We start from the raw sequence: 136,470 nt of genomic DNA, 5'->3' as shown, positions 1-136,470 counted from the left end.
TATTTGATTTTTGTTTGTTGAAACAATATTCCTGGGTAAGTTCTTTTTTTAAATAAGGATTTTTTTTAAATTTCTTTTCTTATTTTACCTCTACCTTATCTACCGACTACCTTTAGAGATATATAACATATAAATTTCAAGTTTTTAAGTCCAGTGGTGGTTTGGTTTGAGCGTTGATAATTTAGTGTATCGTTTAGTTATTATATCTACTTATTGTCTACTATATGTCAAACATTTTTGAGCTTTTTATAGTCAAAATACATTATTTATTTAATTTTTTAAAAATATCGATTAAAAATTAATTGCTGAGTAAACATGTTTGAATATTTGATACAAAGTTCCCTATAAGTTGATTTTTTAATTAAAAAATATGGAAAATCTATAGCACAAAAATATTACCTTTAAAAGCGTTTAAAGTTAAAATTTGACAAAATTCATAACGATCATGAAAATTGGCCAATTATTTTGTAGTTAGAAATAATAATAATACACGATTAAGAGTAGTTCATACAAATTCCATAAAATATATAATAAATATATAAAGAAATTATTTTTATAGATATTTCAAGTTCAAATTTGGACCAAATCACTTATTTAAAGATAAATACAATATGGATGATTTTGTTATAATTGAAACACTATTAGAACTTAAAACTTTTATGTATATTACATTTTTATGAACTTTGCTTTATGCTATGACATTTTTATTTATTTTAAGATATTGTTATTTATTTATACTATGAATCTATTTTTATTGTTTTACGGTATATTAAAGTAGATATACAGATACAAATACCCGGCATATATTTAAATACAAAAGTAAATACTATATTTTTTAAATTATGTATATATTGATTTTACGATGAATATTTTTTTTTACATCTTTGTCACTTTTTGAAGCAGTAAAATTTTTATGAAATAGATTTTACTGAAACCTGTGAATTTGTCAAAGGGTTATCCGTTTTAGGCCTTTGATTTTATATTGTATAGATATGTATATATTAATTTTGGCTAATCTTGCATGGTGTCAGTATAATAAATTTAATATTGCAAGTGGATTTACTCTGTCTTAAACTGCGTTACATGCAAACAACATGTATTTTTTACACATTTATTTGGGAGGTTTTCATAAATTATAAAAGGTCTCTTTATATCTTAATATCTTGTATTAGAAATTATTAGTTAAATAATATATAATTTTAAGATCATTTCTGTATTAATTTCTAATATTTTATTAATAAATAACGATATTAACTTTATATTATAATTGTTAATTTTCCGTAGAAAAAGTCAATGTTATCCAATCAATATTTCCATAAATATATTCAATATATCCATATAATAATACATTTTTTTATATCTTACTGCAGTCGGGTACACCTAGGTAAAAATAAATATTTATTCAAATCAATAGTTACGGCATTGTGTTACAATATATACGGTTGTTTAATTGTTTGTTCAGGACATAAAACATAAACACATTATGTCTCCGAAGTCTCGTCTATATTATTAGCATCTAATATATTATATATGGTGACAACCGATCGAGTGATCAATACACTTCGATAAATTATTTATATGTAGCATCTATAATATTACGCATCTACAATTAAAATGCGCATAAATATCATGGTTATTATAGGGTTATCTAGGTCTAAATAAATACAAACATTGATAACTAAAATTGGCGAGTATAAAATAAAGAGAATAATTATGATTTTATATGAATATGTATAAGTAGTTACATGATAGCTAAGTATTATAATATTTAATGTAGTTATAATAAATGGAGACATATAATAAGCATTGTGCAAAGTGGTGATTTTAGGAATTCGACGAAAGAAATTCACAGATGTTATGTGGGATGTTGAGCTAGTCTCTTGTTCAATTAATAACACTCAGCGAGAATATGATTAACTGTGACAAGAGTGTCGCGTGTGTCACAGAAAGGCTGACCCTCCATGAGGTGTTTGTGTGTTAAGTTAGTGTGATCGATTCGGAGTTTGGGCTGTTTGGGGTGATTACTTGAGAGCGTTTATGTAAAGAAAAATAGTGATTTTACAGAGAAATGAAAGATTTAATTATCTTAGTTAATTGTTCATGATATGTTTCCATCATATATTTTTAGATTCAAATGTGAGCGATGAATGTTGAATGTATTGATTTTATTATAATAAATGTTTTTCGGATTTTGTCATCGTCCTCTGGGGTGGGTAAAAAGCGTGTTGGATTTTGATAGTAAATTGGATCTAGTTTACATTTTGGGGAAAATTCCCAGTTATTTTCAAAATAATTGGAAAAACAAGAATTTTCACGATAAACCAGTTTTGGACAAAATTGGTTTCTTTATTTTATTATAATTAATAACTAAATAACTGTAGAAACTTGAAATTTTCACCAAGTGTTTATATTATTATTTTTTATACATAGTATTATTTTCAAAACATATTGAATTTTTTTGAGATATTTATAGTGTGTTATGTTTTAATCGAGTAATTTAAAAATATTAAAAATACATAATTTTTTTTTAAATATTAAGGACTACATTTATAAAAATCACGGAAAAGTGTTAACAATTTATTAAATAATGAATTTATAGCCAATATTTGAAAACTCAATTCATGGTTGCATATAAGTTATAACTCATAAGTAATTCATACTGAAACTGAAAAACCTAAAAAATATATAAGCACATTTTTTTTATTACCTACAGATATTTTAATTTCAAACTTGTACGAAATTATATATTACCAAACGATGAATAACGATGTTAATTAGGTACTTTGTTTTAGTTTAAAAACATCATTCACAGGGGATTTAAAACTTTTACGTATTACGAATTTTACTATACGCAATGACATTTTCAAAATATTTAGATTAATTTTAATATATCACATATTTATATCATAAACCTATTCACAATGTTTTATGGTAAAGTAGTATTGACTTAAAAGTTAATAACAATAATATAATTTGGTATAATATTTATATATATATTATACCAATATAGCAATATTTTCTAAAAAATTAAAATTACCTACAATATTACTAAAAGATAGAAAAAAAAAATTTGGATATGAATATAATGATATATGTTAATAATGGTCTGTTTCCGTTCAGAATCATTTTTCGTATACATTTATGTAATGATGTATTATTGCAGAATTCAAATTTAACATATATATTACAGTGACCCACTCAACTAATAGTGCATATTAAAGAGCGCTTTCCACTTGCCCCTTTTTTTAAATTGCTATGAATTATTTTTTTGATTTCACAGTGAGTTTATAAATGTTTTAAATTTATACATATAATAATTAAATTATTAATTTATTTATTATACATTTTTAATGATTTCTGATCATGTACTAAATAAGTATCAGACAAGTATACAATTTTATAAATATTAACAATAATATACTGACACTACTATTTTATTACGCATATTATACAAAACAACCTTCTCGCCATGTTCATTGGTGTATAGTTATCATGGTATATTTCATTTTATTTTAGATACCTAACGTGTGCATGTATTGTGTACCGTAAAATATTTAAAAAGGTATTATACCGGCAGATGTTTGAAACAATTCGATTGGAAAAAAAATGTTGTAAGCTAAAGAGATTAAAACTACACAGGCTATTGTACAATAACTGTATATCATAATCATGTACCGTATAATATATTGTATTAATTATTATGTGTCTGGTAATCTAGTTAAAAATCTGGGATAGTTATAAATCGATGTTATTGTTTTAAGTAAATTACGAAAAAAATTTGAAAAAACACTTTAAATTTATACTTAGAATAAAACAAAAAAAATTAACAATAATATTCACGGAAAGTATAGGTTTTAAGTAAATTGTCATGAATATCAAAGTTTATGTAATTATATTTAATTAAATATGATTTGGAAAAGTATGAGGTGCCAAATGTGCGCAGAGACGTAGTATAACTGTTGAGCGTGAATACTTCTTAATAATAAATTCCTAGACTAATTATTTATGAATTATTTGAATAATAAGTCAAAAAAATAATAAAAACAATTAGTATCAAAAGTTTCTATAAATATATTAACAACTATGTTGAATGTTAATCATTAACTTCTAAGTAATTACATGACATATACATACATACAAACATGTTATTCAAAAATAAATATGTTCACACTTTTTCTATCGATATATCAAAAAATAAAATAAGTATAGATAGATTTATTAAAAAATAAATTATTTGATAGATTTATCAATAAAATATAATTTACGTGCCATTTATTATATAATTTGCATACAAAATGAAACATTATTATTTAATTTCAATTATTACACTCTTTCACGTCATACGTTATCTGCGTTATAACACCTAAATAAGTACATACATTTTCCACAATCCGGATAACATTTTTTTACTTTAAATAAATTGTTCATGTTATTTATTCATGAACCTTTTTATTTTAAACTGAATTTTAGGGTTAAAGAAGTTGTATTTGAAATAAATAAAAATTGTTGAATTTTACATTTTCAGGATATACTCAGAACGTTTTACTTTGTGTGTCACGTTCATTATTAAACGAATTTAACTTATTTTAAACTTAAAAGATGCATCTTGTATAATTTATAATGACTATAAAGAAGTCAGTTTCAAAAAAATAAAATAAAATAAAATAAGAAACTTTTCACTCTAAACTCTAAAGTTTAAGGATGCAAAGTGTTAAACATTATACATTTATACACGAATGACATTTTTCCTACGTGTCTGATCCTATTATACCAAATTTAATATAGTCTATATTAGTTTGAGATCAAAATCAATTTCTTTCAATTTGGAAAAACGAATTGCTTGTATTATTAGATTATTTTTAGTATAGCAACGAAAAACATTTAAAATGTTTAAAACAATTAGATACGTTTGATAATATATAAATAATGTTACAATGCACTATATTTAATGGTTCTAAAGAATTCACTAAACGAAACGAATGAATAAATTAAAAGGGACAAGTTTTTTGATTATTTGTTTTTTATTATTCAAGTATTCAATATTGTATTACTAGAAAATATACAATATGTTTTTATACTGATAAAAATGTTTTTGACAATATTTACACAAAAGAGGGCCTTTTTATTTCTTGACCACCGATTCATCTAAACCCAACCAGTGATTAATGTATATTTATATATTTATTAGAATATTTTATGTTTTATTAGATAAAATGAACAATAATCGAATGTACAAAAATAAAATATTTTTATATAAGTTATAATTTATAACAATATATATTGTGTTTCATAAATTATAACTAAACTAAAAAGTTTATAAACAACGTTATTTTTAAATAGATACTTAAAATTGTATTTTTTCGTTACAATTGCAAAAACAGTTTAATTTTCGATGTTGATTGAAGCGGTAGTAAAGACCATTTTCTATTCTGCGGACAGTAAATATTTTTATCCGATTATTATTGAGTGGTAAAATGGGAAATTTTCAACATAGAAAAAACGGTTGGAAATATTGAAATCTCCGAAATGGAAAGAAGGTTACAGTCCAAATTAGATAATTATACATACATTAATGTATCCAATTTTTATTATATCAAATACTCTCGTACTATTCTATATGAAATAGTTTGGTGGTCTGAGATATTGAGAATAACAAGAACTGTTGGATTAGGTACCATAATATTGATTGAAGCGTTTTTTGGAGCCAACAGAGGTATGTCAAAAAATAGTATGTGCGATTGTAGTTTGTACGGGATATTAATATATCAGTTCGTTTCATTATGTTAAAATACCTCTCTAATTGATTTTTATTTTTTTTTAATTCCTCACTAATTATCAGCACGAATTTGCACTACTTTTTTTGGAATTTAATTTTCAAAATCATAGCTCGTATTATGAATTTAATTTGGTACAGTCAGAGCTTACAAGAGTTATACTAATTTAAAATTAAATTATTAAATTAATATATAAGTACTTAGTACTTAACAATAATTATAGTGAATCATCAAAACTCGAACAACTAGTAACTGCAATAACTAATAATATACATAAATTACTTTTAGTCCATAATATATAGGTAATACATTTAACTTTTAAATGAATTATACTTTTGTATCTTGAAATAATAACTAATAAGCCACTTATTGAGCAGGTGTGTTTGATGTCATCGTTTTAAATTTGAAAGCCATGATTCATCATTGAATAAAAAAATAATTTTAAATGAGGCTCATATGTTAGCGAATAAATCATATTTTTATGTTAAAAACTTTATAAGAAAACTAAATATATATTATAGAGTTTCGAATTTCTAAATTGTTTGAAAACATTTTAGGATATTACTTGTATAACCTCTGGTGAAAATTATAAAAGTCTTTTGTAGGAAAATGATCGATTTTGTTTTAATATATCTGTGTAGGTATACAATTTCAAAACTAATTTTCAATTTAATAATCAAGTTTCAAAGTTATTAACCTTATATTTAATTCAAAATTAAATTAAAATTAGCAATGAACCCATATTTTACTAAAATGTTATTATTTTACGTTTTTAATGAATCTCTGTAGGTTGAAATGTGACTTTTGGTAAAAAAAATTACAAGCTAAACAAGTTCTATACAGAGAAAAAGTTGTCTAAGTAATAACAAAAACATTATAATACAGTTAAAATAATAAAATTGTGAATAATTTTACATTTAGTGTCTCAGGTAATAACTAGATAAAAGGTGAATTAAACACTACAATAAACACTTATTATATCAAAAATTTTTTTAGTTTTTAAAAATATTTTTTTTTCAGGAACTCCAAGTCATTAGAAACGAACATTTTTGAATAATGATCTTTATTTTTTTTTATATGATATATTTATTTTTTATGGTATTAAACATTTTTGTTTCATATTCTGAACTAGATTATTTTTTGAGAATTACAACACACACAAAAGCGAATTCCGAACTAGTAGTTAATTAGGTTATATATATTTAAAGTTCTTATGAGTGGAGTAATGGACCGAAATTTTACTGGGTACTAACTATAATTAATAGTTTAAATTCAAATAATGTATAATATTAATGTTTAAATGTTTGTATAGATGAAATATTCGTGATAGTGAATAATTGACTACTTTTCTGAATGAATTTAATAACATATGCTTACATAATATTATTATTAAAATATACACATTTTAATACTTATCTATATTTTTTTTGAAAAAAAATGATTTTCTAAACAAGTTTTCGTAATTCATTCTTTAACAAAATATAAGCATAATATATTATGTATGCAAATGTGGTTTCAACAACATATTTCTAAATACTGACCAAATATGTGTATTTATCAGGTACTCGGTACTCTAGATCAGTAGTTTATTAATCATTATAACATTATTTAACGTACAAATAAAAATTACAAATTATTGAAAAGTTATTAATATGTGCTAATATTTACTAAAATACAATGATGACATAAGATAAATGACCAATTATGACTGACTTAAAATGAAAAATCTAATCTGACCCACGATGATTTTAATGTAGGTTTTCGATCCCATAGGCAGTCTATGGATGCGTGCTCCTACCGCTCGTCGTATTAGTAATATTGTCAATGCGAAGAACATCTCGCAAAATGTCGACCATGTTTTTTCTCTCAAAGTTTTGCTATTAATTATATAGACGGGATTATTTCACAAGTTTTCACAAACCACGTTGGTATGGAACATACACGACACAGTTCCGATTTCCGACACTATGTTTGTCATTACAAAACACGGGACTTTCCGGTTATTAAGAAAATATCTTATTGATTTTTGTGATTGGAATTCGTAGTATGCGATTTAGTGGAGCCTTTGGCGAAGCCGGCGTTTTTCTAACTTTAGCCACTAGCTTAAAATATCAAGCGTAATATGTACAGAGTATCTGCGAGTAATTGCTACACCAGTCATTTAAACTAATTCATACTTAAATTGATGTTAACATAATTAATAATACAAAAAGAAAATTACCATAATGATGGTTATGTGAAATGTATTAAGAGGTCGTCGTACTGTTAGTGTTGTGTCCATCTAATGTAAAACATACCAAATTGGTGTTTAGCGGAATGCGTTTTTTGGTGCTAGCTTTAATATAGAATCAATTTACTTAATATTAAACTTTAAAATAAGAATATTATCTCGAGCATCACGTAGACTTTTACTGATATTTTTATTTTAAAGATTTTATATTTTACATAGCTATAAATCACTTAAAAATTAAAGTATCAATTAAAGATTATGTTATGTCCAAAATAATATTTTTACTTTTAAGTTTAATTATAAGTAAATTTACTCTAGTTTTAAAGCTAAGAGCATAAAATGGATTCTGTTGAATGCAAATTTGCTATAACTAAATTAGTAAGATGAAGACAACACGCGAGGAAACGACGCCCTCTTAATCATAGGCGCAAATAGCGTTTGAGATTTGGAGGGAGGGCTGAAGCCCTAGTTACTGAATGAAGCATTGAAGAATTTATACAGGTAGGTAATTAACACCTAAAAAATTTTTTAGTACAACATATAGGTTAGGTTACTGCTTACTTAATTACAATATTGACAGTAAATAAAACTTACTAAACATTTTTTTTTAATGTGCTATTTCATCTAGTTAAAATAGTTTTCAAAATTATATTTATAATATATAATATACATTATACATTTATACACCACATAACTTTTAGGAAAACGTATAATAGCCAAATGGTATATCAATATGAGCTGCAACAATAGAATCCGTAATAAGAATGCTTATTATTCTTAGTTCTTGGTAGGTATTATAGTTTATGGCTACAAGTCTACAATGTACAATAATAATAAAAATAATACCACGATGAATAAAATTTGTTCATTTACATAATCTTAAAAATATGAATACGAATTTTGCATCATAAACTATAATAGTACTGATAAAGCTTAAAAAAATTAGGAAATGTTTGAGGGAGCTGTTGAAATGTTTGGGGGGCTTAGCCCCTAAAGCCCCCCCTATTTGCGCCTATGCTCTTAATAGTAACTACGAGTATTAACACTTAATTTTAAATCAGCTGGTCAAGATAGCTAGTTATTAAGAGAATTTTTAAGTTAATGTTCTTGTATAATCGTCGTTGTTTTATTTGTTTTATAATCAACTTAATTAATATTATAAATTTGAAACAATTTCTTTCATATTGGACCGTTTAACATAGGTAGGAACCTATTATCTTGTTTAACAAATATGTTAATATGTGCAAGTATTATGTTTTCTTGTTTTATATTATTTGTGATAAATTTAAAATTACTTTTTGGTTTTAACAATATTAATGTTCAACAATAATTTTTATATTAAAAAAATGTCATTAAAGTAATTTATTATATAACACTAAATATATTAAAATTCAACTTTTCAATGGTAATAATAATTTGAATAATTGAGTTATTTAATGCAATATAATATTCTCAAAATATCGTTTGTCCAAACACAGTCTACTCATTTCAAAAGAATAATTAAAATTACATACTATTGTATTATACTGTAATAGGTGTATAGTATACACTCATCATAATAGTAGCTATAATATATTTAGATATAATACTACTAGTTATGTAACTTATAAGTTATAACAACTGTTTAATCATACAAGTATAACGATATATGTTCTATTTTATATTTATAATCCGATGTTGACCGCATTAAATAATTATTATAAGTATACGATATGTATAGTTAAAGTATTTTAAACTATAATTATACTTAATTCATGCACAGTCAAATTTTTAAGTAAAAAATATAACTTTAATAATAATTATGTATAAAATTGAAAAATGCTCAGCTTTTATTATTATTGAATGGTGATAAGTATGTCTATATTTTGTTTTTATCGTTAATACATGTGAACATTTTTCCAGTTTATGGGGTCAATTAGATTAATGTTTAAAGTTTAAAAACGACGGATTTAATAATCCTTATGGAATACTCAAATACACGGTATTAATGTCTACAACAGAAAATACAATGTATCAAACATAATACGAATTACGTTTAAAATTAAATATTAAACGAAAAGTGGTTCATTAGAGAATTCATATTCCGACCTCATTTCATATACACAAATAATACATTTGTGTATACAAAGGTTTATGTTTATAATTTACATAATATTAAAGTATTATAAATAATTCTTTTAAAATCTAGCTGAATATTATGTAGATAATTTATATGCTACTATTTTAATATTTTTCAGGAGTGTTATTTTCTGTATCAATTATCAATTCATTAAAAAAAAAAGCTCCCAATAAATAATATAATATATATTTTTGGGTATATAAAGAGGATTTGTAGGGACATTATTATAATAATAATTATTTTTATTTTTAATATTCAGAATTATGAGCTTCTTTAAAGTTTTAGTTATAGATAATGAACTGAAATACACTCGGATATCAAACACTAGAATGGATAAAATAAAAAAAATAATTTATATTTGTGGAAAATATTAAAGAAATACGTACTTAAAAATTCCGTAAGTGTAGAAGAAATGCCTATACAGATCGCCGTGTTTAAAATATTTTTACTTTGATAAAATAAAATAATAATATTAAAACTAACATTATTTTTAACGAACTTAAAAGTAGTGAAGCATTTATTTTTATTTAATCAATATTTTGTGAAATAAAATGATAAGAAAAATAATATTACATTGTAACATTCGAGTTAAGTATATTTTATAATATAGTTGATAAATTTCCAACGTTTAAGAAATTATGATTTGTAAAGAATTTTGAGAAACTTTTTGTAACACACTGTAAAATAATTTTTAGCGCTTGTATCATAAACTCTAAAAATAAATATAAATAAATAAGTGCAGTTACTTAGTTTGTTATTCCATTATATTCGCACTATTGTGTCTTTATATTAAAAGCTAACGTAAAACATTGTTATAAAAATTCGACATTAACTGATAAGTGAAGTTAGGTTTAAAAAAAATAATGAAGTTTTTTTTTATCAATAACGAGTATTTTCTTTTGTATTTGTTTGACATTTTTCTATTTTCATGAAAATGTTTGGTGAGAAAATCTGAACTTCTGATTTACTTATTATTTATTATTATTTTTTAATGTTTATGGAAAATAAATGTTTTTGATTTCTTCAACCATTTGAATATATTAAACTAAAAAATAACAACTTTACATAGTATATAAATACTAAAAACGATTAAAAAAAAAGGTTAAATGGCGAAAAAATACATCATACCATAGTTAAGTATTTTCTAGAGACATTTAAATGGATTGGAACTAAATTACACGGTAAAGATCTAGATTTAAATTAGTAATTAAAAACAGTATCATTGTTTTTTTTATAGTTATTATAATTGAAAATTAACACTTTCTTATTTCACTTATATTTTTGATGGAAATCAAGCTTTCTTATAATTAATGAATGTACAAACTCATTTATTGTTAAAAATATAGTGACTGACTGTTAAATAAATATGAAGTTGAATAAAAATTTTTATTTTATAGAAAATATAACGAATAGCAAAGATTAAAATAATTAACTTAATTAAAACATATTTTTTCTAATTAAAGTTGTTATAATAACTTTTTGCGCTTAAACTAACAACAATGTATTAGTGAAAGAAATGTTTGTGTATGTTTTTAAAGTTTATATATGTTTATAGAGCATAATATTTCAAGCACATTAATGTATATGATTTCATTTTTAGAACATTAACTTTACTTATCCAAGCCAATGACCAATACAAAGCCACCTTTGAAGCGTAAGTATATAATATAATATAATATAACTACTATATAGAAGAATAAATAATACAACAAAATTTAATGCAATATATTTTGACGTTTCATAAAATATACTGTTATCAAATATTTTTTTATTAGATTAGTATTCCATTCATAAAATGAGAATGGTAGCTATCATTGTATTCATTAAGCATCAATATTAAATAGAAAATACAGAGATCAACGTTGAACATTAGTTTTTATTATAATGATATCTTGACAATTAATAGATTATTCGCTATTACATTTTTTTCGTATTCGATATAAAACGTATAGTGTATGTATTGTATTATCAGATTTAAATCAATTTTTCTGTCATAAACATATATGTCTGATTGTAAAACAGAGATAAGAGTTTGTTGGTAATGTATAAGATATGATTGCTGAGCTATAGAATTGCCGTATCGAGATACCACATCAGGATTTTGTAAACCATCAGTGACCTGATTGAAAAAATAGCTGTTTTATAAACAATAGGTAACTTTAAATCTTATTTTTTTTCCCAAAAATCTATACAACACAAAATTAAATAACAATTGTTATTTAGTTTATAGTTTTTTTATTTTAACTATACGTTATTAATCCAATTACTTAAAAAAAAAATGTTTATTACTTTAGGTAGTATATGTATATACAATTATTGTCATCCTGATAGACAGTGATATTTTTGATTATTAGATATTGAATACCCGAAGTCTTTAAAGTAGTTATTGATTTTTCAATGATTTGTATTATTATTATATTTATATAGGTAATATTTTTTTAGTTGAAAAAGTTTTAAAAACATCGCACTCAGCTGTTTTTTGTATTTATCTATATATTATAGTTTACACATAGTTTATTAAATGTAGTTTCTTTGAACCGTTTTCTACGAATTTTCAATAGTTTTAAAAATATCGTAAGACGTTAGACGATGCCATTTATATAGAAATATATATATTTTTTTAATAAACCTGTATAGGTTATTTGGTTTACTTTTGTTTATTTAGACATATATTTATTGTAAAATATGTCTGAAAAGATTTTTTATTAATTTGACACCTATGATATTATTAGATTCAGAGTGGAATGATGAAAGTATAGGTTTTACAATTATAGGTGTGCATATATGTGTTTTTTGTGTTTGAAGGCACTTTTCGTAATAGAAAAATGCTATATAATACTTAGATTCGAATATTAAAAATAACAATACTTGTTCATATTTTAGACTCTTAGTGAGTTGATAAATATATTTATCTTACAATAATGTGCATTTTTTATTCACGATTTTAATCGGAAAAATGCTTTAATCTTAATGTTTGAATGTGGTTTTTGTGAAGGAGGAGGTAGTTTATCGGAAAAACTAAAAAAAAATGGTGGAAATCGGAAATATTTACGCAACAGCAGTTTTACAACAATATTGATTTTGTTGCAATTTAAAAATAATCATATTGGGGACTTTCTTGACATGATATAACTATAATAAAAAAAGATGTTCGACCTTTAAAGTTTTTCCAACCTATATTATTTCTGTATATTGACTTAAATATTTTATTAAATCTTTAGTTAATGTAAAAATTAAATATGATATAGTTAAATTATTAATAGAATATGTATGCGATGTGTTACTAAAAAAAAAAAAAAATAGTTGAAGTTTAACCTATCTTAAACCAATAGAACAATAAATTACTTTCGCAGAACTGTTTTTTATACACAATGGTTTTTATTTTTTTTATCAATGGTTTAAAATTAATACTTTAATTAAAATGATCTATTCAACGACTATGTAAATTCGAAATTTACTATACAGTAGAATAAGGTCCGTGGGTTTTTAAATTCACTTTTTTTCTCTGCCAATAATATAATAAAAATGTATTTATTGCATCATTATTAATTTTTATTTTTTTTATCAAATACTTTGTTTTTATACAATTGAGCTTAAACTATCACTATAAAAAAATCTATTTAATATTTTCTTTTAAATTTAATCTTAAGTATAATGATGTAGGTATATTTATGCACCGCCACACATTAACTTTTGTAATCTTATCGGCTTAAAATATATTAGCTAAGTAAATTAAAATTAATGATGTTGTATAAATTTATACACCATAATAATGTGCATTCTATTGTTACAAATATATATAATATATTTATTTTTTGATGTGAATTATGAATTCGAAAAGTAAACATAAAATTAAGACATTATAGGTTTACAATATTTACATAAATTTAGTGATAAAAGGTAATTAGTTAATATCGTAAGATGTTTGATTTATAACCTTAGAGGTTGTGTTGATTTTTCCAAATATGTATTTTATGGTGTAATGGTATGTGATTATATTTTTAATATTATGATTCGAATGAACTAATGCTGTAAACTTATTTTATAAATATATTCAGTGTTTGAATAGATTAACTATAATAATTAATGAATAACATTTTTAATTTTCATTTTAAAACTATAATCATATAAATACTTAATACTATAAAAAAATTAACTTGTAACCGATCTTCGATTTGTTTTTTTCTTTGCGGGTTTGAAAGGAGTGGAGTTAAATAAGAAAAAAATATCAATAAATTATATTATATTATGATAGAATGTAAAAAATGTAAGTACTTTATTTTTAATTAATATTTGTAAAATATAGATATCAGTTGGAATATATCAAACTGTATATTATTATATACAATGGTATACAGGGAAATTCAAAATTTATGTTACAGCCATTTTATAATATAAAACATTCAAAATAGAAAAAGATGTGAAATACGAATGTTTTCTTGTTTAAAAAATTCTAAACTAATTTATAAATTTTATATATTTTTGTAGTATTTTAGAGGGAGAAATGGAAATGTGTACTTTTGTGTGAGTATAATGTGAAGTTTTATTTCAATAAATTGTATTGATTTAATAACAATAATTAATGCAAAACTTTATAAGTACTTGATAACGAATTGAAGTTTAAAATTTTTATCATATGTTTGATGAGTGAAGTCAGTATAAGCTACTTGATAACGTCTTCGCATTATGTTTGCAAAAAAAAAGTATAGAATTTTATTTCAATTTATAAAGTAGATCTTAAAAACCCCTTCTAAAATTTAAATAAAAAATATAAATTTTACAAATCATTTTATATGTTTCTAAATAAGAAAAACTTTTGAGTTATATATTTTTTACCATTTTGAGTATTTATATAATAAAATAGATGAATAATACATTTTGAATCACCCTGTATATAGGTACGATAATATTTTAATGTTATACTTTTACCGAATACTGATTACTAGTAAGGTATTATCAGCTGTTAGCTTAATTAAAAATGCTGTTCTAATTAAAAATTTTATAATAATATCAAATATTCATAATTTATTGAACAAGATGTGGTAAAAACTAAAAAGTAATAATTTTAATTTCATCAAACAACGTACAAAAGTATACTTTGAAGTTGGAACAACTTCTAGAAAACATTAAAAAAAAGTAAATGAGAAAGTTTGATATAAGTAAGTGCTTTTCCTAGTGCCTTTAAATTGTAGCCTTATATTACTATTTTTAAAACTATACTCAATACCTATTTATAGGTGCTATCTCTAATTCATTATTATTATTCTATTTTCAATAGGACAAAACTTATGGAAAAGAGCAAAAAGATGGCTTTAACTGTAGCCACTATATTTTTAATGATTTATCTCTCGATTAAAATAATTATTTTTATTAGACGTTCAAATTATCCCTATAATTATGATGTATACTAGTTCTCAAGACGGATTTACATCGATTTAAGTTAATATTGGTATTGGACAATGATACTTACGTTTCTATTATGAGAATTTTGTTTGGTGGGTTCTGTAGATGATATCAGTCATACATTTGAGATTTGATTCTCCTACCACAGCACGTATTAAATAATATCATATAACTAAAGCGTATATTTATTTCAGCCACTTCATACCACAGGATGAGGGGGGAAGTATAAAGGTGCGAATGGTTTAAAAAATTCATCAGCACGTACACATGGCAATAGTATCGTGTTTCGTCAACAATTCGTTTCCTGCGGCTTTTTCGGATACAACGTGTTAAGATTTCAAATTGGCCTGGTGACCTGTCTAGGTAAAAGAAAAAGCACCCTGAAATTACAGCTTGGGCAATATGTAACACTTAAATGTGAACGTTTTCGGCAGCGTTGAGCGAAAATATTAAAAATACAGTGAAACCTTTATTTAACAAAACTCTTTATATACTCTTTATAGGTGACAAATATTTTTACGCAACCATAAAATTGTTATTCAAAAACATTTTAATTTGACGAAAATTTTTATATTCAATGAATTGACTCTGGATTATTATAATTCTACAAAAATTTATGAAATTCTAACAACAAAATATAGTTTGCTTTTATTTACAATTTTGACGAATTTTGTCGAAATTCCAACTTTAAATGAATATAAAAATAAATAATTTCTTTGCAGAACCTTGTATTAAATTTAATTTTCAAGAATTTTAAATCAGCAAATAATTTTTTATTGACATTTATAAAAAAAAAAAAACAAAGAAAATTGTTCATGCCTATATAGCTCAAAAAGAGTTTAAACATTTAAAAATTATATTATGTTATAAAAATGATAATTTAAATATTTGGTTAAAATTTAAAGTAAGTATCTACTGTTTTTATTTTATTTTATTTTTTTTTTTTTGAAATATAACAAAATATCAAAAAGTGTTCGAGGAAAAATAATTATTTTACGGATGAATTAGAATACCGTAAAAATTGAATTTATGATGCTTATAAAAAAATATTTGACTCTTTGATAGAATTATTTATATAGTTTAAAGAACTTATATTAAATTTTTAAGTCTTAGGTATTAAAAAAAAATGTTTATGAATTTTGAACTACAAAATAATTTGCTAAATTTCATACTTTTTATAATTTTTTTTTCAAAATTTTAACTTTAATCACTTTTAAAAAAATATTGTAGCTATTGATTTTTGATAATTTTTAGTAGAAAAATTAAAAATTATAAGGAGCTTTGTATTTAATTTTCAATCATTTTTACACTTAGATTCTAGTTTTATTCATGATAAAAAAAAATGTTATTTTCTCTTTTGAAAAATTTCTATTTAACTAAACTTTTTTTTTAAAACCATAATGTTGTAAAATAGAGGTATTATTAAACAAACATTTTTTATAATTAATGCAATTTACTACTATAGTGCTACGGATTGCGTGTACATACAAGTGCAGCGTGACTTTTCAAAAACATGCGCATCCGACTGGAACGGCAGTTCGGCGATATTCATGTTGCCTCTTTTAACATGTTGTCTCTGTATAGACCCTGAGCTTAAGAGTATTAAGACATCAATGTTACATAGACGTATACAATGTTATTGATCACTAATTATAGTTTCCATTTCAGTACAAATACTAGAAATATACATTTATCAACTTACGAGAAATCGCCGAGCATTGGTAATTTTTGTTTTTCGACGTCATGCAATAATAAACAAACTATTGAACCCTCGCCCGGGTACACATCCCTTGTATACGTTCACGTCATACAATATAAAGCATAATACGATATTATTATAACAATGCATCAATGTACCTATATTCGTATAATGACGAGATAAATTACACAATACGAGTACAATCAATAATCTCCTAGTTTCGTGGAAGTTAACGAGAAATTAAATTAAATATTAATTAACCATACTAAATGTTAATACTAACGTACTCATTTTCAATTAATGAGATATTCTAATAATAACCTTATCTATTATATATTTGTATTTATAGGTTTTACGATGTAAAATTATTGATTTTACTTAATGAATGACATACACGAAAAGGCTATTATACGACAATAATTATAATAAAGTTGTATAAAAAAAATGAATGTTCTACGCCATAATAAATTAATTTTATAGTAAAAAATAATGATACATGATATATTAATGTATAGGTCTAGAAAGTAAAAAGAATATGTTTTCATGTTTATAACCATCTTTATAATATACTGTATGATTCTTTATACAGCGAAGATCCAATATATTACCTGGAAAATAATTAATGTTTTTAAAGATATTTTATGGTTTTACGTTTTTAATACATCTAAAATAAAATAATGTAAAATGTTAAATCGGAATAACAGGTAAAAATCAAAATATTTATTTAAGACAGAATTATGATGCTTAGGTAATAGTGAAAATGTATACCATAATATAACTGAAATAAACAAAAACAGTAAAACGTAAAATAATTTTATTAAAGGTAAAAATTCATATTTTCAAAAGCATTAACGATTGTGGAATTATAAATATTTTTTTTTTATGCAACTCGAATTCAATACAAAACGACATTTATTATTATTATCGTTATAAGTTTTTTTGTATTTTTAATTGACAACATAATTTTTTTTTCAATTTCCCGAAGCAAAATATTTTTATAATAGTACAAACATTGAATTTTGAATGATTGATTATATATTTTTTGATTTTGGGTGGAGCATTAAATGTATTGATTAATTAATTATATATATTTTTGTTTTCATATATTTGTCATTACTTTTTAGAACAGTAATGATAAATGCTTAAATGTTAAACATTAATAACTTTTCTTATTGGAGAGTTAATCTAGTTAGAGATTTGAAGAATTTTGTTAAAACTGCGAAATTTTTAAAGCTATTTTGTTGCTCTTAAAATTATAATGTATATTTAAATTAAATTCTTAAAATTATTAACACTTAAACTAAAGATTTGAAAATATAATACAAGTTTCTTTTTAAATTTGAATATACTAAGTTCATATTTAGATAAATTTAGATAAATAATTAGAAAAATAATAATTTTAATTATTCTGTTATAATTGAAAATCGTATGTATATCATTATATTCTATATATATATAATGGTATTTTCAGGACATTTAGATTAAATAGAAGAATTTAAAAGCATTGCCTATTTAAATTAACATCTTATTATCCTTCTACAGTATGACAATATTGTTTTAAAAGTTAATAAAAATAATAAATTATAATAATTATTTAATAATTTGCTATTATAATAAATGTAATTTTTTCGACAAAACTGAAATTAACTTTTTGTGTATGTATATTTATATTGTTATGATAGCAATATAAATTTATCTATTTAATGTTTAGATAAGTTGTAATGTGCAAACATTTTTAAGATTACTCACTTGTAGTGCTATTTGAAAATCATTTAAGTTTTAAATGGTAGTATAAATAATTAACTTTTAGGTTAAAATCGTTCAAAATTTGATCTTCATAAATCAAAGTATACTAAAAAAATTCTGTTGAAATATGAAATTAAAAATAATTGTTTTCAATTTAAAAATAAAAAAGAATGGTACCAATCTACTGTAATAGTTTATATCGAATGGGTCACTGTATGCATGTGTTAGATAGGAATTTAATAATATAATCATAGAAGATGACAATTTTTTTCTGAACGTCAAGCGGAGATGGTTATTTGCCTTATAAATGAAGTTTATTTCATAGAATTATGTTTTATTGATATTGCTATTAAACAATCTATTTAATTAAAAGTATATTATAATGATTTGTTTTAGTTTTTGCCTGAATCATATTGCATTTTTTATATTATTAATATTTAATTAATTATCCTTTATATACTACAGTTTAAACCAATCTTACTATATAATTGTTATTACATTTTGAGTTAACACCTTCTTACCGTAAAATTGTGTGAATAGGTTCATGGTATAAATAGATAAGAGCTTAAAATTATTAATCTACATATTTTGAAAATATTATTACATTTAATAAAACGTATTATATCCGTAAACATGTTAAGTCTTGACGAATAATGTTTTTAAATAATTATTACAAAATAACTAACATTCTTTGTTTGGACATGTAATTTTTTTTTAAATTTTAACTTCGAATATTTATAAAAAAAATTGTGCAAATGTATTTTTTAAAAAGATAGTATTTTAACAACTTACAAAGTATCTTGTATTAAATTTTTAATATTTAGAAATAGTAAGTTATTATATGAGTAAATATTCAATATTGTACAAATTTATTTCAAAAGTTCAAACGCTCATAAAAAAACTAATGTACCTTTCCGATAAACTATTTTTTAAAAATTATAAATAGAAAACATTTTAAAAATCTTGTAATGCATTTTCAAATCTTATAATAAATAAAAATATATTCTTGAATTTCTTACTATAAAATAATTTCAAAATTTTTAAAATTTTAATTTGAAACGCTTTTTAAAAAATATTGCGCCTATGTATTTTTAATATTAATTAGTAAATTTCCAATCATTTTGACTAGGTAAGATTAGGTAGGATAAATTTAAAATGTTTAAAATAACTCAAAAATAGTCTAAATATTTTTAAAATGTTATTAAGTATAGTACAGAACTCTTTCAGCCCCCGTGATGCCATATGACATCATAGTTTTTATCATTCTTCCATTTACGTAATTGTTGTTGATCGTTAGTAGTTAATGTCATATTTTATTGAAAAACATGTGTTTATTCTTATCATATTTATGAATTTTCGTGCCAAATTCATTAGTCATCGAGTTATCATATTGATTATGTTTACGTAAATACGACTCTCCACTATTTACATCATTCGTGTTAAATTATATTTAATTTAGGTAAGTAAATTAATAATTATTGCTATTTAGTAAAATATTTATGAAACAAGATATATTCATCTATGTAAATACCTATTTTATTTTATAATATTTGATTCAGTTTAGATGGCATAATGTACAAATATCTGATGATTCCATTTGGTATCATTGGGATGAATCTGTAGAATATATATTTATATTGTAATGATTACAATATGCGTGTATCTTATTTACATTTATTATAGAATATTTATTTTTATTCAACAATTTATTATTAATATAATAATAATTATTGTTATTCAGTGTTATTATGGTTCTGAATGATGATCAAATTGCAAACCTACTGCTTGGAGATTTATCAGATATTAAAGAATTTAAGGAGTCTGATAATAATGAAGAAGATATTGATTTCTTGAATGCTTTCACGGACATAGGCAACTTTATGTATCAAAAGATTTTGAATTTAATAATTTAGTAAATTTAATATTAATTTTAATTATTATTTATAAATTATAATTGATTTAAGAATAAATATTTTGTGATATTCCATTGAACGGAGAAAATTCATTACTCATTGCAAATTATCAGGTTAATCAAAATAATGTCAATTTTTCTGATAATCTCCATCAAGATATACTTGATTATGGTATAGACAATTATATACTCCAATGGGACCTAATTGGATAATAGGTACATGTTGGCACTTAGCAATACAAATTGTACCGTAACATAATAAAGCAATTTTATCCTCGTTACTCGAAATAATTTGGGGGGGGGATTGACCCATCAAAATTATTTTTATGATATTCAGTTTATATCACCACCAGCTACATTTCCATTTTTCCCTCTTGAATATTTCAAAAAATGTATTGATTCTGATATGATAAAAAATATAACATATTAAACTAATGTTTACTCAACACAAAAATATGGATTTTTGAACTTATGTTCTTATAATAATTCATGTGATATAAAAGCTTGTCAATTATTTTTATATTTATTGTTATGTTTTTGCATATTAATTTAATAATTTTTCAAAGTTGATAATTATGTTATGTTTTATTTTAAATAAATACTTTGGTTAAATTTTAGTATAAAATATATATACTTATTATAGTACCAATGATACCATATGGCGTCAGGTCTAGAAAAACTAAATTTGTCATGAAAACAGAAAAACGTTATCTTTTATTTGAGTCCTATATATAGTAATATTAAAAAAAAAATTAATTTTAACGAATTTCAATCATCGGGGCTGAAAAGGTTTTAATTAAAAAAAAAACATTAAAATGTTTTGTGATATAAAACAATACCTATGTATAATATATAATTATGTATACATAATACACTATTTATGGGTTGAGAACAACAATATTGTCTTTTTGGTATTTCTAGGTTTTCTTACCAAAAACATGATTTTGCAATTCCTATTTTTCTCAGCCCTCGTTATTCCTAGATACCAGAGGAGTTTTTCTTAACAATTGTATTCAAGATTCTTGATATATTTTTTTGTCTATTTTATTTTTATACAATTAATAAAAACATTTTAAAATTTTATATTAAAATATAATCAGTTCGAAAAAAAATTCGAAAATCTGGAACGTAGTTGTCTCGACGAACAACTTCTCAAGTTTATTTTCATATTTCTACGACCAACGAATACTGAGAAAAATGGGAAGTACCTACGAAATGTTTTTACGGGTCGAATTTTGTTACCAGATGACCTCTTAAGTGTACTTCATTTAATATGAGGGTATTTATTTTTCAATTAAAATTGAAGTGTTTTGATTATAACTGAACAAGTTTGGATGATAAGTAAAAATTACCTCAAGCGAAAACTCTGTTGAAACATGCTACTATGAATTAATATGTCACACCATATTTTGAAAAATATATAAATAAAACACCATATTATTATATTATACAATTAAATGTATAGGTATACCTTAAATTCATGGTGATAATATGATATATATTTATTACACTATCCAATATTATTATTTCTTATGGTATTAATTATTATACATACATTGTTTATATATTTAAGCAGTTTATTTTTGGATTTATTTTGCAATTCAAAATTTATCTTTTTTTATGGAGTAGGAGGAAGTCTCTGAATATTCCTTTGATAAAGTTCAACTTACTCTAAGTTACTCCTAACTCGAAGCACATTTTTCAATAAACAAACAGCAAACTGCTGGATGAGACAGATTAATTAATTTAGGGAATCGATGATCCTTCAGTTTGGTTGTAAGTTAGTTGTAACTTAATTTAGGGAAATACAACGGATATTCTCTATTGTTCATATTTAGTTGTGGTGTTTAGTATACTTCCTCCTTTACATAAGTCAGGTTAACAATAGTTGACTAATTCATTAGAATCTTGTTGTCTTGTGTCATAGCAGAATTTATTTTAAAATTTTAATACTTTTTGTAAATATATCCTCCTGTAAAATCGGAACATTATTACTCATCAAACATATTACGTACATACGACAACATTTTATTAATAATATCATTTTCTCCAACTTTTTTTGAGTTCCTACGTCTTAGATCTTAGAACGACATAACCACTGGCTTTCACTGGTTTTTAACGTAATTCTATTTCCATAATATCGGTTGAACATATGCTTGCGAACATTATTAATAACATTCTAAAAATATTATTTACGATTTTTAATTTAAATATTAGGTATGTAACAATATTATGTGTTTGACTAACGAGGTGCATATAGATCGTCAGCATTTTATTTATATTACTAAAATATACAATACTAGTAATGTAACTTGTACTTGTAGTCTATAAGTGTACAATACATTATAATATTACACCAACAATATTCAAACATAATGTATATGTAGTCAGTATGTCATTAAAAATACCTAATCATCTTGAACGTTGTTAGTTTCATACATTGTAATTGTACGTATAGGTACATAGAAAGATATACGGCAGCACTACAATATTAATAAAAATGAACTTTATTCGTATAAATCGCTATAAATCGGCGTAAACTTATTATTATAATATGATGAGAACATAATTTTAAAAAGTGTTGATATCCAGGAATCAGGGGGGGGGCAGAGACAGTGCCGGGTAGCTGATTTTTTCTCCTCCTAAAGCGATGATTTATCATTATATTTGAAAAACGATTAGGTTTACACGGAAACGGTCAACATTTTGTCAGAAAACAAGCGATTGTTTATATTAATCCTTTTTTTGTTCCGTCGGCAGCAGCTTTGTTTGATATCCGCGTTCAACGGTTCAACCACTAGGAAATTCGGAAAACGACCTCGAGTACCACCCGCGTTCAATTTCCAATCTGGAGGGTCGCTGAACGAGGCTTTTTGAGATTTCTCACTGTGTGTATTCACATATATATAATAATATATTACAGCCCTTTGCCAAAATATAATAAATGGTACATAAAATCAATATGTGTCCCGCTCCGCTATCGGTAAAATCTGAAATTCTGTTGAATCTGTATATATGTATGTGTGTATAACATAGGTAATATGGATATGTATTACACTATATACGCATCACGTACGTGAACTTAGCAGCACACGTGTAGCACACTAACACGTTACGTTTAAGCCCGTCCTACGAATTTGTCACATCAACGCGTGAACGTCAATGGAAATGATGGCAAAAATACCATAATATAATACCGTATATCATACATTAATGATGCAGCTGTAGTACGACGACCGACCGTGCGTGGATGTAATATATTTATATTTATAGATTATATTTATTTATAATAATATGCAATATATATTTATAATAATATTATGCTCGTCCGTACAAATTAAAAATGTACAATCAAAATTTCCTTAATAATAGAAAGTAATTTCTAGGTAAAAATTTAAAATTTATAAGAAGAACCTCCCTTAATTTATCTAAAAAAAAATCAAGTTAAGCGGGCCCCGCAGAACTTTTCGAACTTTATCCATCGTGCCAAATGTTGTGTGCTATTTAAAAATATTATTAAGTACAAATTCAAAATGTCTAAATCACTAGTTTTGCGACACCGCATGTATAGTGATTTCGCGAGACTGGCCATTACACGTCCAGAGATATATATTTCGATGATAATTTAGTACATAAATACAACTTCTCATAACTCAACAGAATATCAGGGATCGAACATTGCACGTAGAATACTATAATACTTTTATAAAAATAAGTAAGCTGTGCATAAGCAGAAATTCGGTGAAATTACTGGGAGGGGGTCTGAGCAATATATGCTCATTACACCTATATAATGCTAAGACCTGTACTTCTTAGGGGGGATTGTCCCCTCAAGCTCCTCCACCGATTTCCACCTACGAAGTTATGCTCTATCACTGAACTCTTTTGATTTAGTGCTCGTCAATATATTTTCAAACCGTGTTTGATTGTTTTGACATAAAGTAATCAGAAACGATTATACGGCTTGCGGTTGTTTTGAAAACGTTAGCCGCGATGTATAGAAACTTTGGCGAGCGAACGCGAACGGGTTGAACTAAAAAAATCACCGATACGTGCTTATACAAATTACCGAGAAAACTGGGAATGAACGTTTTGGATTTCGGCGGCTGACTTCGCCAGAGCACTATATACGTGGACACGGACAATATATTATTGTGCATAGCTGACACGATGTGTCATTACTATTAGTATATTATTACAGCGTTAGAATCGGGTTCGGTCGAAACGCGTCCACCCAGATAATATGTGCCAATTACTACATACATACAGTACATATAATATTAATAAATGCGCGCGGTGTAACAACAACAATAATTCTTTTATATATTGTACGGTAGCTAGCACGTCACATGACCGTGTCCCGCAGTGTATAACGCTCAAGTCCCGGTGGCGCCAGCACTTTACGCGAGCACTATAATGCTATAATATGCAGTATATACGTATATCCATACACAATATACATATTATATTGTATACATATATTACACTGCACGCATTTATTATATACATAATATATACCCATATGATTTATATACATATATTTATATTTATATGCGTATATAAATAATATTCAATTATATATAGGTATAATATATAATATGTATTATATACGCAACGTATAGTGCAGCGGCGGCGGCGGCGGCGGCGGCGTCATCGATCCATTCATCATCCGCGCCATGGCGGCGCGTCCGCAGATTAGATTTAAGGCGCCGCCGAATATTAAAATACACGGGCGACGCACGTATAAATAATTTAATATCATCGCGTGATTGTTGCGGAAACGTGCCACGAGCCATTATCGTAATGCAAACGATAAAAACCGTTTAGCATAATAATAATAGTTGTAATAATGATAGTATTATAACTCGTGTGCCAGTATAATACAATTATAATTGTTTCGGAAATTGGAATTTTTAAACGCGACGGGCAGGACGCGCCTATAATGTTAATACTGTATCTGCTGGGGCTCTGATTTAAGCAACATAAACATTTTTGAAAATCGTATTTATTTTAATTTGTAAAAAATCCCTCGAGTTCCAGAAAAGACGTTTTGAAATCGTATTTTTAATTTTTGTTGATAAGTTCAATACAATAAAATTAATAAACAAAACTAATATTATCATCTGTATTTAATCAACTTGTGGTCGGGTGTAGCGATCCAGTTATTAGGATAAATCTGTGAGGTATGACTCGTGTTGTAGAAGATTTCCACGTATTATAGTACAAAAATTACAAAAAAATCCTATATTTTATAATTTAGTTTAAGACAAATGTCGTTGTTATCGTGTTCCTAGAAATGGGTCCTCGCTAAAAAGTTGATAAATATTTGTTACTTAGTAAGCGTCGCGTTTAAAAAATCAAAAATCAAAATAATAAATAAAATATATAAAAATGCGAATTGAAATCCTAGTCTTATTAATATAATACTAAATCTCAAACTAATCAAACGCATAGCTATACTTTTTATTAAATGCTAATAATTTATGACGTATTAATGAAGTAATATATTGTAGTCAGTAATATTGCGTTGTTGTTGTTGTTGTAATTAGATATAGGTACGGTAACTCGTATAAAGCAAAATTTAATATCCGTATTAATTTTTTAGCGTATTTCCGTGGATGTATATGAGCAAACGGTTGTCTGAAAATAATTTTAATGGCTATTTTATTTTAAACTGTTAACTGTTAATTAAAATGTTAGCAGGTACTTGTTATGAAGCGACATATCATGTACATAAGCATACTACCTCCTCGTAAAAAGTATTTTACTAAGTATGTTACTTGCAAAACATAAATATTCTAATAACTTACTATCTTTAACTTATAACTTATAAACAAGGCCAGATTCAGACATTTTTTGCTTCAGGGAAGGGACTTTCTTCACCTTTTAAGTATCAATATGAAAATAAAATTAGAATTTACTATAAATATACTAAAGTATACAAAAATATATGCTGAATATCTGAATGTACTAAAATATGTTAGATACAAAATAATTACTGTAGTAATATTCAATAATAACAGGTAAAATAATAAAAATGCAGTAACGTTTTTGTTGAAATGCTGAATAAATTTCAAACAATTTCTGTTAATAAAATATATTATTCTGGTACAGTAAATAAAATACTTATAGTGTATATCAGTGATTTATAATAGAATAATGTATAAACTATACAATATAATGTTATAGCAGTAATATTATAAAATTATACACACTTTAAAAAAACTTACACCCGGAGGCAGGTGCACCCTCTGCTACTCGTTAATCTAACTCAGCTTATAAATTATTTTCAGTAAATATTTAGATGTTGCTTCGTTTAAATATTTTTCAGTTTGCATACGCCGACAGCGTTTAATCGAGGCAACAATAAAATCATATATTTCATAAATTTTCATTTATTATCTATAAATTATTTAAAACTTCTAAAATCGTTTGTGCATAAAGTCCGGTTGTTTGTGAACAACTATTTTCGGAGATATTGTAATAACACATTCTGTTGAGAGATAAAAAATCCATTTCTCAATTTCCGTTTGGAATTTCAAATTTTTTTTAAACAGATTGTCTGAAAACTTTAAATATGGGAAAATACATTAAAAAAAAAAAAAAATAGTAACATACATTTAAGATGTAAAACTTATATTGTTATTAAGATTTTTAAGCTGTTTTAAGAATTAAAGCGTACACGATCTATTTTCAAAATATCGTGGCTATTCCTAACTAAAAATCTATCTAAAAATTGTCTTTGAAATAAAATTCGAAAGCTGAATATTGTCTAGCGATATCTATTGAAAAATAATCCTGTTATATATCTTTGTCTAGAAGAATATTTAGCTATATGATAATAAGTGTTGTGCTTTCTTTTCGTTTTATTACATCACTAAAATCTAACCAACGGTGACCCTTTATATGTAAACTAAACTTACCGTAGATATATGTTAACTAATAATTATTTATATTTTTTAAATTTTTTTTAGTATTTACGATATGATGTTCGTGTATTATTTGTTTTCTTTCTACTAAATCATGTGCAACATAAAACTTCGCGTTCAACAGAACCGTGTATTATATTTAGTATAAGAGCGCATTGATCTATCATTATTAAGCTAATATGTTTAAGGTATTTAAATTTCAATACAAGCTATAAATACTTATGTATGATATTAAAATATAAAAATAGAAATATCATAGAATAATTGAAATACCGTAAAAAAATCTATCGTATAAAGATACAATTTTTAACTTTAAATTTAATTATTGATAAGTTCATTCTTTTCCACTCTCATATCAAAAATAACAACAAAAATTGGCTCAAGAAAATTTACAATGTTTTATTATTGTACATTGGTCAGAGAGAGAAAAAAAAATATAGTATGCTGCGTGACGTCTTATTATTTTATTAATCTCAATTTGTGGTATCATCCATTAACGAATATTTTCTTTTTGACTTTATAGTTAGTACTATTTTCTTATCGTTTCGTTATTTGGAATTGTATTCTATTCTGCTGTATATGTCTGGGCGACAATCCACACGTAGGATGGATAAGGCTGACTGGGCTGAGAAGTAATAATAACAATGTATCAATAAAACGCCGCGTACAATTTTTGTAAAATGTAAACATTTTTAAAGTTGTGAACGGCATAGATTAAATGTTAACGGTTAGTTGAAGTGCAGGACTTTGGAATACTTTACCCCTCATGGGTCGGTTTGTCATACATTTATTCTCTCCCAAAATAAAAATAAAAAAAAATTACGCATATTTACGTTATACATCCTAATTAAAAAAAAAATAAAGATTTCTGTTAAGAACAGAAATCTTATGAACTTATATTATTTGTATTTTGTGTAAGGTTACTCCAATGTGTTTTACATTATAATACAGCTATTGTTTTGTAATTAATTATTTGATTTAACACTAAGTTTATACTGACATTTTTTATTTATATATACAAATTATAAAGAAGTTATATTATCACTAGAATTAATACATTACATTCATACATTAAACACCTATACAATATATTTTATTGTATTAACACCAAAAATAACATTGAAATTTTATGATATTGATATACAGTGGATTCCGCTTAATGTGGACACGTTAGAACGAACCTTGTTTGCCCACATTCAGTGGTTGCCCATAAAAACCGAAATTGGTTAAAAAAAAAAAAAAAATTATAATATCAAAAAAAGTCAACAAGATCCCTTTCTGCATGAATCTTTACTTTTTCCGATAAAAATGTACTTATTGCAAAAAACACCAAGAGGATGGGAAAAATATTTAAAAAATATTCAAGTGAAACTACCCTTAAAAGTTGATTAAGGATTAACTTTTGGCACATAATTAGGTTATGATATACTTGAATATTTCAATAAGTATTATACTTAAAAATATATACTTATTTTTAAAATATTCTGGACAAAAAGTACTAAAAGATAGATTTTTTTTTACCAAAAATCGGTAGAATCATTAGTATTAAATTGTTATTGTTGTAACATAAAGTGGGTAGTTTTTCACTTTGCACAACAATAATATTTTCAGTCGTTTATTTTTCATCTGAAGTTCACATTTTTACTGCTAGGTAGATGTAACTGACCGTATATGTAGTAATGTCTTAACTTTATTTTCAACAATAGAAACTACCAAAAACTAATTTGTGCCATTTTTGGTACAATATGCAGAAAAAGGTTTTAAGATTTAGATGGTAACTAGTGCTTTTTATTACTTTCGATAAACACAATCTCATAAATATGACGAAACCCGATTAAATTAATTATTCCATATTAAGCGGAATCCACTGTATTTTAAATTTTAAATTGAACAATGTATATAATTATTTAGTTTTAATTATGTCTTATATACGCGTATCTGATATTGTGCCTGTCGTCATGTTTTAGAGTAAAAGTAATGCTCTAATCTTTAACCTATTGTGTATGGTTTCTAATAGAAATTGTTGGATTTAGTTTGCACTTTATTAGAATCCAACTAATTTTCAGAAACATTTACAGACAAATTTTTAACAAAATCAATTTTGGTTTTATTTTGTGATTTAAAAAGAAATAACCATGTCGACTTAAAATGTTAACTTTTTGGATATTTTAAATATAAAGATAACTGATGTGTTCTTTTTTCGTTATAGATATTTTTTATTAGTTCCTTATAATTTATTCTTACTGCAATAAAAAAATAAGTTTAGCGTATTTTTATGAATTTTAAATGTGAAATGTTGATGAAGCTAAACCAATTGTTGTTATTTTGTTATAATAATAAACAAGGATCAGGACTTAAGCATTTGCTAGTTTTTATGGATTGACTTAAAATGTAGCAGAGTGCTATGGAAGTGTAAGTCATGTTAAAACACGTTCAATTATGAAATTTGTAAGTGCATTTTTTTGCTTTCTTCAACAATTTTTTAAAAATATGCTTATTTCCAGTTTTTCTGATTATTTTTGTTTTTGACCAAGTTTTTCTACTTTTTATGGTTTTTTCAGAAAATCCCTCGGAAAATCTATAAACAATAAGGCAAAATGTCTTGAAAGTGAAATTTGATTTTGTTTTATAATATAAAGATTTATTTTTATTTTTTAGTAAGAAACTTCTCCTAATCATTTTGTTTAAATATTGTTTGTAGTCCTTAATTATATTATTTTTAACGCAGTTACAAATTATATCTAGTACCTACTTTATCTAAGAAAGATATTAAAGAAAGATTTTTTTTTTTTATTCAATATTTTTGCTCAAATTTAAGTTTTTAAATGTTTAATGTTTAATAGAGAGTTATAATGATGTTTTTGAGCGCTTATTTTAAAGATTTAAGTCCGGAGCCCTGATGATAAATGATAATAATTTGTTAAAATATAAAAATATTGATCTAATAGGGATTTGATACTTTTCACCATTACATTTATTATTATTTTATATACACAATTAAATTTAAAATCAATTTACATTAATGTTATGTTATTTATGGCTACACCACGAATCCATTCACACCATTATATGGTATAAAGTATAATAAAGTATACTGTAGTATTAACTCATAGTACTTTGTTAATGTATAATGTACGATTTGTTTTTGGAAAATTAATTAAGCCTACGCCAGTGGTGTAGTGGAGGGTATACGCGGGTATACGGCGTATACCCAAAACGCTAAAATTCTTAAATGCGTATAGGAATGAAAATAAAACAAATACGCGGGTATACGGTCGTAGCCTTTTAGATGATAACCATATTGCCACAATTTATTAATAATATACATATCATTTGAACATTTCTAATATTTTTTTTTATTGTCATAACTCCAAGAGAATTATTGGCGTATCAGAATAATTAATTATGATTAATTATAAAATTATAAGAAATAGGAAAATTTAAAATTGTCCAAACGTCATAACTTTTCAAATTACTCGTGTTTTATTTATTTATCATCAGAAATCATTAATAAAATATAAACATTGAATACTACATAAACATTATAAATTAGGCAGGTAGTAGACACTAGGTAATTGATATTGATAAGTGATAATACATGCTTGTCAATTGTTATTTATTACATTTAATTTAATAAAACAAATATTTAAAATTAAATTAATATTATGAATTGTGACGACGGCAATATGGTATATATAAGACATGGGGAAAATGAAATACAACAATTGGGCCGTGGATTTTTATTAAATACATCTGTACTAGTACAAGGAATGAGAAACTTTATTCATAATAATACAATGAATGAAGAAATACAGGGATTAAATATACTAATGTGAACGGGGATTTAGTTTAATGTTTAATGAACATAATGTGTTCAGATTTAAGACCTAAATTTACAATAAAAAATATAACAAATTTTATGTTTATTAATATAAATGGGCCACCTCTTAGTATATGGAACCCAACCAAATATGTTGGAAACTGGCTGTTGTAGTACAGATCAGCCGATAATAATCGTTCAAGGAAAGTGGAGCCATTAGAAAAAACTAAGTGGACAATTTTATAAATTATAAATAATAAATAAATACATTTGCTTTAATGGAATTATATATTATTATATATTTAAATATATTTATAATAATAGATAAATTTAAGTTAATTATTTTACGGGGTATGGGGGGCAGAGCTCCCCACGTATTACACATTTATCAATTTAGGTGTATAGCCAAAAAAATATTTACGATTACACCACTGAGCCTACCGCATTACTATAATATAAAAATAAATTACTAATATATGGTAACATAAATAAATTACCAAATATCTTTAGAAATAAAGTCGTATACAATTTTAACGTGTCTACTTTCCGTCTCTTCGAGTCAGTTTCAAAATGATTGTTTAATCAATGTGTTAATTAAAATAGCTTGTCACGTCTAGATTCAGTGATTACTGATTAGTCCAATCTTTAACTTTATGTGTAATTTTCCGACAGTAAATCCTTTAATAATTATTATATTTTAGGGAGTCATAAGTAAAAAAATCTGAATACTATTCAAAATACTACAAATACCTAATTTAAGTTGGTGGAGTGGAGAGTGGATCTCTCTAATAGATGAGTTATATTTGAATTCATTGATACATCATTATATACGAAAAATGATTTTGAATGAAAACGCGTGGTATGTCATATGTCTATCCACCTGTATCATTAATTACATTTTATGATATATTTTTTGATATTGCTGTTAAAATATTTTATTTTATTATTTGTAGTATGATATTATTTTTTGTTTAAATTCTGTCGAAAACATTGTATTTATTATATTATTAATATTTACAAATACAATTTTTACCATATTATATTATTGTTATTAATTATTTTGTTACGAGTTTGTGTCAGTACCACCTTGCCGTATAACGTTGTGAATCGGTTCATAGTACAAATATAGTTAATATTTTAAAATTAATCTACATATTTTGAAAATAACATAAATTCATAATATTATGCATATACGTAAAAGTCTTAATTCACCACAGACAGTGATGTTTTTAAATTATTATAAATAATGAACATCGTTATTCATCGTTTATACATATAGTTTCGTCTAAATTTGAACATCAAATCTTCATAATAAATAATTATGATATAATAAATTTTTAGACTTTTTTAGTTCCTGTATAAACTACTTATGAGGAATATTGTACTAATTTATATATTTTGAAAGTTATACAATACGACTATATAGAAAATTATGTATAACAATTTGGTGAAAATTTTAAGTTATTCGTTTTTAAAATACAACAAAATAACCTCGAAAATAATAAAGATTGTTGGAGGAGAAATAGTTATTTAACCAGTGAATATGCAATGTCGTAAAAACTTAAACTTAAAACTTCATAAAAAATAAATATGACTATTCGCTAAAAAAATTTTTTTTATAAAAGTTGAAAAACTTATAAAGAATCTTGTATTAAATTTTAAAATCTTAAGTATACTACAAAATAATTTGCTAATTTTCGCGATTTTTACAAAATTCACAACTACAAAAAAGAAAATTAAAATTTTTACGTTGATCTATTTTTATTTTAGTTTATACTAATAATAAGTAGCAACTTATAAATAATCTTGTTTTAAACTTCCAAGGTTTTTGATAAAGTAAAAACATTTTTTTAATGATTAAAAACTAAAATTAATTAGAAATAGCTCAAAAAGAGTCAAAATATTTTGAAAATTTAAAAGAGCACAATAGAATAATAGAGCATAATCGTGTATATTATACAGTATACACTATATTATTAGTGTATAATGAAACATCCTTAGAAATATAGGCCAACTGACCGATACCCCTCAGAATCGTTTTTCGTAAAAATGATTTATCATTGAATTTAACGCTTGTATTAGCCGTGATCTGTTGGCGACTTATATTATGGTAGAGCGTTTTTTGCGATTTTTAATTATTCATACTGAGTGCTTAATTATGATAATTGGTTAATTTTGATCATTTATGATTAACCCGAACTCCAAAGCCAATTAAAATAAGCGAGTATTATAATATTAACATCAACTTATACCAATCCATACTTTTTGTGAATACAACCGATTTTGAAATGTCTAAATAACAGTCCAATCCTTTCCAATTAAACTGGCTTTAAGATTCTTTATAGTTTTAGTTACTCCCGAGTGTTTTTCTATTTTATAAATTGTAATCATGTCATTGTTTGTCGCTAAATTCTAACGTATAACAACTAGCAAACGAGGGCTGTTGAAATTGACCTAATTTTGGCAACGAACAAAGTACGATGTCTAAACTATGCCGTACATAAGTAAACAGTTAGTAAACCGTTAACTTTGAGTATATCCATGAAATTTCGCTAAATATTTATACATTATTTTATTTACTACATTTTTGACTTTGAAACCTTTTCTCCGGTTTTGTGCGCTAACTCGACGTGTTTACCAGTAACGCACACTTATTTTCTGTAAAGGGTTTTTGCAGAATATTTATTACAACATACCCTACACCACCTATTAAATATTAAAAAAAAAAAAATAATCATAATAATAATAAACAATTTCATTCATAATAGTTATTAATTTACATTATAATGAAATAATATCCATAAGAAAATTTACCAATCACCTAGCCATCCATCACCGAATTTGATAAGGGTATTTATAACGACTCACAATTCTATACCCATTTGTATGTGCCACTGGTGTTCACCGAAATCGTTCTCAAATCGCTATTCGTTCGATCATGTAATTATGCGATCTGTAGTTCTGCACATAATCTGTTTTGCGTGGCATATATCTATGCTCATGACACAATTTCAAAGGCATAGGTTTTTTTTAATCCAAAGCTACCAGAACTGTGTACCTAAGCTAACTTGAACAGTTTTAACCTATAGTATCCGACTTTAACCTTTAAATATTGATTGTAAATTATATTTGTCTTCTATTGATTGTCTTAGATGCCTCATAATTACCAGAAGTAGTATCAGAACGTAACGCCTTCGCATATCATTCAATTTATAACAAAATATATTTATATAATATTTTTACTGATGTACCTAAATTTAATATGACAATAATCACGATGTCCTACTAGATTTTGAAAGGTAGCGAATAGTGACCCTTGTGTGAAGTATATATTATAGGGGCTCAAAAAGTTAAACAAGATAATACATTTTTTAAATTATTATATGCATATAAAATGTAATATTATCAAGTGTTATTAAAAATGTTGTCATTCTCTTAGTTTTTGAAATAATTTAGGTATTGATTTTCTATTTTTCTTTTGATATTTTACATTTTTTTGTGTTACGTTTTACACTGTTTTAATTTATGAAAGTCTTCTTACATTTTTATATTTGTAAAAAAATATAATTTACAACACTATTCACTAAATATTAACAAACAACAACTATAAATAGATAGTCTCTGATAAGAAACTTGTGTACTTTTAACTTTGTAAAAATTAATTTGTCATTGAACTGCATACGTCTGAACTTAAAAACAATAATACAATAATTAACTGATTAATGTAATTTAATTGTTTTTGACTAAGAAGTCATCGTTGACCGTTGTTTTGTTACAATTTTTAACGTATAATTCCTGACCCACGTGAAAATATATTTAGCAACGCATTCGATAATATTTTTACGATCGATTTTTCCGTAATTACTATTAAGTAATTACAAGATTGCGGGGATTTTTTTAAAGCCGCATCCTGTTTGTTACACCCCTCCCTTAATTTGGGTATGTTATAATAAAGAATAATATAGCTGAAAATGTACTTGTATATACAATATATTATGTATATTATTATATAATATATTATATAGATAACCAAAATTTGTGTCGTTTGACTACGAATTCACGTGTCCCTTCGATCCCATGCTACGACGGATGACTACAAGCCAATATCGTAAGGGGTGGGGAGGGGGCGTATTGATATGAATATAATGCCCCCGGTAGTTTATTATAATATTGTATAAGGCCTGTACCTGTGCCAATCTATATCATTGGTGGATTTGACAATATTGCTCATTTAAAATTGTCGTTTGAGTTGTAAAATGTACAGATGATACACTCCGTGTATATCGTATGATATAGTGATAAAATACTGAATGTTTTATTCACATATTTTATACACCCCACGGTGATGTCAGTTCGTCATCTGTCCCAGTCCCGTGGTGACACGTTGATTCGAATAACGGCACGAATAGCGTTCACCATTACACATACGTCTGTGATTACATATTAATATATTATTATACTGTTCTTCACTGTCGTTACTCGTTATTGTCAATATATCGTTGTAGGTTATATCGTTATATGAACATTTACATAATATTATTTGTGAAGAAGTTGTTCTGTAAAACGTATACCGAAATAACACGTTATTTATATTTTATTATTCACATATCGTGTATAATCTTAACGGGTTGTAATAAATAATAATAAAAATATTATTGCAAACTCAAAAATCACGATAGTGAACGATCCTCGACTGCATTGTCTGCGCCTCTACTTAAATATTAACAAAAAGGTAGGAGGGTAGCATTAACTAATTGTAAAGTAAAAGCTGAGTTAAAATGTTCATCTTCTTTAAACATAACTTAATTAGTTAATTCTGTAATATCAATACTTAATAACTTAAACTAGCTTAAGTATTCTTCGTTGTGATAACTTGGCTTTTTCCGTTATTTTGAAAAAAATAATACGTTAATAATTAAAAATCATGTTTATTTATATTTATGTCTGGCAACTATACCTAATTAAAACAAATTAATAAATAATTGTTTTGTTTAATCATGCTGTGATCGCTATTCACAACGATTTTAAATGAAAATGAACAAATAACTGTTCTTTAATTTAATAATACAGTTGACACAAACATACTGTAATTGTCCAAATCACTACGGCTAGTTTGCAACAAGAAGAGTAAGATGCATTGTTCACAACGTCTTTAGTTGTAATTTAAAACATTTGAAAGTTGTACGATCACTGCTATATGTGTGTAATAATAAAAAATGATTATACTACCACTTCTCCAACAACCGAGTTGTGTTATTTTTCTCGAAATTAACTTTGAACTTTTAAATTCAAATAATACCTATATTGTTTGTTAACTAAATTGACTTATGACATAACGTTCTTATCGTAGTTGACTTAACTAGAGTTATTTTTTTTCGTCAACTTGCTTGTCCACCTTTGTGTACACAATGTGCACAATTTAATACCTACGCTCATAACTTTTTCAATCCATTAGGTTATATTATTATAACATTGTAGTTAACTCTACGGTATTAATAGTCACAATAATAACGATATTATTATACGTAATTATCATACTATAATTGTCATTTATAAAAGGTAAAAACTCGTAGGAAAAAAAAAACTGCAAAAGAACAAAAACGAAAAAAAAGAGGAAAATCTTCGTCAGCAGTCTTCGGGTAGACGTGAAAGATAATGGGTGGGGTGTGGGTCGGGTGGGTGGTTGAAGGGGTAGTTGGCGGTAGGGGTTACAACAATCTAGACGACCGAGGGGCGGCGCGCGGCGGACGCGGTGGGCGCTCTTGGAGAGCGGTCGACCCGAGAGAGAACTTTTGGCTCGTCACCTGTGACCGCACTGCGGCACCACCGCGCCCCCAAGCTTGCGCGCGCCGCCCCACCGCCGCCGGCCGTGACGAGCGCTCGACACGCGGCGGCCACGGCCCGCGGCCCCGCAGTACACGCTATCCCGTCGGCCGGCCAACAAATCGGCTGCTGTACGGGTGCTGCTCGGGCTGCCGCCGCCGCTGCTGCTGCTACTGGGCCGCCGCTACTGCCGCTGGTGCTCCGTCGTACACATGTCACCGCCGCCGTGACCGACTCACGCGCACGTAAGCACATTACTCCGAGTTGGTATTATTATTATCATTATTATTAATATAATAATATATTAAATTATTTTGTATTATAATTTATTATTAAATTTGTTATGGTTATCCGTCCGCGTATGAGCCTTATCTATGTATATTATTATTATTATCTATTATGTTTGAATATATAAAAATATACATTGTACCACCGACCGCGTGACCTTCACGACTGGCGCTTGACCATCCGCGATGCACTCGTTCGCGCGTCCTGTGATGATATCTGACTGTGATATATGTATCATATTTATTTTTCGAAAATACCTGCTCCGGGTGCCTTGCAAGTAGTAAACACATGACAAACGATTCGATAATATCTATATAATGTAATGGTAACGTACGAATGCCATAATAGTCGTACACAACGTGCTATTGTGTATACGGTTTTGTATTAATAATGATTCGGTAGGCGTGTATGCCAAAATTAGGTTCGAGCAATGACAAATATTATTAGATTAACATAATATTGTTTAGAATCAAGTTTATTATTATAAGTACGACCAAAAGGACGGGTTCTTGTCGGGCGTAGGCAATCCGCATCATCCTATAACAAGAAATTAACATAATATTATATAATAATTTATAGGTACCTACTGAGGATGGTTAAGTCGGTACGTGGGGTGCGTTACGGTGTTGGGTCATAGAATATAATAGGATTTGAAACAAAAAAAACAAACTATTTTGTTATAATATACTTTACATTGTATTTACAAATATCATCTACAGATTGTAGGTAGTCGAACGGTGGACGTAGATGGAACAAGGTAGGATATTCTTTAAGGTAGACTAATTTGGCTAAAGTCCGAACAAAAAAATATATGTAAGCGATTTAATGATAGATTATATATTTCACACAAAAAATATCCTAGCAAGCATTAAAATTTTGAAAAAAAATGATAGAAGTGGCTAAAACTATGTTAGGTGGGGTAATGGAGAGACATATTTAGAGTTTAGACGCTCTAATTAAAGTTTTGATGACCTCCTAATCTCACTTAAAAAAAAATTTTCTACTGGCTACTATTTGGATGAAAACAATTTCCAAGAATTTGCAAATACTTAACTTAGATACAGGCATGCCAAAGCCAAATCTTCAGATATTTTCGTCATAAAACAACTATCTGATTAGATACCTACTTTAAATATCTTAAATAAATTTAAAATAAATAATTATAATATATTATGTAAATATATATATATATATTAAGTATACCTTATCTAACTAGTAATGAATTCGATTTTTACATGAAACATCATTTATGGTGATAAATGCTTGTGTTTCTTGATTGACGAATGACGATGAACAACGATTCTTATAGGTTGTAGGTATATATAATAATACTGCCACCTCTACATTTTTAAGAAAATGTCCATCTATAGAGCATTTAGAATATTATACTCTCGGTGTCCCTAAATACTTTCCCAAACTATAAGATATTTGCTAGTTGCTACAATTCCAATACATTTATTTTATATATCAGCTATATTAGGCAAGTTTTAACACTTTTTGTAGGGTTAATAGTATTTAAATTTGGTATCGGTATCACAGTATCAGAATCAGTACCAGTATGTAACGGATGACGGGTCGAATTGCACATTATTTATGTCAAGCTGCACTCGAGACAGAAAAAGGTAATGTTCGTATTGCACTCGGGTTCAATAACGGTTATGTTCGATTTTCACTCAGTTTAAAAAAGGTAATGTTTGAATTGCACTCATTCCGATCATTATATATAACATATTTAATTACTAATGAATATTGACGGTCGGGATAATAATAGTTCGTATTTTTAATAGCTAAACTGCTAATGTCTACTTATATTGTATATTTTATAATTATAACATATATCTGTAATTTAAAAATGAAATCATACAAATATGTTTACTTCCAAAACTAATAAAAAATTATAAAAAAAAGAGTTGAAAAAAAATATAATAATAATAATAATAATAATAATAATAATAAAGAGCTATACAATTGAAATATTACATAATATAATGTACTCAATTAAAGTGTATAAATAATAACATGGAAATGTTATGTACTCGTATTAATTATTTAGGTTATGTAATAGCGTTATTGAAGTAATATTAAATCGTTCAAACTATACACAGGACTGGATTTTGGAAGCATCTAACCTAGACTTTTAGTAATGGCTATTATTTTTAAATTTCGTGTAATAATAATATAATAAAATTTACTGCAAAAAAATATTTTAATTAAAAGTATGGCTGAAAAAAAATTTCATTTCATTAAAATAATTAACACAAGAAATAAATAATATAATGTAATAAAAATAGTTAATTATATAATTTTATATTTAAATTATATTAATACACTTATTTTTCAACTACTTGAGAAAAATCTAATGATCTAAGTATGTCGCTTTCAACGCTTTAAATACTTATAAAAGCAAGGACTGAGGTCAACTTGTGTCATCGAAGTTCGAATTCTGTTATTTACTTATTTTATTTTTGAAAATGATCGTTATAAAAGTTTCTAACTAACGAATATAAATTCTTATTTGTTTTTTCACTTTTATGCATTTATTTCACTAGGTATTTATTAATTTGCTAAAATATCATTGATTGAATATTTTTTTTTGAAGTTGTAATATTAATTCGTATTGCGAATTCCAATTTGTATTAGAGTTTTGTTATACTTGAATAATTGGATGTAAAAAAAAAATCACTTTATTTTGTCGTGGCCCGGAGCCACCTGGTTTCCCCTCCCAAAAATAAATCCAGCCCTGCCTACACATGCGATTGTCAACTACAATTAATATTTATAAGTTCTACGAAATAAGCGGATTGAGCGTAAGACGAACATTACCTGATTATAGAACGAGGCAATTCGAATATTACCTTTTTAAGCGTTTTGTAGCTTTTAGTGCAATTCGAACGTTTTAGCTTAATAGGGATGTATAGTTACACACTCTCTAAACGCATAAAATATAATATATTTACATTGCTACACGACCAATCGTTTCTGAATGGACCGCCTTAAAATAATTGATTTATTTAATGTTGTGAAAGTATTATAGGTATAATAGGTTTTTAATTATTGTTACTTTATATGCTACATAATAGTACATACAGTGTATCAATAATTACGTACCAGAAAACAGTGAAACTGATACACTTCGGAATACTGTAATACCGATAACTACATTGTACTATCAATATAAAATAAAATAATAATATCATAATATAATAACGATGATAATGATGATATATACCGAAATACAATATCATCATGCCGGTTCGCTGGTATTGATAATAACATAATATTATATGTATTAAATGTGTATAATAAATATTATAGTAAAATACGATATCTACAATGTCAAAATTTGATGAAAACCGAAAACTTTTTAAAAAGCGCGCGCATAATATTATGGTGGTCTTCAAATACGTAATAATTAACATTTTTTTTTTTTTTTTTTCAATTCGAGTCATACGTTTTTTTTAACACTATTAATTTTATTTTTATTTCAATTTATTGTATTTCGGTATTTTACGGCGGCGTAATCGTTCAAGTGGTGAACGCGCGTGAGCAATCACCGACGCCCGTTGGGACATGCCGATGTTAAACGGAAATGTATCGAAACAACCGTCAGTGCCGTGAATTCTTATAATATACAATATTACAATATTATTATTATGATGTTTTTGTATCGTCATGCCCCGATGTAACGAACAATTTCTTGACGCTCGTTTGCAGACGGTGCACTCGCGACGCCCTATACACGCGCGCACAAGCGGCGGTGGTTCCGCGGAGAGACAGCGACGGTGGTGAAAACAGCTACACCATCGTGACGACGACCGCCACCACCACCACCCCACATTACTACTTCCACGCCACAACCGCCGCTACCACCGTGACCACCGTCAACACGGCGACCGTCATCGGTGTGATGGGTACCGCCGTCGACCGCGACCTCGGACAAACGTCACGCCGCAGAGTGGCCGGGCCCTGATATAACCGCGTGGCTCGAGATACTATGGAGTGATGGCGAGGGAAGTGAGTAATCCGCGACACTGAAAATATCATAACACACATTATATTGTATTATTATTATTATTATTATTATTATCGTTATAATCGCCCGTCCGTCGTATTATTATACAATGTCGCGCGCCATTCGGCGGTTGCAGTCGTCGCCGACGGAGGACGCGTCGTCGCCTCCGCTATATATTATCGCATCGTAGTTATATCATTATATATATAATATACGTACCTAGTCGCCATATGTGTGTGGGGGGGGTGTCGTGCCCGGCAGTTGTGTTGTCGCTATCGGGTGGGTACAAATGGTATTTCGCCGGCGCCTGTCGCGCGCGTTCCCGCGACACACAATGCTTATTGTAATAACCGTCATAATATTATTGTCATATCATCACATACCCGCGTATTATAATATTTATGTCGCCGGCTTTTGTGACAGTCGGCAGCGTTATGGTATTATATTGTACCGCGGTAACCGCACTCGGGCGGTTAAGACCTGCGGCGCACCCGAACGACGCGTAACCGTTGTCGTCGCAGAGGTGCCGTCGCGCGTCTGTTTCACGTAAGTATTCCGACATCGGGGACGGATCCAGGGGGGGGGCATAGGGGCCCAGCCCCCCCAGACATTGTTATTTCTCAATTTTTTTCATAATTCTACAGTCCTTAATTTTTAAATTATTAATAAAGTACCTATAAAATATTGTTGCCCTCCCTCCCCCCCCACATCTTTGCTCTGGAACCGTGCCTGTTCGACATTATGTTTTAATCCATAATAATTACGAATAATAAAATACAGCAGTGTACGTAATTTTAAAATGATCGTTATCGTCTAGTGTAGTGTCGCAGTACTCGCCACCACGGCGGCGGATCACTCGGAGAACTTTTGATAGATCCGGACGCTTTGGTCTTAGAACCACTGCGGGCTATGACTCAAGCGACAAAGATTAGGCGATTTCTAATGTCGACTAAACTAATGCCATTTTGTACGCACGTGTGACGGTCGCAACGGTTCGACAACTATATCATTATAAAATCCACTACACTAATTTTATGGTGACTTACATCTTGTATATTGTTTTTATACATTTAAAGTCAGTTAACGTTGTCTGATTTGAATTATTCAACAGAAAAATGACTATACCTACGTACCGCCGCACGGGACACTTTACATTTTTAGTTTTTAATTTCATTCCAATTATGATTTGATAAAATCCACAAATCAAGTTTTCCGTTACAGTTTAAAAGTAATAATAGATAAGATAAAATTTTTTCAAAGTTTTCCGTACGATCTATAAAAACATTCTTCCGCTGATTTCAAATCTTTTTAAGACTTCAAATCGGACAATATCAACTGAATTTCATTATTTCAAAACTTTTGGTCTTCAACTTTTGAAAGTATGAGACTAAATAAAAAAAAAAAAAAAAAATAAAAAAAAAAATCATTTAAAACAATACTGAATTCTAACAGTGAACAGCAACCTAACTAGAATATAATCACACGATAACAATTTGAATATATTCGATTTCGTGGTAAGCTCGGCACAGCGTTAGTATAAATACGATTACATTTTTACGACTGTGTTCTGATATGCCAAACAGAAAATAATATTTTATACGATATGACGAGTTGTGAATTCCACTTAAATTTGTGTCCCGCGTACTTAGATGGTTCCAAATTATTATGCAAGTTATGTGATGGTTGATGATTTTTATTCACATTTATTATACACAGTACCGGATCTAAAAATTATGTAACCCAGAGCACAACATAATATTAGCGCCCCTAAAAGTCAACAATAAAAAAATGCATGTGTCCTAAAGTGTGTTAAAATACGGATTATTATAAGCGATTTAATTGATCGCCAATGATTTTCTTCTAATTTTATTTCATATCGTAACTCTATATCAATTTCTTTACCTTCACAAATTGAAATTTCAAGCATTTTTCATGAACAAAAATACTTTTTATGAATATTATAATTTTCATGTTTTGGTATTATTTCTGACACTTTTTCCAATTAATAAACCCATCTAATGCTAATTTTGACATACTTTTGTCATTTGAATTTAAAAACAATTTGCATGGTACACAAAATAATGTATTTTTTTATTCGAAGTAACTAAGCCAAGTTCGACGAAATTTTCATTAACAAGATTTTTGAAAAACCAAGAAACATTAAGAGATCGCCCTTCTCTTTCAGATCTAGTAAGATCCAATTTTTCAATATAGTTCATTTTTATTCTTACAATATGAGTTATTTGAGAATCTATTATTTTTTTAGGCCATGTATCACAATCTTTGAAATCCAAAGTTTCATTTTCACTTAATTTCTATGATATAAATTTGGACACACTTAGATTTTTATCTTTGTTATGATCAGAATTAAATTCCTCGACAATTACCCCAGAATTACATTTCAGTATTCTCATCCTCTTCAACATCTGTCCCATTCTCTTAATTTTCTATAGAATATTAGATATCTATTATTCTGTATGATTTCAATATAATATAGTAATATATTATTAAATTTAATTCACAACATTTTTCGAAAACTATTATTTTAGAAGTTATACCTGTTTCAAATTCGTGGTTAGGTATTAAATTCTAAAATAGTACGTATTATAATATCGATAGTAATAAATAATAATATTAAATCACGTCATTTATTATTAGAATACTGTACAGATAAAATAATTATAAATTATTTCTAACCTGTGCTACATTGTGTATTAGTATTACCCAGCCAACTATAAAAATACGCCGAAGTTCGCTCATTTTATTTTTTTTTTCCTAGAGCTTTTTTCCGGAACTTACAACCAGATAATTTTTTGATGAATGTCTTTTCTTAAACATTACCAGTGTGATTATATATTGAATTAAAACTATTTAATTTGATATACTTGTGTAATTCAAAATAAAAGATTCAATTTGTTAAAAAAAAAAATAAAATGTAATAAAAATGATGAATTTAAAATTTGAAATTTGCGCCCATCTATGGTTAGCGCCAGGGGCATGGGCCCCGGATCGTCCCCCCCTAGATCCGGTACTGGTTATACATTTATACTCTGGACACAAGTATTGAAAGTAGTGGAACGGTTGTGACGTAATCGTATCAAATCGTCAAATTTTCGTTTAAATACGATTTAATACGCGTAGATACCAAATACGGTATTACAGTCCCATACAAAAATATATTTTCTATACGATAATTTTCAAAACATATATATTTTCAATTATTCTTTCTCTCCGTTTTTCATTGTACTATAGTCAATAATATAGCCCCTATATTATTTATTATCACTTCCAAGTTCATGTAAATGTGATAAATTAATGAAAATAATTAGTTCAAATTAAGTTATAAGTTAATGCAAGATCGTTAAGTCAGAAGTTAAAATAGTTAACAAATAATAAATTTAACTTACTAAGTTCAATATAGAAAAAAAATACTAAGTTGAAAAATGTATTTATTTTTGCAATTAGTGTGTGGAACTCATAACGATGTTGTACCTATAACTATCTATATCATTATTTTATTAAGAAACAACAGAAATTATACGTAGAATAACATTTTTTTTTTTTTTTAAACGTGTATACCGATATTTAATGTACCTTAAAAGACTATTAAAACCAACAATTAAATTTTTTTTTTATATTAACTTGATGGGTTATTTTTAAGTTAACCAAAAAAGCTAAGTTATTTCAACAGTTAATTAAACTAGTTGAGGCAAAAAAATAAAAAAAATAAATAACTTTACTTAAACTTGTAAACTTGAAATTAATGCTCATCTTTGCATATTATATGTATACCTTATAATACATTATAACCTGTAAAGAAGTGTCAGTTATTCATTATTACTTATTATTTACATGTTTGTTCAAAGAAAATATAATTTTAAATCAGTCCTGTAAATTACAGTTACGCGTAATCCCGAGAGTTCCACTTTATAATACTGCAATTTCAAACATAATTTTTAATTCATAATAGCAGCTGATAACTCGAAATAAGAAGAAATAATAAATAAATGCAGGTTTGTAAATAATTTTTACAACCAATTTTATTAATATTGTATATACACAATATAAACAAAATCAAAGTATAATATCATGCGATTAAATTTTAATTCTCAACCGCCTAAAAGCCGTTTCCCAAAATTATATTAAAAAGTATCTTGCGTATCAAGATATCGGGTTTTATTTCTCACCAAGATAAATAAATGTAATAAAATGTTATAGTATACTTCATTGCGCCCTCTATAATAATATCTTTTACATCGTCCATGCGTGTTGTGTATGTACATCATGAGCACTATATATAATATTAAACTGCCCAGACGATAAAAAAATAAATCAGAATTCTGGTACAATAATATTTTAACACTCCACTTTATATATTTATTTTTGAAACTAATTAGAAATAGAATAGCGACGCTGCAATCGCCCCAGATTATATAATTCCCCAAAAGCAGTGATGATGTTCGAACGATTTATTTTTCCATTTTAACGGTGGTGAGTATATTTTTTGATTGTGTAGCAGTACGATAAAAAAAAAAAAAAAATCATGTTCAAAATATTTATTATTCATTTGCCGAGGAAATATTTAGGGAAGGCACGGTACATTTCTGAAACGTAAGCTATGCGCTGTATCTAATATATATATATATTTATGACTGTTCTTTTTAAGTATGTAAATATAGATTCAATAAATAACTGATGACTGGTGTGATTAAAGGGCACGCGGTAAATTGATTCTAAAGGATGATATTTGCATTTCAATTAACTGTGCATTTAAACCTCCTAATTATATTTCATAAACGTAGGTAAATTACGGTTAACTTAAATTTATTAGTTTTGTATAATGATTATCAGTGCAAAATAAATTATTAGTTATAACAAATAAATAACACAGGTAAGTATCTTAACAGTTCAATTATGTTGTGTGTATTGCATAATTTGAAATCACTGCGGTAAAAACATTAAAAAATTATGTCTATTATAATCCTACCGATTATTGCAAATCCGATAATTATAGACATGATTTACAACTATTGAACATGGTTCGACATTGTAATAATTTTTGTACAAATAATAAGTATTGTTAATCGTAATATTGGTATTGTAATGAATTTAACACAATTATAAATTTAAAAGCTATCTAATTAATTATTGATAAATAATCGAGTTTACGAATGATTCATTACTTATTTTGATTGAAAATGAAACATCATAATTTTATTCATTTAAATTTAAATGTATACAAAGTAATTGGGTGAATATATATAGAATTACAGTTACCTTTAACATGATTAATAATTTTTAAATACTTAAATATTTAAATTAATTTTGATTATTCCATTACATGTATATTATTACTTTTACATTTAAATCACATTAAAAACTATTGTACAGTTTAATTTACTTAAATACTATTAAATTCTAAAATTTTACGATAAAATAATTAATAAAATGAGATAATTTGAAAATAGAAGAAGGCAGTCTATAGCGTGCCACGGACATTTTCAATTTATATATATATATATCTATATATATTTTTTAATTCTTGGTAAATATAATTTATATATTTAAGTGTTAAATTGGTTTTAAGTATTTTACATTATGAGTTAATTTTAAATGTATTTATAATTTTTTTTATCAAATAATTGTGAAATATTTCATTGTTTATTGTCTACCTGTAATTTTATTTGAAACTTACATAATATTTTCATATCTACACGGCATCAATCTAGGTAATCTATAAATGTTTACAATACCTGCACATGTTATCCATAGACGTAGGTTACTGATATTGTTGGTGTGGGGCAATTGAAGGATAATTGCATAATATTATTGACAGCCAAGAACATTCCTTCTATTGATATAAATCCTTTATTTCCAGTTTAATAGTAATAATAGATCGACCATTTAAGTATGTAAACTACTTCTTGCTTAGTTAATTTATTTTCATATACATATTATATGGTAATATTATAAGACCCATTTTATATCATAAGTTATAAACGAAAAGACGAGTTTTTAATTTTATATTCTAAAGTAGAATATCATTCGGAATATTTTGAAGTATAAAAATTAATAATTTTGGACGAGTATTTATTAGTATTTTAAGTTTTTGTTGAGCAGAATAGTATAAATAGTTATTAATAATAACTTATTATATACTAGTCACAAATATTTTATAAGATATACTAGGAGTATACTACACAGGTGCTGTGAAGTGGTCTATAACGCTCACAAACTTTAAATTCTTATAACTAGGTCTTTGGGCTAGAAATTCGATGCACTTACCAATTTTTAAATTTTATTTTAAGATTTTTACTTAAAAAAGTGATTTTGTAACGTGCTATTAAGGTTTTTACCTTATCGATTATTACATAACATTAATCGTATCGAAGGAATACATACGACGTACAAATCGAGATTATAGTTAACAACGGAAAAATAAATAAGAATTATTTTTTTTTTAGTTTTTTCAAATTAAGAATTCACGTAGAAGACTTGAAATTATGTAATTTTGAAAAAAATTTTTTTAATTCAATAAAAAATATTTTTTTTGGTTCCAAATGTGTTTAAAATAAAAACAATTAAGTGAATTTTATAGGTGCCATATTTTATTTTATTTATTTTAGATAAAAACATATTTCTTTGTTGCCATTACATAGTGTAATTTACATTCCTTACTTGTAACTCATAAACAACTATTCTCACAAAATCCGATTCTTATGTATCGAAGTACTACAAAAAATATTCTGCTTTGGAATAAAAAAATAAAAATGTATGTTGTCATTAGTAAGTAAAAGCTTAACATTTTTTTTTATTGATCTAAAATAACCTTTGGGTACACAGAGCGTTAGTTATATACACTTTTGATTAAACTAATTATTTTCGATTCTTAACAAAACGGCGATTGTATTGATTTCACAATGATGTATGTTTTTTTTAAATTCTGAAGAATTTATTGACTTTACAATGATGTTTTCTATTTGTCACCACTTTCAGAGGCAATTAAAATGCTTCAATTTTAACATTAATGGTGATTTATGGTAGAAAATCGGATCTTCTAAATATTTTGTATGACGGAAGAAATAAAAATAAAAAACATTTTTGGAAAAAAAAATAAAATATAACGGGCATTTTACGTAATACTAATACTCGATAAAAGTAATTTTGATTTCTTATTGTAATTCAAAAAAATTACCATTGATACTTGAAATTTTTGCCAAATGTTTATAATGTCATTTTCTAACATGATACAATTTTAAAAAATATTTAGACTCTTTTCGAGTTATTTATAAACATTTAAAATGTTCAATGTTTTTAATTTTTTATCCTAAAAACATCAATAAAAATGTTATTGCTAGATTAAATTTTACTATAAACAATAATATTTTCAAATATTTATATTAATTTTAGTATATTACATTACATGTTTATTGTTTATAATATAAGCCTATTCACAGTGTTCTACAGTAAGGTAGTATTGACTCAAAAGTTACTAACTAATTTAATATCAATGATATTATAATAAATTCAATATTTTATGAAACAATTAAATCAACCGACTTTAATATTCAAATAAAATAAATAATTTTAATAGCAATACCAAAAACATATTATCATGAAATTTATTTATAGTTTATAAGCTGACAGACCATCTCCATTCAGAATCGTTTTTCGTATATGGTGATATATCATTGAATTTAAAATGAACATTTCAATTACAGTGCCCAATTACGGTATCTACCGTAAAACTGAATGGTACCCAATCGCACACATTTTTTTTAATTATAATGTATAATTTGATTTTTCTTAGGAATAATAAAGTGTCTTGATTGTTTTACATTCTTCGAGCTCCTTTTTACATTTGTGACACTCCGTCTGTAAGTTATATGATCCGTTACTATCCGTTAATTAGTAACTTTATATTATTCCACAAGTTTCACATATATGTGGATATTCCTTTAATAATAAATTACGAATATAACGATAAAATAATAATACAAAAAACATGTTTAAAAACTTTAACAGTTTTTGAAATTATTATAATTGTTACTAACTATTATGTATTTTTTGATAAAAAATAAATAAGTGATTAAAAATACTATGATCTTATTTTTTAATTATAAAAATAAAAGCAATACTATAATAATAATTAAAAAAAAAATATTTAAATTTTCGATGGTAATAAATAATAATGTAGACATATTAATACCACAAAAAAGTTATTGCACTGATTAAGTTATATAAAAAGCGTAAAATAAACAATTTAAATATTCTCCGTATGATAATATTAACAACTATATATTACTCAAAACATTGTATCTAGAAAAAAACAAACAAAACGTTAATAAGAGACGAGATACTTAGAGACTAGAGTGCAATTGATCTCACCGAGGTAATTATACAAATCTACTTTAAAAAAAATCTATTTTTAGGTAAAAAATATTCTAATATACGAGTGTTTTGAAAATTTTTTAGAATATAGTATCATATATTATGTAAAAAAATAGTTGGCAAGTGAGCACTACTCTACTGCACAGTAGGTGCCGTGTGAGTCACTGTAATGGATGTGTTAAATTCGAGATCCATAATTTATTATATACGTTGTATACGAAAAACGATTCTGAGCAGGGACGGTCTGTCAGATTATATCACTAACTAAATTTCATGATAATATGTTTTTTGATATTGCTATTTGTCTATTATTTTAATTTTAGTGTTATGGATGTTATGGTAGGTTGATTGATTTTTTTCAGAAAACATTGTACTTATTATAATAATATTATATTATTATTATAATATTATCATTAGTATTTAATTATTAAAATAATTATTTACTTATATCATGTATTAAAATATTATTATTTACTTTGGAGTAAATAATATCTTTCTGTAAATACCGTGTACCTATAAAGTATAAATAAATTTATGGTTGGCATTCAATTTTGTGGGTGTGACAAACTTTAAATGTATCATCCGGGCCTTCCAGTCACAATCTCTCTTCGGCAAATAACAACTTCGCCATGGTACATCTCAAACTCCTCACTACACAAAGACCTAAAAATTGAAACAGTCTTTATTACAGCTAAAAAGTGATATTATAAAAAATGTCTTCACTAAATCAATTAATCAAAAAAATTCCCTATTATCTAAATTAACGGTTGAATTCATCCCAAATCATCCCTCACGTCGATTAAAAAGACTTTGGTTTGCTATAATTTTTTGGCTTTAGTTTGCTAGTGTTACATTAAATTTACTTATTTAATATATAAATATTTCAGATTGTAAATATTCTTTTATTTAAATAAATGGGGGAAAATAAAACTTTATGAAAATTAGATTAAAATGAATCCACATATTTTGAAAATTTCATTAAGTATTGTAAAATGTATTATACACGTAAATGTTTTAAGTCTCCACGAATAGTATTTTTGAATTATAACAAAATTACGAAACCTTTAGAATCAAAAAATTACAAATCCTTTAGAATCACAAAATTTACTAAAAGTATTTTGTTGTAAAAATGTTATAAAATCTTCAATTTTTATACTTAACGTTTGAAAATGTATTACAAAATTCATCATAATAGTTCTTGCTGGAACCAAAATAATTAAAATATCTATAAACACGATTATTTTTTTTATAAACATTTGATATTAAAATTTGAACGAAATTATATGTTTAAACAATGAATAATGGGATTCATTATTTTTTTAATTTTTTAATTTAAAAAAATATTTATGAGGACTTAAAACGTTTACGTATATTATGATTTATGGATTTTACTTCACGCATTGAAATTGTTAAAATAATATGTAGATTAAGTGTAAGATATTATTTGTTTAATATTTATATTATAAACATATATTTGAATTGTCTTTAAGGTAGTATATTATTGATTTGAATGTTAATGACAATAATTTAATATTATATAAGTTATATTTATTATTATTATTATTTATTAATATAATAAATACAATGTTTTTGAAAAAAAATTTAATCAACCTGCCGTATTACTAAAAGTAAAATAAATAACTTTAATGGTAATATCGAAAAACATATCATGAAATGTACTTAGCCATATAAGCTGACAGATCGTCTTCGCTCAGAACCGTTTACGTATACAATAATATATCATTGAATTACAATTTAACACATCCATTACAATGATCGTCTCGAAACTTACTATGTAGCAGAGTGATATCTACTTGCTCACCTTTTTCTATACTAGCTTAACTTAAAAAGTTAAAAATAAAAAAATTGTCAAGATTAGCTTTATAAAAAGGTAAATATTGAATGAAAGAGGACAATATAAATATATAATACTATAAAGGTATTATAGTCATGAAACTACAATTGGGATCGGTTTGCTTGGTGCGAGATTTTCATTTTTTTTTTTAATATCACCGGAAACATTATACTAGCTGTACGTCTAATAACTTATTGTGGTAAAAATTGTCATATTAAATAATTACAATAACGATTTCTAATGTGGTGTGTTGGATTTTAACGCATCTGTTTAAAATTTTGTTGACATAAAAAGTATAAGATCGTTGTAGGTCAGGTTTGTGTTAAAAATATTTTCAGAAGGTATGTAAAGAATTTGTGGGGATATATTATGCAATATTAATTTTGAACCAAATAAATTAATTTTACAAAAAATCACTCAACTATGATACCAATGACCAATTTTGTTTCTTTATACGTCTAAGTTTTTTTTCAATGTTTCAAAAGTAAAAAATATATTACAAATCACATTAAAAAACAGAAGGTTTATGTAGGTGCTAAGTGTTTGAAAATAAAGAATTTAATTTGTTTTGTCACCATCTGAAAGCACTATAACGTTTCTCCTTTTAACAGAGATAATTTATATTGTTTCTTTTAATAATATTCAACGAAACGAAAAAATTAAATAAACATTTTAGGTCGGTGAAGACAGGGAAAAAAATACCGTTTTTCAATAATAAAAACACAGACATTTTCAAAATATTTAGAAAATTCTTACATTATCAGAAAAAATATATAAACCTTTTACAACTTACAGTACCCCAGGATGTCTTAAAGAAAAAAAACCCACTTTTCACCGGGAATAAATTATGGTCTATAGTGGCACGTAGAGACTGATTTAACGCATACAACAAATATAGTCAGAACGTTTGGAGTAATAATAATAATAATAATACATTCTCGAACTCATGACATTTCTAACATATTTTTTTTCGAACAAAGATCTTTTGCCAACGTCGAGGGAGTAGCATTTAGAATAAAATATTATGTTTCTGCAAACACGTCTTCTGTAATACCTATATATATTTTAAGATTAATACGAGTATTCTAGGTATTGGTTTAATTTAAAAATATAAACTTAAGTGTTTTATTCTCTGAAATAGTTAGATAATATATAAAAAAAATATATTAGGTAAGAATATCTTTGTCATAATATATAAAACATAATATGTATATTGCGTATATATAAAATATGAATTTTCACCCTCAAATTTTGCATGTAATAATGAATTTATTTAAATTATAACTTTTGTAACATTATATTTTTAAATTATTTTCGTACAACTTAAAGATTGTTTTGTGTTCACATTGACTTTAAGAGATAATTCCTTTTTTTAGCTGCAATTTTTTTAGTGCATTTATGTATCTAATTCAAAATTCAAACGAGTAGTTTTTAGTTGTTAAAATATTTATATCAAAGACAATAGTCCTTTTATATTCATAAAAATATAAAATAGATGTAATATCAGATCTAGTATTTATTATCTGGAATTTATTTGTCTCTCTACATTATATATATATATCTCCATGGGTAACACATTCAGTATTGCAAAGATTTCTAAAATTTAAAAAAATTGCTTCATAAAGTTATACATATTCAAAAATTTATAAAATATGTCGAAGATGAAAAAAGGAGTGAGCCAGTGAGCATGCTTCAAGAATTACTCTGACAACCACAATACATATTATTGAAATGTATGCAAAAACCTTAGGGAGAGAAATGTTTATTACACACGTTGTAGATTTGTTCATATCGCGCATATATGGATTTTTATCATACAAATATATATTATATATTATACATATTTGCATGACGATAATATCAACCGTATGATTTCAATGAAAAAAAAAATACGTACAAAACAGAACCTCGTCGAGCTTTATATTGACTTTTCTTGAGCTGTAATTCAGGAAAATCGAACGTGTCAAACCAGCTGTGGATGATAATCAAAACACAAGGGGTAATATTAAACAGATAGAGTGACGTGTACTAATAACTATTAACTATTGTGTTGAATGAAATGAATGACATGGACTCACAAGAATACAGCTCTTGACGTACACAAGTACGCACTTTTATCATGACCATTTGCACTTTTACGAGTTTCTCTTAGATAATCAAGTGTCATTTACGCAAATTCAACGGTTTTCATCCATTCACTAGTGAACTCGACCGGCATTTCTGTAAATTCACGTATGCGTCATAATTATCATGATTTATGAAAAATATGAAACGGTTGATTGGTTTTTATATTTCACATTCGTTACGCTGTTGTCGGTAGGTAACGATAAATTACTATATATATAGTAATTTATATTTATATATATTTATCAAAGTATAATTTAACTGTATTAGAACGCACGTTTCAACACTTTCGACATTGATTAAAATTGTACTTTATTAATCATTTTCTACAATATATTTTAGATTTCTTAGAAGAATGATGATTGCATGATTTTATAATTATATCTGTTATTTTTAATTTCTTAGCTTTTATTTTTGTGTCTGATGACACCTTTTTAGTACTTAAAATACTTCAATATTTTTTTTTTTTTTTTGAATTTAATTTTTACTTTGGAAGTCAGCAACAAAAATTCCCAGTAGAAAATATTCCATCAGAAAAAAAAATATGAAATAACGGTCATTTTTATGCAAAATCAATTTTTGATAAAATCGATTTTCATATTCTAATCAATCTTTCATATTCATTTTCTAAGCAAAAAAACCGTTTATAATTAAAATATTATTGACTAAATTTTTAAATTTGCCTTCTATGTACAAGGTGTGATTAAATAATTTTCTTTTATACCTTAAACATTTTGATATTAACTATTTAATTTTATAAACATTGTTAAACAAATTTTTGCTCGGTCAAAAAATGCAATGTAAGTTTATTCATAAGTTTTACTAAAACTATTTTAATACCTTAAAAATATATACTTATTTAAGTTAAATTTTTGACAAAATCACGAACAATTTTGCAAATCATTTTGTAGTTAAAAATGTTTAAAATGTGAAATTCTTATAGCTACATAATGCAAATTTAATACAAGGTTCCTCATATTATATTATTAATTCTGAAGGTAAACAATTTAAATAATATATAAACACAATATTTTATAGATATTTGAAATTTAAGTTTGGACAAATTTAGATATTTAAACAAAGAATAACGATTTTATATAATTTGTTGTTATTTAAAAATTGAATGCAGTTTAAACAACTTCTATGTTTATTATATTTTATATACTTGAACAATGAATACTAGTATAATTATTTAAAATTAATAATAAAATTACTTAAATAGCAATATCAATAAATTATATCATGTAATATAATATACTTAGTATTATATACTGTCAGACCTTCTTTGCTCAGAATTGTTATTTTATATGGAATAATTTATCATTTAATTCAAATTTAACACGTCATACATTTTAATAACTTACTGAATGACGAGAGTACGAGACATACTCGATACCTAATGTACCTATAGGAGAGCGGTTACTTACATACTTTTTCCCTCTTAAAAAAAAAAAAAAAAAATATGATGCTTAAACATTATTTAAATCGATTTAATCACTTATACTATCCGGTCCGCGAACTTTTTTTATCTGACTCGCTTAATTTTAATTTTCTAAAAATTGGACCTCTAATAACTTTCAGTTGACCATCTTTGACGTATAGAATAATCATTAAGCTTTAATAACATATTTAATACATACTATGATGTCTAAACAGTTATTGTAAATTATCGTATTCATTGAAATCAAACGCGGATTGAATTGCTAAACAAATTAAAAACAATATTTTAAATATCTATTTTATGAAATAATTAATCACTATATACGTACGTATACGTATATAGGTACTTAAAATAATATGGGTTGAATAATATTCAAATGTGTATAATTGTTTATATTTTATGTAAAACTTCATAAACCGATAAACTTAGTGTATTCACACGTGTACATCGTTAAACAAATTAATTATTAATGGAAGCATATTATTATTATTATTATGTATATACATTTAAACGAGTATTACAATTGAAGCATAATATTGTACAATATCACGAATATCCGTTGATTTAGGTGCTTATTTTAATAAAGAGCAATAATTGTACCTCAAAAGTAATTAATAATTTATTTTATTTCATTAAAAATGTAACTTGAATAAATTCGTCGGGTCGGTAAATGGTAAATATTAATAAATAAATCATTTTGTATACAGACTTATTAAACGGTTCATATAAAAGTATCTATATAGAATATTTTAATATTATAAATATTATTGCACTTACACTCTTAGTTTTAGTCAGTTTTAGACCTATTGTCATATTTGTATCGCAGTCGATGTACGAAATTAAATATGTGTTAGAAATTTTAATGTACAATATTATGAATATACATAGTATATATTTATTTATTTAATATGTATTATATGAACGTACAGCCGTGTTTTAATTTATAAAATTATTAATACCGTATATTATATAAGTACTTATTGTTATTTATATTATAGGCGTCAGTAAAACCGATTACATTTCATGGCATAGATATAAAAAATTGTTCTGTTTTTGAATGTATAAGCAACCGGACATTAACGTAACAAACGCTGTGCGAATGATGAATAATTGATTACAGTGAATAGTAATTACATGATTACAATTTATTATTGAAATAGAATAATTCGAATAAATTATTGAAATAGTGGACTAGTGGAGTGTTTGTTTAATAATAATTAGCATTCGATTAAATATTATATAAAAAAAAAAAACTAAGAGGAAGATAGAGAGATACAGACAGACTCACTTTTACTATATAGTATGTTTGGTGTGTAACTATAATAGTTCGGTAGGTAACTGGGATGAATGTGTTGAATTTAAATTCCTATTACGCAAACGACCATCTAAGTGATGGAGATGGTTAGGTCGGAATCTATATCTAAGGATAAAAAGGTTATTTATTTTGTATTATTTACAGTACTACGAATTTCTTAGGTCGAATACATTTTTGACAAAAACATAGCTAAGTGTAGGTACTTATGATTTAGTTTATAAAATCAACACTGATATCTTATATAGTAGAATGATGTGAATAATAGGCTAGCGGTTAGTTGTAGCTTAAACTAATTAATCTGATTATTTTAAAAATTGAATTGTGTACTGAATCAGTATAGTGTTAGAAATTATGATAATTTAAAATAAAAATCATGTTTTTTTAATGTCTTACAATTAATATATTTTTTTTAATTTAAAAAAAAATAACTAAAACTGTTAGAGAAAACATACGATTATTTTTTATTTAAAAATACGCATATCCAAATTTAGTTAATACATTTTTAGTTATTAGCTAACTTTATAAAAATAAAAATCATGAACCTATATGTATTTTCAATATATTTTGTTCACTGCCATAAAACAATGCATACAGAACCGAACCTTATATTAAAATTAGATGTTTTTTAAGTATAAACAATTGAACATTTTCGTATTTTACGTTTTTTATTTACAATTTGAATTTTAAAGTCTTAAAATATAAAATTGTAAGCTTTTAGCATATTAATAATGGAATACTTTTTGATAATTATTTATCATTCGATTGTACATCATATTTTACCTAAAAATTAACCACGAAAATACAAATATAAGCTTACTCAAAAGTTTTTTAAATAAATTTACTATTATACAATTAATATCAATTAATACCACGTTCATTAAGGCGGGCGACAATCTTTTATGATAGGTATTGTTATCATTCTAACATGCGTGTAAGTGTAACACATGACAAAAAAAATGCATGCTTAATAATTAAATATTAATTTCCAATTAAATACTAATTTTATTACGAATATGCTTATTAAAATTATTATGAAATTAATATTTTCAAGTGTATCTTGTATCTTTTACGTTTTTTAAAAATTGAATGATCTAAAATAAAAATCACTATAGTTGTAGATAGTAACTATAAATATCCGTAAAAATCAAATTTATGTATCGAGTATTTTATTTATCAAAAGAAAAAAAAGAAAATTATTTGGGGTGAATATATATGATACCTGATGTTTTCGTTGAATTGTATTACAGTTGTTTTATATGTAAATATTTAAATAATTTGTAACCTATACGTGTTAACTTGTTCGATAAAAAACGATGTATAGTAAATATTGATATCGTATTTTATCAAATTTTAAAACGTATACACTTAATGTGTTATTATTATAACCTTTTTATCACAGTATAAAACAATAACATGCTTTATGTAAACATTAATACTTTAAATTTTTTTGAAGTACCTATTAAGTAAGAAGGTTAAGTTCAAAAATAAACAAAATATAAACATCACACTTTTTATTGTGTTACTTTATGCATACATAATATATAAAACAAACATGTCATCAGTTAGAAAATAATGTGTTCGGATTCGGAATGTCCATTCCTGGAAATATCATAGCTCATATACCTTGTCGACATTTTTCAATGTCATACATTTACGGATACAATATATAATTTATCATTAATTTATTTTATATGAACTTTTTGTTTTACTTATGTTGACGTAGGACAATAAATTAACATTTATATTGAGTTGTATTGGGATGTTTACAATATAAATAGTAACTTGAAACTTTGGCACACGATAATAATATATTAAGTGATAGTACCATAGGCGGAGACCCTGTGAAATATCGAGGGGGGCTCAAATATTTGATGCCAAACAGACCCGCGGGGGCGTTTCTCCCACACCCTCAACAATCATAAAAATTGTCTCGTTATCATAATAACTTAAATAATTATAAACATAAAAAAAAAATAATTAATAAAATACTATTACCATTTTTAACTTAATTTATTATTATTCTATTATATTTTTTGTTAAAAGTATTTAAAATAGCTTCATTACTTAAAGCTTTAGTTTTATATTTTTTAATATATTATATTGAAAATTCATTAAATTTTTTTTTGATGTATAGATGTTCTTAGTCATGTTTTTATTTTCCTCATAACAGAAAAACTTCTTTCGTACGTAGCAGAACAAGCAAATTGTATCATTTTATTTCCTATGTAGGAAATACTTGAGGTGAAATATTCTTTTTAATATCTTCAATATCACCAATAATAATGTCTTAATTGTTCGGTAATGTTACCGTAAATAATAATTTGGTAAATAGTATGTATGTAATATACTTGGACACTAGGTAGATTTATATAATTGTGGATATAAGAATATAAAATAATGATAAAAATTCTACAAACTGTACAAAATTACGGGATTGTTTGTTTAATATAAGGGGGCTTTAACTTCAAATTATTTATTTTGGGGAGCTAAGCCCCCGTAAGCCTCCCCCCGATCTTCGCCTATGAATAGTACGTACTTGCCTAATATAATACATTTGAAATTACTATGAAAACTACGATGGCAGTCTTACACAATTTAGTTTTTAACTTTTATTCGTATACATCATATTTACTTAAAACAATTAAATCAGATTATTATAACACACGTGATATTATATAGGACTACATAAAGACAAGTTAAAAGGGCCAAAACGTTAATTTTGAAAAATTATTCTATTTTATTTCAAACAATACTTATTACTTAATGTTATAAGTTGTTTAGTATAAATTGATAAAGTTGATATTTCAGGATACATTAGAATAAACAAGTTTTTAATTGTTTTTATTAATAACATCGAAAAGTTGCTTGATTAAAAATTTCATTATTTTATTAACAAAAATAAAAAAAAAAAGTTAAATTAATGCATTTTGGTATAGCGTAAGTATATAATGTACAATAACCTTATTTATTATTATTGTATATGTACGTAAACATTAAGGTATACTTATAATATACGGTTTACGAATCGGGGGTACCCTGTATATTATATATTGTGCATATATGTATATATATAAATTTAATTTTCTAGCTAACATTGATATAGTTCTACGTGAGTAGAACTGTATATACGGTTACGATTATATGCCCATATAGCGATAATGAAATATTCTACACCATTGCCTCTGTATTCTTTTGAAAAAAATTAAACGTATTTACCTATAATATTAACTTATTATATTTATTTGCTGTTTATGTAACACAATACATGTTACACGTACATTATGTAATTTATAAGAATATTATTTATAACGTAATTAATTAATATAGTTATAAATATTTAAGTTCAAGAATTAATTTTGATCGTATGAAAATATTGTTAGTGATAATATTAGATCAGTGGGGGAACTCGGGGCACATTAACAGGAAGTCGAGTGAACCTCCCACACATTTGTGAACTCGAAACATTTTGTCGTATTTACAAACCTGGAAATAAAAATAGTTTAATTAAAAAGTACTTATCCGTTATGCCCCCGTCAGTTGCCAGTACTTGCGTATTTCTTGTACTATAATATTATATACGTCGCAGGTATAATGATTATAGTAGATTGTAGGCAGTAGGTAGGAAATCTAATTGATATATGTAGTTGGTAATAAAGAGTTTTTGTTTTTATTATTTCAATAAATAATATATACGCACAATGCGTGTATCATAACTAATATTAATCGGTATAATATTATAGTTAATGGCTAAATATTGTTGCATCAAAGACAATTATATTGTACTGGTGGCCAAAATCCCGAAAAGTCTTTCGCGGTTCTCTCAAAAGGGTCGTTGTTGTATAATAATTGTCTCCTAATAATAAATAATAATTCAGTAATATTGTATAAAAAAAAGTAAATTACTATATCATTCAATTGAATTACGAATGCATAAAATATTATGTTATCAGTTTATGAAAATAATAAATTTAAAAAAAAAATACCATTATAGTTACCAACAATAATTTTGAAAATCAAATTGCATTATACGCAGTATAGGTATTATAATGTTGCACAAGTTTTACGTATTTCTCCCTATTGATGACATTTGAACATGATAATTTTCATTGTTTTTATTTTTTCCCGAAATATCAAGTGTAGAGAACATAATATTTACTATATAAAGTAAAAAAAAATATATTAGTCTTTCCATAATGATATTTACACTAAACCCAGTCTTTTAATGAGAAAATATAGTTTACTTTTTTATGTTACTCGCAGTGTACAGTTTTTTGGTCACAACAGAACTAGTTTTAAAATAATTAATAATTACCATTGCCACGAAATCGGGTCACCATTATAATGCATATAAAAACTATTTTTCAACATGAAAATCCTAGAATTCTGTGAACACCAGTTGCAAACAAAAAATAAAATTTTAAAAATTTTAATAATTAACTGCAACTGTTTAGAGAATATAAAACAGATACAATTAAAATGTAAAATATTTGACCTCATGTACCTAAACCTTTTTCGTCAACTTGTCATTTTATAATGACAAATTTAAATTAGCTTTCAGAATCAATTTCGCTAAACTATATAAAATTGGTATGTTGAAAATTAGTTTTTATGTCAAGTCCGAAATGTGTATGAGTGTCTATCACGGTGGGTTGTTAATGTATCTAACACGCACTAATATTTTATTTATATTATATTTTATACTGTAGCCCGAATTTGAGATATGTTTTGGAATTAACTATCAAAATTGTTTAGCAATGGGTAAAAATGAAGAAAATTCGTTTAATTATTTATTTATTTCATCTTTATTTTACAAAGAAAAAACTAATTTTTATGATTTCCTTGTAATAAATCGAAACTTAGAATTAATGATAAAAAAAAAATAAAAGCATCAGTCAGACTTATAATTCCATTTAAAAACATTGGCAAATTTTACTCTAATATCGTGTGTCATATGATTTTTACAAATTTGGAATCATCTAACGTCATACTAACATCATACTAACGTTATGTTGTACGATTTAATCAAATGTATATATGTTTCTAATTCATATTAAAATTTTGAAACCACTTTTTGACAGTGGTAATTTTTGCTTATTATTCTTAAAATTTGTTCAGATATAATTGAAAGCGGTAAATCTTGTGTAGAATATATATTATATATTATATACTTATCTTTAATCTATATATCCTTAAAAAGAAGCAGGTATGCTAAATTAACAGAGTGGACATCATATTTTTAGAACTCTGTATTATACTAACAAAAAAACACTACATTATTGTGTTTATTTTTAACTTATTAATAAAATTATCTAATCAAGGTGTAAAGTGTGTGATTGTGATTTTGTAGTATATATACATTATAATAAAATACCACTATAAGCCGTATTTAACTGCAAATGAAATGAAATTACGTAATTCAATTACTATAATATGCATATACCGGCTACCCTATTTATGTGTGTATGTTTATTCAATAAATCTATAACCAGTCCTCATATTATTATAATAGTATAATATCTATGAATAAATATAACAATCACTAGGGATGAACATTGCACTGTATGTAGCAAACATTATTAAATTGTATGTATTTGTTTCGAACATTAATGTTTATAATTAATAACCATGTTTAACGGTTAGAGGGGAGGAGTTGAATATTCTCCAAAGGGTATTATTTTCATAATGGCACGAGGCAATGACTACTTCGTATCGGACATTTGTATGCTATGAATATACATAATTTGTATAGATATAATTTAACTTTTCGATTTTGTAATTTAGATAGTTATGCAAGTGCTTAATGTTTGTAGGTTCTTATCGTTTTTAAGTAAACTAAAAGCGGTGATGATATTCATTTATAATAACTTAAAGCATACGCGCGGTTGCCAGTGGTTTGGATGCGTTACCTAAAACAGCCCGACCCGATCAGAAACATTATCATAGAAATTTGAACTGATCCGATGAGGACCGAAACATATTATAGCATCATATACACAGCTTGGTTTAACCGTAACTAAATTTAGATAATATAACTCCCAGCCTAACCCATAATATTATAATATGTTAAAGGGCTCGAAAGAACTCACTAAAACCTTATAAAAACTCTAACTGACCCAATGATCTAACCCGAGACATATTAAATACAATCCGATTTAACCCAACTCGTAACTAAATTTAACTGGCAAAATACGACCAAACTTGATAGCAAGTAAAGTTACGAAGTATAAACTGACCTGAAGCGTCAGTGGAATATTACGGAAAAATATATTTTACATTTAGTGGAAGCTTTACCTGCATGCATAATTGTCTTCGTCCTAGAACATACAACAGCAAATTCGCGGTCACCGACATTGATTTTATCTTGCCAAGTTAAATATTACTGTTTATAAATGGCCATAACATATTTAAAATGCGCTTAAAAATCAAAATATTATGGAAAATTATTTAAAAATTAAAGATAATATTTTTGTTTAAATTATAAATAAATTTATTTAATATTTTTTATTAATTTGATATATTGGTTTACTCTTATATTGAAACTAACGACATACGATTGATTCGGTTAAATGTAAATATATTATTTTTAGATAACACATGCTTATATAATACCTAAACTGACATTTTAATATATAGATTCAATATTTTTTATACAGGCCAAATTCTAATTTTAGATCTTTATATTTTTTTCAAATAGGTTTAAATGATATTTAGAAAATAATTTTACAACTTGATGTATTTTTCAATTACAATTATCACAACACTTACTCTTTAAGGCCAGTTTACTGAAGCCAAACTGTAGGTTCCTTATTATTTTTATACAATTATTAAATTATTAAAAAAATGTAATTAAGATATTTTTAAATAATTTATTTTTTATTTTTACATATCAAACCGAACCAATTCGATCCGATAACTTAAAACCTTAATCTTGTCTGGTTAAAATCGGGTCGGTGAATTACACAGGACTCTCGACAAAACATATACATTTTTTGGTTATTTATTTATTAGTAGGTATTTTAGTTCAAGCTCCCCTTTCAAAAAAACACAACAAATCGTGAACTTATTTGAAAAAAAATAATATGAAATACAGAACAATAATAAAAATATAAATAAGAAAGTTATAAGACAAAATGTTAAGAGAATAATTAAAATGATATAAACATGAATGCTCGATAGAAAGTAAATAAATTAAAGTTCCTAAGTAAATTTAATTTTCCGTGAGCTTCAAATGGATAAAGTAGCATTGTATTAGTAGTTAGAACTTAGAAGAAGTAAACAGAATGTAAAATGGGAAAGTAGATTTGGTCGCGACGTGACAGAACTCTGAAATTAATTTAAAATAACAATGTGGGCGAATCAATGAAGCCATTTATAAGTTTAGTGAGGAATGTAAGATTGGCAATTCTTCTCCTGTCAGCTAAGGTTTATTATATGTAGAGAATGTTGTGGAAAAGTGAAGGTATTTGGGTGTAAGGTATATAACTGGCCTATAAGAAACAAGGTAAAAATATCTACATTTTATTCGTTCAACAATGATTGGCTTGACAGCAATAAAATAATCCCCATTGAACAGTAAAGTGTGAACTATATGAATAGCAGAGAGGAGTTTTCGGGGAACATTTCAGTTAAATTTGTAAGCGATTAATTGGATAAATACTAATGTTTTGAAGACTTTGCATTAAATGTTTATAGTATATGCTCTAGGAAATTAAGTCAAAGAGAGTAGAAAACCTGCAATATCTAAACAGAACTTCCAGCAAAAGCTATAGTGTATTATGAATGGTGTAATTCGCGGCCAACGGAAATTAAATTCGGGAAAATGTCATTAATTTGCATTTATCTATATTGAAATAGATAACTAAGCACTCGATTCAACTAAAAAGTCTATTAAGGTAGGATTAGAAGATCTAAGCATGAAGAGATTTGTATCATCAGCAAATATAAGAAGATTAGCATTTAGTCAGATTGTATTACTTCGATTTACAAAGAGGGAAATATAGGGGGAAATAAGCTTCTTGTGGTAGGCACATCAGAAGACGGAGTTACAATACTTAAGTTATAACCATTAACCATGTAATTTTACCCATTGATGACGATTAACTATAAATAAGAAAAAATAAATACTTCAAAGCTAAACTTAATTGTAAATAAGAAAGTAAATGATGTATTTAACACGCTCGATAGCTTTTGAATAATTTGTTTAGATTAGATGTACTTATGACTTTATGAGTGTTGATAACAATCATTTATGACATAAACATAAGAAATAAAATATACACGTAGTCATAAATCTACCCAAACAGAAACGATGTTGCTCGTTGATGAGTACTTCATATTATGTAGAAAAACTAATGGGACGTTAAATTAATGTTTCAAATAGGTAGCAATGTGAGAAATATTCGTGATTAGGTTATGGTTTATAACTTTAGAGGTGTTACAGGAGTTAAATGATGGCAGTAGCAAATTTTAACTTATTAATATATCATTTTAACACGAATTAGCAATTAGCATATATAATTATACTTAATACAAATTATTATTTTACTCGTATTTCCGGTATTTTATATTTTATCTCAAAATATTTAAGGTTGACGAACGATATAACAATGTATTATTATGAAAAACAAAATAATAATGTATTAAAAAATCAATAACAACTAATTAATAATTAATGTATAAACTATTAGGTAAACTTTTTAATACTTGAAAAATCTCAACTTTGAACATGTCATTAATCAAAATAAAAAACGGTTAAAAAAAGTGCTAGAAAAAACATTTAAACGATACATTAAAAACCGGGTCAATTGATTGAACGAAAATCTTAATTTTTTTTTTATCACATCCATAAAAACAAATTAAACGAAATTCTATTTAAAAAATATCTTAATTTTATTAAATTGTGAATGTTGTGATAGAAATGTTAATTGGCATAATATAAAAACCTAAATACATATTATAGAAGTACATTCATTATTTGCTTTTTTTATCTACCAATTGCACGGCTATAATGTAGTATTAAGAATTTTAGTTCTAAACAATAAACGGGACTGGAACTCGACAAAACTGCACCCGTAAGCAGTAATAACTAGGTTTTTATTATTTAATTAAAGCAACTTAATCTAACTAATGAGCTGCATTCAAAGAAATTTGAAATGGAATAGGGCAAATGTAGGTAATATGTTTATAATCTTGTATATATATAGCTACGTAGGTGGGTACTGCAGTTCGACTACCTACCTATTTTACGTTTAATCTAATAATACGTAAACTAGTCAGAGCATAAAGCAATAAGAAGGTATATCTCTTAACACCCCACCCGGTAAGATCGCTGTAATAATCAGCAGTAGTGCATATTATATTTTCCTATCTCAGTCATTATCCAGCCACTTTGTTGGCAAACTTCGAAAGGTCACGTACGTGGTTTTCCATTATTACAGCCTTATAGTTTTGGTACATAAGATTATTTTTTCTCTCGAATTTTCAATTGAGATATAAAGCAAAGTAAACTAAAAAAAATTTTAATATATAATATTATATTAAATTATATTTTTTTACTTTAAATTTTATATCTATCTATCTATAAATATAATATTATACGTACGTCTTTATCGGTTGTTGATACTTCAGATTAACTAATAAAACAACTCTAGCATGTATAGATATATATATATATGTACATTTGCTAATTTTGTTTGTTTAAATTAAAATCACGGATAAAAGGGATTAAAATGATTCTGCGATCTCCAAATTGAATTCAACGAGATTAAACTAATCGGTAAAGGATATATTTATTTAGTTCTTAAAAATATAAAATACTTTCGTTACTATTTAGGTGATAGACAATACGTCATTTATTTAAATAATTATATCGACGTTTTTGAAATGTTTTTCAAAAAATAATTTTTTTAAATACTTAGGTACATAAAGTTAATGGTGCAAGCATCCAGGAAAATAACGTCATACATAATATTATATGAATGGAAAGTATTGTAAAATATTGCTAATAGAGTATTTTAACCATGTACCTCGCAAATTGCATTAATTAGACATATTTTATAGTAAAATATTCACTGGCGCATGGTGAGTGTTGTTGCAATAATATTAAGGTTCATATTGTGTACGCTTATCATTATCGGTAGACTTGTTTTCAGACGGGAGGAGAGCTCAAAAGATTGTATATACAGTCTCATCTACATAAGTCATTGAAAACTGCATGACTCGGATTGTGCTTTAAACAGATTTTTTTTTGTGTTGTTGAAATTTCACGGTATTAAAAAGTTTTTTATGCTCAGTTTATACCAATCGATTCGTATTCAGCGTACCATTTTTTTCCACAGTAATATTTGATATTCACGAAAAACTCAAATTACAATTTTAATCACGCGAATGTTTAAAATTTGAAAAACTACACCAACCCAGTGGTAATCCACTATGCCCCGCGCGCAATCTTCTTTGAATGAGATGATTTATCATTGCTTTCAATTTCATAATAACAATATTACAATGTCTTACTTCTATGTGAACGAAGCGAGACGAGTTCTCAGAAACGCTTATTCTTTGTATTCGGTTCGCTTTTTATGTTTATTCTTCTTGAACAATTTAGTTTGGTGATAATTTTTACGTGTTGCATTATTCGACCGTCGACCTTTTTACGCAGTGTGACACCTTGGACACTAAAAATTTGCATTAATGTTAAAAATAGTATACAATTTATACTGTAATCTTTATAGTTATGAAATGAATAAACAGTAATAATAACACTTCATTGGAGTTGAGATTTAAAAATAAACAGACGTATTCCAAAACGAAACTCGTATACGAGTATTTTTCGCACAATATATTAAGTAGTTAATATATGCCAACAATGGTCACTATAGATAGGATACTATTTACATATGTCATAGATAGTATAATTGTAACTTTAGGTGTACAAATTGTATTTCATTTCTAAGAATTTCAAGACAAATATACTCGTGTGTACGCGTATATGCGTCTAATAAAACTGTCGCGACAGCATAGTTGAACGATTACGTGATAATTAAGGAAAATTAGTTCAACGATTTTTTCGGATAATCAGACTGTAATGATAGAAGTAGACAAGCAGAGATAGTCGCAGAATGCTGGTCGAGTATCGATGACAGCAGTCGGGGACTATAAAGAAGATATAGTCTTGCAGTGAAGAATAGTTTAGATAGCGTTAAGTCAAGTTAAGTATTAATAAATTATTAACATAATATTTTTAGTCGAATTACTATATAAGGTAACCCATATCCAGTGGTTGAGCTTCTATACAACGTCGAGATCCATATTATAAACCTCGTATAAACTAATTTTATACCTACCACGAATGGCAATATCATATCTAACATATGATAATATGATAATATATACATATCATATCATATTATATCTTATTAACTTGGAAGTCATACGTAATAATGTTTTAAATTCACTGTTATCAGTAAATATACAAAACAATTGCGATGGTAACTGGTATAGTTTTGACACCACCAATAATATAAATATGTATCAAACAATAACATAAACGATAATTCGATGTATGTAATACTCGATCGAAAACAAATTTATTTTCTTTGGTCGTCTATAAAAACTTATATCTTTTTATATTTTTATAAAAATTAAAATACCTACCATTATAATTTCATTTATATGAAGGTACATATAAAATATTTACTAGTTCTAAAATTACTAATAATTATTTACTGTTTTGGAATGGTTTATTCGAGTATAATAAAAAATTTATTTTTGAATATGATTAAAATTTATTCTTAAAGTAAATTTAATTATTTAAAAATAAAAATCTGTTTTTAAGAATTAAGTTGAATTTTATAGGTTTTGATATTTATAGATTTTTTGTTATATTTTGAATTTAGATGTCAAAAAGTTAAGTTAATACAATCTTTTTTCTTATTTAAGACGGTTTAAACTGAACTTATTATTATAAAACATTGTTTATAAATTACGACAATTTAATTAACATAATAAATACTTTAAAATTATAAAACGTATTAAGGTATCATAACTATTACAAACTACAAAGAGAAACGTATATAGATAAATTATTTAACCTTGTTTATAAGTTATAAATTATAAGTAAATAAATTATTCAGCTAAATAAAATGATACACATTTTGTCTCTATTATTTATTATTCATAATCAAAATGAATAAATTCATTAAAAATTATAATCTTTTTACTTTTTTTTACTACCTACATTAAAACTGAGCTAGACCATGCGTCTCGTTCAAAAAGGATTATCCCAGGATAAGGCCTTATTTAGTTTTTCTATTCCATTTCACCCACAAACTTCAAAAGGGATTTATCTTGTCTGGTTTTTATTCGCGAATTTGCTTGCATTAAAATGGTCAACAATAAATGAGATTTTAATTTTAATTGAAAATTATTTTATATTTTATTACTATAAAAAAAAGTTTGTTTATATTTTATCTATTGTAAATATTATATATATATTTTTTTTATAATTGATATTTTATTCACATTTATATGATCATATTTTAACAAAAGAAGTAGGACTATAGATAATTAAAATTCATTATTTTGGAGTTAAATATCAATAATATTATAAATATGAAAAAAAAAATAATTTAAATTTTATAAATGTGTTGAGCAAATTTAAGGATACAGAAAATCAAATTTTCCTTTAAAACGCCATCATGTTATTGTAACTTAAATGTATACACCTATACAGTGTACACAATTACATATTCCAAAATAATAAATTTATTTTTAAATCTCCGATTTATTCAATTTATTTTTATATATTCCAGAATGCCATACATTGTTTTATAAAATATGTAGATTTCTAAACGTTTTTAGATACTGAATTATTTTTTTTTTTTGTTCTTTTCTGATTAAATATAAACAATAAAATGCTCTAAGTCCTTTTCTAATGATAAGTTGGTACTCTGTGAATTCATACATAGACAAAATTATACAGAAATAAAATATTTTGTATTAAATTATAACATATATTTGTTATATATTTTGTTTCACATTTACATTTCAAATATACAAAAACTAAACGTAAAATAATTTATTGTATATTTAATTGGAAATTATTAAAAAGATAGTGTTGGAGGATTTAGAATTTTATCCATTTCGGTCGATTATAGTTTTTTTATGAAAACTAAAAATTACTAAACATTTTATTTTATAATATTTAGCATTTCAGTTTTTCAGTATTTAAAATAAGTTAAAATTTTTAATACTTGTATAATGTTAAAAAAATAAAATACCTATCAAAAATTTATTTTTAAATAAAAAAAAATATAAAAATGAAAATTATGTAAAGCAAACTAAAAGCTACGTACAATGATTATAATAATGGGGAATCAAATACAATAAATATCACTATCATCTTATTTATTTTAATTTTTAATTAATATGTAATGATATATAATATTTAATATATTATAATATAAATAGGTATATTTTTTTAAGAATAATAAGAATATTGTTATTTACAATAATATCTAGTTCTTTATATGATGGACACTGGAAAACAATATAGATACCTACTTAGTTTTTTTAATTTTTTTAAATAAAATTAAAAATTATCACGAATAAATTCATAACTTTGTTGCTTTTTAGAGCTTATTATTTTTGCGATTTTTTAATTAAAATAAAATAATAATATTTTGTACGGATTTTAAATTAAATTGATTAGGCATATTACGTATGCATTTTACATTTTTGCACGCTTAAAAAAAAGTAATTGAGGAAGTTCAACAATGTTTTTTCTTAAATTTAAACTATTAACAGAATCTTATAATAATCGGTGTTAAGTTCAATATGATAACTTGATAACTATGGGGCTCGGCACTTGGATCAGCACTTGAAGCGTATGGAAGTCTTATGGGATTTGAAAGTTTTTTTTCCGCGTACCCGATTTTTAACTAAGCTCGGTACGAATATTCGTTTCAAGGCCTCACGAATATTTATTTACGACAATCATACAACAAATGTTTTGAAAAAATGAAACTGTTGCGGATTTTGTCTTTTCTTCTTTATTGTCTGTACATATACACACCTGTTATAGTGCTATTATATATATATATATATATATATATTAACCTTCATGTGTATACCTAAGGGAGGATGAGATATATGATATAATATAGGACTACGTTATTATGACACCATTTCTGATTCCGTCACTCCGATGGGTAGTATGAAAAAATAAATATTGTTCCCTTTTTTCTACATCACTACCACAACAGTGATGTGCTTGTGACTAAAGTAAAGTACATTCATTTATTGTCCTGCCAAAATGGAATGAGATAACTTTTTTAACTATAGCTATGAGTGTTCCCCAGTCCTTAATATATTTATTTTAAAGTAAAATAAGTGAATGAATTTATAACGCATACGTTTAATATTATAATGCATTGTGATCCCGAAGACTACACCATTTGAGATGAAAAAAACCACTTTCGATTAAAAGTTTACGACTTTTATTCTTTTTAAAGTATTTAATAAAGTACAATCTTTGGACTCTAAAAATAAAAATCGATTTTACTGTAAAAACTGTTTAGGTGAGAGAAAATGATTACAAATATGAACACTTATTTGTTTATAGTAGTATATTTCGCTTCGTATATATTATCATGAATTCTAATTAAATTAGATTATGTTTCATGCGATCTATCTTTAAAACTAATTTCAAAGTAAGTCAAGTCTGTTTCCCTATAATATTTGTCTCATTTAATAAAATTCAATACAAATTCAAATACATGTGAAATATACTAATTTTTCTTATTTGTGTTTATTTTTTTATAACATTTTAATTTGGTATATTTCGAAATACTGATCAAATTATATAAATAAATTAGGTATCATTTGAAAAAATAACCACGTAAAGTATCATTTTATTTTTATCAGAGTTTGAATTAAGATAACAAAAATGAGGCAATTTTATGTGGAAATCTGATAATTTAATCTCAAGTAGATTTCATGGCAATATATAAATAATTGATAGACCTATTGACGCGTTGGATATAATATAATGAATTGTCTAAGTCGCTATAACGCACGTGTGACATAGAAAAATACAACAAACCAACGTTTTCGACCCCTTTATTTAATTTATATATATTGTTTCAATATAAGAAGTGTATGGTTAATAATTGAAAAATAATGTTAACTACTTTACTTAATCGTAATGTTTATTACATTAATTTATTTGTAATTGACGGCATAGGTTTATAAATTGTAATTTATGTTTTCATCCTATTACAATTTAAGATGAAAACATATTAATAAAATAGGTAACAGTTAGCTAGGTTAGGTAGAGTAAAATTACCTAACCTATATTCTTAAGTATTCGTTATTTAAAAATATACATGTAAATTATAAAATACTCACATAGTTCCTATTAGGCGTATATATATATATATATTATTAAATAATAACAGACACAAAAGAAAAATAACAATATTATATCTAAAATAGGTTATACAAATATCAATGTCCATAACAATATCAAATTAATGGATATTATTGATCTGAATATATTTCTACGAAAATTTAACATAGTGACTTTATGTTTTTTTTTTTAAAAAAAAAAAAAACTTTATTTAAAAATAAATTAATTTGATAGCTATATAGTGCTGAATTATTTAATACAGTAATAACTGAAATATATTTAATATCTACATAACATTCATTTGTATTCACTGAATATTTTGTATTCATTTTATAAAATAAATATGTTCAATTTATGTTATTCACTTGACAACAATCACGAGTTGTCGTATTTTTTAGTACACTTTTTTTTATTGTAAATAAATTCACTCTAGAATATAAAAGAATTTTATGATTTTTAATGAGGTCCTGTTTGGTACAGCGAAACTTCTATAAGAGGAAGTATAGCAAATTGTCCAAGATAGAGGGGTTGAAATGTCCAATAATTATTCTTTTTTTTCTGACAGATAACTTAATTATATCCACTACGTGAGATGTAGTGAATTTGATTTTGACAGTATAATTTTAGCAACAACGACACTTAAAAAAATTAATTCCAAAAGATAATACGTCTATTGTAATGTATACGTTATTAATTACCTAAATTATTCGGGCCAATAATGCTGTGGGAAAGGAACGTGTAAGAATGAATGCATTTCGTTAGTGTCTATACCTACAATAAAAGTGCAATATTTTAATGTTGATACTGTTTTACGTAACAACACTTTAATACTAATTAACTGATTGCAAATGTAGATATCAATTGAAATATAAACACAGGTATTATAAATATACATATATAAGCAATATAAACAGTATATTGAACTGTAAACTATGTTAAGTAAGTAATAGGCGATATAACGATATATATATATATATTAATATTGATTAAACATAAATGGTTCAAAGCGAGCAATAGTTGTTCCTGAAAATGTTATTCACGTATATTACAATACAGCTGTTATTTGTGAAATGTCTTAGTTTGTTGGTATTGGTTTTGGTTTTGCATATGAAGGTTGCAAACAAATACCCGAGGATAATCGATTCGCCATACATGCAATTCCATTAAGACGTATGGTAGGACTCCGGAAACTGGAATTCGCTTAACATCGTTTTAAATTACTTTTTTTTTTTGATAGGATTTTCTGAATTTCATTATTTCAAATAAATAGAATCGTGTTTATTAAAAACAAGTTCACTAACTATTTATTTAGTATGTTGCTATCTAGTATAAATAATAGTATAATTGAACATTCAATAGATTTTTACGTTTCTCAAAATTTGACGCTGTGGTTGTCATGTTATTTTTTGACTGATTAATATATTATATATCGTCTGAAAACTGTTCGCATTAATCATTAAATAATAAGAAAATTACTGTTAAAACGTACTTCATTGTTGAGTCACATAATAATAGTAATATAATACATTATAAATTCAAAATTTATTATTATTATTATTATTAATCGATGAAGTATGATGATATCCATAGTATTTAGATCGTTATAATAATCAAAATTCACAATAAATTTTTCACGGAAAGCTTAAAATAATCAAGTTCAGAAATAAATTATTTTAAAATATTATTTTTTTTTTATAAGAATGTAATACAATTTTAGTAATACGTAATAATTTTTCATAATATATTTTTACTTTTTAATCAAAAGATGTTTAGTTAAGTGAACATTTGTGTCCATAAATATTTCTTATTGCTTTTTGGAATAATGTCGATTAGTAAATTATAATACGGCTAAGAATAAAGTGTTATTGATTTCATAGTATGTATTCTCAATTTTTTATTTTTATTTTTTTAAATTTTAGTACAGATCACAATTTAACGTAGGTGTCGATAGTCAATACCTAATCATTTTTAAAAATATTGTATATCACATATAATAATAATTAAAAATATATACAAGCTGAATATATTGATGGTAACCCTACCCCTAATATTCCATTTTCTATATTATTCCTTTAAACTTAAAATTCTGTAATTCATCTGCTATTTTTAAAATTCCAAAAAATAATAAATCAGAATTTTAAGAAAAAAATGTAGCTGAAAACATTTTGAATAAATATAATACGATATTGATTTAAAAAAATGTAATACCCTTTTTTACACATATTATACAATTTAGATTTGAATAGTCGATTTTAAATTCGTAAGCATTAAAGAATACACAATTTAATAGTTTATAATATAGTATTAAGTTCTTTTAAATTAAACCGTGAATCTTGGTTGGAACAATTCTTATGTCAATATCCTCTAGATATTTCTAAAAATTATATTATGACATCGTATTACGCTAAATTAATTAATAATTTCATATTGATATAAAATTGTATTATACATATAACAAAAAAAGTAGTATCTGCATATTCAATTTTATTTAACCATTAACACAATCTATTTAAAAACTGAACAAATGTAGCGTAAAGAAAATAATTTTTATTAAATACTGACCTGGTCCTTTTGCGTTGCCTGGAAAACCGTATTGATTTTTTTTTTAATGTCTTTGCATTGTACAAATATGTTCCTACTAGTTTTAAATATGATACATTGATAGGAAAAATTACCAAATTAACGTATTAATAGATGTATTTAATTAAATAATTATATATTATGAGATGGAAGAATTAAAATAGTAATTGTTTTATTATATAATTTGTAGTAATTCTTACTGTAAAGAATTTCGACAGAAATATTTAAATATACATTTTAATAAAAGATTATGTCCATATTGATGTATGGATATTAATATACTTAAATACATATAATATACGTATATTTATTTAATATGTTTCTCTAAAATTTGAAACTACTAAAAAAGTTTTTATTTTTAGATTTAGATTTATATATAAATTATTTTTAATGCAAACAGTGTTGACAGTCTGCGATTTATAAGTTATACGTATTTCATTCTGTAAATAGAAAATAAATATTAATATAATGAGTGTACGTAATATTCTGGAATACGTATTTTTGATATACAAATATAATACCTATTTACAATTCCAGACAATTTTTTGTGTCTGAGTCAAAGTTTAGAAGTAAAAAAAAAAATAGAAGTATTGTATTTTAAAATAAATGTATAATACAGTAGGTACAATGATTACTCTTTGCAGATATATATATTAATATAATAGTATTTTATTAATATATCCTAAGAATAGCAGAATCAAAGTTGAATACTTACTTCAACAGTTTTCATAAAAATAACTTTCTTTAATCATTAGTCTTATGAAAGCGTGTTACCAGCTTATACATTGCAATAATTCAAAACTGTCGTATTGGATTAGTTTTTGATATAGACAAAAAAAAATACGAGCCGCTATTTTAATTATAAAAGTTGTATTTGTATAGAAGAGAAAAGAAAATGTTAAAAATAAAAGCATGAAAAAACTAAAAACCAAAACCGTAAAATTTGGTAAGGTCTAAAAGTTATATTTTAATCAATATTAATCAGATCACATACATTTATCATCTGTTATAATATTTATTTTAAAATGTTCAATAAATAAAAATTCAAATTGGACAAAGATGGGTTTTTTTCTAGGATGACACGATTATACCTACAAAAGTTATTATAAATGATATTATCATTTACAGTAGTATCATTCTACACGAACCCAATCAAATACATGTTAAATTAATTATATGATTGAACAGTTGATTGATTGAATTATATACACCTATAACCTATAACTTTCAACTAATTTAATTAACATAATACTGTTTTACATATTGAGTTCGTATATCACAATATAAATAATAAAAATGTTATTTTTGAAGAGTATAGTTTAATATGGAAAATATGGATTTTACAAACATGTTTTGTTGTTTTTTTTTTTTTGTTTCAAAAATACTTTTTGGAGTAGTTTAAGTGCTCTAAAAGTTTTTATACAACCCCTTGATTGATTCGAAAGTGAACACAGCTTGTACTGTAGACAATTCAATAAGTCAGTCGATTTTCAATAGTTCTTGAAAAAATTCGAAAACCTATAGAAATAATGATATTTTTGATATATATTACACAAAATAGTTAAACTTTGAAATTGTAATTAATACTTTGAAGAGATTAATGTACTACAAAACATTTATATAGCATATAATTTGATTGATAATCGATAATAGAACGACCTAAAATTGTTTTATATACCTATAATGCATTATATATAAATTAATTTGCACTTGTACATTATATTATGAAATGTAGTTTTAACTTTTGTTCAAATAATAATAAAAATATATACAATGTATAAAATTAAAATTAATAATTATATTAGTATTTGATAAATTGATATATTTTTGGTACGTAACTTTAATTAGTATTTGAAAATCAGCTTTTTCTTTCATAATTGTATACTCCGTAAATATCTATTTTTACTTTTATTACAAAATTGCTCACAAATATTTTTTTTTTTTTATATTCGTATAAATGTCAGGGTGTATTACAATGATCTGACGCATTCAAATGTAATTTTAATTTAAAATTATCATATACCTATCCATAATAAACTGTATATATATATTATATAAATAATATATTTTGAAAAATATGGGTCACTATTGAAATTAAATTTATTAACTAATAATTTAATATAAATATTTATCAAGCAAAATTTATCATTCAATTTAATAGAGGTAATCATTTTATATTAAATGTATTATAAATGTACAATTTATATAAATTTAAACACAATTACTCATTATTAAATATTATATACTTGTTAAATTTTGAAATATTTTATCTAAATAAATTATTAGATAGTTATGTATAGTAGTTGTATTTTTTCTGTATTTTTATGTAAATTGGAATTTGCAATAGGAATCAATATATTATAAATATATATATATATATGTATTTATATTTATTTATTTAATTATAATGTATATTTATACATTTATATAAGAGTTAACAATTTATTTTGTTGGTTATATTTATTAGATAATAAACACCTACATTAAAAGTAAAAATGATTTAAAATATACTTTATGTAAATTTGAATTAAATTTAATTGTATTTATAAATGTCGTACACAGGTTGCAAGATTGCTGAGCATGGTATGGTAATATGTATTATTTATTCTAAACTGCATTTCAAAATGCTTTTAGAATTTAATTAATAATAATAAAAAAAACTATTTGTTCAATATTCAGTATTTTTGCATAAACATTAAAAAAAAATATTCAGTTTCATATATATTGATATTAAAAAAGTTTACAACCGTTTAAAAAAACAAAAATAAATGTAGTTTCGCGACATACATAAAGGTGCTTACGAATAAGAATTGTTGTGTGTTTAACATTGTTTTATGAATAAACTATAGAAAAAAAAATGAATAATTTCCGATGTGTTCACTTTTCCTTGTTAAAAGAATCACTTTGTAAATGAAATGCATTCTTAGTATATAATACTTAGTTTTATATAGATACGTATTATTTTATTATAGTATTAAAATAAAATTGTTTATTTTATGTGTCTTGTATTAAGCATCACAATAATACTTTTCACACGTGAAAACTAAAAAACGCGTGTAGAATACAAAGAGCGAAGGGAAGCTCTATTCTTTCACCTTAACGTAAGACAGTGTTATAGTATTATTTTTAATTTAAGAGAAATGATAAATCTTCGTTTTCGAAAAGCAATTTTGAGGAAAACTGTGTTTACAATAGTGTTCACGTCGTTTTCAAAATTGAAATGTTCTAAAAAAAAAAATGTGAGTAATGATTTGTTTTTAAATTCATTAAATACATTTAAAATATAGGTAGTTGGTATTTGGTAAACAGATCAATATTTGTTGTACCGATAATTGTATAATTTTATTGTATTAAATCTTAAAATGAATTTGTATTAATTATATCAGAGTATGATGGGTACAATACCTATTATATAATACCGCAAATTAACACTACATGTTTATAGATACATAATATAACATCTCTGCTCACAAAACATGACAAATTATAAACCATCAACAATTCAAAAATAAGTTAGGTATGTAATTAACATAGAGTTTTAGCTTGTACATATTTATAATTTATAACAATTTAATAAGTAACATTTTCTAATAATAATTCGTTATTAATAGGGGATTGTTTTATAAGATTCCTGACCAGAGGGCAGTATAATTAAAATATCTAAAGAGTAGAATAAAATGCGGGGGTAGTTGTTAAGACTCTTTACATTTTATTTTATCGATAATATTACAAAAAAAATATTCAATAAAAATGAAGCTTAAGTTATTATTGTATTATTAATAATTTATTCAAAATAAATCCATCTACCGTTATAACTAAACAAATCTATTATTTTTTTTTAACATCCAGCTGTATTTTTATAGGTACATCGCTCACGATCACAAATAATAAAATAAAATAAATAAATAATTTAATGTACATTTGCATACAATTGTTATAAACTTGGAATAATTGTCGAGCTTTTATAAAATAAATAATGACAACGCCTTATTTAAATTAAATAAAGTACATATTTATATAATTTAATCAAATCGATGTTTATTTCATGAAAATATAGTTTTTAAATGTAATTTTTTTCTAATTTATATTTGTTTTTTTAATATATTTTATTATTAGCAATTCATTTTTCTGTTGTTGATTAATAATTTATTGGTAATAAACACCAGTAAGTACTACTTAATAATTGCGCTAATGGACTTCTTGTAATTGTAACATTAAGTTTTATAATTAAAATCGAAACAGATATTTGTATATTTCAATTTCGTTTACAATTTTCTCAAATAAATACTACAAAATTCCAAAAATAATTATACAAATTTTAGTTGTCAAAATTAAAATAAATATTACAATGTTTTGGTATTCACACATTTCCCATATCTTGAAAAAGTTTGACATTCATTAACTATCCTAAAATGTATTATGTTTATAGTTAGTTTTTAAATATTGTATCATCTACAGAAAATTGTCTGTTTATTCGTATTTAAAAATGTAGGTATCGAATTAATTTATGCTAATTATGCTAAAATTATTATTCTATAATAGTATTATGTTCAAACGTCAAAATTGTATACGTGGGAAAATGCAATAATCATAAAGCGAATTGTCAAGTTGATAATAATCCGAGTTCCATCAGTTAATCATTTACCTTATATTTACCAGTACCTATACTGATATTGTTTATATTATTATGCTTTATGTCAGTGTTAAACACATATATATTTTACCTTTGAAGAGTAGTTCATAATTGTGTTGAGTGTTGACATTTCGTCTACAGTGTATTTATACTAGTAGATGTCACGTTAATATGAAGTATTATACACTGCTAAATATTAAAATGTGTGACAGTAATTGCGACAATGGCACAAAACAAATGGAGGAGATTGGTTATGGAACTATGCCTGTGTCACAAACATTTTGATATTAAATAATTTTGTTTAACTTTTAAAATAAATTAATTTTACATTAAATATATTTTCAAGTTCACACGTAAGCATTTTGAATTGAGTCCCAAAAAAATATTAATTACCTGCTGAAGTAATTGACGAGAGGACTATCTTGGTTAACATTAAATTCTATTAATATCATACCTATATAATGATAATAAATTAATAGGTACATATTTTTTTCTATAAACAACCAATTTTAATGAACATTCATGAAATTGGCAATAATTGTGTTTACCATTTCAGTTGAAATATTTTCATTATTTTGAACGCACCTTTCAATAATATAGTTAATAACAAAAACAACTATCAATGTATTATTTTGTTTAAAACACCAATGAAATAAATAAATAGAATGATTTAATGTGTACAAAAAAATATTCAACCATTTTGAATAATTTCCTAAAAGCAAGTGTATACAAATATAAGAATAAAGGCACAATGAAAATAAGAAACCTTTTTTGAATAAATTGTGTTTATTTTATTTAATGATAAATAATTCGAATTTTAATTTATTTTTTTTCAATATTTAAATTATTATTTTGATAACAGATATGAATAAATAAAAAAAATATTTAATTTCTGAGTTATAATATGATGTACATAGGTTTCTTGCTTATTAAAAATCATTTTAGAGATACTGAAAGTATTTCAAGTATTTATATAGATTATTTCATAACAATTAAAAAAGAGAGATAAGTCTCTATAATTTAAAATAAGTATGTTTCAAATGTAACTCATTATTGAGAAGTTTATTTTAATGAATAAGTTATACATTTGAATTCAATGATGAATCTTTGTAAACGAATATGGTTCTAAAAGATAACTATTTATAATTTTGTATGTCATTTGCACAGTACAATTTTATTTACTATTTATAATTTGTATTGTAGATTTCTGAGCAGCTATAATTTTATTAAGAATTTAGGTGTAGGTATCCATACGAACCAAAATTCAAACAAGTAGTTCTTAATTATTAAAATGTATATCGAAGGTCAATATTTTTTTAGACTGATTGTACACAAATATAAAAAAAAATGTACCTAAAAACAATAAAATTTTCCAAACTCATTATTGCTGTCCTTATTAAAAAAAGTTAATTAATTCAAAAGCTAATCATTCCAATTTTATCATTTTAGTTTATTACTAAATAACTATTTAAGTATATAGTATTTTAAGTAAATTTAAAAATTCTAAAAATCATATAATTTTTATTAACTAAAAGTCAATACTAAACAGCATAGACCTGACGACTGAATATGTTTAATGTATTATTATTTATTTTATACCTTAAAATGAATCTAAATAATTCAAAATTTTCTTTAATTTATATATTTTGAAAAACAACATAATTAATATCGTAAATATTAAGACTTTAAATGTCTATAAAAAGACAAAATAAATGCCCATAATGTATTATTGAATATCAATCAGTACATTTTATGGGGTACTTTGATATACATTTTCAAGCTTTTTTTATAGAGTATAACATTTTTTTTCTAAGGAAAAGAAACTAAAATAAATCAGAACATTTTCAATTCTTGTAAATTGCTTAAAATTAATCAGTGTTTTCAAAATTGTATTGTGTATAAGATATTATAGCTAAAGTAATATTTTAGAGTTTCAAGTTTCTACGATTAACATTTTTTGAAAAATAATAAAACTGCTTGAAGACGAATCGTTATTATTACGTTTGAATATTGATTGTAGTAAATTTTACTTACACATACAATATTTTGTTTTTATATTGTCGAAAAAAAAACTTATGAGAAATAAAGTTTATTAAATTATCAGTGTTAAACATTATGACATTAAAATATCAATAAATTTCCAATTGATAAATATTTTAAAGATTTTCGTAATTTTATTTAATTTTTTTTCCCTAATGATTACTGCAATTATTTTACTTTTGACCGGATATTGTACAAATTAAATCCAATTCACTACCATAAATCAAACTTTAAACTATATTAAAAGTTGAAATATTTTTCTGGTTTATAAATATCTTATAACACACACACACACACACACACACACACACACACACACACACACACACACACACACACACACACACACTTAAAAAAAACTAATTGTAAAACTAATATATTAATCGCTCCGGTTAGAATCTAAAATGGACATATTATATTGTTTTTTCACTCTCCTCAGTTCTTTTTTTTTAATAGAAAATTCTGAAATATTCAATAAATATTCTGTTAATACATTAAAATTTAAATAACTATTATAAAGAACGTCAAAAATGATTTTCAAAATATTTAGCATAATATTTTAATAAACAGTTAAATAATATGAAGAATTACTTAAATATAATTGTATTTATAAATATTCATATTTATTAAAATTCATGTTTATTATTTTACGAAGAAAATAATCTTATGTAACTAAATTTAATGTAAAATTGTGATCGTTGTTTTATAATTCTCATATTGTTAAATAAAATACATAATATTATAGTTTTACTCTGAGGAAATATTATAATGTTGTGATGGTATTTTTAAAATATTTTATACAATTATATTCAATGTGTATTATTCATGCTTTAAAATTTGAATATATTGCTTATCATTATATATTTGAATCAAATATATTATATAAGCTTTTTATTATATTGAAAATTTGTAAGACCATTTTTTTTCTAAGTTAGTATCATTAGTTCAAGTAAATTCTTTATGAATTTATTTTTAAATGTATTGATTTATCAATAGGATATAAATTATTATTCAACCGTATCCTGAAATGAGGTAAACAAATCGAATACGTTGTCATCTATTTTTTTTTATATATATTTATATCTTTATTCGCTATTTCAATATTGATGTAAAAGTATAGATATGATAATATTATATAGTTGATTTAATAAACTATAAGATAAATAATTTTTAAGGGGTATTTTATATATCTTATTTTTACTGCCAATCTATTTAATATATTTTTCAATAATGATATGTATTGTAATCTAAACTATTAAATTAAAGTACGTACCTACTGTTATATTGTCATAAACTACGTGTATTCCATTAAAGTTTAACGATTAAACTACATAAACGACAACAAATTAAATAGGCTAGGTGATGAGATCAAAGTTTAACCCGAAATAGTTTATCATACGACATTGTTCTTATTTCAACGGCGATATAATATATGGTTTAATTCAATCCATTTTCACTAGATTTTATTGATAATATTAACTTCTCTTACATCAAGAAGAAAATATAAATATCAAAAATGTCGACTTTTATGGTCTGGGTGCATACAATTATAATAAGACAGCCAAAAAACATTGTTTTTAAAGTGAAATATACCTACTCTTAGATTCCGAGTGGAGCTACAATATTCAACAACAGTTGAGTGGAAAATCGTGGGATGAGAAAAGTGAGGTTCGCCTGTTTAATAAAAGGGATGACGGTAGAAATGAAAGCATTTAAGTGTTCTATAATTATATATTTTTTTTTATATAATTTTTAGTTGTTTCGACTAATTAATTTTCTAGAATAATTATAAAATATGATTCGTGTTATCACAAACTTGTGTATTTCTTGTGTTTATTGAGCTGTAAAATATAAATAAAATAGTTAGAGGGAGCTGAAAATATGTGGTGATAAGATGAGGTTGAATAAATATTGAATGCGGTAAACGTTTATTTGTCTATCAGTTATAGTAATATTAAATGATAGAATTTATGGTATAGTAAAAAAAAATACTTATCACAACTTATATTTTTATTTTATCATATATTAAACATTCTTAACCGCTATTGTCGTTTATTGTTTTGTACATGTGATTTTAAAAACTTATTTTTTGTTCAATTACTTTTTAAAATATTTTTACTATTTTGCTATTATTATGTACACGGGATGTTACAAATTTAAAAATTAAATTATCATTTACAACTGTTGTTCTTAATATCTTTAGTAATTTTTACGGAACAGTTTTTATGAATATAAAAAAATGTCTGTTAGATATATTGTTTTCTATTTGATTCTGTGGTCTAGAAATGCTTTGCAGTTTATCAGATAATAATGATGTATTTTACACTTAAATGTTTAGCGAATTGATTGAAAATACCTCTAATATAACGATTTAATCAATAAATAGTTATTATATTTAAATATTTATTTAACAAAATAAATTTAAATCGTGTCATTTATAATGTATAGTTTCAGTAATATTTTGTTTGGCTATGGAGACTCATCTTTAAATATCTAAAAATAAAAATAATATAGAACTGCTCTGAACCAAAGTAAGAGTAAACTTTGAACACAAAAACAATATAAACATTTATATAGAGGCTTACAATGTAAAATAATTATTAGAAATAGGGACTTCATGCCCTAAAAATACCTTAAAATATGCATGCATTTATGCCCTAAAGAACCACTAAATACGCTATTAAAATATGCATTAAAAAAAAAAAAAAAAACAAAAAAAATTATAGTATTGAATAAAATCTTTTTATTTTAATATCTAAATAAAATTTGCAAAATAGACAACATTATAAATTGTTTATTATTATTTTTCTTTTCCAATTTATTATCTTTGAATCACGCAAGCACTCATTTTAAAATAATTATTTTATATGAATAAAATCATCATAACAATATTTCAGGTTTATAAAATCTATTTAAAATTAAGTTTTCCTTTATAAAATTGTAAAACTTGCACCTTTACATTAATAATTGTCAAATATGCAAAATATGCACTTATACATTTTAAATATATACTCATATTGGTATGAAACAATTTTAAATTTTACTTAGGTATGTTTTTTAAATAATTATTGAAAAACACGGAAATTCCTAGAAGTCCCTAGCTCTAATAATTATAAAAAAGTATACCTATAGAACATATAAGAATAATTTAAAATTGGTTTTATAAACACATTAGGTGTATTATATTATATATTATGTTGTTAAAAGTTAGTTAAATGGGTTTCCAGTGTTGCCTATGTAATGAATAAATATATTTTAGAATTAAAAATAATATACCCAGACATATATTATAGTGACCTAAAAGTATTTACTTATTTAAATTGATGTGCTAGTTTAAATTATTTCCATTAGTTGTTTCCCAAATGTAAATTAATAAATCTTCATGAAACAATCAACTCATAGCTAATTTTTTTTAAACTACAATTTATGTTTTATATTTAACATTATCCACAGAACAACGAAATAAATACGCTCCTGTGTGTTACACTAACATTTAAAAAATGTTAGAGTGCGAAGTATCGAATGGCATCGAGTATGAAATGTGTTCTATAAAAATAAATTATTGAAACAACACTGAAATTTAATTCAAATAATTTGTGAAACAATTAATTTTTATAAGTTCGGCGAACGAGTAAATGTAATAAAATACTATACTTAACGTAGATTACATATTATTATTATACGTCCCACAATACATGCATTTTCTGTTCGACAAGAATATTTCAGCGTTATTTGAATCAACACATCGCGGTTAGTACAACGTTTCGTGATTACAAGCTAAATATTTACTTAAAAATGAAAGAAAACGGCAAAATGTTATTATTTGTATAGTTCCGAGTGTTTGTTATTCTTTTCGCAAACGAAATATTGCGAAACACGTTTATTAGTTCACGACGTGCGTATATTTTGTGGCGGCGGGCCCCGCTACTAATGTGTTTATAAATATAAAATAATGGCCATTCGTCGTCTCTTTGATGTCGGATAATATGGGAAAAATGAAGAGCATTGTCGTTACGCCGCTTGTGATGTCAACGATGGCATGGCATGGGGCCCGCCAAAGTCGCAAGCGTCGAACGATTTGTGCGGTCCCGCGATTGTGGAATGGTGTGTGATCCAGTAACATAATTTCACACGGAAGTGCGGAGGACGGGGATGATGACTGCTGTAGTGGTGGGGGCGGTTCTGGAGAGCTGCAGCAGTAGCAGTAAAAGCAGCAGCAATGGTACATGTGGAGGAGACGAATGGTCGGATTGGTGTCAAGGAATGGTGGTGGACGAGAAAGGGTAGACAACGCTGGGTCGGGTAAGGGGTAGTAGTGGGTGGGAGCCGTTTTAATGTAGGTCAAAAGGACAAGGCGTCCCCTCCGTTTCCTCCACTCACCCACTCACCCTTTCGAACGCACACCACAGCATCACTCTCTCTCACACACACACACACACACACACACACACACGAGCGCAGCGATTCTGCGCGCGCACACACTATACAAACTGGGAATGCATTGGTAGAGACCACCCTAACCTCAATAGTTCTCATCTTCTTCCCCGCTGCCTCACCCCGCGCTATCATCCCAAGCACCTTTAGTCTCGATGTTTATCCCAACTGACACGGTTTGGTTTGCCATCTTCCACCTACCCTCTCAACACACACACCGCCGCGCTAGGATTCTCTCGATCCCGCCGACCACGCTTTATCTACCAAATCTGTCCCATAAAGTTTTGCCCGTTTGCTTCGACGTGTCCAATAATAATGGTAATAATACGTTACACGCTACACCTCGGGTACTCTGTCTTTCTACTTATAAGTATCCTATGACTCGCCGACACGCCACTCTTCTCGTCTCGTTCGCAAACACTCCAAACTGCAAATGTATTCCATCGGTTAATCGATAATTTCCCTTTTTTATTTTTATTTTCATGTATATATGTGTGTATGTATGTTTGTATATATGTGTGTATGTATGTTTGTATGTAAGTATGTATGTATGTATGTATGTATGTATATATGTATGTATGTTTGTATGTATGTATGTATGTATGTATGTATGTATGTATGTATGTATGTATGTATGTATGTATGTATGTATGTATGTATGTATGTATGTATGTATGTATGTATGTATGTGTATGTGTGTTTGTATGTTTATGTATATGTGTGTTTGTATGTTTATGTGTATATATATATATGGATGCATGTATTTATTTTTCTTGCCTGCTGCTCACTTTTTCCACGGCTCTGCCTCTGTTTCTATATAATATACTATATTTTCTCGTACGTATATAATTATCTATACTCATACTTATCTCGTTCGCCGTTGAATATAGTGACTATTTCCTATTTCAAACAGGTCGTCTCAAACTTGATGAGATGGACGACGCTATGTGCTTGACGTCCAGTCGCAAACCACGCAGATTGCTCTTTTAATGTGACAACATAAATCACACGCGCGTCTTGGAAAAATATAATTGGCCATGACTTATTCATTAAAAGTGTAGTTAATTTTAAATTTAAACGCATATACATATAAATATTCTTAATAATAACCATTGGTAATTAAAATGTTGAAATTTATTCAATATGTTTATATAAATGTACTTATGCTCTACAAAGGTAAACAAATATTGTGAAAATAACTAATGAGCGTTCAAATGCGAACACTCATCATCCATAATTTAAAAATTACTATAATGAATTTTTAAAACTCTGTCAGAGTCAAATTGATGTATGCTTCAGGTTAACTACTAGTATATAAATGGAAAACAAAGTTTTCAAAAGTTTCTACGAAATAATTTGCACTTAAGATTTTCTTCTGAAAATCGAAACTTTAGACACCTATCTTCTGAAATAACTTGATGAATTCACAGAATACTCAGAAATAAGTATGTCTCAGATTTGCTTTTTAAACTTCCTAATGGTCGTATTTTAGACCAGAGTTTTGTGTATAAATTTAAACGTATAATTTAATACACAGTTTAATTGATTGAAATTTAAATTTTTTGTGGAATAAAGGGTCTTTAAAGTTATTTTAAACTGGGTGGTACTTGATGTGACAAAAAAATTCGTATGCTATTTCACTATGAGTAATATTCAACTACCAATATGATAATTAAGTTTTTGATCTATGTGAATGTTTGACAGGCTGTCGACTAAACGTGCTATATATTTTGTATATATAGCATATGCATATTCCGAATAAATCATTCAAATGACGACACAAAACCACCCATAACCAATTACATACATGTCATACACAGAAGACTAATTTTAATTAAAACTATATGCTTAAAAATTAATTTTGAATAATATTAGGAGAATAAGATGTATATTTTATAAGCCTAACGTTTAGTATAGATAGTATAAAATGTATTTCTTACGGACTTTGAAATAGTTTTATATTTATGAAAATTAAAAGCTATTCAAAACTAACCCTCCGTGAAAATATTGGAATTAAATGTAATAACATGACATTCTACATAAATCACCTAAAATATAAATTATAAATGTTCATAAAACAATTCATATCATAATATACCTGCTACAGGTTACTATATTGTTATGGGTATGATAATATGATTAATGAATAAAGAATTTTTCTTTGCCAGTAAAAATAATTTCTAGATTATTCTATTCAATATTAATAAACAGAAATGTTTAAAGTTCAATTTTTATTTAATTGTTTAAATAATATTATATTATTATACATATTAAGTTTACTTAAATTATTATTTGTGGAAATTTAAACTCATAACAATTTGATACAATATATAAAGCCATAACATACGCAATCTTGACGCCAACTTACAATATAAGTGCATACGTTATTTTAAATAATGTACGAGTACCAAGAGAGTTTGGGTGTAGACCATTCTCCTCCTAATCTTAATTTAAATTTCAACTTAAAAGCATTTTTTAATGCCAATTTTGCCTAATAAATAAAAGTTTTAATAACAAAAGTTTACAAATTTAGAATGCTCATAACTTGATTGAAATGAAATATTAAAATGGAGGAGGACTCCTAGGTAGATTCTTTTTGTTTTATCTTTACACTTGATAATAAAAATTTAAATCCACCCTTATATCTGTAATAATTGAAAATCACAGAGTAAAATGTGTAATTCTAAACGTATACTTTGGTATGTCATGCGGTGATGAGACAATGATAACTTACACATGTGGGTATAATATTCTATTTAGAAATAAATATAATTATATTTTTAAATCTATCATCTAGTTCTTAGTAAATATTATGAAATATTAGTATGGTAATAGATAATAATATTTTTCTCACATTATCCAGTTGGAATATATCACATTCATTTGCTTGTTTGTTGTCTACTTACTCAAGCATGTGTTTTATAGCATAACGCCATAAACAATATGCATATTGTATGCGCAAGTCAGAAAATAAAAAAAAAAATGTAATAATTGAGCATTGGACCCAATTTAGTCTTTATTATATTCCCGGGTACGTACCATGAAAGAAAATTCAAAATTAAAATGACTTCCAAATATACTAGAATAAAAGTATGAAATATCCAGAAGTTTTTTTAAACTGCAACTATAGTAATTTATATATATATATTAATTTTTATTGTAAATATTATATAAATATATTTTTTTTATTAAAGTTAATACATTACAAAGATTACAAAAGTATCAAGTTCTTATAAATAAAGAATATAGTAAGTTAACAAATAAAATTGAAAATTCATATTTTAATTAATACGACGGATTAAAATATTTAAATTATGAAGTATGTGGCTTTTTGTAAGACTATAGTTTTCAAAAACTATTTATCCCTTTTAATTATGTCTGTAATTTTCCTTTGATAGTTTATAAAATCGAAGTTTTGAAAGTTATATTAGTGTTTTTAATTAAAAAATGTAAAGAGTAAAAACTAACACGTTTTTTACTAAAATGTATACATGATTAAATTTTCTCATGTGAATTTTCTTTCGTTATAATTTTGAATATTTAATAAATATTATTTTTAACATGGGTACTATATTGATGGCTCAAGAGAATAATATTTAACTTGATTTAATAATTTAACAAGAGATTACGAACTCATTTCTTAGAATTAAAATACTAATTTAATAGATATAACTTTATTATACATCGTTGAAGTTGTACTTTTTATAATATTATTAACTAATTATAATAAACGTGCATTTTTGTCGGTTGGTTTATTCAATGAAACTATAAATGTTCATTGTATACAATATTATGTAAATAAATGTATAAACACAGTTTAATAACTTAAAGGTATAACAACTAAGCATATATTATGTATAATGTACTATTTATATTTGTTCCCTTTCATAAAATTATAATAACATTCAAATAATGTTAAAATATTATATAAAATCTGAACATCCCATACACCGGGTACACAATACACATTATTTTTGCATTATAAGAATTGTTATACCGACCTATACATTTTGTTATGTTATTAAATAATATTTAAATAGTATGCTAATCAATGAAATTCAAACATTTATTCTTAAAGATGCTTTAGTTTGACATATTTTTTTCCAATTGAATATATAATAAAAGAAGATGACAAGAATGGTATTGCGTATTGACATTATGTTACCATACAATATAATTCAATTTAAATTACGTTAAATAATAAAATCATAAGAATTTTACAATTTCAGTTCAAATTTTTATTTTAAACAGAACGAATAGTGGCTATATAGTTGACTGGGCCATTTACTCACCACAAACTATTTTTTGATTTAGTTTAAAAATTTGTAATAAGTGCTGATATTTTACTAGATAGTAAATATAATCTTATTGTATCTTAGACGAAATAAAATAGTAAAATATATTGTTTTGTAAAAAAAATAATAAAATATTTTCAGCAGATGTTTAACAGTGGACACTGGTATATAACATAATAAAATTAAGTTTATCATGGTAAAAGCAAAATATTATTTCTCAAATAATCAAAGTGATTGGTGAATATTTCAAGTCATTAGATTTGAAAAATGACAACTTAATAACTAAAGTCAATTTTGGTAAGGATTTCTACACCGTTAAATTTCACTAGTTTGCAATTGTTGGATAGTTTATTCTTACAGTTGATAAAACTACTGAAAATAACACATTTAAAGAGCTATCTTAATCGCATTTTTATTCAATAACCCGTTAAGTATATGAAACTTCTACTATTTGGGAACCAATCACTAACTTAATTAATTAATGTCTGCTAAAAAAATTACTAGAAAATTTTTTTTTTTTATTGATAGTTAATATTTGAGCTATAATAATACTTAAAACAATACAAAAAAAATATTTAAAAATAAAATTTCATCCTAGCACAGTGCTGTGAAATGGGAAACAATAATTCAGCAGGGAAAGGGTTAAATCATTAATTTAAATTTATTTATAAATTATGTAAATATTATAATTATGTAATCACTAATTAATTCTTAAATTTAAATAGTATTAATTCAAAATCAACAATTAATAAAATCTTGCGAACATTTTGAATTTAATAACTAAGTACATAGTTAGAGATAGTTTTTAAAATATTGAATTTACTTAAGCATATTACTTATAATACAAAAGTGAATTTCATAATATGAAAATAATATCTAAATAAAATAAAAATTATATTTTACTCGTTTAAAAAAAATTCTTCTATAAAATATTAACTGACCATACTCTTAATAAAAAATAAAACACGTAAAATATATTTTTGTCAACAAATAATGTTTTTGCTTTTTTTTTAAATGGGAGTTTAAAACTATCTTTAGCATTATGTAGTTCAAATAAGCAATGAATTCTACAAATCAGTTTTGAAATCAATAATAATAGTAAAATAAAAATGTAATTTAAGCTTCAATCAAATATACAAATACAGAAATTGAAATTGTATTATCAAAGTCACATATTATGATCTTTTTACTATATAGTATTATACATACTAAATTATATTCAAAAATCTGTATATAGGTATAATTATATATTTTTTTTTATATAAAATACATACTGTAGAACAAATACCATCCTTTTTACTCAGATTTGTAATTCATTATTAATTTAAATCGGTGAACAAATATTTCTCCAATTTATTGAATATAAATCAATCTAAATGAGTTTTCGACAAATTAATAGTTTTAATAGATTATAATTATACATTTAACAATATAGATTAGTGATTATTGGTAACGCGATAAGTGTAAGAATAATTTTTTTTTAGTTTTATAAAAACTATATTTACAAAATAAGTAAAAATTATTCAAAATAAGTTATTTAATTAAAATATTGTCCAATTAGAGTGACATCGATAGTTTTAAGATGTTTAAATGTATCCTTTTAAATTTTAATGTCCAAAGTTTTGAAAAGATTATTTTAAACTTGACTTTTTTTTCATATTACCCTAATTTTTAGCCATGAATAATATTTGTTTTCATTTTCTGTACCCACATCTATATCCATGACATGTGCCTATATCCAGTTTATATTGTATAATCAGTCATACCTAACAGAATAATTCATAATAATATCATCGTATAGTACAAACAACAAATAACATAATTTTTCTGTTGGAATTTGAAATACATGAATTAAAATATATTCTATATTTAAACACTTATGTAAAACATTTTCCGAGAACACGCAACCAATATATAAACGTTAAAAAGAAAATCAATGAATAAACAAAATAACAATCTCGTATAGTGATCTTATCTGACGAAGATCGTACCCAGACACATTTTAACAGTTTGTTTGCCTTCGAGGTAAACGGAGACTTACGCTTTGTGGCACGATATGCTTAAAACTTGTTTGACAACTTGTACACAAAAGTGAATATGAAAAAGATACCTACTCAGAGTCTTGCTGTACCTATTCAAAAGAATAAGGATGCTTATGAATTTCTATAAAATTAAATATGCCGCACATGTTATTAGAAAATGTTAATAATATACGTCTGTACATATTTTAGGTATATTATGTTAATTATTATTACGAACTATAAAATTTAAAACTAAATAAACTGCTAGCAAATCGATACTCATTGCCCACCCGCCACTGTAGTAATCTGACCGAGTAAAAAGAATACAAACAACAATAATGGAACTGTGTTTATATTTATTCAAAATAAATATAAATAGGATTTGATAATATGGCTATATGGGTCACCGGTTTTTATATTTATTTTTTTATAAAATCTGTATAATATTGATCGATTAAATGGAAAATATTCTTAAATTCATTGAGTGTTGAACAAAGTAGATTTAATATATATATATATACATTATAAAAGTGATAAAAGTGTCATAGTGATATTATAACAGTATTTATTATGTCACTCGATCGGAAATGAGCAAAAATGTCACTTTGGTTTATCGGGCTTGAAAATTACCAATAGTGCTGTATACAGCTTAAGATTCTACATTTTTATAATTATTATAAATTAGGTATTAAGTTTAAACGTTTTAATCAAATATGGTATACTTTTGCTATCCTCAAGAAAACAGAATTAAATCATATTTATTTTTTTTCAAAATATTAATATTTATTTATATATTTATTACTATTTAAATTAAAAAACGTATTAAAAAATAACAGAATTATTGTTGTTTAACTATATTGAGAAATATAAGTAATATCACAAAGTTAATCTTAAAAATATATAAATGCCATTACCGTTAACGAAAATGTAACTGCGAAAGCAATATTCTCCTGTTAAATAATGTTTGAAAAAGCAATACATTATTCTACACGAATATTTTATACTTTTATGATCAGATAAATCAATTAGCAAATACTAACACATAACGAAAACAAATGATTATTATAATAAAAGTAAACTTTTAAAATCGTAAAAATGATTAAATAGAATATTTTAAAAATCTGAACAAATATTCTAATTCGGGATAAACTCGCCCAAATAGATCAAGGGTATAATAAAAACTTGACCAATTGCTCATCAGTTATATACAGTTTAAAAGTTAATTTAAAATTCGTTTTTTTTCTCGGACACAATTAAATTAATAAATACAAAATTTAATTTATTTACAATTTATCGATAACTAATAATTTAATTATAATACACATTAAATAACGTATTTAATAGCTGTGTCTATCCATCGAAGTGGTGCGAGGGTTTAACTTTTATGCTTTTCACTTCTAAATATATTGATTTAAATTATAATGACATCATATAAAAATTTGTGATACATCAAGTTTCAATGTTTATTTCCTCAAAAATCAACCTTAAGCAAATTGTACTATTTTTGAATTAAAAGAAATAAAATACATAATCAACGTATTTTAGTAAAGAAACTTTAGAAAATTAGAAATAATGAGATAACATTAAAATTACAATGAATTCATTATGTGGGTATGTTATTTTTAATTTATAATTTTCACAGTATTTTTTATAAAAAATGAAATCTGAATTACATAGACTTAAAAAAATTCAATATTCATATTTAACATTATAAAATATCATACACTAATTAATTGTTCAATATAATTATGATTAGATCGTTTGTACTTTTATATTTTTTTAAGTTTTAATAAAAAGTTTCATAAAGTAAATTAATATACGTAATTAAAAGTGGTTAAAATTATACTGGAAAATGAATTTCAATATAATATCTTACACATCCTACTATCCACACAAACCAATAAGTTCTGACGAAATTAAGAAATAGAATTATTATTTTGAATACCATTTTATATTTTGTTTTTAAATAAATAACTATTATACGATTACAGTTAAATTAAATTAAATAATATTAGAAGTTTCCAAACATTAATAAGTAAATTTAAGAATAAATAATAATAAAAATGAATTAAAATAATGTATATTTAATCAATTTAATATAAATTTAAATATCGTATTTAATTAACTAATATGAAAAAAAAACTGAAAAAACACCAGTGTAATTAAAAAATAATATAATAAATAGATAGGACATTACATATTTCATTATAATATTCATAGCATATTGTTTTTAAAAATGCTTTATTTATTTAAATTTGATAAAACTTAAGACTCGCGAAAAGAAACATAAATCAAACCTTATATAACAATAGTCTAATCCGGAGACCTTAAAAATTGAATGAACGACTGTAGAAAAAATATTAAAAGTTTTCTCACTATTTAGATTATTATATCTACAACCGAAACCGGAAGAAAATAAAAAAAAAATAAAAATAATTAGGTCAAACAAAATGGGAAAAAATAGAAAATTAACTTTTACATAAAAAAAAATTTCATAGACGGTTGAATTTAAACACGTATATATACTAGCAATTCGCCATCACTTTGAAATTATTATAAAGAGTGTTGTTTTTAACATTTTTCCATAAAAGTTCAAAAGAATGAAATTATCGATTGTGCTATGTGAAATTGAAAAACTTTAGATCGTACTTAGAACAATCTGGTTTTGTAATATTAACATAAAAACGCACTTATTGCTTTTGTTCTATCAATTTGGGCGGAATAATAAAAAAATCCACATTATTTTTTTAACCATATATCTCTCAAAAATATCATCACTTATTAAAAAACCAAACAAGATAGAATACAAGGGTATAATAACATTCGTCTTGTTTCGCTCACCTGGGACTAAGATAGTGGTGTTCTTTAATATTAAATTTTAAAGGAATAAAAGAACAACGATTTTGGATAATAATTTCGATTTGAGCTTGGTTTACAAATGTTTATAAGATGTTTTGAATATGTGTGTATTAGTAATCAAGTTGTTTGTAAAAAAAATCCTGAATTTTAAATACTAATCTGAAAAATTTAAATGCATTAATAAAATGTTATATATACGTATAATATTGTATTTATAGACTAAATTTAAAAATAACACTTGTTATTAATATATAAATATTCTTTGGGTTCATACTATAATATAAGTTAATACACACATTGTATTTAGTATTTTAATAAGTACACAAGTATATAAATTATTGAAATTTTTTAAATTTTAAACATTTTTTTCTAATTCAGATTTTGTTTAAAAATAATTATCAAATCTCTATCCAAAACAGAATCTTATAGAAAAAAGTTGTTTTAATAATTTTTTTTATACAATATAATAAATAAAAAATTAACCAATGTTATTATATGAAATTTATATTTTTTAGGAATCTCGAGGAAAAAGGCCATTTAAAATATGGGATGGTTTTAGAAACATAAGGAAAAGCTTGTTGGCCTCCAGCTTAAAAGACTTAGAAATACGTGGTAAGTATTAATATAAATTATTAATTTACATCAGAAGCATGCATCTATATGAATTACCTTAGAATTACAAGAGAATATTATGTTCTTAAATTAAAAATTCTCAATAATTTAACAAACATGTTCAACTATTTTTTTTTATTATTCAAGTATACAATATTATTATCCATTAACTAGATTGTTTTAAACAAATTTTGAGAAACTTTTACTTATTCAAAGATTATTTCTGAGAATAAAATACTGTTATAAAGCTATTTTTAAAATTATAGCACAAAATATTCATAAAATTGTGACCATTCTTTATTTAATTATTATAAGCATTATTTGAATGTAAATTAAATATTTTCAGGTTTTTTGTGATATAATAACAAATAAATAGTTATAATATGTATATAAAATAAATTTAAACAAGGTATTCAATAGATATTTTATATTAATAAATAATAGTTATGTTTAAAGATGAATATTTTTGCAAAAGTTGCAATTCAGAAACATTAAATACTTAGAGTATTTCAACTGCTCTATTCATATAATTTAGTGTCACATTTATATATATATATATATCTATATTATATTTTTAATAACATATATACGTTGTTTTTATCAATAAACTAAATGGATATACTTAAATGTTCTTCTTTGAACACAATTTAAATGTTCAAATAATTATATATATATATTTACAATATTCAGATTATATAATTAAAATACCTGTTTATGCCATTGTGCGAACATAATAGGATGTTTCATATTTAAAATACCATACACCATGTACACTAAATAAACAAAACCTGTAATAAAAATGATTTGTGATTTGTAAATTTTGAATTTTAGTGTTCAAAACTATATTATAAATATAAATATAATATGTATTGTAATAATAATAAAAACAATAGTTAAAATTCCTAGATGTATTTATAGATTTTGAAACTTAGAATAAAAAATAGTCTACTAACATAAACAATTTTACTAATTTGAAATATTTTTAAATAACACATTATTAAAATCTATTAGCAACAATATAAAATTTAATTATATTATAATAATATAAACGAGTAATGATATTCAATAAGTTATAGACATAACTTAGACTTAAAAAAAAAATGATTAATAATTAGGGACTTATTAAATAGGGTCAAATTAAATTTTGTGTTTAAACTATATTAGTTATTAAATCATGATATCAATAAATCATACTAAAAAAAAAAACAATACATCTAATTTTCAAAGATTTAAAATTTTCATGTAATTGTAAAGATACATATATCACAAAATTGTAACATAATTCAAGGAAATTGGAAAATATCACGTTTTGTACGTTTTTTTAATATGATATAATACCTATAATATTATAAATCAAAATAGATAACAATAATATTATGTCATTCAATGCAATAATGTACCTATTTTGCCTATACAATGCGCCGGACAACAAATTTAGTTACGAAAATACTCCCAAATAGAATGCAAAAATAATACTATTATTATAAATAGGATGGGATTTGTATGTAAATACATATTTTTACTAAAACATGATAAATTAAGTATTGCAAATGATAAATTCATTTCAAGTGATTGGCAATAAGATAAAATATATTTTATTTTACATGTTTTTACATATTTTGTAAATTTTGACAAATTTGGTGGTTTAGTAGTATTTAGTATTATACATTTATACTTTGATAATAGCACTCATAAAAATTGTAAGTATATGCATTTGGGAAATAAGTATTAGTTAAATATTAATAACTTGATTATAGTTTATCTTATTTCTTTCTGTTCGACAACCATATATTAATGATCTTAGATTAAACTTTATATTCAACAATTATTAGACAAAATATATTTACGAATTTTCAACAGTGTCAGTACTTAAGTTCGCATGGTTTTGAAAATATCTTAATATTTTGTATTTTTTAAATTAAATTGATTAGAAATTAAAAACAATTAATTCGATATTATTCAAAAATTATTCAAAATTTTATTTTAATTTTATACGTTAACATAATTTTAAATTTTTCTTATTACATATTTTCTATTTTATACTACATATTTTTGGTTTTTTATTACATATTATTCCTAGTCCTAATTATAAATGTTCAATCAAGGAAAATTGATTCATCACATTTTAAATTAATTCTTTACTAATGTTGGTTGATTATATTATTAAAATTTTATTTATTTAATTTAATTTTTAATTTTTAAATATTGTTCAAAAGTTATTCAATAATTTAATTTCTTTGTATAAAATAATACTTATCTAATTAAATAATTTGATATAATATTAATGTACCTTATATTATTATTTTAAAATCATAGAATAACAACTTTAATGAGTTTTTATTAAAAATTAGTTATATGGTTAAAAATATACACTATTTAACAAAACGATTACATTTCAGTGCTTATTTTTTAGAAAGGTTTTTAACAAAATATCAGAAAAATAATTAACAAATAAAATATAAAATTATCAAACAAATATACATTTTTCGCTTCATTCGAAATCGAAAATAGAATTACTTAAATTCTTCCACTAAGCTGTATTCAAATTCCTTCTAAGATTATATATATATATATATTATCATTTTCTCATATAAATTATTTTCGATTAGCATTTTTCACTTGTATTTAAAATATTTAAAATTTATCATTATATTATTTAAAATAGTTATGGAAAAAACTTAAGTTAAATCAAATAAAATTTAAAAAAATGGTTTTTAAAGCATTTTCAATGCTGAAAATTAAAATTATATACTTTAGAGGAACCTTTAAGATAATATCATATTAAAAAATATATTTTCGTAATAATTATAATATTTTTAATTATCTTTTTGGAATTTAAAATAATTTAAAGTTACGATATTATATTATAATGATATTTTTTAGTATTTATCTATTTATAGAACTGAATTTTTTATTTTATTTTTCATTTATTTACAGAGACAAATATTTAAATATCGATTATTAAACAATTAGAAAAGTTTTATAGGTCAAGATAATGGGAAGGTTATACAATTGAATATTAATAAACATTTAACAACATACACATTTTTCTAAACTTCTAATTTAATCCCGATCAATAATAAACTAATTCCTACATGTACATATTATATAGTTTTCAAAACATTATTCTATTTCTAAAGAATAAAGAAAATTAAAAAAATTATTGCATGGAAATGGAAAATGTAATTTTTTGTTCAAAGCCAAAATTAAAAAAATGTTGATAAAAAATATGAATTTCTCATTGTAATACTAACAATAATTCCAAATTAAAGTTTCTTATTCGTAGATTGATACGCTTACTACTTACAATTCTATCTTGCTTACATTATTAATCAACTATTATAAAATATAAATATTTAATTTTTGCAAATTGATATGAGATGGAAATGGATTAAAAACTTAAAAAGAGGACGTTTCAATCGCAGAAGTGATATAAAGTTTTAAATTATTCACTAATTCACACTAAACTAGATCAAAGAACATATTGTACAGTAGTATTAGTTACAGTTTTTAAAGAAATTCATTGCAGTAAACAATCAGTTGTAAGAAAAAACAAAGAGATATAGAACAGAATAGATATATTATATTAAGTAAAATACTCATAGTACACACTGCAGTATTGCATAATATATTATAGTAACTAGACTAGAGGTTGTATTACTATTTTTCTGTTTTATAGTGTATATTTAAATAGGTAAAATAAACAGAAAAAAAATTCTTGGGAATAGTTTTGAACGAAAATACCCTCCTGAAAATAACAATTTCGATCGTTTGATGGAATTGAAAATTTCGATAAAATAAAAATTATAAGCCTCTGTAAAATACATCTCCGCCGTATGTAATATAGTCAACCCTCTGTAATTCAAAATTCGTTGGAAAAAATAAAACATTGATCATTTCAAAGTTAACAAGAAATATAATAAGTATGATGACAGGTTGATAGAGATTTTATTTTCTTCTTTTACGATACTGGTGTTTTTATATTACCAATGACGGCATTGGACTATTATCGACTTTAAGAAAAAAATTATAAAAATAAAATGTCAAAGTGTTTTAGTATTTAAGAAAAATCAAAGAGAATTCAAATAGTTATTATTTTTAGGTATATATATATATATATATAAATATTATACATAATTTATTATCTTATATTATATATATAATTCCTTATGAAGTAGTAATTTAAAAGTAATACGAAAGTTACATTTACTTATAACTATGATTTGAACAAGAATATTTTATTAAAATATTTTAAAATAATTTAAATTAAATTAAGGTTACAAAATTGGCTTACACATTTCATTTGCAACAAGTTATTTTGTTGACGTATATTTTATTCCTGAATACTTTTATCGTGAATATATTTGAGATTCTTTTCATATTTACCTTAAAACAATCAATCATAAAATTGAATATAACTAATGTGTATTATTTAAACTAAAATTAATTTTATAAAACATTAAGTATACAGTGAACATTTTAACATAATTGGTATTTTATAATAAATTTGGTCAGTATATTTTATAAAATAAATATTACGTAAATGTCGTAAATATACTTGAATTTTTAACAAACACTTACGTATACCAATTCACCATAAATTTAATCACTAACATTTACTTTGTAAAACATCTGAACTTACTAATAAAAAAATATTTTTACCTACTTAAAATAGTGTTTCTTTAAACTCAAGTCTATATCTAATGAATACAAGTTTTGTTTAAGTGACAAATGTATTATTGAAATTTAAATACCACCATAATGGCGATACATATGAGTATAATAATCCATTATAATATTAACATCCAATTATTTGTATTATTTTCAACGCAATTCACTTAATATCGAAATCTAATTGCATGAAACGTAAATGTTCTATTAAAAAGTACTAAATTAAGTTTTCTTGAATTTAAAAAATATATTTTTATTATTTAGTAGCGTCTTAATACATTTTACACTATAAATTATGCATATTATATTATTGTTGTATATAATATAATAATCTTCACACGCAATAGTTATGACTTATGAAAATATATCATACTATAGATAGTTTGACACAAGTTAATAATTTTTATTCACTTTTTTTAAATCTTTCAATAACGATGCATATTTTGACAGGCAAAGAGAAACTGAATATCGCGCCGAACGAGTCCGTTAGATTGGTACTCGAAACTGACGGTACACAAATCGAAGATCCCGAATACTTCAAAACACTGCCAAACAATACAACTGTGTTATTGCTCAGGAATGACGAGTACTGGTACCCAGCTGAAGTTGATGCCATTAAAACAGGTAATTATGAATTTTATAACTTATATAATCATTATTACTATTTGTCAATAATTTGCATAACTATCGAAAATCGCATAAACCAAACTCAAATTACTCAACCAATTAAGTACGATATGTGCGTAGAGACTTCAGAATATTGTGCATGGACCTTTCGACCACCACGTCATAAAGAAAGTGTTGTATTATATGTATATGTAATCATTATGAAAATAATAAAAATCAATTTTTCATTTGAAAAAAAAAATAACAGAGCTCCATTGACTCTAGAGTATAAAAACTTAAATTAAATCTGATACAACCGAGTGTAATATTAAGTTATACTAATCAAGAAAATACATCGTATAAGTAATATTCGTCTAAAATGGAATTTACCGGTGCACGGGATAAATTATACGGTCTACAAATCAGTTTAATAAACTTTAACTCAGTTCTCCCATGGCGCACTCGCATATTATCTGAATAGCCTGAATAATGCAAAAGATGAAACTACGATGGTTTATTCGTTTGTATGTGCGATGACTAATAAACAATGTAGTATAATATTTTCTCATACAAATACATAATAAAATAAAAAAAAATACAAACAATACATTTAAGACTGAAGTTTAAGTTCAAAACTATAATTTGTATTATAAATAGCATCAATAAAAGTGCAAAGATTAAATGAACAAATCTAATTCCAAAAGAGCTTCTTTATACGAAATTATTATTTATTGCATTTATACGTTTTTAAGTTCCATAATAAAACTGTCACTCGTAGATGTAAATAAGTATAAATATTATATTAAATTATTTAAATTATGAACAAATTACATTCAACACAATTAAATAAGTGGATTTTAACCAGTATTGTATGAATCTAAATAATTGTGTAACTGTGTTATTTTTTAAATTTTAATGTTATTATGAATACAGGTATTTATTCTTTAAAATAAGCAATTGTAATAATAAAATAACTTTTACGAACTGAGTGAATTTAAAAAAATATATAATCATGAAAAGTATGGGGATTTTTTTTTTTTTTAAAGCCACAATTGTTGTTATAATTAAAGTACTCTTGGAGCATGTTAATACATTTTTTTTATCAATTAATATTAATTGAAATAAAAATTATACTCGTACTATAAATAGTCTGTGGTATTTGTATACATAGTAAATACTAACTATTAGATATTAAATTAAGCTCAATACATTGGTTTTAAAATGATGAATAATATATTATTTATTGTAAAAATACTTACTTCAATTTTCCACTTTTAGAGGTTTAAAAGTAAAAAATTCTACTATGTTATAAAATCAAGATAAGCCGAAAAAAATATGGAAAAATAAAAAAATGTACACACTTATTTTTAACAAAACAAATTTTATTATTTTATTGTAATTAAAAAACTAATAAAAAAATGATATTTGAAATTGTTTCAAGTATTTATAATACAATTTTCTGGTCATGGTATAATTTTTAAAAATAATTTAACATTTTGATCTATGTATGACTATTTAAATTTTTCATTTTTTCTAGTTATTTTTATTTTAATGAAAAACTAATATTTAATTGATTTATATGTTTGGATATATATATATTTTGTTAATGAAGGTATATGATTTTCCGGATTAAGTGATTATGCCTGCTAATTATACATGTATTCTCACAGTATTTTTTTAGAATTAATCCATATAATTTTAATATTATGTCATAAGTCTATGAATAAAATAATTAAAACATGTAAATCTGCTGCAATCGCGCAGATAACCCATTCTCCAACTGAAGTTACTCGAGTTACGGTTTAAATACAATTTATGACCGATTCACGCAACTAAATTACTAAGACCCGAACCATCGAAGTGCGTGCCCGAGTTTTATAATAACATAAATAAATACATGTACTTACATTTTTTAACATACCATGGTATGACATGTTTTTTCCTTGTCCTAAAAATAATAACATTATAATTATAATTCTAAATAATGCCTATTTTTTTATGAAAAACATACATTTAATAAAAAAAAAATATCACTGCACTCAGAACCTAAGTCTATGCTCTCATCCCACGTGTTTGTCTTAACAACATTACAACTATATTAGTTGCTTACAAAATAAAATAAATCTAAAATCTAAAATTCAGCAGTTTTAAAATACATTTTTGGTATATAGTTTTTAACATTAGTCAATGAACTGAAGTAAGAGATTTTTTAATAAATATTTTGAATTAATGAAAATTAATCTATTTAACAAAAGAGTATTTTTAATTTCCAGACCATTTATTAAATAAATATATTAGATTTATATTTGAATCGATTCTGCCCATTCATAAATCATAATATGTGGACTAACTTTTTTGTGGATAAATTATATTATTCGAAATTAAATTAAATGATTCATTTCGCTCATCTAAATCTATATTAATTCAAGAAAGCGATTTTTCTGTTGTATAGTAGGTATGACATAATATTATTAATAAATTAATGGGAAAAATTGATTCCTAATGAAGAGACTATCTAACTACAAACGCTTATCATATATGTGTAACACTGATAACATGTATTTTCAATATTTTTAAATTACTGTAAAAACGACTTATGAGAAACATTATGTCAGATTGGCTAACCTTGAACCATGAAACAATTTTCAAATAACTCCTTAGAAATAGATTCCAATTCTTTTAAATATTTTTAAAACAATTATATTATAAATAAAATATAATAATATAAGTAATGATCAAAAGCTTCTAACATGTATAATACTTGTTTACAACAAAAAAAATGTTATTATTATTTTTATAAAACAAAAAAATACTAAAAATCGATAATTTTGAATAATATCTTTTATGAAATTTAGTCTTAATTTTTGAAAATATCAGTGTAATAGAAAAATATTACTTTAAAAATGAAAGAATAATTCAAGTTTATTGATTAATATTTTTTAACTAAAACGTATTAATTAGTTTAATTAACTCATTCAGTAAATATATCGTATTTCTAGTTTAAATATCCGTTTTAATATTTATTTAATATTTTTAAAAACTAAAAATTTTGAATTTTTAAAAAACGAAATAAATTTAAAATCTAAAAATTATTTACACTTCATTGAGCTCAACATTATTAATACCATTATTATAATCAGTTTATTTTAATCTGTAATTGGAGAATTATAACGATTTAAAAAGTTATATTAAAACTGGAGGAAAGATGTTTCTGTAAATTAAAACGTCGGAATATTAGGATGTTGAAAAATGGAAATGTTTTAAAAATCTTAAAAACTAAAATAACTACTTTACAATAAACTGAATTATCTTATAATTGGAATTAGGCAAAGTAGGTATGAACTGGACCGAATGATACACATGGGGACAGTTTATAACAATTTAACTACAATAACTAATATAATAAAATATTATCTTTTAATATTTTATAATATGACTTCGAAAACAATCGTTAAAAACCGGCAAACCGGCTGCAATCACACCGATAACCTAAACGGCTGAACGGGTCACAGATAACCTACCGAACCTTATACCAAACATTGATACAAATTCTATTCAATTTTATGCCGAGGCTACTGAAGGTTATGGTGATATTGTTCGATCAAAATATTTCACCTATTCACATAACCAAACTACTAGGGCCCCATCCGAAAAAGTATGTGCCAGAGTCTTAAAATATTGTTCGATCTATCTATAAGATCTAACTAATAGAAAATTAAAAATACTAATTGATAAATATAATATCAATTTTTATTTATATTTTTTAATAAATATAACCAGAGTTTTTATCAATACTTTTATAATCATCCTTCCATATTGAATTGCGAGTACAAAATTAAAAACATTTTAAAAATAATATTCAATATTATAAATATAATATGAATTTGCAAATACTACAACTATATAAACTAAATGTTGATACAATAAAATCATAAGTAAATAATAATATTAAAAATGAATTTCATTTAAATTATAAACCGAGTAAGTAAAAAAATAAAAGTAAAGTATAAACATTTTCGTTGGCGTTAATTTATTATTTGACAAATTTGAACATGAATGCATTATTTATAAACATTATGTACAAATAATATATAGCATTATATTGTGTACCTAGATACTTGGACGTACCTATAATAGTTGAGAGTTCTAAACTCAAAGAATTTTGTTTTCGAAAATATTACTAATCATTTCCTTTGCAAAAAAAGCGTATAACTTGTATAGAGTAGTGGATTATCGGGTTATTGAAAAATAAACTTATTTTGATTTGTAATAAATCAATTACGATGCGTAATAATCTAAATCACTAAAACAAATCAATATAAAAAGGTAATTAGTATTATACTGGCAACACGTAGGCCGGAGGTCCGACATATTATGTTATCATAGACATTATGTAATATTTATTTAAAACCCTTCACGCGGGACTAGCGTATATATTATACACGAAGTATTATTATTTTTAATTTAAAAATAATAATTAATCATCGCATTCAAAAACGATTATGAACTCAGCTTAGTTTCTGATAATTATTTCAGAACGTAAACAGCCATTATACATCAAAAAAAAATGTATAAATCAAGATTTTAAAGATACGTTGGATACTATGTTTTATATTTGTCTTAAAATATAATTTACTGCAGTCAATGTAGCTTAATAATAAATCACAGGGGAAATTTTAAATTTATAGAATTAGTTTTTTTCTTAAATAACGCAGCAAAGTAACCAAAAATCGATTATTTTAATCACCAGTTCTTTTTTAGTTTATTTAACTGCGTTCTGAAAACAAAAACGACTAGAGATATTCAAACGCTGTTTAAAATAAAAGTACTTAGACCACTTCTGTCAACAATAAAAAAGAAACTGCAAATAAAACTTAAAATGATTAAAACATAAAATCCATCAATGTAAACAATAATACATTTATTGCTGCACTCGGCAACTAAAATTGACATTAGGTATATTAGGTATATTCTAAATAATGATTTTGAAATACATTACACAATTTACACATATAAATGGAAAACGCAACTATAATAAACTATTTATATTTATATAAACAACTTTTGTGTTGATACCACCGTTATAATCGCTTAAGATATGTAGAGAAAGACCAGGAAATTCGTCTGTCAAATCAAATTTGAAACCCTTTGTAGCTACCGTACAGCAGTTTTTGGTGCGTAAATGATTACGTAGACAGTCTCAAAGGGGTTTCTAAACGTTCCAAACTCTGATGTATATATTTTTTTAAGTTATAAATGTTTCACACCATCATTTCTATACATTCGCACGTTCGCATGTTACAGTGAAATAAAATAAATGTACCACCACCCAAAACACGCGCACAGATAATATTTAGATAAAAAAAAACTCATTCTTCGTGGTTTAACGGATGCGCCAATATTGCGACACATGACTCTCATACAGGATGATTCCCCAAGCATGCACGTTTTTCTTTTGATGATGGATTTATTCAAATTCTTATTTTTTAAATGTATAAGTTTCCCTTAGAACCATAGTTTCAATCATTTAAATTTACCAATAACTTATTATTTATTTTATAAATTTTTAGTTAGATAACTTTTCAAAATGTTGATAAACGTAAATCAAAATTCAAACAATTAATTACATAGAATTTTATTATAAAGATTTGAAAACTGTAGTAATTAATATCAATCTTTTAATATTTCATTAATTTTAAAAATTTTACGAGAATGTTTATTACTACATCCAATATTAAACCTATTTTATAATATTTTTTAAAATCCTTGGTATATACATTTTAGTAACTCTGAGTTTAGAAACTACCTCTTAAAATTTGGAAATGGATACATCGACATTTTCAATAAAAAAACGTCTACTTTTCAATTTACAATTAAAAAAAAAAATTGATACACTTGAAAAAATTTAACTTGTATATTATAGTCACATAACAAAGCTTAAATGGTAAACAAGTCTATAAATTTGTAAATTATACTATCCTTACCCGTATAGTTGGAAATTTTGAAAATCTAAATTCGAACAGAACATCGTGCTTTGTGATTCGTCTTATCGTATTTAATTACCTATATATTAGTAAACCGGACAAGCAAAAATGTTACAGCGATTGCCGCAATCCCAAAAATCGTCTGCGAAACGATTCATGCACTGGAATTGCAAGACGAGACACCGTCGTGGAAAATAATGGACAACAAAGGTCGAGTCACCGTTGTGTTGCACTGGGACCATCGCAATCAAACCTACCGCGGTACTAGTAACAGCGGTGGTATGGACACGTCGCCGTCCAAGAAGACGATGGCGCATCAACAAAACGGCGTCGGCGGTCTGCTGATGGAGAACAACAACGGTCCGTTAAAAAGAGAACCTGCCCAAGCGTTCCAACAACAGCAACATTCCATGCCGACCATTTATCGACACGGTACCACGCCTCAGATCACGGTCATCCATCACGATGCCATACCGCCGTCAATGCACGATGGTTCGAGTAAATATAATATTATATAATTTAATTTATGATAATCTATTTGAAATCTTTAAAATGTAATAATAATAATTTAAGGGTACCTAGTGTTATAATATTATGTCATTATTACCTGCCTATGATTATTGTAATATCTACATATAGGACGTAAATATATACGTTTAAATGACGTTTATGACTCGGCTAAATTATAGCGTCTCGTTCTAATAATATTTTTAAGTCATGTGCGTGGTTTTTCATTACCTAGTTATTATAAATTACAAAACTTGCTGCTGTTTAATAATATCTTGGAATTAATTTGTTTAGGAACATGAAGAATTCTAGAAATCCGAAATAATTTTCTCGGAATTTTCACTGTTGTACGCATATTTGACATTTTCTTTCCTTTATAATCACTTTTTATCATTTTACAAAAATATTAACATCTCTTTTGATTAAAAAGTTATTCTTTGATCACGAAAGCCGAAGTTATTATCATTTCTAACGAAGTTTTAGAACATCTTTTATAAACAACAGTATAAGAATACATAATTAAGCAATAGATAATTTTACTAATTTTATTACTTAAAAACATAATAACTGGTGTATAATAGTTTAAACAAATCTGTTTAATTAAATATTATTAATTTATCTACCAACCTTTACAAGAATTGATTTTTTCCCATATTATTTTAAGACAAAGACACGCTAAAAATATATATATAAACGTTAATGTATTAACGCTTATTAATATATTTTATAAATTGATATTATTCTTAGCTGTTGACTAAAAAAAGACATTAGATAATTTGAACCAAAAATCAATAAAATTCATTACTAATTGTGTTAATTTTATACAATTATATTTTAAAGTATATAAACTAATAATTTATATATTTAAAGAAATTTTTTTGATAGATCAATAAAATAAATATAAATTTAGTATATATATTCATGTTGAGATGTGCGTTCATTTAAATAAACTTTACATAAGTTTCAAAGTAAAATAAAATAATAGAGCTTATCAAATTATTGGAAATAATTTTTAAATTATACTTAGATAGTCAAAAAATTGTTAAATTAAAACATTTTCCATAAACAATAATAATTTTAATTCTGAAAGGTATTTCTATTAGTTTCAGAATAATATGTGTGTTTTTATTATTTTTATTTTTTTGTGTCTGTCGTCACCTTTCAAAGCGTTAAAAAAGCTTTAATCTTTTACGTTAGTTTATTTTTCGGTAACAAAGCGGATCTAGCTACTTTAAGGGATCAAAAGTAAAATAATTTCAGTACATTCTTAATAATTTAGAAAAACAAGAAAAAATCGAGAAAACGGAAATTTGTATACAAAATCAGTTTTTGTCATACTCAATTCTGTTATTTTGTTGTAATTCAAAAATGAATTACCGTGGATACTTGAAACGTTCAACAAATATTTATAGGTATTAAAGTTATTTAAACATGCATTCACTTTTAAAGTGTCTTGACTATATTCAAGCTATTTTTAGATATTCAAAATTTTTGGATTTTATTTTAGTTTTTTCAGTAAATATTGATTAAAAATGTATATTTAGTGAAAATACTTAAAATTTAATGCAAGAGTTTTTAAAATCTTTTTTTTAATGAAATTTAAAACACATTTGTTTACGTAAAGCTAAAACATTTTATTGATAATATTGAATTTCTCACACATATAACAACGATTTATCAAGACAATTTTGATTTTATTCTTGTTATTCCAAAAATATTAAATATAGACACTATTATGATTGTTCATAAAATTTTCAAAATATTACTAATCGCCTACAAAGCATTAAATGTTATACAATATCCTATATTAATTATTTTTATAACAATTTTAAATAAAATAAAATACATTAGCACAACTTTTTTTTTATAAATGTTCTAAATTTAAAATTTGACAATTTTTTCAAAAACTATTAAAATGTACAAAATATTTTTTACTTACAAATTAATTAAATTTTAAATTTAAAAAATTCACACATGAAAATATAAAAAAAAATTCTTTTAAGTTTATTTTATAACAACTTAAAAAGATGATAAATATACAAGCAACATTTCTTTTTTTCGTGGATAATTCAATGATGAAATTAGAATATTTAAATATAGTTAAATAGCTATATTTTAGTTATTTTTCTGTAGTCAAAAAAATATTATTCGATGGAACTCGAAAGTTTTCGCCATTGTATATACGTATTATTATTCATAGCACAAGATGTAATTTTTTAAATATCTATATTCATTTTAAGCAAAGCAATTTATAGGTACTACGAACCTATTCATTCTATTCAATAGACTAACGGTACATTAGTATTGACTTAAAAGTTGATTATGACTAGTGCTATTGTATGAAATAATATCTTAATATTTAAGTATTATTTAATATAAGAGATTTATTTTATGCGAAAGTTAGTTCAACCTACCGTATTTCTAATAAAGAAATCAGTTCTAGTAGCAATATAAATTTATTCTAAAACATTCTTAGAAAAATAGACAGATAAACGATGGACTGAATCGAAAGCTTCATTTAATTGTTTATCATTAAATTAAAATTTAATACATCAATTACAGCATCTAATAATAATAATTGGTTGTAGTATGTAGGTATAAGTAATTAAAATACTAAATATGACGGATAAAAAAACTATTAATTTAAAAATGGACACTGTTGATTGTTGAACTAAAAACTATTAGCTGCAAAACTTCCATAAAAATTTATAAATATATAATAGAACATTAATTTTATAAGTGGAAAAATGTATACATTTTGTATGATATGTATAATATAATGAACAATTAATAAAAATTATGTAACCTCTTACCCCAATCGTGATCTATTGGGTACTTACTCATGTCAATTTATTTTATGCATAATTATTTTGATAAATATACCACTAAATCAAAATTTTAATTTAATCAAAGTTAAATAATTTTTAACTCATATATTATATAATTCAAGCACATTTACAGTGTTGAGTACTTACATGTTTAGACATAAGACCCCAAGTCCTGAGGTTAATAGAAGAATTCGTATATACAAAAATAAACGCATATCTACATGAAATTTTTAGTAAAGATTCCAAATACATTATTCTAATTAACTGAATTCACTAAATTTATTTGATTATTAAAAATTCGTTCATTTTTATTAAATGCACAAAAAAATTAACCAGTATTTTTTTTCTAAAATCTAAGGAAATTTATTGCACAAAATAAAAATATACATAAAAAATAATTTAATTCTCATTTAAAAATCGGCAAAGTCACTCTATTGTTTAGAATGTGTCAATGAGTAGATCACTGTAATGTGTGAAATAAATTTGAACTCAATGATATATCATTTTATAGTAATCTCGCTCGACATCAACCACTAATAATATTTTATAATTTATTTATTTTATATTATACTAATAAATTGAACTGAATTTTATCGAAGAATCGGATTTATTATATAACAAATATTTTAATATAAATAATACGAAAGTAATACGAAAGTAATTCACTTTCAAGTCAAAAAGTTTAAGTCTAACTTGAAATTAGTCTCAATATTTTAAATTCACGATGTATACAAATCAATTATTTGCGTAACGGATAAGTATCATTGATAAATATTTTTGGAATAAATTATAAAAATATTATAACTAGTCATAAAAGAAAAATTGTTATTTTTGTTTTCATATAATATCAAATTTTGACTTTTATTTAGAATTAAAAATGTCATTATGAAAATAAAAGTTTGAACAATATATATTTCAATATTTTTCTGTACTAAAAATGTAAGAAAATTTTGTATAGCATTTTATCTTACAAACAAAAACGTCATCAATGTTATCATTAGTAAACAATGAATATTAAAATAAATTCAAATTACTATAAAATCAATTTTGTCATTAATTAAATTTGTTTAAATATTCCGGTTTCATCATATTTTTTCCGCAGATTATTTTGAAAATTACTAAACAATAAGTATTCTTCACTTTTTACACACCAAAGTACCAACTAGATCTTATTTTCTACTCAAACGATTGATTCTTTTTGTAGCTTTAACAAACTTAAACATTTTTTGTTTTTTATATATTAAAATGCATTATTCTTTAACCAAAATTAATTCAAAAATATAAAGAAATAAAAGATTATTAACTTAGCCAGGAGTTGTTACCTTCAAAAAATAAAGAAATAAAATAATATTACTAACTTAGAAGTTCTTACCATCGAAATAATAATTATTATTTTGCCTTCGAAATATCAGTAAAATAATCTAAAATAGCTCTCGGGGTTGTAAGTGTATTGGAAGTTGAAAGTAAAAAGAAACACTTCTTTTCTGACATTTAATAAATAGTGTTGTAGTATACCGTATACGCTGGTAGCAGGTAACAGTAGTAATAGCACATAAATCATATGTCCAAATACGTAAAAACAGTGGCTTTATACAATTAAATTTAAAAATAAATTATTTTATTAAAATTATAAATAAAATGAATAAAGAGACTACAAACGTTTTTAATTTTTAATTCATGAATACTAGCTCTATTACATGGCCGTGTATATAAAAAAAAATACTTGTAAATTCAAAATACTGTATTTTAATTTGTGATTAAAATTTTGATCAACATGGCACCATAAATCAGGTGTTTCTATGGTTGTCGGCCTTTTAATTTAACATTATATTCACTATTTACAGAGGCCCATTTTATTCACGTATAAAATGTTTAAACTATCTTTTTTAAATTCTAAAGGCTATTTATTGATTATGTTGGCCCGTTGGTCATTTTGGTTTTTCAAATAATTATGGCGATTGAATCATAGATTTAGATTCATTACTTAATAAATTACCATGACTTTTAAAAATTTAGTAAACTAATTTATGATCCCAATTAAAATAATTGGATTACGTTAGGTTATGTTATCACTATTCAATAGTTTTTTTTTTTTTTACTAAATATAAAATTGAAATTATAAATCCAATAAATTATACTAATTATCACTATTTATGTTCACAAAATGTGTAAAAGTATAATATAATAGAGACACGAAAATATATCTATTATATCTTGTGTGGATCACTACGAATTTTTTGTAGTGGTAAAATGGAGTTGATTTTTTTCTATTCATTTTTCCAAGTTAATTCATAGACCAAACGAAGAGGGTTAGGTTATGTTTTATTTTTTACCCATATTTAGTTTATAACCAGTATTCAAACAAAGTTTTATTTACATACTACTTGCGTGAACTCAGTGATTGCAATGCGAGTCCTTTTGAACTAGAAAATGTTTCATTTTGTGAGCAATATGCTTTTAATTTTTCTAGCATAGAAACTATTTTATCAAAGGAATACCTTCAACACAATAGTTTTAATAAAATTACTATTTTTTTATAATACAAAGAATAATAATCTTAGACAGTAAATTTAATATTTAAATTATAATTATAATAAATATAAATAATAGAGTACTTACTGCTATATAATATGTAAATACATAAATGCATGCTTACTACAGTCTACTTTACCTATATTTCACGGATAGTCTAATATTTCTGCAGCCAATTATTATTTTGAGTTTAATATTTTGACGGCAAAAAAAATGAAAATGTACATTTGACAATTTAATTTTCAAATTAACTGTTCCCTAATTTAGTTTTCAGAATTTATTCTCAAAAAATGATTCAACCTGATTAAATAGTTTTAAAATTAGTTTTGCAGCTGTCACAATATTACCAGTCGAAAAAACACGAAAATATGAAATATTATTATTCATGAATCTATACGCCGCGTAATTATATATTACTAACCACTATTCGGAATATAGCAGCATGATTAAAACACATTTTTATAAATAGATTTTTCAATCTTATATTTATGACTTTGGAAATATTAAATCACTATAAAATCTAACACGATCTCAGGGATCATAATATATACAGTGCTGTTTTCAAACATTTTTTTTAACATTTATTACTTTTGTAATTTCTAAAAAAATGTATTTAATAAGATATTCGAATTCGATTTGATATTTACCTACTATAAATACTTAAAATTATTATTAAAATGCATTATGGCTGTGGAATAATTTAATTTAAAAATATATATATAAATTAATAGGTACTGTTAAAATAGGTATTGTTAAAAAAATGTATTCTGTAAATCACTCATAATTAATTTTTAGTTGAAAATCGGGGGGAGCTAAGAGGTTTCATCCGTCATAAGTCAGATTAAATTTATTCATTCCTATATTAATTGGGGATACTAATTATTTTCCTGCGAGTCTAATAATGATCCATTTTTTAATTATTCCAATTCGAACACTACATAGGTTACAGAGGTACATGTTAAAATAATATTGTAATAAGAGGTAGAAGTTATATTTTAAACGTTAAATACTTATTATATAAAAAATATATATTAACGGTTTAGAAAATATTTGTTTAAATAATTTCAATTTATTTGAAAACAATTTTTTTCTAAAATAAAAAAAAATATTTTTTAGAAAAAGATGTTTTTACCGATTTTACTGTTATTGTTTTTAATTTAATTTAATTTTTTTTTTTTTTAATGCATATTTAATTTCTTAATCGTAAAGAATATTAGTTGAAATACTTCGATATATTATACAAATTTTAGACGGGTATTATAATTTATGAATTATAAGTATTTAAAGTTTAGATGAGTTAAGTGGAATGATATACAAAGATGTACCCCTTGAAATATTGGTCCACTACTACTGCACTCATCTAAATTTAAAATACTTATTAATTATAAGTTAAATGTAATAAGTATGTTATAAACTAATTGATCAAAATTTGTTTTTATGGATTTAAATAGGTACTCCTAATAATATAGTGTTTCGGAATATTAAATTTAAAATGACTATAACTTAAAAAATTATAATAATAAAATAAAATAAAAAGTATCGTTATTTTCCTGAACCACTGTTTTATAATGACTTAAATCGAAGTAAAAAATAACTTAACATCATAAACGTCAGTGTCTTCTGAAACAACGAGTACCGTACGTTAATAGGACGTAGCACCCGCATGTGTTGTTTCCGTCTTACACACGTACGACATAGACAAAACCCGTGTACGCAGTCTTAGTAGAACTCGCTCAATTTCAGTTCTAGAGCAAAATTTATACCTATTATAAAATTAAAACATGACAATATTTTGGAGGGCCAAGCGATGAGTTTTTCCATTATTCTCAATATAACATTCATTTATATATCGCTTAGAAATAGCGAACATTTTTAAATTTTTAAATAACCACTAATTTTTCAAAATTTTAATTTTTTTTTTAAAAACTCATCGTTTTGCCCTCCAAAATAATATTTTCATCAATTTTTTAATAGGTATATGTTTTACTCTAGAATAAAAATTGAGCGAGTTCTACTCAGACTCAGTTTTGTCTATGTCGTACGAGTGCAACGTCCTCTTAAACGTATCTCGTGTAAAAGATTATTATTCCCACTAACTGCGACAGTATTATGACGAGGAAAAAAATAACGCACCCGTCACTTTGTCACGTGTCTAACAGGTCAGCACTATCAGCAGCTGCAGCAGCTGCAGGGGCGCCGGCTGTCCAAGCAGGGCAGCAGTTCCATGGACGCGGCGGCCATACACGTGCACACGTCCGAGTGCGCGCACTTCATACCGCCGCCGCCGTCGCACCACTCGGCCGGCAACGGCGGTGGCGTCGGCTCGTCGCGGTCAAACAGTCCGTCTCGCGGACCGTCCACCGGCGACCGGATGATGCCGCCGCCACCGCTGCACAACATACCGATGCAGCAGCAGTCGTCGGCCGCCGACCATCACGGGTTCGAGTGCGACTTTCACTGTTGCGCGCTGCACGAGGAGGGCCGCCGGATCGCAGTGCACAAGTCGGTGGCCACGTCGCCGATACAGGAGTGCCACCACGCGCCGCCGCCGCCGCTGCAGCAGCCAGTGCAGCAAACGCCGTCATCCGTTGGCCAGCCAGCTTCGTCGTCGCTGTCGGACGGCACGCGCCGCGCGTCGCCCAAGGGCCACGTCCGGTTCCTGGACGCGGCCGGGTCGCCGCCGCTGCCTCCGCCTCCGCTACTGCCGCCGTCGCCGCCCGCGTCGCCCGCGCGCCGGCAGCAACCGGCCCAGCCACAGCCTCAGCCGTCGCCGCCGCCGCCACCCCAGCTGCAACACCGGTCCGACAGCTCCGATTCCGAGACCGAGACCACCGTCATCGAAGACGACTCGATGACCAGCGAGAAATTCCTGTTGCTCATCGACCAGCTGGTCGACAAGCAGGACAGGCACCTGACCGTCAAGGACATCGGCATCATACTGGAGCGGCTCAACTCGAAAATCGTGGACGTCGAGCGGTTGGACCGCGACTACGAGGCCACCGACTGCTACAACTGGACCATCAAGGCGACCATCAGGGGCGACGTGCTCCAGGAGTACGGGATCATATACAACGGCAACTATTACGGCATATCCGAACATCCGGGGTACCGGCAGAACGACGAGGAGCTGCCCAACGAGGACGACGAGGAAGCGCTGGAAGAGGACGAGGACGGCGGAGGCGCGTCTGCTGCGGCGGCAGGCGGCAGTGGAGCCGGCAGAGAAGACCGCCTGCACAGACGTCGCGCCGACGAAGAGGTTAACATTTAAATACTTTATTATGATATAAGCACACGTTGTTACACGCACACACACATACATACACACACACACACGCGCGCGCGCGCGCATAGGCGGCACTTGATAACCAATACCAACTATAACAGGTGCAGAAATCAAAATATATTTTAAATATAAGAATTTAAATTAATCAAACTGCCATCGATAAAAATAAATTGCATTGAAATAGTAAAAATGTATACTATCAGATATAGTGAATTTTTCTTTTGCGACCTCAGTACCTCAACCCTTGTTTTTCTGGTGGTGACAGGGTCAAAGGTATCGTTTCTCATCTTTGAGGGCTATTATTACACCCTCACATGCCTACTCATGAATGTCGTCTATGCACACACACACACACACACACACACACACACACACACACACACACACACACACATACACACACGCGCGTGCGGTGTACCTAATATGTGCGTGATACATTCACGGTTGTTTTTTGTTTGACCTCCACGAGGTTAATGTTTTGAAAACCACGGGAAAAATATTATTGACAAAAAATTATTATTTGTTTTTTAATAGTTCCAATCGACGTTTGACTATTATTAATATTTATTATATTGTTATTAATTATTATTATTATTATTATTATTATAATTATTAATTGTTATTATTCGTAATACTCCCGTCGCCGAACCGGCCATAAATAGGTACTACGATAATCCGTAATGCTACGTGATGATTATAATAATGTTATGTGTGCCTATATGGTGTATAATATTATTATTATTTTATGATATTGTGCCTGTTGAGCTTCAAACAACATTTTCGTGTTACTTGTCGCGAGTCGGTTCGCCACCGCACCATACCTCAGACACGCGATGTCGCGGTTTCGTTTCATGTGTATCCGATAATATATTTTTTTTTTCATTACTAACCGCCATCGTTACTGCCAACATACATATTATTATACGTATACACATACAAATAATACACATACACACATATTATATATTATACATTACACATTTACCAAGTCGTATAAGTTTTATTTGTTAGGAAAAAACAAGAATAAAAACGTTTGGCTAAACGTCTAACCCGAGGTACTATTTTCGATACCGACATACAGGCTGTCAGTGTCCTTTTAAAAAGACAGTTCAGCTTAGGGTTTTTCATTTGTTTAGATGAAACATTATATAGAAGTATTCCCTTATTGCGTACTTCGCATTTTATATAAAAATTATCTTTTCCGACATTTACGAACGAACTAAACGTCGTTAATGCGTATACCATTATTATTATTATTATTATTATTATTATCATTAAGATTATTGTTTATATTATTATTATGATGATAAGTATTTTTTTTATTATTAGTATGTATTATTTTTATGATAATTATATTATTATTACTATTAAGGATTATTATTATTATTATTAATATTAAATACAATATATTACAATATATAATTGTTATTGCTGCGATCTATACAGAAGCCTTATTTTTGAAAACAGAAGTACTGTTTGTTAATTTGTATCCTTTCAAAAAAAAAGGCTATGCAGTTTTCCAAATTTCACGTAACAAAAGTGATAAAAATTAGATCATTGTGTTCAATAATCAATTTGCAATTTTAGTACCATGAAATTAGAATGTCAAAAACAACCTAAGTCTCAGGTTTGTTTTTCATTTTTAAATGGTAATTTTGTCTGGGAAGATGCAAAATGTAATTTTGTATAATAAAAGTATTTTTAATTGATAAACGATAAAATGTCGAGATGAAAATAGGAATATCAAAATAGTGAAACCAAAATAGATGAATAAACTATAATGAATAAAATAAATAATCGCGGTTTTTATTAAATAATAATTATTATTACTTTCGTAGGTCATATTCATGAGTCATGATATTGTTTCAATAGGCTAAATTATGAGGTAAGTGATGTGTTTACTTAAAGCTACGTTTGGCTTAAGAACGATATTTAAAATTTTATTTTATTTAATTTTATTTTTATTTTTTTGAGTTGTCAAAATATAATAGTAGATGGACAAAAATATCTAAAGAATTTATAAAATAGAAGCAAAAATACCATTCAACGTAATTGTTGGATTTTATATCATTTTTACTGGATTATCTTGTGAACTTACTGTTTCGTTTGTTAAATTCATTCTTTTTATTCGAAATTTGTTATCTCGGATACATTGGAATGTTTGTCAGAAGAATCTGTATGTAATTCATTAGTTGTGTACACTTCTGTATTAATGCTCTATATTTACAATTGTTCAGAATATTTGCATTACGGTCTCTATATTTTCTATGATAAATTCACATCATACTTAAAATTCTCCCTTAAAAAAAAATTAAATTTATTTCTTGGAAATATTTGAGAGAGTAAAAAATGATATTTATGTACTAGTTATTTATAAATTTACCAACAAACGTCAGTTATTAATGGTATGTACAACTGTAAAATAAATAGGTATATATTATTTTTTTAATAAAAATCACTATTGTTTAATTTTTCACTAATTTATTTCGCTATTTTTGGGTTTCATTATTTTTTCTAAACATTAAACTCTTTTAAATTTTCATTTATTTGTTTATGATCATTGTTCCTATGTGCACAATAGATTTTAAACAATAATAAATACTTTATATAAAATCTAATTTTACCATACTTTGTTATATTATTGGTGTTTCTTATGATTCAAATATGTCAACTATTTTTGTCTACTCATACGAAACAAACAATAACAGTTAAAAATATTAAGTAATTTATTATATTTGTATAATACATTGCAGGAAAAAAATTTTAACACGCAATCCTTCCGCTCTAATCACAATTTAAATTTAAATAGTATACAGTGTAATCTAATAATTATCCCCATATAGTGAAATAAAAAAATTTTAAATGGAAAAACAAATTGAGATCCATGCTCAATTCAAACATGTTATTTCATTGAAAAATAGCACGTTATTTGTTGACAGTGATACCGATGTCTTCCTAAACTAATAATTAGATAATTTGACATTCGTGGGCAGTTATCTATACGGATTGGTGAACTGTATAAATTTGCTCGAAAAAACACTCTTCTAGCGTACATTTATGGCTTTGAACAACGTCCATTATAAATTATATAATGATATTGCGTTATAGATTATGCATTATTCTGTGCAGAATAATCAAGAAGACCTAAATAATGCCATGGCTCAAACAAAACTATTTTTCATTCCAAGTAATATTACCATAATCAAGATGGTTCTCATTTGCCTTGTATTATAACATCTACTTTATCAAACTAAGAACTACAGTAATATTTATATATACCTACATATTATAATCTGTTATAGCTAAGATATAAATCGGGAAAAATGGTTATAATCAAGCAGTTTAATATTGTTTTTCGAGGTACCACCTAGACCTAAGTAGGTACTTACCATATAAAAACTCCACAACTATATACTATATTTTAGTACGTTGAGCCCAAAAGGATACATATTTGAATATTAACACGTGTATAAAATATTATAGTCAATCCATAAATATTTTATACACAAATCTAATATAATGTCGTTTTAAACACTTGTAGATTGTCCCACACTAATGCCAAATTATTATAAGTTCGAATTGATTTTTGTTTTATTTTTATTTATTAAATATACAAATATACCATGAATAATTGATTTTAAACTAAAAATATGAAGAACAATTTTAAAAGTTAAGATCCTTGTTAAAGTAATTATACTAAGTTACCAAACTCTGATACTATAGTACTGAGGGCTGGATTTAGACTTAATAAAGTCCTAAGCGGACTAAGCTATTTGAGATATGAGCCTCTCTATTATATTCATAGACGGAAATAGGCGGTCTTTGGGGAGGGCTCCCCCTCCCAACAAAAAAATCATTCAGAGCCCTTCTAGATTTTTTTATACATTGTATACGATTTATACCATTAGGGGGGCTAAATCAAACAAATTAATATTTTAGCCCCCACCCCCAAAAAAAATTGTATTTTAACTAGACCTATGATTATATGTCAGTGCCAATTATGATTTTTGGGGATAATACAGAGGAATAAACTGAAATACAGTTAAGAAGTATATAGATAATTGAAATAATAAATCTTTAGCTTAATATTATTTTTATTTATAACAAACTTAGAAATAGTTACTACATTATAATAATAATATTCAATACACGAAAATTTCTCCGTGTTTTATTCATTTAGTGTCAATAATTTTTTTTTTTTTTTTTGGTGTTTGCCGGGGCCCCATATCTAACGATTATATATATCATATAGAATATGACAAATGCTCATTTGAACAATTTTTTGGGGAGTCTTAAGCTATAGCTTGTGTAGCTTATAAATAAATCCGGCACTGATAGTACTGTAATAATTTTCATCCCATTTTCTATTCAAAAGCAATCAATGTAAATAATATAATATACACAAGCAATAATTCAACTAAATTCATAAGCATTGTACTTTCTTTGGAAATTACACAGCATTAACTATGTATACCTAATAATAAGTTACTTAATCATTTTTATTAATAATTGTTATTCGTTTTTAAAAATCGGTAGTGTTTGATTACAATAATAAGCCTTGCTTTATAATTATACGATTATATCGTAGTATATCGAATATATCGTAATTCGGGAAATATTATTATAAAATAGTAATTTTAATTATTGTACCTCTTCACTAATATCATTCATACACGTATAAAAATGTCGTTACCGCCTCTACAATTTAAAAAAGTTAATTATTTTTATATGTCTTCCCCCAATCTTAAAAATCCAGTGATTTTCTTTCCATTTAATTTTAAACTTTTAATCTTATTTTTTATTGCAATCATAAAATTTTATCTTGAAGATTTTAATATTTATTTTCTTATCCTTTAATAACATAATTTGTCACGAACGTATTCTACAACTTGTTCTTAAACACATTTTATCGAAAACCTGTCATAATGTTGAATTTAATTAATAGGTAGTATGTATATGTGTAGACCTTAATTCTGACGCCACTTCTTTTTGAAAAATTTGAGTCATTAACTCGAAGCTTTAGTCAACTTCAATTATATTCTATACACATTAAACATGCTATGAAACAACAACGCCATTGGCGTGACGGTCACAAGCATTATATGTCAAACATACCTACTAACAAAAACAGTAAATGGATTTTATGTAGATATACGAACAATTGTGTAAAAATATATCAACAATAATCTATTACAATATAAATATAAAGATGGTAAACGAATAAATATTAAAAATATTAACATCAAAATATGTTTCAATATCGATGAATATTCATATTCAATATACAAATCGTATTGATATTAAAAAAAAAAAAACTGTAGAATCTAATATTTTTGGTTTGAGCAAAAATTTCCAAATTCACATATATCATTTACAACATTTTCAATGGAATATACAAGCAAGAGGTTTGTAATTATTTATGCGTGATCTAAATTTGAACAATATCTCTTTGAGCAATGTAACTATTATTACAAAAAAGGTCTAAATTTACTTTAAACTTGTTATCATCGCAGTTACCAATAAATTAATTTTATTTAGTCAGTTTTAGGATTATAATTTTTATAATTATTACAGTGAATATAAATATAAAATAGATTAGATTTTGCTAATATTGTATACCTAATGTTTAATACTATAATATATTATATAATTTTGTTGAAAAAAAAATGTTGTACCTAACGTTAAATTAAATTATTATAATCTAAAGACTAAGATAATAATTGTTTAGCGAACTTTGTTTTAAAATATTATTAAGTTACTTAAATATAATTGTTAATAGTTATAGCAGTGGTTATATACATACATATTGTACATAGTTCCGTGACCAAGATTTTTTTTTTTTAACAAGGGCTTCAATATTCAATGGCAAGAAAAAAAATGTTTATTCAGTTTACTATTTGAAAAAGTTAATGGTCCTCTGCCATTAGGGGGAGAGGGGGGCTTAAGCCTGTTTTAGCCTCCTCTTGGCTGCGGCACTGTGTATAGTATTAAGTGATAGGCATAAACGAAATGTTTAATGTATGTACTTCTAATTATCCAGCTCATAAATTCACTATACATTATACTTGTGAAACAATAAGTATATGTATACAGTGATTTGGTTGGTTCGTCGATTATATGCACAATGCGCTACACTGCCTATTTATATGTTGTTTTATACGACAGGAATTTGTTGTTATATTTCATTTAATTATTGTATGTACAGCAGTATACATATATAACAATATTATACATATTATATAATATTATATAATGCATATGTATAATGTATAAAATATAAGAATATAATATTATATTATATAGATATATGATTTCATTATTATATAATACATTAATTTTATTATAATATTAAAATATAAAATGAATCAGTTATACGGCAGACTATTATACATTAAAAAGTGTACACTTATAATATATTATAATATTATAGTTTGATGTAATTTACAAATACCACTCTAGTACTTTCCTATGCGATGAACAAATGTACGGGCAATCTGTTTTAGATTTTGTTGTTGATAAAATATAAGAACAAACATTTTTGCTTGATAAATAAAATACGTAATTAAAGCTCACATTTCCAACACATAAGAATTTATTTTCATCGTGTACAGCCGTACCATCATGAAGCTATTTTGATTCGTACTATATTGTATATGTGTTATTTATATATAGGTACGAGTTGTACGACATAAGTAGGTACAACATGACATACAGAATCCCAGGCGAAATAATACGTATACGTAAAAACGTGTCTGTCAAGTAACTCGTTGGGAAGGAAGCGTACGATGGATCATCGCCCATCGATGACCGCCATATCCCCCTCTCCCGGTCAAAAAGGTCAATCACGCGGGTCACGTCTAATTTTTAATTCAAACTTACAACTTATTTGATAACGACGTTGAATTTGATCCTACGTGATAACTTATTCTTCTGAAATATTAGTAACAAAAGTATATACCCTACTTTCTATAGGTACCAGCATATTATATAAAAACACTAGGGGCGGAAAGGTGGAGAAATCCACCTGGGCCGGTCAATTTAGGGGCTCTAAATTGAAATTATAAATTTGTAATATTATGGTAAATTGGCTGTCTGTCATGCTCATGCATTCTATTATTTTAATTTCGTATCCGCTATAATCAATAATCATATAATATGAATATGATTCTTTATATAGTGTTACATAATTCAGTTATCAGCTTAGTGTGTTGGCATTATTGTCAATAAGTATATTTAGCTATTAATAGATCTTGATATTTACTTATTGTAATATTGTTACTGTATCCGCCGTCACTCAACAGCCAATACACATATACACAAATACGTGTGAATACTGAATAATATACTAGTTATATAGTCGGCTACATATTATAATTTTCGTTTATAAACTATTAAAATTTGGAAATGGATATACAACCAAAAATGTAAAGAAACGATTAGGAGCGGCTGCTAAAGAACGGGAAAGAAAAAATAAATTAATTAAATGAAGCTGCAAAAACCTACCAAAATATAAAAATATTTATTAATAACAAAGCTCTCAAAAATCAATATCAAACACACAATGATTTTAATAATAATATCTTTATTCTTATACGGTAAGTTAGTATTTTTGCAACAATATTTGGAATTATTTATTATAATTTATTTACATTTTCATAACATTTTATTTATATTCATTATTCATAATTGTACCTATTTATTGTTAATTAATTATAGGAACATGAATATGAAAAATTTAATGGTGTGGTTGTGATATTATTATGCTGTTCCTTAATAATAAATTGTTAACTTTTTTTTTCATCTACCTACATTTATTTATTGTTTTTTATTATTTTTTTTTTATTTTGGAATTATCATTTATTTTATATTACAAACAATAACGTAGGCATAATCATTAGAGCTAAAAATATTACTAATACCACTATTTAGGAGGGGCTACAATATTCAAATTAGAAAAAATTGGGAAACTTGCATGTTTTTTTAGTTGGAGGGGAAAGCGTGACAGCATCACCATATTTACACCTATGATATTAAAGATATTATTATTATTACACTTTTGGGTCGGTATATTTCATCTCCACCTAGGCTGATGTACTCCCAGTCCACCCCTGAAAAACACAAACTAATTATGAAACTATTGGATTTTGGCATATAAAAGTTTTAATAAAAAAACCCCCGGATAAAAGTCAGTGAAAATTAAAGATTTTTAAATATTAACATCACAAACCATCCCACGGGTATCTCCCATAAAAGCAGTGGCGGCGTGAACTTCTTGAGTCTTTGAAGCATATTGTAAATTTTAAATATTTTTACCACCATATTTTCATTGAACCAAAAGAAATTAGCAGCAGAGAGTTTCACTTCCACACCCCCCCTCAAATTACAAACCTCTGAATATGATATAGGTAATTATAAGATAAAACAGAGCTAAAATAACTACAACCACGCACGAACGTGAAAATATCAACTTGGTAGAATATTAGATTATCAACTTTAATATTTGTGGTGAGGTTTTACGATTAGACACCAACCCGGACTCAGCCACCTACCCACCAACATAATCAAATATGAAACAATTACTTTAAATAATCCGGCGCTGCATAAAAGTATAAAATTAGTTATAAAAAATAACAATATTATATGTTAACGTGTAAAATTAAAATTAAATTCTAAATAATTTTTGAATAATATACAATTAATTGTTTTTAATTTCTAATAAATTTAATTTAAAAAATATAAAATATAAAGATATTTTCACAACCACGCGAACGCAAGTACTGACACTGTTGAAAATTCGTAAATATATTTTGTCTAATAATTGTTGAATATAAAGTATAATCTAAGATCATTAATGTATAGTTATCGAACAGAAACAAATAATATAAATTATAATCAATTTATTAATATTTAACTAATACTTTCATATACTTATTTCCTATATGCATTATTAGTGTATAATGCATACACTTACAATTTTTACGAGTACTATTATCGAAGTATAAATGTATAATACTACTAAATCACCGAAATGATCAACATTTATGAAATATGTAAAAAAAAAAAATGCAGAAATTTTACAAATAATGTTAAAATATGTATTATTTTATTGAAAATCACGTGAAATGAATTGCAATACTTAATTTATTATGTTTTAGTAAAAATATGTATTTACATACAAATCCCAGCCCTAATTATATAACAATTAAATGTTTCAAGTTTTTATAGTTAATATTTTATGTATTATACTTAACGTAAATCTTAAAATAGTTTGAATTGTTATTTTACATGTACTTAGTAAATATTCAATTTAGTCAAAATTTAAACTTCAGACTCAAATAAAAAATATTTGTGGAACTTTTTTTCTATTATTATTATTATTATAAAAATAAAATTTTATGAAATCACATATTGCATTTTCAAAACTTTATACTTATGATTATAAAACAAGGTTTAAAAAAAATACATCATAATAAGATTAATACATTAATCGTTTTGTACAGTATCTACTATAATTTATATTTATCTATTATATTATTAGTGCTGCAAACGTGAATAAATTTTTACCATTAGCTACAGAAGTACCTTCTAATATTAAATAAAAGTAAAGATGAAATCTCACTACTTCAGTATGTGATTTTACACTAATCTTATTATATAATATTGTTATATATTATCATTGACAAAATATTTAATTTCGTGAATACTATAATTGCTAATTTTAAATTATACAAATATATTGGCATGGCATCCAGTAATGTTAAAGAACTTCAGTATAAGAAATAAAAACTAGACCTTACAAAAATTCAAGTTTAAAAATATAGAATCCCAACGTTTTACTGACATTTTTTACTAACAGACTTTTCAAACTGTATAGCAATAAGCTCAAATAATTAGGTCATAATATAAAATCTCTTTACGTATTTTATTATTAATAATTAAAGTCTTTTTCCAAGTGACTTTTATTCACCATATTATCATATTTTTGCATCAAAAATTTCATACAGTGAACTGTAATCTATACGAAAAATCAAGGACGTGTATAGTACAGTACAGAATATTATAATAATGACATGTAAGCCTAACATGGAAAAGTATAAAGGTTAGACATTTAAACTATATTTAATAACTATAGTTATAAATTTAATATAGAATTTGGAGACATATCAAAAAATTAAAAATTAGGAAGATAATAATTGGCCATGCTCTAAATACAGCTTATACTTATTATTACTTATAAATAGTAATATAGCCATTTTTTTTTAAATAACTAAATATTTAATTAAAAATTCAACCTACTAACTACCTTTTTTTTTTTTAATACACTCTAGTTGTAGAGTAATGTAGATTTGCAGACAATAAGATACAGAGTTTTTAGTAAATAAAAATTAAGTAAATTAATTAATTTGTTATTTTTATTTAAAATTATAAAAAATAATAAACTAATTAGTTTTAACTATTATCGTTAAAGGTATATTAACATGAGTTTAACTAATTAATTTTCAAATATAAACTAAAAGAGTTTAAGTTGTTACAATGGATGTAAGTACCTACCTACATAGCTTTTCGAGTACCTAATACTCAGACAGATGTACTTTATCCATCAAGATTTTATAGTATTGAAAAATATGTTTCAATAAAAAGAATTTTTTTTAAACTGAGAGCTAAGTTTACTAAAAGCAGGTTGTAAAAGTAACTTTAAACTTTCGTTATGCAATTCAAAAAAAAAATAACAAAAAAATTTCATATTTAGTACAATATAGATAATATAATATACAAGTCATCTGCTCACAGCTGCACGTGACAATGATCGACGATACATCAAAACTATGTAATTCCTCAAATATCAAGTACCTGCAGATGAGCATTAAGTTTACGCCCAACGGACTATGGGTATCACTTAAAGGTATAGAAGCATAGTTCCTAAAATAGCTATTTGTTTTTATAATAAATTATTAAATCTTTTTGAGGCTATGGTATCTTATATTATTTTAAACAAATATTATCACTGGATAAATTTTTAATATTTATATAAATATGTTTTAATTTAAAATATTTTTAATAATTATTTAGCCATTAATAACTTATTCGAAAATTTAAATATTAAAAATCAATCCGGTCTATGCACAGGGATTATTCTTCTTTATAAAATATATAACAGGTGCCTTTGCTTGTAAACTGAACCAGAGAGCTGTAATCGTGGAAATACGGAATCTCTTTGTTCCTATGTATGTGGGAGATAGACAGAGAAAACAGATGTTATTAGCAGCCTCTTAAATAGAAAGATGATTTCTATTTTATCTTAATAAGAAAATAATTTGATAATAATTCTATAGTCTACTATAATATATAATATATTTTTAATCTTTTTATTATATATATATATATTAGATACATTTTACTTATATAAGTATTAAAAATGTGTATAATTATATATAATAAACAAAAAAAGTATAACTTTAAAAGTTTAAAGATTCAATGTATAGATATTGGGCTAACATACTTTTAAGTTTTACTAAATTCATACAAATTAAATAATAATATACAAAGTTAATGAAACAATATTTTTGAAAATGTATTCTTAACTTTTTATGTATTTTAGTTTTTATCCTAATTTTTTTTTCAATTATTTTATGAGATCTTGTTTTTAAATAATATTTTATTTAATTAGGTTATTAAGTAACCATAGTAGAAATTTATTATGAATATAAAAAACTCTAATTTTAGTAACTGTCAATACTACCTACCTAATCGTATATTTTATTACCTTGATATATACAAAATATGTACAATCTAAACACAATATTATTTACGAAAAAATTTACAATATTAAAAATTTTATTTTAGATTATATTCAGAAGAAAGGAAATTTTACTTAACTTTAAAACAGTAATAGCTTTAAAATATTCATTTAGGAGTTATTGTTAAAATAAAAATAATAATTAATAGAGATGGTACTTTATTTATTTAAATATTTTTGATAGCTAACAATTATTTTATAAATTCTATCAAAAGTGATTTAAATAAATAGTGAACTTTATTTTATTTTAATGCTTATATCAACTATATCTCATAGAAGTAATTAAATTTATGATATTGTAAATTAATTATTTTGTAAAATCTATCTATACATAATTTATAAATATAATTTTATATTCGCAATAAGTTTAAAAACAGTATAAAATAACTAATAACTAATAAGCTATATGATAAAATTATATGTTTGGACTTATTTTGTCGATACAATAATATCTTTATAATATTATTGTACTTATATAATAACTTGAAAAAAATCGTGCATTATGATTTATATAGTTGAAAATGTACAATTATTATTTAGCTGTATGAAGTGTGTTGTGTGTGTGTACCTACCTATTATACACACATTATAGTTACTAAGAAATATAATATTATAATTTATTACGTTAAAGTCCTCAAACTTAAAATTTTATAATTTATAACTGGCGCAAAAAGGAATCACGTTTTTCTAATTTGGCCGATAACGGCCGGTATTGACGGAAACCGGCCATAGTAGAAATAATATAATAATATAAATTATTATAAATTGTATTATTTACATTTGAGGTCAATAAATTAAGAAAGAAAAATAGATATACATGAAGAATATATATTCATGTTTCTAGAAAACAATAAACAAAATACTGATTGTCTGATTGTCTGATTTGAATTGCATTTTGATTCTTAATTTTTTTTTCTATATTGCATGAAATAACTACAACATTGTAACATTGATAAGACAAGTTCTCTTTCACACATACACCGATCATACATGCTTATCGAGTACCTATTATATTTTTAAATTATATGGAATAAATGTATATTATTATTTATTAAAATTATAATTCATATTTTAAATAACCTAACCTATCACACCCATATCTCTAATAAAAATTATTATTTATAAATCAATTTTTTCACTTATTTAATTAAATTTTTTAGATTATTTTTTAAAGTTTTTATGGCATTTTTGTGTTTTTTTAGGTCATCGACATCCTAACTCTATTTATAACGTATCTATTATAAAATGTGACTAAAATATATTTATGTAATATAAACTTATAGGTAAAGTATCCGTTTATACATCCAATACCTATGTTATTTTTTTTAAACGGTTAAACTTAATCTAATACTTAAAGTGTGGTATATTAAATATAAAATATCGGCTTACTAAATTCTTTAGGCTTTGACGTCATTATTTTAAAATGTATGTTTTCGTAATTATTTGTATATTTTTCTCTTTATACTGTAAATTTATTTATTATTGTATGTTTTATTAATCCAAGATATAACTCCTTTAATTTTTCTTTAAATAATCATTGAACAACGGATTTTATTTAATATTGAGTAGGTTCAATTACAAACTATAAACTGAACCAAATTAAACCACACTTTTATTGCATATAAAATTATCTAAATATTTTACATAAAGTTCCATTTTAAATCTCCAATGCATAGTGATCTTAAAATACAAACATTTAAAAAAAACTGGTGAACACGCATACTTAAAATACCACGCAAAAACCCTCCCGCACTCAAACCCATTAGTTATAGCTCTCTCATCTCAAAACAATCTTAATGTATTAAATAGACGTCTAAAACATCAATAGTATTGAGATATTTTAAAATAGATTCGTTCTCCATCCTTAGAAAAAATAAAAAAATAAGTATTCATCGAGTAAAGTGAACAAATGGTTCTCTTTCTTCTCTCATACTTTTTTTTTTAATGTAATTATACAATATTTTATCACTCATTGTATTTATTACTTATAGCACATTTTTACTACATGTCAGTAGATTTACGCAGATTAAAATCTTGCAACTGTGAGTATTAAACTACTTTAAGCTATTTAAAAATAAAATGATTTACTTTTTTCTTTTATATATTAAAATATCTAGTTAATTATTCAAAAATAAAAAAAATCTATGAAAACGAAGTTAATTTGTGAAAATCTGCAACTTATACTATTTGTCCTACGCTCATAATATAATATATATTAAACATTTATAAACGTTAAACTTTTTATAATATCATACTTTAATTTCTTTATGAATTCTTCAGTTATTTCAATGATAATAATAATAAATCATAATAGTCATTTAACTTAATAAAAATTATACCTAAAAACAAAATATAAAATACGGTTTTATACAATGTAAATACACTATACACGTAAGATCTACACGTTAGATTAAATATAGTTAATTCAAAACCAGTAACATCTTTGATCACTCATAAAATTTAAATGTGTAATTACTTAATTATTAAAACCTATATTTTAATAGCGGTTTATAGTAAAGTATCCATAAACTACTCAAACCTTTATGAAAGTTTCACTTTTGTAATAATATGTTATAAGCCAGAATTTAACAGTAACCAAAAGGGTTAATTCAATAAATTACTCGATAAAATATTAATTACAATTATTAATAGCATTATTAGTATCTGATTTTATACTATACGTAAACATTCTTGCTGGAACTCTTCAATTGTTATTTATTATTAATAGTCATGACAATAATTATGATATTTCAATTTTGTGAATAAACTATTATTATTTATAATATTATATTGTGTTCAAAACACACTATACCTACTTATATCTAATAATAAATAGCCGCCAATAATTTAAAAAAAAAATACCACACACACACACATTATCTCGATAAGTATATATATTTTTACAAAAATATTGTTTTCTGGACAATTTGAAGTCGTAAAATATTATTTATGAAAAAAAATTTATATTTTCTACTATCTGTATCGTTACACTTTTTAATTTGTTTTAATTATCTTCAAAATAGTAAGTTTTTAACGTCATATTCTATAACAAAATAGTTTATTTTAATTTTAATACAATTCAAAAAAATATTATCATAGAAACTTCCATTGAACAATTATATTTTTCTAATCATAGAACATAATCAAAATATTTGAACTAATTTTAGTTAGTTTATACGTTTTTAAAATTTTCATAGTAAATTTGTTTTATAAAAATGAGTTTACGTTTGATAAAAAAAGTTTTAAAATATAGCTAAATGTTTCTCATAAAATGCTCTTATGTAACGATTGTTAAATATCTAAAAATAAATACAAAGACACATTTTTTTATAAGAGTTTAAAATTCAATGTTTGACAATAGTTTAAAAAATTATGAATATTTATAGATTATTTTATATTTAAATATCAGGTGTGGATTCAAGGGGGGCGAATAGCAATCGCAAACCCTTCTCCATAGGCTGGTAAATTTTAGAATGTTTATTTTTGACAGCAAAATAAATATAAATAAAATAATACAGTTAAACTTCCCTTAACTAACACCTCAAAATAGTGGAAATTTCTACAGGAACAGGAACATTAGCATCTAAAGGAAAACCTTTAAATACAGGATATTTTAAATAACGGATACTTTTATAATTAGATTTTGATCATTTTTATCGTAATTACCTATTATCTAAGGATAATGTTGCTCGTATTATAAAGTTTATTTTAAACATTATTATACTATTATAGATGATCTTAATTTCCTTCATAGCCCATAAGAAATGGCCATCTCGTTATATAACTGATTTTGTTTTAAATAATAATATATAAAGTATCTCCATATAGGTATATATAAATTATAAATATATAATACATACGAGTATTATGTTCTAAAATATTTGAAATTGTTCACTTTTTCAATTATCTTCCTTTAGATGGGGACTAAATAGCAAACATCTACAAATAGCAGACAAACTTTCATCGACCGAAATCGTCCGGTATTTAAAAAGGTTTCAATGATAAAACGCATCGTTTCGTCGATTATGTTTCGTCCGTAACATCGCGTCCATTTTCATCGGATTCTGACTACTGTCAAACATTAGTCTGATCGAACACTAATTTGAATAACGGAATAAAATATGTAGATATTATATCAATTTATATTAAATTATTTTATTTATTAAAATAAATTTGTTTGTAAAAATATAAATTTAGTCGGCATAAAATATGATACGCATACGTTTACTTTATCTAATGCTCTAACTATGATCGTCATAGATCATCTACGTCAACCGTATATGGTGGTTTTATTTGCAAAATCAAAAAACAAATAATTTTGTTGAATTTATTCTATGGTCTTTTTTTGTATATATGTGTTTTATATCAATTTTATTATTAATTATTCTATATTATATCATATACAATTAATTTAAAAAGTATAAATGTTTAAGTTCAACTTAATTTATTAAAAACTAATAAGGAAACTTATTAGTTATTAGCGTATAATTATAAAAATATTTATTTTTCTTAATATGTTACCCCCTTCCCCCGCCATCAATTCACAAAAGTAAACAATGTGATTTTCAAATCATGCGTGATTAGTATTGATATCCGTGATAAAAACTGTTTTTTTTCTATTCACGCATGTATCACGCTTTTTCTTGAATAATTGAAGTCTGGTGCTCAATGAAAAATCGTATTTTATAATTTATATTTGATTATAATCCAAGAAATGTTATGTTGTAACTTGTAATGAATTCAAATTGAATATGTTATTCCTACCTAAAATAATTTTTCAAAATCATTCTTCCATAGGTAAAAGCTCATTTGACATATTGTTTGGCGTTTGCGATATATTTTTTTCAGTATTTATGATTTTCGTTTCTAAAATATTAAAAGTAACGAAACTTTATAAATTAGTTAAATATCATGTAAGTGTGAAATAAATTATTATAGTTATGTATACTGGAACCTTTCATAATATGTTATAGTGCTGTACACATTATAACGTAGCACTACTACTGCAGCTTTAATAATAATACATTTTTATTATTATGAAAATAAAGAATAATAAAATACAGACACGTTTTAATTTATATTTTTGTCAACTTACCTATTTATAAACATATTATTACACACACAAAAGTATTTTTAATTCAATACTATGTTTTTTTGTACGTAAGATATTTCATAATATAAAAAGCGTCTATTTATCAATGTTAGTTCTAATTATTCATTTCCATTCGATTTTCATCAATCTTATTCATTTAATTTAATTTGTTATTATTATTGTGACAGACGACAGTAATACAGACTATTTACGGACTGCATTGTGTATTTTAATATTTCTTGTGTGTAGTTTTATAAAAAGTTAATTGTTATTACATTATATTAAAATAATTGGTCGTAAACCTGCACTGCCACCTTCAATAGTGTGCGATGCATTTTTAAAATTTAAAGACAAAATAATTAGGACAAACGACAACGGTGGAAAAGGTAAGTAAATTCAAATATGCGAATTAGTGGCGCCCTCTTAGCGAAACATAATAATATATATTTTATGATTTATTTTTTCACACCTCGAACGTGTCGCAACTAATCATTTGATGCAGTGAATGTGTTTAAAACAATGTATAAAAACTATGAATATCTATTATTGCTATTTTTGACCATATAGTATTGATGTTTCATTAATAAATTATGCAAAATATTACGACTGATGTCAAAATCACTGCGGCCTCGATGCAAACCTCTTCAAATAAGAACCACCAAATGGTCAATCTATTAAAGTTTTGGAAAGGCGAGAACTCTCAGGTTTAATAACTTTACCATTTTATAGACCATCATATAGTTCTATACCAAACATTAATATGATAACACATCTGTGGCGGTGATGATGATAATGCAGTTGAGTTCTTGGGTCCGACGCAGCCTCGGTACAATAGATTTCGACCGCGTCTCCTGCATAATATATTGTCCATCGCCGATCGCGTGTTGGTCAACTACGTGGGACCACAAATGAGACCCGTATGACATTACTATATTATATTATATTATAGTAAACGCGGCAGTGATGGTACCGCAACCGTAGAAGTTGAAAATATCTAAACACCTCCTCCATTTTCATTTTTGTGGCAGGTTTCTGGCGAATATATGTTTCAAAAACCCGTTCAAATTAGATGCTGCGAACGTTGATATGTCACTGATCTGCAGTCGAGAATATATGTATTTCACTGCCGAACGTTTCGATAAGCTTGACGCCCGAGGCAATGTAAAAAGAGTGCACTCCAATGCAAATTTCGGCCAATGTTGCAAATAGCTTAAAACAAATGCAGGAACCGAACTCGCATTAAATCCATCATCTGTTACATTTAGACACCGTTTGTTTTGGAAGCGGACTAAAAGATTTATTTATCGTTTATTTTGCTGTGCGCAATATTGCTCGTATCATATAGAATAATACGCTTAAGTATATTTCTTAATAATATTACCTATATGAGTATCCGACATTTTGTTTTAATCGTTTGGTAGCGCATTCGGATATTCGGTAGATAGGTATAAACTATATACCTCCTACTGGACGATTCTTTTTGTTATGAGCCACTCAGTTATTTAAAAATATAATATGTATATTAACTTTTTTTGAAATAATATTAAGTGTTGTTTGATAAAAGAATCACTCTGTAAAGCGACTATACGATTAAAAGTTTTAGAATAGAGTACTAGATGAACTTATATTAAGATAGAGATAGCTACTGAAAATTGTGTTTTATGTAAACGAAGTACAAAGTTTTTGTTATGTTATTTAATTAGTTATTATATTAATTAAATGTATTATTATTATTTATTATTAATAATAGCTGCCCGTGTACTCGATTTCGGGGTGTAGAAGCCGCCTTCGAGGTGGTCGAGCGAAAATCGTTTCACCGGAAATTCGTTAATGAATGGTAATTGGTTGTCTAGAAATCGATTTTTAAAAAATGTGATAAAGTCGATTACCATGTTTGTGAAGGGAAGGTACCCACGATTGCGTACAGTGCACCTTTTTTGGAACACGATTGCGTATATATGATTTACCTCAAAAGTCAAACGATTACGTATGATTTGATGTACACTGTTGCCACATTTAAGTTTTTATTTGTGATCAGTAAAATTTAAAATTTAAAAAATGACTTAAGTCAAATACATATGTCAAAATATTTAAAAATAATAAAAGGTTAAAATAATGAATTGTAAAAGTATATTCAATTTAAAATTGTATACCTTATTGGTACCGCTAAAATAACTAATTTTTGACAAATGTTATAATATTTTTATGAATATTGTACTCACTTACTAATTATATTCTTTCATGATTCTTTTTATACGAATTAAATCAGTATTTTCCATTGTTTAATCCAATTTTTAAATACTGATTGCATTTACATACATGTTTCTAGAAGGATGGGAGCTATGAAATTGAGCGTTATAACTTCGATGAAAACTTTCGGATTAATTTTAAATTGTACGTTTTATTAGTTCAAATCAAATGGCAATAGTGCTTCAATTAGTTCAATTGCTTCAAAGTTGTATAAAAAAATCGTACGCAATCGTAGTGTTTCATCGGTTTGTGAGTTACAAGCAGCGCTAGGCACTTAATGCCCTAAAAAACCTTATAATATACATACATTTAGGTATGCCCTAACGATGTAATGCTATTAAAATATGCATTAAAAAAAAAAAAAAAAAAAATAGTATTGAATAAAATCTTTTTATTTTTGTTTTTCTATTTGTTTTCTTTAAATCACGGTTGCCGTGTACCGACGAGTAACAATGCAAGTGGTCGGCGAGAAAAACACTAACACTAATTTTAAAATATTTATTTTATGTGAATAAAACTATCATAATAATATCTCAGGTCCAGAAAATCTAATTAAATTTAAGTTTTTTATATAAAATTATATCTTTTTATAAACGATTGTCAAATATACAGTTACAAATGAAAAATGGTCAGATTTTAAGTATGCAAAATAAGCAACTATAAATTTAAATATTAACTAGTATGACTATAAAACAAATTTATATTTTACTTAGCTATGTTCTTAATGGTTATTGAAAAACATGTGAATTCCTAGGAGTCCCTAGCCCTACACCTATAGTTATACGTTTTTCTATGATTTATCAGTTAACAGTTATCATTCGATGTAAACGTTTGTCTTGACGCTTACCCGGTGCTTTTTGAATTAAAAAAGACTGAATGCATACCTACCGAAAATAGTAATTACAGAGTGCCTAGTTAATAGCTATCACTGCTATCACTCTTCAACCGGTGCAAATCGATACCTGGACAGTGGTTATTGCCGTTATTATTGAGTACCTATCTAGAAACCAGTCACTAAAAAATATGATAAAGTCGATTGACAAATTTGTGAGTCAAAAAGTACCTTATTTATTTTATTATTAGAATTTATAAGCATTATTTTACGGAAATAATAAAAATTAAAAAGTAATGTTACAAGAACATAATAAAATTACACTAT

General features: G+C 25.2%; 1 protein-coding gene across 1 annotated transcript; it reads left to right on the top strand.

Annotated features, from left to right (window-relative positions):
* Nucleotides 1-37,572: 37,572 nt before the first annotated feature.
* On the top strand, nt 37,573-117,411 carry LOC113551883. The gene is made up of 6 exons (XM_026954435.1): nt 37,573-37,700; nt 41,458-41,757; nt 95,665-95,761; nt 100,883-101,056; nt 107,140-107,520; nt 115,049-117,411. Exons 2-6 carry the CDS (start codon nt 41,746-41,748, stop codon nt 116,155-116,157), a joined length of 1,773 nt encoding a protein of 590 aa, XP_026810236.1. The 5' UTR covers nt 37,573-37,700; nt 41,458-41,745; the 3' UTR covers nt 116,158-117,411.
* The last annotated feature ends 19,059 nt before the right edge of the window (nt 117,412-136,470 follow it).

The sequence above is a fragment of the Rhopalosiphum maidis genome, chromosome 3 (assembly GCF_003676215.2).
Source record: "Rhopalosiphum maidis isolate BTI-1 chromosome 3, ASM367621v3, whole genome shotgun sequence".
NCBI classification, from domain to species: Eukaryota; Metazoa; Arthropoda; class Insecta; order Hemiptera; family Aphididae; genus Rhopalosiphum; species Rhopalosiphum maidis.
Note: the sequence above shows the minus strand (reverse complement) of the source record. Positions and strands in the feature narration are given on the sequence as shown.

Coding starts and splice junctions, on each gene's coding strand:
- LOC113551883 (XM_026954435.1), top strand. Junction 95,762..100,882: donor AAAAGACTTAGAAATACGTG/GTAAGTATTAAT, acceptor ATATTTTGACAG/GCAAAGAGAAACTGAATATC. Junction 107,521..115,048: donor GTCAATGCACGATGGTTCGA/GTAAATATAATA, acceptor CGTGTCTAACAG/GTCAGCACTATCAGCAGCTG.